At 45.5% G+C, this 142,144-nt stretch overlaps 5 protein-coding genes and 1 long non-coding RNA gene across 16 annotated transcripts; 3 read left to right on the top strand and 3 right to left on the bottom strand.

Annotated features, from left to right (window-relative positions):
• Positions 1-27,519: 27,519 nt before the first annotated feature.
• Positions 27,520-58,370, bottom strand: LOC307223172 (SH2 domain-containing protein 6-like; the record flags this gene model as incomplete). Of its 5 annotated transcripts, XM_079989017.1 has the most annotated exons (16): positions 27,520-30,366; positions 31,445-31,603; positions 33,425-33,508; positions 34,629-34,660; positions 35,442-35,466; positions 36,191-36,221; positions 37,759-37,828; positions 38,638-38,686; positions 39,170-39,198; positions 47,885-48,004; positions 50,511-50,583; positions 51,252-51,313; positions 53,444-53,550; positions 54,605-54,664; positions 57,117-57,142; positions 58,257-58,301. In XM_079989017.1, the coding sequence occupies 16 exons, from the start codon at positions 58,299-58,301 to the stop codon at positions 30,250-30,252; spliced, it is 1,089 nt and encodes a 362-aa protein (XP_079845143.1). In that variant the 3' UTR covers positions 27,520-30,249. The 5 variants fall into 5 exon arrangements, with proteins under 5 accessions (XP_079845143.1, XP_079845142.1, XP_079845139.1 ...); XM_079989016.1 differs by having other exon boundaries at positions 27,520-31,603; positions 33,419-33,508; positions 58,172-58,370; XM_079989013.1 differs by having other exon boundaries at positions 27,520-31,603; positions 33,419-33,508.
• Positions 58,371-62,166: 3,796 nt separating this feature from the next.
• LOC307223211 (N-acetylglucosamine-6-sulfatase-like) lies at positions 62,167-77,870 on the bottom strand. Its single transcript, XM_079989067.1, has 13 exons — positions 77,690-77,870; positions 75,183-75,242; positions 74,448-74,651; positions 74,233-74,298; positions 73,557-73,655; positions 71,928-72,092; positions 71,314-71,396; positions 70,221-70,339; positions 68,502-68,605; positions 67,339-67,440; positions 66,137-66,247; positions 64,260-64,367; positions 62,167-63,022 (listed from the first exon to the last, which is right to left on the bottom strand). Exons 1-13 carry the CDS (start codon positions 77,846-77,848, stop codon positions 62,879-62,881), a joined length of 1,524 nt encoding a protein of 507 aa, XP_079845193.1. The 5' UTR covers positions 77,849-77,870; the 3' UTR covers positions 62,167-62,878.
• A 77-nt stretch (positions 77,871-77,947) lies between these two features.
• On the top strand, positions 77,948-94,756 carry POLM (DNA polymerase mu). Of its 5 annotated transcripts, XM_079989003.1 has the most exons (13): positions 78,577-79,563; positions 81,898-82,400; positions 83,077-83,263; positions 85,088-85,186; positions 86,508-86,678; positions 87,320-87,391; positions 88,249-88,369; positions 89,638-89,770; positions 91,104-91,206; positions 91,918-92,199; positions 92,764-92,847; positions 93,847-93,904; positions 94,390-94,756. In XM_079989003.1, the coding sequence occupies exons 2-13, from the start codon at positions 82,207-82,209 to the stop codon at positions 94,413-94,415; spliced, it is 1,530 nt and encodes a 509-aa protein (XP_079845129.1). In that variant the 5' UTR covers positions 78,577-79,563; positions 81,898-82,206; the 3' UTR covers positions 94,416-94,756. The 5 variants fall into 5 exon arrangements, with proteins under 5 accessions (XP_079845127.1, XP_079845129.1, XP_079845128.1 ...); XM_079989001.1 differs by lacking the exons at positions 78,577-79,563; positions 93,847-93,904 and adding an exon at positions 77,948-77,988 and having other exon boundaries at positions 82,187-82,400; XM_079989002.1 differs by lacking the exon at positions 93,847-93,904 and having other exon boundaries at positions 78,578-78,976; positions 82,187-82,400.
• A 13,897-nt stretch (positions 94,757-108,653) lies between these two features.
• LOC307223178 (heparan sulfate glucosamine 3-O-sulfotransferase 1-like) lies at positions 108,654-121,171 on the top strand. 2 transcript variants are annotated; one of them, XM_079989026.1, is made up of 3 exons: positions 108,654-108,942; positions 110,785-110,861; positions 117,152-121,171. In XM_079989026.1, the coding sequence occupies exon 3, from the start codon at positions 117,424-117,426 to the stop codon at positions 118,330-118,332; it is 909 nt and encodes a 302-aa protein (XP_079845152.1). In that variant the 5' UTR covers positions 108,654-108,942; positions 110,785-110,861; positions 117,152-117,423; the 3' UTR covers positions 118,333-121,171. The 2 variants fall into 2 exon arrangements, with proteins under 2 accessions (XP_079845152.1, XP_079845153.1); XM_079989027.1 differs by lacking the exon at positions 108,654-108,942 and having other exon boundaries at positions 110,616-110,861.
• H2AZ2 (H2A.Z variant histone 2) lies at positions 120,945-135,239 on the bottom strand. Its single transcript, XM_079989047.1, has 5 exons — positions 135,085-135,239; positions 129,123-129,200; positions 124,952-125,065; positions 123,485-123,614; positions 120,945-121,276 (listed from the first exon to the last, which is right to left on the bottom strand). The coding sequence occupies exons 1-5, from the start codon at positions 135,085-135,087 to the stop codon at positions 121,215-121,217; spliced, it is 387 nt and encodes a 128-aa protein (XP_079845173.1). The 5' UTR covers positions 135,088-135,239; the 3' UTR covers positions 120,945-121,214.
• Positions 135,240-135,290: 51 nt separating this feature from the next.
• On the top strand, positions 135,291-137,679 carry LOC307223191. Of its 2 annotated transcripts, none has more exons than XR_013842018.1 (2): positions 135,291-136,129; positions 136,583-137,679. It is a non-coding gene; the product is annotated as an uncharacterized lncRNA (long non-coding RNA). The 2 variants fall into 2 exon arrangements; XR_013842019.1 differs by having other exon boundaries at positions 135,291-136,204.
• The last annotated feature ends 4,465 nt before the right edge of the window (positions 137,680-142,144 follow it).

The following is a 142,144-nucleotide window of genomic DNA, read 5'->3' as shown; positions in this document are numbered from 1 at the left end:
AACTCCGCCAAAAAATCTCAACAACTCAACTACTTTTGTGTCTGAATTTTCACTTTTTGAATTACAGTGGTACCTCGGGTTAAGAACTTAATTCGTTCTGGAGGTCCGTTCTTAACCTGAAACTGTTCTTAACCTGAAGCACCACTTTAGCTAATGGGGCCTCCTGCCGCCGCCACCGCACGATTTCTGTTCTCTCTTTTTTTTTTAATAGATTTTTATTAAAATTTTAAAGGTTACATGAGTAATAAAAAACAACAACAGAAAAACACCCAATTAAACCAAAAAAGAAAGCAAAACAATACATAAAAACAAGTCCCATCAAAGAAAAAATATAAAAAAGGAAAACAGACAAAAAAGAAAAAAAATGCATACAATCAAAAAAAAAGAGAACAAATCAAACCTTTACATAACTTTCTTTCTTTAGCTTATTTCCTTGACCTCCTCACACCTCCCCTCTTTGTATTCTAGTTCAGTCAGATATTTCAGCAAATCCTTCATCTTTGTTTTTATCCTAATAATTTATCTTAATATACAGTAATTCAACATTCTCTTCTTTCACCAATTAATCATTCATTTTTACTTTGTTTAGTCTTATTTCCCATTAAAACTAATATATTTGAACTTAATCTCTTAAGACATTTCCCCTAGGGTCATAAAAATTTAATTCCACGATTTTTCCATCTCTCATTAATATTTTTTTTAAATCTCCATATATACACTTTAAATTCCCAATTTTCTTCCACCGTCTCCCCTCCCCGGTCTCGACCCCTGCCGTCAGTTCCATCAACCTCCCAGCGTCCATCAACCTGGAGATCTTATATCCAAGGCTCTTAACTCTTCTTCACTTCCCTTCTGCCGATCTTCTTGATAATCTTTGGTGCTAAAAAGCAGATCTCGGGGGAGCTCCAACCCAACGATGCTTATATTCCTTCTTGACTGGTCTGCCAGATTTCCATAGTTAAAGCTAGGGCCCATAAAGTATTCCGAATCTTGTTTCACAATTCTTCCAAGTCCAAAGGCCCCGAAAGCTCCAATCTCCTCCTGGCTCAAATTCATATTCCAAAAGTCATTTGATCCCTGCATAAGGGGATCTCTCCACCTTTCCTTTTCCAGATCAAGCCAGGCACCCATCTTCAAAAACTGGCTTCTCCTAATTACAGTCATATAAGGCCTCAAGTTATAATCCTCCATTTGCCTCTTTAGGGTTAAGGCTCCCCCTTGTTTTGCTTTGTACTCAACAACAGCAACTTTCTCCTTCTCTAATTCATCAATTTGTTCAGTTAAGAAAGATTCCTGTGCCGGGTTCTTGTCGACTTCTATGTTGATACCCACTTTTGTTCCCAAAATATCAATATTAGTAGCCATGACATCTATCTGTTTATGCAGCTTTCCCAACAGATAGATTGTCCTATTCAGTACAGACGCTACTTCTTCCTTTGCCGACATTCTTAAGATGTTCAAGGTCAAAACTAGTTTCTCACAGTCTTTATCTTAAGGCCAATTTCCCAGCTGCACTCTTGTAACAATGTCCCAAAACTCCCTCTAGAGGAAGACAGTCTCCATTTGTATCAATCCTTTCCAGCATAATTCCAAAAGTAAATTAGTAACAGTTTCCAGTTACCCTTTCTTCTTTTTAAGTGCAGAAGCGGACAATAGAAACAATGTCTTTCTTTCAAAGCTAGCTGTCAAATTTATCCTGTTTACCGTCGATGGACTTTTTGCAAACCGTTCCCAGGTTCAGAGACGTGATGCTTCAATTTTTAATTTTTCACCTTCTCCTGCAAGTTCACTTGGTCAAAATTAATAGTTTCAATCAGTGGAGTTTTAATCCTTTACGTAAGACTTTCCAAAACCTTAGTTAACAACTACTTTGCTTCAGTCTATTTACAGAAAGGGAAGCTCACCTGTCATGGACAAGAATCGACCAAATATGGATAACTAGAGGACTGGCACCTAAGACTAGAAAAGTGGAGATCTGCCCAAAAACCTGCTCCGACCATAATGCTATGAAAGTGGAAATGAGACTTATTCCAACCGGTTCCTTCAGATGGAAAATGAATGACACCCTATTAAGAGATCAGGAGATTGTTAAGAAGGCCCAAAAAACTTTAAAAGACTATTTTGAAATAAATTTGAATACTACGGTGGAAAAAAGAATAATCTGGGACGCAAGTAAAGCAGTTATGAGAGGGTTTTTGATACAACAGAACACAATAAAGAAAAGACTTTGGAATGAAAAAAAGGATAAGATTTTAGACAAGATAAGAGATGGTGAGAAAAAATTGAGATCAAAACCTAAATCACAGGAGGTTCTGAGAGAAATTAAATTTCATCAAGCACAATACGCTAAATTGATAAACCAAGAAGTTGAGTGGAAAATTAAACAGATGAAACAAAGATCATTTGAATCAGCAAATAAGTGTGGGAAACTGCTGGCATGGCAGTTGAAAAAGAGACAAAAATTGAACATGGTTACCAATTTAGAGATTGAAGGGAAGAATATCCAGAAACCAGAGGAAATTAGAAAGTGCTTCCAGAGATACTTCAAACAACTTTATATGCAAGGGCCGCAGGAAGAGATTGAGATAGATCATTTCCTAAAAATTTATGGACTACCAAAATTATCCCAGGAAAAGAGAACAATCCTAAATGATAGAATAACGCAACAAGAAATTGAGGGTGCCATTCAGAATATGCAACTAGGCAAATCTCCAGGACCTGATGGTTTTACCTCCAAGTATTACAAGACATTGAAAGATTTTCTGACACAACCACTAATGGAGGTCTGTAACCAGATCATGGAGGGGAAGAAGGCACCAGAATCGTGGAAAGAAGCTTTCATCACATTGATACCTAAAGTGGAATCTGAAAAGACTCAACTTAAGAACTACCGTCCCATCTCACTCCTAAATGTGGATTATAAAATCTTTGCGGATATTTTGGCAAGTAGATTCAAAAAAGTGTTAAATGAAGTAATTCATAAAGATCAGGCAGGCTTTCTTCCAGGTAGACATTTGTTTGATAATACCAGGAACATTATAGACATTTTGGAACTTTTGCAAACTAATATTAACACAAAAGCAGTGCTAATCTTTATTGATGCGGAGAAGGCCTTTGACAATATTTCTTGGAGGTTTATGAAGAAAAACTTGGAAGGGATGGGAGTGGGACGGGGGTTTGAAAATGGAATAGAGGCAATTTATTCAGAGCAAAAAGCTAAATTGATAGTTAACAATGTGGTGACAGAAGAGTTTAAAATTGAAAAAGGAACACGACAAGGTTGTCCCTTATCCCCTCTGTTATTTATTTCAGTCCTAGAGGTGCTTTTGAACATGATTAGGGAGGACCGGTTGGTGCAAGGAATACAGGTCGGAGCGAAACAGTACAAACTTAAAGCCTTTGCAGATGACCTATTTTTGACTTTACAGGAGCCAGAATCTAGTACGAAAAGGGCATTACAACTGATTCAAGAGTTTGGTCAGGTGGCGGGATTCAAATTAAATAAACAAAAAACCAAGGTACTGGAAAAAAATTTGACAACTTCAGAGTCAGAAAGGTTTCAGAAAGAGACAGAGTTAAATGTGGTGAAAAAAGTAAAATATCTAGGGGTGAACATAACAGCAAAAAATCTGAGTCTATTTAAGGATAATTATGAAAAGTGTTGGTTAGAAATTAAGAGGGACTTAGAAAGTTGGTCAAGATTGAAACTTTCCTTGTTGGGCCGAATTGCAGCTATAAAGATGAATGTATTGCCAAGGATGTTGTTTTTGTTTCAAACCCTACAGATTGTGGACAGAGTGGAATGTTTTGGAAAATGGCAGAAAGATATCTCTAGGTTTGTCTGGCAGGGCAAAAAGCCCCGAATAAAATTTAAAATATTAACGGATGCAAAAGAGAGAGGGGGGTTTGCCCTGCCAGATTTAAAGTTATATTATGAAGCTGCAGCTTTCTGCTGGATGAAAGATTGGTTACTTCTTGAGAACACTGATGTCCTAGATCTGGAAGGGTTTAACAATGCTTTTGGTTGGCATGCATACTTGTGGTACGACAAGGTAAAGATTCATAAAATGTTCAAAAACCATATTGTCAGAAAAGCAGTATTTATTGTTTGGACAAAATATAAAGACTTATTAGAAAGTAAGACCCCGAGATGGTTATCACCAATGGAGGCTAAGGCCCGGAAGAGACTCAATATGGAGGCCGGCTGGCCGAAATATTGGGAATTAATAGAAAAAATTGGAGACAAATGGAGGTTGCAGAGCTTGGAGAAATTAAAGAATAAGGTGCAAGATTGGTTACATTACGCTCAAATCCAAGAGGTTTTTAAATTGGACAAAAAGATAGGATTCCAGGTGGAGAAGTCAAAATTAGAGACAGAACTGTTGGAACCAAAGACTAAGGTACTTTCGAGAATGTATAACTTGCTGCTTAAATGGAACACACAGGATGAGACTGTTAAATCAGCCATGATAAAATGGGCTCAGGATATAGGGTTTAACATTATGTTTGAGGACTGGGAAAGGTTATGGACCACCGGAATAAAATTCACGGCATGTAATGCTCTGAAGGAGAATATTATGAAAATGATATATAGGTGGTACATGACCCCAGTCAAGCTTGCAAAAATATCTGACAATAAATGTCTGACAATAAATGTTGACTGACAATAAATGTTGGAAATGTAGAGAGGCTGAGGGGACATTCTTTCACCTCTGGTGGACATGCCCTAAAGTGAAAGCTTTCTGGGAAATCATCTATAATGAACTAAAAAAGGTATTTAAATATACCTTTGTTAAGAAACCGGAGGCTTTCCTCTTGGGCATTGTCGGCCAGAAAGTGTTAAAGAAGGCTAGAAGCTTTTTTATGTATGCGACAACAGCAGCAAGAATACTCATTGCAAAGTACTGGAAGACACAAGACTTGCCCACACTGGAAGAGTGGCAGACGCAATTGATAGACTATATGGAACTGGCTGAAATGACTGGCAGAATTCGAGACTTGCGAGAAGAAGCAATGGAAGAGGACTGGAAGAAGTTTAAGGATTATCTACAAAAATATTATAAGTTGTATGAATGTTAAGTATTTGCATGATTTGGAAAATACCAGCTCCAGCAAATAGGCTTTGTAAAATAGAAAATCAAGTTATAAGTAAGAAAAGGTCAAAATTTAAGGCAATATTTGGTTTAATTTTAAGGTGTGAGCAATTGATAAAAATTAGTTTAAATTTAGAAGTATAATATTTGGAAAGTACAAAATAAGGTATGAAATAAGGTAATAATTTGCTGACATTGATTATAAATAACGCAGGGTAAGGAGACGCGAGGAAGTCCAGCTAGTTATATAAGAAAAGTTATATTGAATGGTTGGTTATATTTTTCTCTTTTTATTATGTATTTTTGAAAATTTAATAAAATATTTATTAAAAAAAAAATATTTACAGAAAGGGAAGGTGGACTTCCTGTTTGAACCTTCCCCGTTTGGTGCCAAATTAAATTATTTAAAAGCTCAATTTCCCGTTCTACACACGGGTTGTTGTTTAAAATCCAATTGTCCACAGGAAAAAAGTCAGCGCTCTCTGACAGCAGCAATGCAGCTTCGCTCCGTGAAATAAGTGGTTGATTCAAAGCACCGCGCCTCTCACCCCACGTCGCTCCAGATTCCCGATACCGGGTCTCCGCGTGAGTAGGAGGGCGCAGAAGGTGCCAGCCGAATCCCAGGTTCACAGACTTCTTCCGTCTGTGATTTCTAAGGGTCTCCGCCTTCGCCATGGCGGTCAGACCCTGTTTTTCACGGAGCCGGTTCCTCCCGATCGGAGGAGCTCCGCCATTGCCGGAGGCGCTAACCCGGAAGTCTGTGCGATTTCTGTTCTCATCCTGAAGCAAAGTTCTTAACCGAGGTAATATTTCTGGGTTAGCGGAGTCTGTAACCTGAAGCGTATGTAACCTGAAGCGTATGTAACCCGAGGTACCACTGTATGGCAACCCTGTTTCAGGAAGCGCATGAGGGGAGGGCTTCTATGATGTAAACCAGCCCCTCATATCAGTGGCACAAACTTTTGCATGTGAGCAAAACTGTACCAGGCCTGCGGCCATTCTTCCTTCTCAGCCTGGTTTCAGGTCACATGTGATGACACACAGAAACACAAGAAGATGTGTTGTACTGTGTCAAACCATTAATCCATCTAGTTCAATATTGGTGACACTGGTGGTCACAGTTCTCCCGGATCTCAGGCTGGAATCCTTTCCCATTCTACCTGGACATGCAGGGATGGAACGTGGAGCCTTTTGGGATACAGAGCATGTGCTCTGCCGCAGGGCTATGGGCTTTCCCCAAAGGGCCAGAGGGCCAACTATATTTCTAGATGACCCAGAGATTCTACACACTGTCAGTCTGCTGTCACAAGCAATTAAATAGGAACAAATAGGGCTGCCTTGTTATAACAGCTCCAGTGTCTAATGGTCTGGTTCTGGACACAGACCAACAAAGCCTTGTGTGGCTTAGGTCCAGGCTATTTGGAAGACCATAGTTTCTCATATGAACCTGCCCAGGCTCTGAGGTCAGAGGAGACCCTTCTCTCAGGCCTCCACCCTCACAGGTAAGAGGGAGAGGGCCTTCTTGGTGGCTGCTCCCAAACTTTGGAACTCCCTTCCTAGAGAAGTTAGACTGGCTCCCTCCTTGTTCCTTCTGCCCAGCAGATGAAGACCTTTTTATTTCAACACCTTTTTAATGCTGTGATGATTTTATTCTTGGTATTATTTTTATTTTTAATAGAATTAAAAGAATATATTAAAAGGATCTATTATTGTTGAATTACTTTTAAATTATTATATTCTTATGTTTTTAGCTTTCTCTAAGTTAGCTGCATTGTTGCATATTCATCTAAAAGCCACCTTGTTTCCCAGTCTGGGGGAAATGTGGGATACAAATAAAAAAATATTATAATAATAATGAATGCAAGGGCACATATGGCTTTGCTTAAGAAGAAAGCTGGCTGCTGGGCTTGAGCTGATAATGTTGCTACAAGGTTATTACAAGGTGCAGCCCCCCCTTTCGGAACACTGGGTACCGTTTTGACCCCTGCATCTTAGAAAGGACCTTGGAGAGCAAACAACGCACAGGAAATGATCAAGGGATTGGAGCACCTTTCCTAATAAGGAAGATTGGTGCAAAAAGCTTTCTGTTGTCTTTAGGGTGCCCACTGTGGAAGGACGTGTGGATCCAGAATTGGCCTCCACGGTCACTTACAGACTCATTGTTAAAACCGTGTTTATGGAAGACAATCTTACTCGGCTACGAGGGATCACCAAGGAAGAAGAAGAACAAGCCCCTTGAATTATTTGGGGCTCTTTAGCTCAGACAAAAGAGAACTAAGAGGTGGAATGTGACAGAGGTAATAGAATTATGAACTGTGTGAAAACGAAGAAAGTGGATAGAGATTGAAAGCACAGAGTCTGAGTCATCATGATTGAAAATTCCTCCCTGTACACAGAGAGAGGGAGGGAGAAAAAGAGAAAGGTTTCAACCTATTTTCTGCTGAGTCATAGCCAACAAATTGCACACAGCAACGCCATAGGTGATGTTCAGTGGGAGGGAAAGCCCCCACATTCCAGACTTCGGGCCCTATTTAATGTAGGCGCCTGTTCTATCAGCCCAGCAACCTCCCTCCTCTCCTGTGCAGACAAGCTCATGGAACATTTGATTTAGGCTCAGCAGCTGTTTCAAGGCATCTGGTGCGGTCTGGTGCACAAGAAAAGGACCTGTTATGTAAAAATCTTTCATTGCCTCCAGGGGACGTGACTTTTGCTTTGTGACTCTAGGACTGTAATCCAATGTGCACTTACTTGTGTTGTGAGCAAATCCCATGGAACTCAATAGAACTTGTTTCCAAGTGTTTCAGCCTTTAACCTTATGCCCAATACAGTGGTACGTCGGGTTACATACGCTTCAGGTTACAGACGCTTCAGGTTACAGACTCCGCTAATCCAGAAATAGTACCTCGGGTTAAGAACTTTGCTTCAGGATGAGAAGAGGAATCATGCGGTGGCAGCAGGAGGCCCCATTAGCTAAAGTGGTGCTTCAGGTTAAGAACAGTTTCAGGATAAGAATGGACCTCCGGAATGAATTGAGTACTTAACCCAAGGTACCATTGTAGAGAAGTTACACACATCAGGAACTAAAAAAAGATTGGTTTATTGCTTGAAATGAAAATGACAGGTGCTGCTTCAGACAGTATCACAGTTATGTGGCCAGCAAATCATGCATACCTTGATTTTAAGAGTAAACAAATTCCTAACTGCCCCAAAGCCTGAAGAATAGGCACAGCAACTTGCAACAGACCCACACTAAAGAGGGAGTGGGGTGGTATACCTGTCCTGAAGTAAATGGAATCCAAGTCAGAGATGTGTGCCTTCCATGCTGAGAGTAATCTCTCCCCTCCAATAGCCTGTCCTCCAGAAAGGTTTACAGCATCTCTCTCACCTGCTTCTTGGCCCCATGTCCAGTGCAGCATGAAACTGATTCTTGAGAGTGTACGACAAAAAGGGGGTCCTGTTGGAGCTTATGAGCTACCCAACAATTACAAATCTGGGGTTTAAGTACTATTTTGGGCTAATATTAACTTATGGTGATGGGGGGGGGGAGGTTTCCTGGATAAGTGTCATAACAACTTTATTCCTTTGCTTCATTGTTTATTTCCTGCAAGTTCCTGACTTTTTGCTATTTTGTTCACCTTGCCCAGTTTGAAGTTGAAAGGACATGAGCTTTGTGAGAAATGACTAACTGGTTAACTTGCATATATTCTGAATCCATGACTTTACTTTCTAAGTCATTTAGGATTTTAAAGACTAAAATGAGCCCCGTGAATTGGGCTTGGAAACTAAGAGCCCCCCAATGCAGCTGCTGTAGAACATGTTTTAAGTGTGTTTGAGCAGCTGTCCCCACCAAAACCTGGCTGCTGCCTTCCGCACCAGTTTTCAAGGACAATCTCACACAGAGCACAGGCAGTCTTCTAATCTGCAAGTAACTACAGTCTGGAGTACTGTGGCTACGTCATCTCTTTCTAAGAGAGTCCAAAGCTGGCGAACCAGTCGTAGCTGGAAATAGGCACTGCTAGCTGCAGAGGCAAATCCGAGCCTCCGGTGACCATGTGGGATCCAGGAGTAACCCCAGGCTATGCCCTCATCGAGAGCAGGCTGCCATCCTACCTCTGGGACCCAAGAATTCGAAACACACCATGTCTACATTTAGTTTAAGTTTCTTGGCCCACTTCCAGCTCACTACCACCTCCAGGCACTGATCTAGCACCTGAACCGCCTCTCCTGATTCAGTTGGGACAGAGAGCTAGAGAGTCATCCGCATATTCATGGCAAATCGCCTGGTGACATTTCCCAGCAGCTTCATGTAGATATTAAAAAGCATTTAGATCATTAAAATAGTGTTACATGCCTCCCCAATCTCCACAAGATTCCAGGGGCTGCAGGCGCGCTTTACCCAGGGTCTGTGTTTCCTTTGGAAATGAGGCTTAGTGGAGACACTTGTGTCTTTGTTATATATGGTTTATTTACACTCATAAACAACCTGCATCTAAATGCAGACAGTTCAGAGCATTCACATTCTAAAAGGGTCTCTGGTTTCTCCCAAAGACACAGCAGGTGTAGGTTTTAGAACAGAGAATTCAGCCATGTGCGATCTCTCTCTCTCTCTCTCTCTCTCTCTCTCTCTCTCTCTCTCTCTCACAGTTGGCCCATGTGGTGCTCTTTGCCCCTCTTCTTCTTCCTTGTCATCATTTACAGACTGAAAAGGATTTCTCCCCAGCCTACACCATCCACAACTGAAATCCTAACCCCTTTTTGTCTCTGCCCACCAACACACAGCTGGAAGACGGGTTCACTCCCCTTGCCGTCCAGCACTGAATGTTCTGATGGCTCATCTTTTGTTAGGTTAAGAACCTGGCCATCATCAGGTGCCCACCTCGTGAGGAAGCTGGCCTCTGTTATTTCAACCTTGAATCCCTGCTGGATCTGGGAGTTCAGGGCTGGCAGTTTAACTCCCCAAACCTTGATTAAATTCTAACACTTACTAAATCCATAAATTACGGGTGCCTTGTGCCCACAAACTCTGGAAAGGGTTAAGCATGCACCCCTTCAGCGCTACTGCTCTGATCAAAGAGAGCATCTGTGGGGGCTCTAAAGGGAAAACAACACACATGGAAATCTGATTACAGCCTCTAAGCTCTTGCAAAGTTATTGGATAATGCCTGTGTGGACGGGAACACTGGCATTTCGTATGTACATATACTCTGGAAGTGGGAGGAAGCTATATTCTGCATTGGGTGTTAGTACCTTACTTGCTGGGCAAACTCTGCCAAGCACCTTTCTGCAGTCACACACACACACACACACCCTTTCCTGTGCTCCACATCTTCATTCCTGGGATCCACTTACGGTACAAGCAGCTCAGGGCGAAAAGAGTTCAGGCTGAGTTCCTGGAGAGAGGACAAAGGCACGTGTCCAGGAATCTGCCAGCCTTGGCACAGTGACGTCTGCTACTGTACCCTCTCGTTCCAGGAGCACCAGCAGCTCAGAGGACAGATCCGGGAGGTGTGAGCGGGGAGGCCGTGAAACCGACACCTGCGTCACATGCAGAGCCGTTTGGTGTCCAGCCTCCAGATTCATGTTGCAGGCCAGTCTTCACCCTCGTGGTGGGCCTCCTTGTGACGGGGGGGGGGGGGGGACCAAAGGCAGCTGCACATTAAGAAGACTCCTCCGCGCTGCCCCGTTTTTGCAGTCAGCAAAGAAACAGGTGGTTGCTTAGCTCCCTGGTGGGCCTCCCCACATGGTGGTCAGTTACAAGCTGCCCAGGCCTGCCTCTGCTCAGTGAGCAGCTCCCTTGTCAGGCTACGGCTGCCATTCATGTTCCGCCATCTGGATGAGAGAGCCTCTGAACATGTCCGGAGGGCCCTCCCCTTCCTACTGTATCGCCCCAGCATGCCTCCATGCACCAGCCTTGAAAGTGCAGCATTTTCAAGGGAATAGTGTGGCTGTCCTGTGCCGTAAGGAGCTCTAGGATAAGCAGAAATTCAACAGGTAAAGCTTTACCAAGCGCTGTGTCTCTGTGCACCTCTACCACGGAAGGCAGAAGCCCCAATTCCTGTGTCCCCCCCCCCACCTACAGATCACACAAAAATGAGGCCACATTTCAAGATGCTGAGGGATTTTTATCAACAGCCCAACACCTTTTGGCCCCAGGGCGTTCTTCAGCAGCTTCCTATAATGTATGTATGTAACCCGAGGTACCACTGTAAAACCAAACAGTGTCAAAGAGATTTTTTTTCACCTTTCACAGCCTTCACTCTTCCTGACAACTTTTCAGCTAAAGCAATTTGACAAATGTTTGTGTTCCAAAGATAATGTTCGTCCTAGACCAGTTTCCCTGTGTGCTTCCTGATCAGACGATGAGCTGCCATTTGATGGTTCATTTTCTAGAAACCAGGCATTGATAAAATCTGTATTTATTCATTTTTTAAAAGAATTATAGCCTGTTTAATCAAAATATCAATAAAGCTCTAAGTGGTTTATTCATAAGGAAAGCATTGAAAAAATCAACAGACTTTAACAATAAGTAGACCTATTAAAATGATCAAAACGGAGATAAAATCTACAGAGCTTAAGAACAAATATACATCATAAAATTGCATGTCTAGTCAGGCTTGCCTAAACAATTTATTTTAGCAGGCACCTGAAACAATGCCACAAAGCTTCCAACCCTATATTATCTGGAGCAGGCAGGGTGTTCCAGAGCTGCTGCCACACTATAAGACATGATTGCTCCTTGGTGTGTAACAAATACTGTAAGGCGCTTGCAAAATTAGCACATGCCTGTGAGACCAACTTATTGTGCTTCCTCCCTCGGCAGGCAGGCAAGACAGGCATTGCATTAGGCCTTATCTCATTCCTGTGTGCTGCTGTTTCTCACGCAGGAACTCTTATGACCCTGTACATGCAGTCTCTCTCTCTCTCTCTCTCCCCCTCCCTCTCTCTTTTCTTTTTCATTTTGATAGCCAGCTGCGTGAATCATTTGTTTGGGCCTCTTTTCAGCCGGAAAGAGATCAAAGGTAGGTAAGTTTGTGGATGGCAAAGAGATCAAAGGTTCAGGAAAGGGGCAAAGCATGGAAGCAGCGCTGGCCAGTGGGCCCCACACCAGCTACTCTGCAGGGCTGCTTCAAGACATTTTGCCCCCTGTCCCCCAAAAACAGTACTTCTGTCTTGTCAGGATTCAACTTCAATCTGTTAGCCGCCATCCATCCTCCAACCGCCTCCAGGCACTCACACAGGACCTTCACTGCCTTCACTGCTTCTGATTTAAAGGAGAGGTAGAGCTGGGTGTCATCTGCATACTGATGAACACCCAGCCCAAACCCCTGATGATCTCTCCCAGCAGCTGCATGTAGATGTTGAAAAGCATGGGGGAGAGGACAGAACCCTGAGGCACCCCACAAGTGAGAGCCCAGGGGTCTGAACACTCATCCCCCAACACCACTTTCTGGACACGGCCAAGGAGAAACGGCCCACTGATAAACATTAAAAGCCATGATGAATCTTGTGACACTTTAAAGACCGAATGCATGGAACAAACATTCATGGACTAGAATTATTTTCACCACATTTGAAAAGCATAAACTTAGCAGTTTTCTGCAGCAACCATAGACACACCTGTGTATGGTAGAGCAGGGAGCTGTAAACAATGGGGTTAAATAGGCAGTGAAATGCGAAAAGTACAGTCTGTGCAGTCTTGACAAACAGTACAATGTTTAGTGTTTGAAATTATCAGATCCCCGTCCTTCCAAAGGCAATAATACTCCTCAGGGAAAATGTGAGCTCAGGAATAGGAGCCGTTTCAATACTTGGCCTTTATCCCCAGCTCTGCTTCTCTGAGACCATTGAAGGTGCCTCCAGACATTTTGCTGGGTCAAGGGGAGGGGGGATTCCAGTTCATACCAGAAGTTAAGCTTTGCTGAGTTAAAGCAGATTTTAAAAAAGAACAGACGTTTTATGCTTACAATGGGGAACAAATAATTAACAGGAAGATGTGTAAAGACCCTGCAAGCAAATCTGTATAAATTCAGGATGATTGTCATAAACAAACGAGAATACTCGATAAAGACATAGTGTGACCACTGCAGAGTGTTGTGGAAGCAACTGATGATGAATGCTGACTGGACAGGTGATCTGAGGAGCCCTGAGCTCACTGAAGGGGATCTGTCTTTATCATTCTGTTGCTTGACCTGCAAATCTAATCAACACATTCCCCAAGCTACCCAGTCTGGCCTCTAATGCTTTTACCTTGAAATTAACCTTCAGCTGTGTTAATATTGTTATAGGATTAAGAAAGGTGATTCTGCATAATACCTATGGGTCCCTTCCAAGCCTGTGTAGCAGCCCAGCCAGTTCCTTTCCACTCCTGTTCTGCCCTGGTGAAGAATTCTGGAGCACTCCAACAATTGTAAACTTTAAATATATTTCAATTAGGCTAGCAGGTGGCTGGAGGGTAGGAAAACACAGCCAATTGCAGCAAGGAATACTTACTAGCTCAAATGCAAACTGTTACCTTTGCCACAGAAGTTTATGTTATTTACTGATGGCATGGGTGAAGAGCAAATCCAGTCATTGGTTCCCTTGGATCCTAAGGTAAATGAACTTAAGGAAGTTTGTGGAAGGCAGTTTCCCATTCCTCTTTTCCTTCCCCCAGCAGGAGAGTGGCTTGGAATCCTACTCTGCAGAGGACAGTCCTCTGTTTGAAGCTGCCCTCTGTTTGCAGGGCTTCCCAGTCCAAGTCCATCTTAAAGTTTAGGAACCACAAGAACCAAAGAGCATAAATCCTTTATGTTGCCCATCAACAACACACTGAGTTGGCACATGATTCACCTGGTCACATTCTTTCTCATTGTGGTGAGCTGTACTGTACAGTGGTACCTTGGTTCTCAAACTTAAACTTTTCTGGAAGTCTGTTCCAAAACCAAAGCACACATTTCCCATAGAAAGTAATGGAAAATGGATTAATCCGTTCCAGACTTTTAAAAACAACCCCTAAAACAGCAATTTAACATGAATTTTACTATCTAACTAGACCATTGATCCCTAAAATGAAAGCAATAATCAATGTTCTGTACTATAAAATAAATAAGACAGTATTGTAGAAGATAAAAATTAAAATTAATTTTTTTTCTTACCTGCATGATGATAGTCATTGTTTGGATGGGGGGGGGGGGCTTTTATTGATTTCCACAGTCAATCAATCAACCAACCAACCAACCAACCAACCAATCAACCATAAAACGAAAAACAAGCCACAGTCATAAAAATGAAAAAGCCATACAAACAAAAATGCAAAAAAATAGCAAAAACAAAAGCACCAAATATCACCTCAGAACACCAATCAGAAACGGAAGGCTTTAGTTATGATAGGGGCGGGGCTTAAATTAGCTGCTCAAGGAAACAAACAGAATGAAAAAAGCCTTTATTATGATGGGGGGGGGACTCAAATGAGCTGCGCAACAGTGAAAACGGAAGCTCAAGAGCATGTTTGGCTTCCCAGGCAAATTTCAAAAACCAGAACACCTACTTCCGGGTTTGCAGCGTTCGGATTCCGAGTTGTTTGGGAACTAAGCTGTTTGAAAACCAAAGTACCACTGTCTTTCTATTTGAAGTATGGAAATTGTTTCTAAATTGGCAGCTATACATATTGCGAAGGAATCGAACTGTAGTCCCCGACTGCTTACATTTATCCTTGTATTTACTGTAGCCTGGGAAATTATGTGTTACACACCATCCCAATATCTGAGTGTCAAGAGACTCCAGGGGCGCCAGCACTTGCCCAGGGTTTGGCTTCCTTGGAATGAAGGTCAGTGGAGACTGTGGAGTCTTTAGGATATCTGGTTTTATGCACACACACACACACACACACACACACACACACACACACATATAAACCCTGAGCATAGGATGGAGGGGCTCACAGCATTAACACACCAAATGATCTTGCTTCTCCATTAGTCACAGCTTTGGATCCAGCACAAAGCAGGCATGTCTCTGTGTCTCCACCTTCCAGCCTCTTCCCAGCTCATTCACACACAGCCATGGCCATTGTTCTCCTACCTAGCTGCTAGGTGAGCTGTCTGGGGTGTGGGGAGGCCCACTCTTCTGTTCTATGGCGCACAGCAACTTCATGGTGCTTAACTAGTCAGCCAAAGCCATTGCCCAGAGAAGGAACTGGTCTGGAAAACCCAGATCAGTCCCAAGAGCTGGAAGGGACTCAGGACATCATCCAGACTGACCTACCAAACTCACCTTGTTGCCCCTTATTTGGGGAGTATAGGGTCAATCCAGTGGGTAGATCACCACCAGTTTTTTTTTTATTGTGGGAATAGATCACAGTCTCTTGGAAGCTGGACAAGCCTGATCTAGGGTATTCCCTCCCATAGAAATAAACAACAACCATGTCATCATGGGATGCAGTAAGAAGGTGGCAGGTGGAGGGGGAGCTCAAATGAGGCGATGATTCAGTCCGACCTCCACCCTGGCCAAACCTTTCCCTGCCCAAGTCCCTTCTCAAGCTGCCTTCCCCTTGTTGCCAAGGCAACACGATGGTTCAGCGTCAGGTGATCTGGCATTGAGATCCCTGCCTGGGGTTTGTTCGGGCTGCCAAGAAACAAAAGAGCTATGTGTAAGGATGGCACAGATAGCCTTTTCTCTTGTCCTTTGTTAGTGCGCTTTTTAGAGCCAAATGTGCTCTAAGGCTGATTCCAAAAATTATTCAGCCTTTGATCATGCACACTCATTGAACAACTCACTAAATGGATGAATGAGTAAAAGAATGAATGAGCAAACAAACAGCGCATGTGCATTTATATGTGAACTGTGTCACAAAAGCAACTAAGTATGCACATTTGACACATTTCACAGAAAACTCAAGAAAAGTGGAGCGGATATCCCTCTCAAACAAACTGACCATGGGCTCAGCAGCAGCTGCTCAGATCTCTTTACTGCCTAATGGTCAAGCTTATTAACACACCTTGTAATATATCTTGGTATTTAGAAACAAAAACCCTGGTTACCTGCCAATAGAATTGTCCGAGGACAACTAAGCGATGTTGATAAATAAAATATCTCTCTGAGCATAATTTTCATTTACACAGTAAGTAATGGAGAGAGAAAATTTGTTACCATTGACTAAGGTGCAGACACCAATGGTCACCCATAATGTAGCACCCTGCTTGTGGTTAACGCTTAGCTGGAATGAAATATTCAACGCAGCAATAGAGAAATTAAAATAATATTTTATTTGTCAGACAAATAAATGATAGGCACAGTGGTATATGGTTACCAAAGCTCTGCCCCTTCCAGCCCTGATGGCCAGCACTTATATTTCCTCAGCCCAGCCCCCTTGCTCCTCCTTTGGCTGCCTCTGTCCAATCAGCCTGGTTGAAATTCCTATTGGCTGTTTGCTAGAACCAATCATAAAAGATACACCCATTTCCTATTACCTTTTATGGGAGACAAAGAGCTATATTTCCTTCTATCCATAAATGGCAGAAAAGTATATCCTACATTTGCCTCGACAAGGCACCTTAATTACCAGATCACCTTTTTTTTTATAATAATTTTTATTAAGAATTTTGTTGATACAATAGAGAAAGACAGAATAAACAGAAAGTAAACATAAGAAAAAACAAGCATAAAATTTAACATCTTGCAGTACCCATCCTTTCTTCATCCTTTGGACTTCCTCACATCTCACGCTCCTGCGTTCCAAATTTATAATGCTTTAGCCAGCAACTTATCACCTTATTTCAATTCTTATTAAACACATTTCCAATGTTTTGTCCCTAATTTTGAAAATTTTTATCTAGGTCTTAAATATCTAATTTTAAGCACAATGTTTATTCAAAATTTATTTTTCTCATAAAATTCACTCATTCTCATCATACTATCAACTAACTTAATGGGCCCTGTTAGTTTCAAATCTCTCATCCTTCTTAGCACTCATATAGTTTACAGTGTTTTTGTAGATATTCCTTAAATTTCTTCCAATCCTCTTCCATGGCTTCCTCTCCCAGGTCTCGGATTCTGCCGGTCATTTCTGCAAGTTCCATATAGTCCATCAGTTGCATCTGCCATTCTTCCAGCGTGGGCAAATCTTGGGTTTTCCAATATTTAGCAACGAGTATCCTTGCTGCTGTTGTTGCATACATAAATAATGTTCGATCATTCTTTAACACCCTCTGGCCCACAATGCCCAGAAGGAAGGCCTCTGGTTTCTTGGGAAAGGTATACTTAAATACCTTTTTCAACTCATTATATATCATTTCCCAGAAGGCCTTCACCTTAGGGCAAGTCCACCAGAGGTGAAAGAACGTTCCTTCAGTTTCCTTACATTTCCAACATTTATTATCGGACAGATGATATATTTTTGCCAGCTTGACTGGGGTCATGTACCACCTATATATCATTTTCATAATATTTTCTTTCAAGGCATTACATGCCGTAAACTTCGTACTGGTGGTCCATAACTTTTCCCAGTCAGCAAACATGATATTATACCCAATGTCCTGTGCCCACTTTATCATAGCTGATTTAACCGTTTCATCCTGTGTATTCCACCTCAGCAGCAAGTTATACATTCTTGAAAGTAATTAAGTCTTAGGTTCTAACAATTCTGTTTCCAATTTCGATTTTTCCACCTGGAATCCTAACTTTTTATCCAATTTAAAAGCCTCTTTAATCTGAGCGTAATGTAACCAATCTCGCACTTTATCTTTTAGTTTCTGCATACTCTGCAATCTCCAATTATCTCCATCTCTTTCTAATATTTCCCAATACTTTGGCCATTTGACCTCCATATTGGGTCTTTTCACAGCTTTAGCTTCCATAGGTGATAACCACCTCGGGGTCTTGTTTTCTAATAAGTCTTTATATTTTGTCCAGACATTAAACACTGCTTTCCTGACAATATGGTTCTTGAAATTCTTGTGAATCTTAACCTTGTCATACCACAAATATGCATGCCAACCAAAAGCATTGTTAAATCCTTCCAAATCTAAGACATCAGCGTTTTCAAGAAGCAGCCAATCTTTCAGCCAGCAGAAAGCTGCTGATTCATAGTACAACCTTAAGTCTGGCAGGGCAAACCCCCCTCTTTCTTTAGCATCAGTTAGTATTTTAAACTTAATTCTGGGCTTTTTGCCCTGCCAGACAAATTTAGAAATATCTCTTTGCCACCTCCCAAAACACTCCATTTTGTCCACAATCTGTAAAGTCTGAAAAAGAAACAACATCCTTGGCAATACATTCATTTTTATAGCAGCAATTCGGCCCAACAAGGAAAGTTTCAATCTTGACCAACTTTCTAAGTCCCTCTTAATTTCTAACCAACACTTTTCATAATTATCCTTAAATAGACTCAGATTTTTTGCTGTTATGTTCACCCCTAGATATTTTACTTTTTTCACCACATTTAACTCTGTCTCTTTCTGAAACCTTTCTGACTCTGAAGTTGTCAAATTTTTTTCCAGTACCTTGGTTTTTTGTTTATTTAATTTGAATCCCGCCACCTGACCAAACTCTTGAATCAGTTGTAATGCCCTTTTCGTACTAGATTCTGGCTCCTGTAAAGTCAAAAATAGGTCATCTGCAAAGGCTTTAAGTTTGTACTGTTTCGCTCCGACCTTAATTCCTTCCACCAACCGGTCCCCTCTAATCATATTCAAGAGCACCTCCAGGACCAAAATAAATAACTGAGGGGAAATAGGGCAACCTTGTCGTGTTCCTTTTTCAATTTTAAACTCTTCTGTCACCACATTGTTAACTATCAATTTAGCCTTTTGTTCTGAATAGATTGCATCTATCCCATTTTCAAATCCCCGTCCCACTCCCATCCCTTCCAAGTTTTTCTTCATAAACTTCCAAGAAATGTCCGCGTCTATAAATATTAGCACTGCTCTTGTATTGATATTTGTTTGCAGAAGTTCCAAAATGTCAATAATATTCCTTGTGTTGGCAAACAAATGTCTTCCTGGGAGAAAGCCTGCCTGATCTTTATGAATCACATCACTTAAAACCTTTTTAAATCTGTTTGCTAGAATGTCTGCAAAAATTTTGTAATCCACATTAAGAAGGGAAATGGGGCGGTAGTTCTTAAGTTGTGTCTTTTCCAATTCTGATTTAGGTATCAATGTGATGAAAGCTTCTTTCCACGTTTCCGGTGCTTTCTTCCCCTCCATAATCTCATTGCAAACCTCCATTAGTGGGTATATCAAGTGATCTTTCAATGTCTTATAATATTTGGAGGTAAGCCCGTCAGGCCCTGGGGATTTGCCCAATTGCATGTTCTGAATGGCAACTTCAATCTCTTGTAATGTTATTTTACCGTTCAGGATTGATCTGTTTTCTTGAGACAACCTTGGTAATCCATTCTTTATCAAAAATTGTTCTATCTCCGCCTCATTTTGCGGCCCTTGGGTATATAATTGTTTAAAGTATCTCTGGAAGCACTTCCTAATATCCACAGGGTTCTGAATATTTCTTCCTTCAATCTCTAGATTAGTGATCGTATTTAATTTTTGTCTCTTTTTCAACTGCCATGCTAGCAGTTTCCCACATTTATTTGCCGAATCAAATGATCTTTGTTTCATCAACTTAACTTTCCACTCCACTTCCTGTTTTATCAATTTGGAGTATTGTGCCTGGTGAAATTTAATTTCTTTCAAGATCTCCTTTGACTTCGGTTTCACTCTTAGCTTCTTCTCACAGTCTTTGATTTTCTCCAGAATCTTATCTTTTTTCTCATTTTGAGCTCTTTTCTTTGCAGCGTTCTGTTGTATCAGAAACCCCCTCATAACCGCCTTACTTGCATCCCAGATGATTCTTTTTTCCACCGTAGTGTTCAAATTTATCTCAAAATAGTCTTTCAAAGCTTTTGGGGCCTTTTTGGTAATCTCCTGATCTCTGAACAGGTTGTCATTCATCTTCCATCTGAAGGAGCTGGTTGGAATTAGTCTCATATCCATCTTCACAGCGTTATGGTCGGAGCAGGTCTTTGGGCAGATTTCCACCTTTCTCGTCTTAGGTGCCAGACCTCTAGTTATCCATATTTGGTCGATTCTTGTCCATGTCAGTTGGGCTTCAGAAAAGAATGTTCCCTCTCTTCCCAGGGGGTTCTTTGTCCTCCAAATGTCAATCAGGTCCATATTGTCAGTCAGTTCAAAGAAAGTTTTAGGTAGTCTGCCATCTTTTGTCACATTTAGGCTTTGAGACTTGTCCATGTTGGTTGATGCCACCCCGTTCATATCTCCCATCATAATGATGTTGTCATAGTCCAGATAGTCCAGCATTGTCTCATGCAGCTTCTTATAAAATTCCGATTTCCCCTCATTTGGTGCGTAAATTCCCAATATCAAAAGCTTTTCTCCCTGATTCTGTATCTCAATAGCCAAAATTCTTCCTTGGTCATCTTTAAATAGAAATTTTGGTGACAGGCTCTCCTTTGCATATATCACCACTCCTCTTTTCTTAACTCGGTCCGAAGAGATAAATTCTTGGCCTAATCTTTTATTTATTAGCACTTTTCTATGGAGCCTAGTCACGTGTGTTTCTTGCAAGCAGATAATGTCCCGGGGAATTGCAGCCATTAATGTTCCAACTCAGAAGTTGCAGAGACATCCTGAACAAATCTGTTATTCCTCTGGTGGTGGTATCTTTTCCGGTTCTTCAGATCCCGAAGGTGCAGGTGCAGGTGGTGATCCAGACCCTGAAGGTCCTTCAATTCCTTTCTGAAGGTTCTCTCCGTAGGCCCTCAAAAATTTATCTTTGTCCTCTGCTGTTTTAATTTTAACCTTCTGCCCTCTAAAAGTAAAGGATAATCCTTGGGGAAATTCCCACCTGAAAACAATTGAGTTACTCCTCAGCAATTTTGCTAATTCAGTGTAGGTGGATCTAAGGTCCAAGAGTTGTTTCGGGATGTCTTTGTAAATTTCGACTCTTTTGTCCGAAATATCCAGTGACTTTGCGTAGTGTAGGCCTAATATTTTGTCTCTTTCCTCCTTAGATCTCAAAGTAATCAGACAGTCTCTGGGCTTATCTTTCCTTGCTACTCTTCCAAGTCTAAAAGCAGTCACAATCTTAAAGTCCTTTTCTTCCTCCAAAGGCCAAAACTTGGAAAATTCTTTTGTCAGGAACTCAATTAAGTTCCCTTGTTCAAGTTCTGGTATCGACCTCAATCTCAGATTATTTTCCCGATTCCGCAATTCAATCATAGACAAATACGCCTGCTGTTCACCAACCAATTTGTGCAGTGGTCTTACCTCTTGTTCTAATTCTTCAACTTTTTGGCTGGCTTCCTCAGCCAATTTGCGGTTTTCTGCAGTGGTCTCAAATAACCTTCCAATTGATTGAGTGTTCAAAGCAACTTGTTCAGTTAATTTGTTTACACTGGCTGTATTTTGTTCAATCTTAGCCGTTTGTTCATCCGCTTTCTTGTCCAAAGCTTCTAATTTTTCCAAGATTCTCTCTAATACTGAGCCAGATGCTCCTGCAGCTATATCTTCCGACAGTGGTTGCACAATTCCTACTTCCTCTGCCGACAAAACAGTAGGGACAGATGATCTGCGCGGCTGTGAAGTTAAATTTAAAGTTGTTTGTCTAGCTTTCGCTTTAGCCGCTCTTGTTCTTCCAGTGCCACTCATTCCAGTTTTGTCTACAAGTCAAGGTCAAACTAAGTTGTTCCCATGAGAATCCAGCAGCCCAGAGAGTAAACAGTCAAATAGGAGGAGAAGAAAGAAAAAGCAAAGTCACATACAACTGTAAATCCAAAGACCTCTAGGGGGAGTTCGAATATGTCTTGAGGGAAAAAGCCAAATTGTTAAAATCCAGTTAATTTCCACAGCCCAATTAAATTCCAAAGAACCTTCAATTTTTCTTGCAGTTAGCAGAGTTGGTTTAAAAAGCACTACAATGTCTCTAATAAGTGCCAGAGAGGATGTTTCAGTGTAGCAAATCCACAAAAACTCAGATTGTAACAATCCCAAGTTGCAAAGTATCCAAGTCTGCACTCTGACAGTTCTGTTATTCAAGCAGATCCACTACCTGGGCTCTCAATAAGATTGTAAATTCCAGAAGAAGAGGTAAAACACAGTCCATAAAAGAAATAAGTCACTTAAAAAGGTTAAGTCCTGATTTAGCTTAAAGACAGCTTCAATGGATGCACAGATTGGTTGTTTTTAACGCCTCTTCAAAGGCTCCAGACATCAAAGTCTTTTGCTTTAGGTCTTAAACAGAAGCGGAAGACGGACTTCCTGTTTACGTTTCCCGCTTTCGGCCGAATTTATAAAGATTTATTTCCAATTCTTACTGTCTTTTCTTACTCACGGGTTGTTGCTTTTCAAAGTTAGATGTTTCCAGGAAGAAAGGTCAGCGCTCACTGACAGCGGCTATGCGGCTTCACTCCACAGGAATAGCGATCGACTCACAGCGCCGTGATACCCCCTCCACGTTCAGAGACCCCTTACGGGGTCCCTTCTCCGTTTCGGGGGGCGCTTCTGGCGCCCGCCGAGTCCCACGGCCACAGGCTCTTGCTTCCTGTGGTTTTCCGATGTGGGTCTCCGCTTCGCCATAGCGGACGACCCGTTTCCGCGGAGCTCCCTCTTCGCAGTTAGAAGAGGGCAGCCATTGCCGTTCGCGCCGCCTCCGGAAGTGTACCAGATCACCTTTTGCCCCTGTTGCCCCTGCATTCCAAAACAAATGGCTAAAACAAATGGCTCATGGTATTAAATTCTATCTAAACAGAGATCTTGGGTTCACATTCTCACACACCATCAATGAAATAAGAATCTAACATAAGAATCTAACATTTCTTACTTTCTAAATCCTTTGCCTAATTACATTAAGCCAACAAATCTCATACATAACATAGATAGCTTTTTAGAAGAAAAGGCCTTTGCAAAGTAAAAAGGAACTCAGTAAAAAACAGCTTCAAAAGAAGCCTCTTCAGTTTAGACCCTCCCATTCCCAGCCAGCTACTTTTCCCATTAGCTCTTCCCAAAATTTATTGCCCTTTAACTTCTCTCAGTATACCTTAAACTTTAGGAAAATATGGCTAGAGTCTGATGAGAGGCACATGGTATTATTTTCTGTTAAACAATAAATCTTACTATTTACCAAGTCTTAATTAGTGTTTTTGCAGCTTGATTGTGAATATGTAGGGTCAGTGTAACATTTGCTCCCAGCCTGTAATTCCCTTTTACAACTTTGAGAAATTTGTCTCCTGCTACTGCTATAAATCGGGGGGGGGGGGGGGGGGGGCTTGTTCAGGAGAGCAGGAAGATAAACAACTGCCAAAGTACCTAGCCAGCTGGTTTCTGCCTGGCATGAAACATACAAACATTTGCAAATATATCTTTAAGCTCATTTTAAAATACAGGCCTTGATCAGATGCCTCAATAACTGTATGGACAGGGTGGGGGGAGGGAAGAAAGGCATATGTAGCCGGAAGAAAGGCAAATAGCAAATGTGGAGAAGCTTGAGGCTCAGGTGGCCTCAGCGGCCCAGAGGGCCTTCCATTAGCTTCAGCTGGTGGACCAGCTCCGCCCCTATCTGAACAGAGAGAAACAGCTTTACTTCTCTTGTCTTTGCTCTAGTAGCCTCTGGGTTAGTTTACTGCAACACGTTACACGTGGGGTGCCTCTGAAGACGGTTCAGAAGCTTCAGCTGGTACAGAATTTGGTGGCCAGGTTGCTCACCGGGGCAAGACGGTTTGAGCAGATTATGCCAATCCTTTTTTTTTTTAAATGACTATTTATTAGCATTTCCAAATTAATACAAAATACAAAAACAAAACAAAAAAACAAAAAAAGACAAAAAATGCAAAAATGCAAAACTTAAAAACAATTAAAAACAAATAGAATTTCAATTGCTTACTTTTCTTTTATCTTATTTCTCAGACCTCCTCGCCCCTCCCCTCTCTGTATTCCAGTTCAAGTTGTTAACTCAGCAAGTCCTCACCTAATTTAATTCACTTTAAAAACCAATTTTACTTTGTCTCATCTTAGCTCTCATCCAAACTTATACATCGATACTTATTCTTAAAGCATTTTCTAAGATCGACCACAATTCCCTTCCACGAATTTCCCAATTTTCATACAAATAATAAAAGAAAAAAGAAAACAAATTGTAATTATATACCCTTTAAATTCCCAATTTCTATTCCACCCACACCCCCTTCCCGGTTTCCGTCCCCAACAAATGTCTATCAGTCTCAATATGCAATCAGCCTGGAGATCTAACATCTGAGGCTCTTAATTCTCTCTCACTTCCTCTCTGCCGGTCTTTTTGATAGTCCTTAATGTTGAACAGCAAGTCTTGGAGAAGCTCCGGCCCAACAAGGTCCATATTTCTTCTGGTCAGACCTCCATACTTAAAGGTGGAGCCTATGGGGTAGTCCAAATCTTGTTTCATACTCCTTTCGAGTACGATTGTCCCCACAGCTCCAACCTCCACCTTAATCAAATTTGTAATCCTTAGGTCTTCAGATCTCCACATAAGGAGATCCCTCCATTTTTCACTCTCCAATTCAGGCCAGACTTTCCACATCACATTTTTATTTTCCTTTATTGCCATCATGTCAAGCCTCAAGTTGCAGCTCTCCTTTGGCATCTGCAAAATTACGGCTCCTCCTTCCTTTTCTTTAGGGACAACATATATCTCCTTCTCCAAATTCTCAAAGCTCTCAAGTTTCTCTGTTTGTCCAGTTGAATAGGCTTCCCGTTCCAAACCCTTATCAAATTCAATGATGGTGTTTACTGTTAAGTCCAGAGTTGTAACACTTGTAGCCAAAACATCAATTTGGCCTTGTAACTTTCCCAAGAGAACAAATGCTCTGTTCAGCTCAGCCTGAATTTTTCCTCCTCCAGCCATTCTTGTAATGTCCCAAAACCCAAAACTAGAGGGATTTTAGCTCCTTAATGTTCCTTTCAGCTCAAGTCCAAAAATCCAATTAGTTTGTATCAGCCCTTCCTTATTTTCAGCAAATTGTAACAAATATAACCAGCAAGAGCAACAGAAACAAATTTCTCTTTTTCCGTCTTGACAGCTAACTTGACAGCTGTCAAACTCTTCAGTACCTCAACAGGCTCTCTCACGGAACACTCCCGGGTCTGGGGGGGGGGGTGGCACTTCAGCTCCCAAAGTTTATTCTTTGTCTGCAGGCTCCCCTGCTTCCAGTAAAATTTCATATAATGCCAAACCGTGAAATTAAAGTCTTTTACAAAAAGAAAAAAAGATTCTCTCGACCTTAGTTAGCAGGTCCTTTGCTTTAGATTGTTTACAAAGAGGGAAGGCTGACTTCCTGTTTGGACCTTCCCCGATCGTGCCTAATTCATAAAAAAGAATTTTTCTTTAAAGTTCCAATTTCCATACTACTCACGGGTTGTTACTTTAGAGTCCAATTGCTCACAAGAAGAAGTCAGCGCTCTCCGACCACAGCTGTGCGGCTTCACTCCACGGGAGAAGCAGTCGACTCTCAGGCGCCGCTCACCCCGTACCGTTCCGGAGCCTTTAAAAAGGCTCCTTCGCAGCTTGGGGGGCGCAAAAGGTGCCCGCCGAGTCCCCACGCTCACAGGCTTCCGCGCCTGTGATTTTTAAGGGTCCCCACTTTGCCACAGCGGCAAGACCCGATCCCGCGGAGCCGATCCCTCCGGAGCTCAGAGGGAACCCGCCATTAGTCGGTGGCGCTAACCTGGAAGTCAGATTATGCCAATCCTGACCTGATGGCACTGGCTGCCAAATAGTTTCTGGGCCCACGGTAAAGTGCTCGTTTTGACCTAGAAAGTCTTAAACCGCTCAGTAATAACTCAAGGACCGCCTCTCTCCATACAAACCTACCTGGACCCTGCAAACACTATGTGAGGCCCTTTTTCATGTGCCTCCTCAGCAAGAGGTCTGGATGGTGGCAACATGAGAATGGGCCTTTCCTGCAGTGGCTTTCCTGCTTGTGGAATGCTCTCCCCAGGGAGGCACTCTGGGCGCCTTCATTATGGGTCTTTAGACACCGGGCAAAAATGTTTCCCTACAACCAGGTCTTTGATTAACCTCCTGTATCCTTTTAAATGTGACTGTGGGAGGGGTGGGGGAGAGGGTGGCAATAATAATAATAATAATAATAATAATAATAATAATAATTTATTATTTATACCCCGCCCATCTGGCTGAGTTTCCCCAGCCACTCTGGGCGGCTCCCAATCAGTGTTAAAAACAGTACAGCATTACATATTAAAAACTTCCCTGAACAGGGCTGCCTTAAGATGTCTTCTGAATGTCAGGTAATTCTTTATCTCTTTGACATCTGTTGGGAGGGCGTTCCACAGGGCGGGCGCCACTACCGAGAAGGCCCTCTGTCTGGTTCCCTGTAGCCTCACTTCTCGCAATGAGGGAACCGCCAGAAGGCCCTCGGCGCTGGATCTCAGTGTCCGGGCTGAACGATGGGGGTGGAGATGCTCCTTCAGGTATACAGGACCGAGGCCGTTTAGGGCTTTAAAGGTCAGCACCAACACTTTGAATCGTGCTCGGAAACGTACTGGGAGCCAGTGCAGATCTCTCAGAAATTAGTTTGTTCTGTTCTTGTTTTTATGATATATTTTGTGTTTTTTATATTGTATATTTATGCTGTGAACCGCCCTGAGATCTTCAGATGAAGGGCAGTGTACAAACTTAATAAATAAATAAAATTAAAATAAAATAAATGCAGCCCCTCCACATTGCACATTCAGGGTGTTTTTGGGGTGGTCACACACAGTTCTACTTTCAATACTTTTTGCACTTGTAAAGGTTTTGTGGTTTTCATACTGCTTCGTTTCCATTCAGTGCCTGTGCTGTAACATCCTGCTGAAATCCCAAAACCTTCCATGCCTTTCTCTTGCTGTGTTCTCCCAGTTTTGTTGTGCTATAGCAGTCTGAATACTTCAAGGTGCTGTACACTGAGGCCTCCCCACACCCACATTTCATCCTCACAGCGTCCCTGCAGGGTAGACTAGATTAAGACTGTGTGACAGGCGGCTCAAGTGAACTGAACCTTTTGATGCTGCTGCTGCAGACACTATAAGGTCCTGTAAAAGTGTTCCTTGAATAGATATGGGCACAAAGTTGGTGACTGGATTTGTTGTAGGATCCAGGCCCTGTCTTGGTGCCTCTTTAGAGTGGCCTGTTGCTGCTGAGGAGCTGCACTTGGTTGGAGGACTGCCTAAATATGTCAAATCACGAGTCAGAAAATGTAACATCTTGTCCTGACGAAGAAAACAAAAGGAATCGTGAAAGGTTCCGGCCCTCTGGGGTTTTGTTTGCTGTCCCTTATTGGAGAGGCAAGATCTAGTGAAAACTGAGGACACCTTTGGGTCATTCAGTGAGTTGCCAGTAGACCGACATTTCTAATTTTTAAAAAAATGCTTGTTGAGCTCTGCAAAGAAAAAACCCTCCCAAATGCACAACAGGCCAAACCTTTATTAGGACCCATCAAAATGTCACAGAACAGGCATGTAGTCTGGCCAGATGCAGAAGAGACCACCTCCTGCACCTTTGATAATTGCATTGTCCTTCTGCATGCAAGACAGTTGCTCCACCACAGAGCTCCAGCGCTCACCCTTCTTAGTGTTCCTTTTCTTTAAACTGGACTTGGACTGGGCAGGCCTTCAAATACAGGATGGCTTAAATTAGAGGACCATCCTCTGTAAAGGAGGGCACTTGGCCACCTTCCTCTTTATAATGTTTTATTGAGTTCACATGACAGGTCATACAGAAAACAACAAACGGAACAAACCCACCCTACTGACAAAGTGAACCAAGATGAGAATAAGCATTATCATTTTAGAAAAATCACTACAAACTAGAAGGCAATATCTTATGAGGCAATCAGTACAGCTATATAGTTTTGTACTGATTTGGCTGGTTCTCGTGGGCATTCTCTACATGTTCCTGGAAGCTATTCTCCCGATGCTTCTTTGTGCTGAATAGGAGGGGGAAATGCTTTTCTACTAGATGGGCTGTAATTTGCAAGTCATGCTGGGCCTTGCATCAATTTCATGCAGAATAAAATCCTTGTAGTTATTAGAAAATACAGAAACAGATGAGTTGAGTTACTCTGTTACCGTAATTCATTTTTCTTCTGAGGATGAGCAGCTAGGGAAATTGGAATAATGTTTTCAAAATAAAAGCCTGTGCTTTGTGATGTAAAAGATTTTAACATACATTAAAACAAAACTGTATATCAATACTATATACGGATACCAAGATTTTCTAGAATTGGGGTGAGCAGAAGGGAGACAGGGGTCTACTGGCAGATTTCAGGGTGATTTGTAGTAGATCAGAAAGGCTTTATGACTCCCAATGTTTTAACAATTGCAAAAGGAAACTTACATTTCCCCCCAGATAAATTAGGCTACTAAAATGAAGGCAAAAGCCTGCCAGGAGTGGATTTTTGTGTTAGCTGATATTGGCAGTTCTTGTGAATTTAGGAAAAGACAAAGTAGATCCAACAAGCCTGAAAGCTACCCATCTTTGAGTTAAGAATGTAGTGTTTTGTGTTTCGGGCTGGGGCTGGTGGGTCTGAATATGCCTGAGTCCCTTCCAATTCCTGGATTCAACAAGGACTAATTTGTTGGAACGGCCTGACAAATTTCTTGGTAGTGGCCCCCTAAGTATGGGTCGTCAATGTAACAAAGGAAGTGGGTCCCCATTCCTCAATTGTCTATTAATTAGAAAGACAAAATGCTGAAATCCAGCACTGCCTGAGCTCTGCGAGTGTGGCTTACTCCTGATTGCAGTGCAGAGTGTTTGAGGACATTCGCAGGGAAACCAAAATGCTTGTTTACAAAGCTATTGTACTACCAACATTACTGTATGCTTGTGAAACATGGACCACTGATAAACGCCATCTCCAACTCCTCGAAATATTCCATCAATGGTGTCTCCGAAAAATTTAACACATCACTTGGAAAGACAGGAGAACTAATACCAGTGTACTGGAAGAAGCAAAGATCACCAGTGTTGAAGCAATGATTCTTCAACATCCACTTTGTTGGACTGGTCACGTTGTGCGGATGCCTGATGATTGTCTTCCAAAGCAACTACTCTATTCCAAACTTAAAAATGGAAAGTGTAATGCTGGTGGTCAACAAAAGAGGTTTAAAGACTGTCTCAAGGCAAATCTAAAAAATGTAGTATAAACACTAACAACTGGGAAACACTGGCCTGCGAGCGCTGCAGTTGGAGAACAGCCTTTACCAAAGTTGTCGTGGGCTTTGAAGACACTCGAACTCAGGACGTAAGGGAGAAGTGTGCTAAGAGGAAGGCACGCTTGGCAAATCCACACCGTGATCAACTCCCCCCGGAAACTAATGTCCCCACTGTGGAAGGACATGTGGATCCATAATTGGCCTCCACAGTCACTTAGGGACTCATTGTTAAAACTGTGTTTATGGAAGACAATCTTACTCGGCTACGAGTGATCGCCAAAGAAGAAGAAGAAAGACAAAAGGCCAGAGTTGAGGTGTGTGAGTGTGGAGCTGGAAGCAGGAGGCTGCAGGCTGGGCAGCTGAGAGACAGGGCCATGCCTGGTTTTTGCTTGAATCCAAGGCTGTGCCTTTGGGAGAAGCAAGACCCTCTTGGGGTGTTAATGCTGTGAGCCCTTCCATCGTAGGCTCGTCGTAGGCACATATGTGTACATAAGCCACATATCCTAAAGATGCCACAGTCTCCGCTGCCCCTCATTCCGAGGGAACCAAGCCCTGGAGGAGCGCCTGGAACCCCTGGAATCTCACATTGCTCAGAGATTGGAGTGCTGTGCAACAGTGTTATTAACTGGGTGCAACATTTCAATTTTGTAACAAATAAAACAAACCAACCGCAGGACTGGTGCCTTAGGTGGGAATCCCTGCTAAACTCTCCCTTCCATCCCACCAGCCCACAAGTTCCCTTGCTTTGCCGTTTCAGTACCAGTGGAATATATTTGCAGATGCACTGCTGTTTGCCAGAAGAAGGCTATTGAGGAATATTGAAGAATGATTCACAAGAACCTTTTGCAGAATGCCAGGGTGCCACGCTGATCCTTTGGCCTTGTGTCGGTCCAGCCAGGCAAATGAAGCCGTTCGTGCCTGAGGTCAGGGAGGACGTCCCATCTACCCCCGTAGCTGGTCCTACTCCCCAGGCCCCAAAGTCATGGCTTCACTGGAAACAGCAAGCAAGTCTGTTCCTTGGCAGAAGTGCTCCCATCAACCAGCACCAAGGGGCGCTCGCTGTAGCTCTGGATGATGCTGGAAACGCTGTCAAAGAGCTGGCAAGGAAAAGAGCAGAACAGGGAGCAGGTCAGCTTCTTTCTGTACCTCAAGGGACAAGCTTTTTTAGTTCAGTTTCCCTCAAGTCATGAGGTGGCAGAGCTCTGCTGACTGAGGTCACATTCACCCTATATACTGAACACGCACCTAGGGCACTTTAAGAGTCATGGCTTTCCCTCAAAGAATCCTGGGGACAGTAGTTTGCCAAGGGTGCTGGGAATTGTTAGGGGGTCCTCAACCACTACAGCTCCCAGAATTCTTTGGGGAAAGCCGTGGCTCTTAAGGTGGTACAGCAGTGCTTTAACATGCATAGTGTGGGTGGGAGCTGAGAGGGAGACGGGTGCATTTGTTTTTTCCATCATGGAACTCGGGGTGGTGGGCAGGGGGTTACCAGGTGCTTATCTAGACACTGAGGAGACCTGGCCCTCCTTGGCTTCTGCAAGGTGGGCCTACATCAGGTGCCCTCCGGCTGGGGATGGGAGAGAAAAACAGTTCCGTTCACATTTCAGTGTACACTTAACTAATTTGACTCCTTCTCCTAGGACAGGCATCCCCAAACTTGGCCCTTCAGATATTTTAGGACTACAATTCCCAGCATCCCTGACCACTGGTCCTGTTAGCTAGGGATGTGGGGAGTTATAGTCCCAAAGCATCTGGAGGGCCGAGTTTGGGGATACCTGTCCGTGGGAGCCCACACTGAGGGAGGCAGGGAGGCCGGAGGGGCAAGAGAAGAAGGAGCAACAGCTGAAGCAAGATTAAAGTGGCCTGCAACCAATTTTGGCTGCCCATTCCACAACTTAGTTTCCAGCATCTCTTTGTCATAAAAGGAGAGTAAGCACAGTTGGAACATTCTTCCACATACCAGTAATCCCCCTGAAATGAAAAACATGAGAAATACAGGTGACAGGACTCAGTGGACCTGCTGAGCATTGACTAAGCTGATTGCCAGCGGAGCTCCAGTATTGCAGAGAGAGGGTCTCTCAGCCTTTCCTGCAGATGCTGGAGATGGATCTTGCGACCTTCTGCCTGCTCTACGGCTGCGCCACGGCCCTCCCAACATAGAAAGAGAGCACTCGCCTCTTCATGGCTCCTGCCATCCTTGCCAAGCGTGTATTGATGACTGCTCTCTAAGTAGCGGATGGGGATGTTGTAGACGTGCTTCTTGAAGAGCACAGCCAAAGTGAATGGCTGGTTCCAGCCGTGTCGTGAGCTCTGCCTCACCAGGTAGGCACTGTCCTTTTGTGAAAAAAGAGGGTGGAGACATTCAGGTTAAGGAAGGAGACGTCAAATGCAGGTGAAAATCTGGATCTTGGAATCGGAATAGGCTTTCTTCCCCCAGCCCATAATTTAAGTGTCAGTTTCACTGCTTAATAGGGCAAGTGTCTCATCACGTGCAGCCGACACCTGCTTTCTGTTACTTCCCTTGACTCTAGTTCTCCCTTGTGGAGCGACAGAAGAGAAGCCTGTCCATCTCCTCCTTTTTAGCCCTTGGGATAACCTCCCCCCCCCCCATTTTTTTTTTGTTGATTTTGCATTGCATGTATACAATAAATTCAACACAAAGACAAAATTTAACCCCCCCATTTCCTCCTCCTCTCTTTAAAAGCCAGTAGCTATTATTCATATTCTATTGTACAATCTTCAGTCCTGATTTACTATACAATCTTATCATTCCTTCAACCAAATCTTGTATACCAAATTATCATGGTCTCCATCAACCAAAGGAGACAAGACACACATGACCTTAGTTTTAACAAAAGGTAAAACCAGTGTGAGAGACAGTGTGGTGCAATGGTCACAGTGTCAGACTAGGACTTGGGAGATCAGGGTTCAAATTCCCACTCAGCCATGAAGCTCACTGGGTGACCTTGGGCCAGTCGCCACCTTTTAGCCTAACCTACCTCACAGGGTTGCTGTGAAGAAGAAATGGGGAGAAGGAGAACCATATACAACAACTTTAGCTTCTTGGAAGGAAAGGTGTTATATAAATATAATAAATAAATAATTATCTCCACAAGTGCCATTCTCCATACCGTCTTAAAACATTAGTCCTATACCTTGTAAAATCTGTCAGGTTTGGGCTATGGAGATTCTTGCTGCAACTAGTAAAATTCTTAACAAGCCCTTTGCCTCAATATCTTTATTTACCCCCTCAGAAGGAGAGAGCACTGCCATTCTGAGGACTATGCTGCAATGTCTCCTCTTCTTCCTTCTCATTTTTCTCCAGGCTAAACATATCCAGCTCTTTCTATCATTCCTTATAGGCCTGGTTTCCCAACTCTCACTATCCTGGCTGCCCCCCCCCCCCCCGGACGCTCCAACTGGTCAATGTCCTCTGGAGCATAGGAAGCTTCCTCATGCAGAGCGCTGATCCAGCCAACCTTGTACTGCCAACACTGATTGGCAGTGTCTCCACAGGATTCCAGCTCTCCCTGAAGATGCCAGTGGGGGGGGGGGGTTGACCCTGGGGCCTTTGGGATGCAAGGCTTGTGCTGTGCCCCCAAAAGGGGCCCTTCTTGAAACAGGGTGCCCAGAACTGGACACACTACTTCAGGTGTGCTCTGACCCAAGGCCAGTCCACCCATGAGGTAGGCTGAGGCAGCTGCTCCAGGGAGCAGAATGCCCAGAGGCGGTGCGTAACCAAGGGCATCTTCTGTGGAAAATTCCTCCCCATTAACCACAGGATATCCTATCTTTGCCCAGCTCCTGCCAGCCACTGGGGTTAAGCAAGAAAATGTATTGGTTGATCGTGCCCAGTATCAGATGATCTGTCCATCGTGCTACACTGACGCCTTTAAAATGGAGCCCCCAAACCTGCCTCCCAAACTGGCTCCCTGCAGGGTCTCTCTCTCTTCTGGTCTCATGACACTCAGAAATCCCCTTCAGCCGCAGCTGCTGGACCTCCGAGTTACTTAGCTGCAGCTAATTCAGCTGGTGAGCACCATGGAGACTTCGTGGCTCCAGAAGGCAAAGGGATTGGAAGAGCCTCTTCCTTGAACAGCAGCTGCATTATGATGGTGCTGCAGGGCAACTTCAGGAAAGCAACTTCACCTTTACCTTATTAAACCGGAGGAGGGCAGCCTCAGCCGTATGTCGGTCACAGCTCCCTGCATACCAGGCCTTGTTTTGCATGCAAAAATCCTAAGGGAATGTAACAGATGATAAGGCAAGCACAGTCACAGGGAATGGTAGGGGCACAGACGAAAGTGGCAGTTCCATTCAGACCCATGTCTTTCCACCATCACTGAAGACCTCCGCCCACAGGTACCATTTCAGATTTCTCTAGGGAGGTGGCAAGATTACTGCTGCAGCTACAGAAAACGTGCCCTGCCAGGTACCTGGATGGGAGAACACCTGGAAACCATATGTTAAAAGTGCTCTTTGTTCTAGTCAGAGGAGCAGAGAACAAGGGCAAATTAAACAAATGGCATGTCAAGCAAAGGTGAAAGGCTCCCTCCCGGGTATTTTTAAAGTCCAACTGCAAAAAAAAAGGAGCAAAGCAAAACTCAACAAACAGTAAAGTTTTATGAGCACTGGTTGAGATCACACACACACACACACACACACACACACACATGTACCACAGAGGGGTTCAGTGGGAGGGTGGGGAGAAATGTGGTTTTGCTTGCATTTTAATCAGAAACTATCTAAATTTGCACTTCTCAAAATGTTGCAGTGCATTTCTCAATCAAACAATGTGTACAAAAATGCACCCGCAGGGTCAATTGTGCATATTAATGCATAAGTTTTTGAAAACAACATACAAAGTTTATATTGAGGGGAACAGCTTTTAAATGTGTGTATTAGGAGGAAAGGGCACTAAAATGACGACAATTTTTAATGGGGACTTAAAAATAATAATCACAAACTGAAAAAACCCACGGTGGAATGAATGGACAGATTTGCCCACCCATAATACCACTCTTGGGCACATTGCAGCCGTAAAGTAAACTCAAAACCCCACACCCACGGCAATACTAAATAAATTCATATGTGCCCTGATAATGAGGCATGGCAGGCGAAAGAAGAGGCATCACTCTTCTAGAACACAAACCCTTATGTCATAATAAATGCATTATCCTTAAGATACTGCAGGACTCTTTGCTGTTGGTAACAATTCTGTGTTAGCTACAGCAGTGCCCCCCCCCCCCAGTTGTTATGCTTAGCCCCATGGGATTAGGGAGGTTAAACTTTAACTGCTGCTCTATAAGCAAGAGGACAGGGCAGCCAAAGAATCCTCAGGCAAGATCTCCTTGCTCACCTCTGGCACAGATCCACTCTTCAGACACACACCTGAAATAGAGAGAACATTTCAGGGTTTCTGAGATATGTATTACACAGGCAAATATTCCCTGTGCCACATCAGTGCATGAATGACACACACATCGCATGAGCAATCAAGATCAGGGCACAGCTGTCGCTTGGGGATCGGGAATCTGCTCTGCATGAAGATGATCCCTGGTCCAATCTTCATGTACAGCTGAGCAGGGGCACCAAGCCCCCCTGCAAAAAAAGATTCAAGGCAGGGCCAGATCCCTTCAAAATTCCATGGCAGCCGCGCAAAGAGATACTCAACACACTTGGCTAAAGTCATTAACTCAAAAAGAGACTTCTTTGATCATTTTAGCAATCTCTGTTTGTACAGAATTTCATCTTACAGATATGAAACCACAGACTAGGAGGGGATCCCAAAGATAGCCACTAGAATAAGCCCCCAATCCTCAGCATCACATGGCTGGGGCTGGTGCATTCACCCCGCAAGTGTCCCAGAAAAACCAGGACATCCCATCCCCTATCCCCCACCCCCCAGGTCACCATGATCTCACACAATTTTGCACCAAGATCTTGCCCCAGAAACACGCTTCTTTTCAGGGCTACAATCTTGTGCAGCACCCCAAAACACACATTTTTGGGCATAGTGAGAGCACGGTCCTGAAAAAAGCTCCATGATCTCGTGCACCCGAGTTTGGGGACTCCACATGTTGGAGGCTATGCTGGTGGGAGCTGTAGTCCAACATCTGGAGGGGCCAGGTTGGCAAAGGCTGATGCAGAGGCTTCAGGGTGTGGCACTTACCTTTGCACAGGTTTTCCGCAAAGGCCTGGAAAGAAAACGAGCGCACAGAGTTTTCACTTCCTGTTCCCATAACCTAGGTATCTCTACCTGTTGCCCAGCAATTGCATAGGGCTAGCTCCATGCACCCCTGCTCCCGGACATCCTCTTCCTCATCACAGGCCTGATTTATAAACCACCATACAAAAAAATTACAAACTCACTAAACTAAAAGCAATAAATGCATTTATAAAAATTCACAGGTTTCATTCCCTAAAATGACTGGGTCACGCACTTCAGGGCAAGCCTCCTTAAACAAAAATGTTATCAAGGCGCTAGGCACCTGTCTAATTTCAGTTCATGGTTTACTCCAGAGGGCTGGAGCTGCAACACTAAAAGCCAGAGCTCAAGTGCTTATTAAGTGCAACTCTAGGACACTCGGTTCGCTTAGTGATGCCTCCTCTGAGGAGTGCAATTGTCAAGCAGGAAAATCTGAGACAAAGTGGTCCCATAGGTCCCTTTAGTTATTCTGCCCTTTCTTCTCATGAACAAGTTCCTCTCTTCCCTCCCTCCATTTTCTCAGCACAACAGCCCTGTAGGGTAGGTTAAGCAGTTTGGCTTGCTGCATCCTGAGTTTGTGGTGGCCTGCCTTAGCATAGCAAAACAAAACAAAACAACAGTTAAGCCCATGAATGCAAAGTTCCAGAGACCTCCCCTGGCCATCACCCTCATCTCAAGCTCTCTAGTGCTCCCTTGCCAGCCCCCACACCTACCTTCTGGGGTCCTGATGGAGTGGTTGCTGGCCTAACATCAGAGAGAGAGGGGGGGAGAGAGAATAGGATTGTGGTGTGACATTAGCCCTGTGACATTTAGGATCTAGAACCCCTTGATCCACAGATTTGCAAACCCAGGTCTCAGACTGAGCATTTGATTATGAAAAGGGAAAGAACTGTGAACGTGCCCAGGTCCTTGGTGAATTTCAGAGAGCAGTTAATCTCTGTTCAAGACAGCACTGCTTCTTAACAACAACTACTATGTCTTTATTTCATGCACTTACATGCTGTTTTTGATCCCATTGTGACCTCAAAGTGAAATACAATGTCATTCCAAATCATAATATGTAGTCAAAACCAGTGCTTTTCCCCCCTAAAAAAAAATGTTTAGGGGTATTCTCATTTTCCTACTCATATTGAAATACTGCCCCTCAATGAGGCCAAACTTAGATTCACAAAATGTTTAGCGGTATGCATCCCCCTGCGTCCTCCCAGAAAAAAACACTGGTTAAAACCATTAACAGTTTAAATAGCAGCAACAGTAAAGAGAAGCCTTGGTAGACCCACTTCAAAAATCTGAGCAGGAGCAGCTCACAGGGCGAGGCAAGAGCTTCTGGGCAGGTGAGTCGCTGTCACGGGGGGCGGGGGGAGGGGGGAGAGGGGAGAAGGGTTGGGGAGTCCATGCCCTGCAAATGTGCTGGGGGCAGTTCTGGATTGGCTGCACTGCTGTCCTTGCACTGCACTGACCCCTCTGCCTCTCGCCCTCTCAGTAATCAACAGTGACCCATTGGGTAGTTAGCGCAGCCACATTGTGCAGCTTCTGAATCGGAACAGGAAATTTCTAGAGCATGCAACACTGTTCTCAGACCACCTTGGACCAGGGATGACCATAGCTGCTGAACCAGCTGCAGCTCCTTGGAACAAGACCTGGGTCTCAAGCAACAAGGCTGGATCCAGGAGCACAGCCAGCCTAGGTACTCGTCCCTCCAGTCTAGAACAGGCCAGCCCACTATGCTGATTGCTGAGCACTTGTTCAGGGCAGGGCTAGGAGTGGTCAGGGAGGCAGTGCAGGGGGCCCCTCCCTAATACTGAGCATCACCACTGAGAATGGGGGTGCGGTGCAAGTACTGAAGCAATTGACCCCTGGCTCAAAGAAAGACCACTTCATTCAGCTCTCAGACTCTTCAGTGCAGTGAGTCCCAGAATGCAGGGCTAAAGTGAGGGATACCTGCCAACGACCCTGGAAAACCGCTGCCCCTCTGAAGAGACAGTAAGGGACAGAGAGACTAATATCCTATCTCAGTGTTCATGGAAGTTTTCACTCTCATCCTTCCTGACTAATGGCCATGGTGCAGTGGCTAATGAGGGCTGGAGCAGAGGATGGATGGCCGTCTGTCATGGATGCTTGAGCTGAGATTCCTGCATTGCAGGGGGCTGGGCTGGATGACCCTTGGGGTCCCTTCCAACTCTACGATTCTATGACTCTTTGAATATCTGGAGGGCACCTTGTGGGCTACCCCGATGTACAGATACTGGGATTTTCTCTTCTGGAAGGAGGACACACTCACCTGGCTTGCTTCAGAGGCTGGACAGGAGGCACTGGGGTTGGACAAGGAAGCAGTTTGCGGGGCACGGAAGCTGGAAGGGGAAAAAGAGGATCAGGCCACCAGGAAGGTGGCAGGCTGGAGCTCAGCACCCCTCTTTGGGCGGCTTTGGTCCCAGCTGGTGTCTGCTGGCTACAAGCACCTAGCACCACTGGGGACAATGTGAAGCTGCCGTATTCCAGATACAGCAGACCATCCATCCATTTGTCACATGTTTGGATCACTCAGATGATGATCACACTTAACAAAATAAAAAAGCCCTAGTGGGTCAACAATAAAGTCCAATATGCAACAAATAAGCAAAATCACAATGAAGATCAAAGACAATGTTAAAATGGCAGCTGCTTAAAGGACATAATGAAAGGAAGATAATATGGCAAATGGAGTTTCCATGTGCTCTGGTTTCCATCACGGTGTCCTGTTGTGCCAGAAGCGGTTTAGTCATGCTGGCCACATGACCTGGAAACTATCTGTGGACAATTCCGGCTCCCTCGGCCTGAAAGCAAGATGAGCACCACACCCCATAGTCACCTTTGACTGGACCTAACTGTCCAGGGGTCCTTTACCTTTTTACCTTAATATGGTTTAAAACACAGAGGATTGTTTTGCTGTCAGGAGGCCATCAGTGGCGGGGGGGGGGGGGACGACAAGATGAGTCTGGGAACAGCCCTTAAGAAGGCCCCAAAGGTCCTGGACAAAAGGACTTTCCCATCATAAGTCAGAGATGGCAGGCGTTGATGAACCCGGGACCTTCTGCTTGCTAAGTCTGCTATCCGGAACTGAGCTACAATCCTTTCCTAGAAGCATCACAGTGGTGGCTTCTGGTGGGGAAAGGGGCTTCACCTGTTCTGGGCTCACATTCCACGTAGATCGATTCCTCTTGGGTCTCCTCCTGGGGGTGGGGAGAGAGAGAGAGAGGGAACATCACTCACATGCTGATCACTTGCTTCCCTCTTCTTCTCCAGCCAGGGCCGGCCTTATCATTAGGCCAAATGGGACAACAGCCTCAGGCAGCAGATGCTGGAGAAGGAAGTGGCAACAGCCCCCTGGCAGTTCCTCCTCAGCTCCTCCCGCCATTGGAAGACAGAGCTATGTATGCAACATTGCCTGCCTTGGTCCCCTAAATCTAGGCTGCTTCCTTCAGGTTCCTTGGGAGAACTATTTTCTCTTCAGTGCTGGAGATTCAGCAGCCAGACAGGTCAGCTTCTGCCCATGGAATGGTGAGGGAGGGCCCATCTTGTCCTTCCTATGGTCTTGGTCGTTTCTCCGGCTGACCAAAGGGAAACTTGCAAGTTACCCTTGCTGCAAATGTGCTAACCAGGGACAGTAATCTGAAGCAGCATATGTTCTAAATGGCAGGTGGGTTCTTAGTTACCTCATCATCTTTCAGGGCTGGTAAAGGATCTGCAAAGTGGTGCAAAGGAAGACAAGAATTAGCAGCCAACAGCAATTCCTCTTCTGCCTCTTTCCCCAAGCCCCCAGCCCCCATTCTCTTCACCCCCTCCCAAAGGCAGCAGGAGCTCAGCAGAGCTCAGTTCCAGCCCCTCTCAGGTGGGCGCCATTGCCATTCTAAGAGAACAAGGGAAAAGTTCATGGTGAGCTCTGGCACCTCTTTTTCTAGAAAAACAGCAGTGAGCATGAGCCCCTGCATTCCAAAACACCTGGAGGGGACCAGGTTGGCTGAATTGGACTCCAATTTTATATGCTGCCCTTCCACAAAGGAAATTGTGACCAAGACAGCTTACAATATGCAAGGTATTGAACAGCAAGAACAGCAATACATAAAAATAATCATTAAGCAGTTCAGTAATACCAGCCGCAGTACATTTCAAACATGTAATAACATTTCAATAATGTCCATTCATTCATTCATTTTTTTAAAAAGCACAGTTCAAACCAAAATATCTGCATATATATTAAGATCTAACTCTGCAAAGGCACCACTAACAACCAGACCAGTAATGGGAATTGTTCAGTGTTGTACCCCTGATATTGGTAGGGCAGAAAGCAGGGAGCCCCACAGCTGGTGGCGCCAGAGCCAATGACAGGCAGAGACAAGGAATGCTAGTTTGGTCCCCATCTTCTCCCTCCTTGTATGTCAGAGGGCAGGCAGTTGGGGCTGAGTGGGGGGGGGCAGTGCCCAGTTTGCCCACTGGAATTGCCAAAAACCCAACACACTTTCTGGCAACTTGCCTCACACCTGGGATCCCTCTCCCCCCGCCTATCACCTGGGGCCACGGCTCTCCCCCTCCCCACAGGGGCATTCTCAGCATGTTACCCCATTTAGCCCTGGGAGGGGTTAGGGCTATTTGGCTGTCACTTTGGCAGAGGCTCCTCCACTGGGCTCTGGCCCACCCCCCCCCCAACCTCAGTCAGCTTCCACCTGCCTGCCAGGAGGTGGCACCGTCTGTCAGCTTAGAATTTTATAAGGTTAAAATCATAGAGATGGACGGGACCCCTGAGGGTCATCTGGTCCAGCCCCTGCAATGCAGGAATCTTTTGCCCCAACGTGGGGCTTGAACCCATGACCCTGAGATTAGGAGTCTCATGCTCTACCAACTGAGCTATCCCAGCCCCCTCCTCCTTAGTCTCAGGTTGTAGATATGTGTAAATGAAGCCATATATCCTAAAGACACCTCAGTCTCCAGTGACCTTCATTCCAAGGAAGCCGAACCCTGGGCAAGTGCTGGCGCCCCTGGAGTCTCTTGACACTCAGAAATTGGGGTGGTGTGAAACACATATGTTCCCACACTACTCAGCAAGTGGGATGTGCGCATCAACACACTAACGTCTCATTCCTTAGCCTACTTTTCCCACCGGACCTCAAGCAGCCCCTATGCAAAGTGAACCCATTTTTAGACTCACAGAGGCAGCCCTGGGGTGGAGAGTCTCCCAAGCCCATGAGAGGACCAAGCTACAAGGAGTGGGCTCAGCCTGCCATGGGCTCTGGCTCCATCTACTGTTGCAAATGATCCAACATTCTGCTGATAAAAACTGGGACACGGGCCTCGCGCCTCTTTCCCAAAGCGCTGCCAGCCCTGCCTTAGGGAAGAAGGCACCGTGCTCTGACTCTTCCCAAAGCCAGGCAAGCGCTTGGCGACTTAGGAGAAGAGGCAGGCGGGCTCCAGGAGCCTGCCAGAGTCTCACGCCTCCTTCCCAAAGGCCGGGAAGTGCTCCTTCACAATGCCACTGCTGTTGCAGGAGCCGCTTCCGCCAGCCCCACCGCAGTCGGTGCAAAATCAGGGCACTCTGAGACGAAGGTTGAGCCCAGGGCGCCTTGAAGGAAAGCATGGTTGTCCCAGTTATGTATGCTGTAGGTCTCCCTGCCTTCTTCCCTTCCCATCCCAAAGACCACTGAGGGGTTGATGGGAGTTGTAGTCTAAAATATCTGGAGAGCACCAGGTGGGTGAAGGTTGGTAGTCTAGACTTCCGGGTTAGTGCCATCGGCTAATGACGGATTCCCTCTGAGCTCCGGAGGGAATCGGCTCTGCAGGATTGGGTCTTGCCACGGCGGCGACGCGGGGACCCTTAAAAATCACAGGCACGGAAGCCTGTGAGCTTGGTGACTCGGCGGGCACCATTTGCGCCCCCCAATCTGCGAAGGAGCCTTTTTAAAGGCTCCGGAACGGGGACGGGGTGCGGCGCGGTGCTGAGAGTAGACCGCTTCTCCTGTGGAGTGAAGCCGCAAGCCATTGTCGGAGAGCGCTGACTTTTTCCTTTGAACAATTGGACATAAAAGCAACAACCCGTGAGTAGTACGGAAATTGGAACTTTAAAGAAAATTTTTGATGAATTAGGAACGAGCGGGGAAGGTTTAAAAAGGAAGTCGCCCCCCCCCTTTGTAAATAATTTAAAGCAAAGGATCTGCTAACTAAGGTCGAGAGAACCTTTTCTTTTCTTTTTGTAAAAAGATTTTAACTTCACGGTTTGACATTATAAGAAATTTTACTGGAGGATAAAAAATTAATTTTGGGAGCTGAAGTTTCACCCCCCCCCCCGGATCCGGGAGCGTCCCGCGAGAGAGCCTGTTGTTGAAGTTCTGAAGAGTTTGACAGCTGTCAAGTTAGCTGTCAAGACGGAAAAAGAGAACTTGCTTCTGTTGCTTCTGCTGGTTATATTTGTTACAATTTGTTGAAAACAAGGAAGGGCTGAAACAAACTAACTTGATTTTTGGATTTGAGCTGAAAGGAATAGTAACTAAAATCCCTCTAGAAGGGGTTTAGGGACACTACAAGAATGGCTGGAGGAGGGAAAATCCAGGTTGAATTGGACAGAGCTTTTGTTCTCTTGGGAAAGTTACAAGGCCAAATCAATGTTTTGGCTGCAAATGTTACAACTCTGGACTTAACAGTAAACAACCTTGTTGAAACTGATAAGGATTTGAAACAGGAAGCCTATTCAATTGGACCAACAGAGAAACTTGAGAGCTTTGAGAATATGGAGAAGGAGACATATGTTGCCCCTGAACAAAAGGAAGGAGGAGCTGTAATTTCGCAGATGTTAAAAGAGAACTGTAACTTGAGGCCTGACATGATGGAAACAAAGCAAAACAAAAACCTGATGTGGAAAGTCTGGCCTGAATTGGAGAGTGGAAAATTGAGAGATCTTCTTATGTGGAGATCTGAAGACCGAAGGATTAGAAATTTGGTTAAGGAAGTTGGAGCTTTGGGGACATTTGGACTTGATAGGAGTACGAAACAAGATTTGGAGCATAGGCGCCGACTCCATGGGGCCTGAGGGGGCCCGAGCCCCCTCAAAAATTCGTTTGGGGGGGCTCCGCCCCCCCAATAATTTAAGAAAATTATTACCGTAAATTTCGCTCTATAACACGCAGATTTTTTCTCCTAAAAAGTAAGGGGAAATGTCTGTGCGTGTTATTGAGCGAATGTGTGGTCCCTGGAGCTGACTCGCCGGAGCGCAGGGGCAAAAATAGGCAAAAATCAGGCAAAAATAAGATCGGTCGGTCGGGCGGAGGGAAGGCGGAAGCTGCTGCTTTCCTGCATTCTGCCTCAGGGTCTTACTGCCCACCCGCTTCTGTTGCTGCGTTTGCTCAAACTCAACAAAGAGCAGGGAATCCCCTGCCCTCCTGGCAAGCAGAGGGTTAAGGAAAGGATTGAGTCCTTCCTTCTAATTCTTTCCTAGTCACACTGCGCGCAGGCTCCAGCCCACCACCTCCTCCTCTCCGTGCTCTAGGGACTCGCAGGTGGGAGAGAGAGAGAGAGGGCTGGCTTGGGGGGGGGACTTTTGCCTTCCTTTCCTCCCCCCACCCCGTTAAACTCCTCCCCTGCATTCTTAGCCAGCTGCTTCTCCGCACACCCCTCTTGTGCTTCTTGTCCCTTCTGTGTTTTTCCTTCCCTCCCCATTTAAAACGTGGTGACAAAGCACGGATCCACATGGATCCTCAGGATTTTTGCATTGGGTCACCCCAAATTCACTATCAGATCACATTACATGTCCATGGCTACAGTCTGTACCAAAAAAATCACGCACCCACTGTTGCCTGGGGCTGCAATGGTGCAAAAACGTGATTACAAAGCATGGATCCACAGGATCTTTGCACTGGGTCACCCCAAATTCACCATCAGATAACATAGCATGTCCATGGCTACAGCCTGCACCAAAAAAATCACACACCCACTGTGGCCTGGGGCCACAATGGTGCAAAAACGTGGTTACAAAGCATGGATCCACATGGATCCTCAGGATTTTTGCATTGGGCTACTCCAAACTCACTGTCAGATATTAAAAATCTTTATAAAATAGAGAATTAAATACATACAGAATGTTAAATTTTCAGTTTCGAAATATTAGTACTAGTTTAGTACTGTATTTCTATATTACTATAGTACTGTATTAGTTATTTTCAAATACTTAAATATTTTTAGGGTGTAAGACCCAATTAAAGCCCATTATTTACATACAGTATTACAGTATTTACATACAGTATTAGGCATACTGTATTAACTTTATTGTATTAACTTTATTACTGTATTAACTTTATTTACTGTATTAACTTTATGATAGAATGATCTCGATACGAATCCAAGGCAGACCTTTTAACATCACAGTAATCCAAGTTTATGCACCAACTACTGGTGCTGAAGAAACTGAAATTGACCAATTCTATGAAGACTTACAACACCTTATAGAAGTGACACCAAAGAAGGATGTTCTTCTCATTATAGGGGATTGGAATGCTAAAGTAGGGAGTCAAGAGATAAAAGGAACAACTGGCAAGTTTGGCCTTGGAGATCAAAACGAAGCAGGGCAAAGGCTAATAGAGTTCTGTCAAGAGAACAAGCTGGTCATCACAAACACGCTTTTCCAACAACACAAGAGACGACTCTACACATGGACATCACCAGATGGGCAGCATCGAAATCAGATTGATTATATTCTCTGCAGCCAAAGATGGAGAAGCTCTATACAGTCAGCAAAAACAAGACCTGGAGCTGACTGTGGCTCAGATCATCAGCTTCTTATAGCAAAATTCAAGCTTAAACTGAAGAAAGTAGGAAAAACCACTGGGCCGGTAAGATACAATCTAAGTCAAATCCCTTATGAATACACAGTGGAAGTGAGGAACAGGTTTAAGGATTTAGATTTGGTGGACAGAGTGCCTGAAGAACTATGGATGGAGGCTCGTAACATTATACAGGAGGCAGCAACGAAAACCATCCCAATGAAAAGGAAATGCAAGAAAGCAAAGTGGCTGTCCAATGAGGCTTTACAAATAGCGGGGGAGAGAAGGCAAGCAAAATGCAAGGGAGATCGTGAAACATACAGGAAATTGAATGCAGATTTCCAAAGAATAGCAAGGAGAGACAAGAAGACCTTCTTAAACAAGCAATGCAAAGAAATAGAGGAAAGCAATAGAATGGGAAGAACCAGAGATCTGTTCAAGAAAATTGGAGATATGAAAGGAACATTTCGTACAAAGATTTCCATAATAAAGGACAAAAGTGGAAAGGACCTGACAGAAGCAGAAGACATCAAGAAGAGGTGGCAAGAATACACAGAGGAATTATACCAGAAAGAAACGGATGTCTCATATACCCCAGGTAGTGTGGTTGCTGACCTTGAGCCAGACATCCTGGAGAGTGAAGTCAAATGGGCCTTAGAAAGTACTGCAAATAACAAGGCCAGTGGAAGTGATGGTATTCCAGCTGAACTATTTAAAATTTTAAAAGATGATGCTGTTAAGGTGCTACACTCAATATGCCAGCAAGTTTGGAAAACTCAGCAGTGGCCAGAGGATTGGAGAAGATCAGTCTACATCCCAATCCCAAAGAAGGGCAGTGCCAAAGAATGCTCCAACTATCGCACAATTGCACTAATTTCTCACGCTAGCAAAGTTATGCTTAAAATTCTACAAGGAAGGCTCAAGCAGTATGTGGACCGAGAACTCCCAGAAGTGCAAGCTGGATTTAGAAGAGGCAGAGGAACCAGAGACCAAATTGCAAACATGTGCTGGATTATGGAGAAAGCTAGAGAGTTCCAGAAAGACATTTACTTCTGCTTCATTGACTATGCAAAAGCCTTTGACTGTGTCGACCATGGCAAACTATGGCAAGTTCTTAAAGAAATGGGAGTGCCTGATCACCTCATCTGTCTCCTGAGAAATCTCTATGTGGGACAAGAAGCTACAGTTAGAACTGGATATGGAACAACTGACTGGTTCAAAATTGGGAAAGGAGTACGACAAGGCTGCATTTTGTCTCCCTGCTTATTTAACTTATATGCAGAATTCATCATGCGAAAGGCTGGGCTGGATGAATCCCTAGCCGGAATTAAGATTGCCGGAAGAAATATCAACAACCTCAGATATGCAGATGACACAACCTTGATGGCAGAAAGTGAGGAGGAATTAAAGAACCTTTTATTGAGGGTGAAAGAGGAGAGTGCAAAATATGGTCTGAAGCTCAACATCAAAAAAACGAAGATCATGGCTACTGGTCCCATCACCTCCTGGCAAATAGAAGGGGAAGAAATGGAGGCAGTGAGAGATTTTACTTTCTTGGGCTCCATGATCACTGCAGATGGTGACAGCAGCCACGAAATTAAAAGACGCCTGCTTCTTGGGAGAAGGGCAATGACAGGCCTAGACAGCATCTTGAGAAGTAGAGACATCACCTTGCCAACAAAGGTCCGTATAGTTAAAGCTATGGTTTTCCCAGTAGTGATGTATGGAAGTGAGAGCTGGACCATAAAGAAGGCTGATCGCCGAAGAATTGATGCTTTTGAATTATGGTGCTGGAGGAGACTCTTGAGAGTCCCATGGACTGCAAGAAGATCAAACCTCTCTATTCTGAAGGAAATCAGCCCTGAGTGCTCACTGGAAGGACAGATTGTGAAGCTGAGGCTCCAGTACTTTGGCCACCTCATGAGAAGAGAAGACTCCCTGGAGAAGACCCTGATGTTGGGAAAGATGGAGGGCACAAGAAGAAGGGGGCGACAGAGGACGAGATGGTTGGATAGTGTTTTCGAGGTTACCAGCATGAGTCTGACCAAGCTGCGGGGGGCAGTGGAGGATAGGAGTGCCTGGCGTTCTCTGGTCCATGGGGTCACGAAGAGTCGGACACGACTAAACGACTAAACAACAACAACAACAAATTAACTTTATTAACTGTATTAAAGCATTAACTTTGAGATATTATTTTTATTTAATGAACCCTCAGCCTTATTCAAAGTAAGCTTAAATTAGCTATTTCACTTATTAATTAAAGTGCTATTACTGTGCGACAGCAATATTTTATGTTTTATTCTTTTAATGATAGTTTAGGATTTATTTAAATATCATTTCAGTCTTTTCAGAGCTATATATTCACTGCTCTGTAATAGTCTATAAGCATAATTGTTACTGTAAATTAAATTAGCTTTTTACGAAAATACCATGCGTGTTTATGTTTTGTTTCTTTTTTCAAAGCCAAAAAGTGTTTCAGGCTTGTCGAGTTTCCCGGAGTGTGGAGTTATAGAGAGTCGAGTTTTCGGGGTTCTAATGTTGATCATATGACTGTAAAATACTTTTAAAAAACTTTAAAACTCACTAATTTTCATCTGAAATTTAGAAAACTTCCCGGGGCAGGACCCCGGTATGGGCCCCCCCCAATATTTTTTATAAGTCGGCGCCCCTGATTTGGAGTACCCCATAGGCTTTACTTTTAAATATGGAGGACTGGCTGGAAGAAACATGGATCCTGTTGGGCCGGAGCCTCTCCGAGATTTGGGGTTCAACATTAAGGACTACCAAAAAGACTGGCAGAGAGGAACTGAGAGAGAATTAAGAGCCTCGGATGTGAGATCTCCAGGCTAAACAGTATATTGGGACTGATGGACACTTGTTGGGGACTGAAACCGGGAAGGGGGAGGGTGGAGTTTGGGAATCCAAAGGGTATATAATTATAATTTGTTCTGTTTTTATTCTTGTTTTGCTATTTGTATGAAAATGGGGAAAGCCGTGGAAGGGAAATTTTGGTCGACCTTAGAAAAATGTTTAAGAATGAGCGATGATGTATAAATATTGAGGTTTAAGTTTGGATAATCAAAAATTGGTTTTTAAAATGGTTTAAATTAAATGAAAATAAGGTTTGCAAAAATAAATTGAGAATATGGAAGAAAGAGGAAAAGTGAAATAACAATATGTTAAAATAAATTATTAAGTTAAAGTTGAGAAATAAGTAATAAGGACTTGCTGAGCTAACAATTTAAATTGGAATACAAGAAGGGGAGGTGTGAGGAGGTCTGAGAAACAAGTTAAATGAAAATAAGTAATTGAAATTTTATGTGTTTTTAATTGTTTGCAAGTTTGGATTTTTGTATTTTTTTGTTATCTTTTGTCTATTTTTGTTTTTGTCTTGTTTTTAAAAAATGCTAATAAATATTCATAAAAAAAGAAGGTTGGTAGTCTAATCTAGGAGACAAGGAGACAAGCAGGCAGAGGATCTTCAGGTATAACTTGGGAATGAATTTTACTTAATACTCTGAAAGACCCTTAGCTGCCTGTCTCCGGTCAACTGAAGTAAGAATTTACTCAAGCAACCTTCAGTCACAGATTCCAGTGATGCCACAGCTGGCTGGCAATTCCACCTACCTCTGCTGGTGAGAGCTTTCGCTTGGGGCCCAGAGGGACCCAGGACTGGCAGAGACCCCCGTCGGGCTGAGAGAGGAAGAGGCGGCGGCACAGACTGCTTCATCATCCCTTTTTGTAGAGCTGCAAAGAAAGGATCTGCATTACTTCTGAGCATGAGCAAAGTGCTTTCCACACACCACCCAGTAATTGCAAACCAACATGTAGGATTTGAGGAAGGGCTTCTAAGCAAGGACCACCGCCTCTCAGGTTAAGAAGAATATTTATTTCATAGCACTTTGGAGTAAACTGTTCGCTTCTGCTCAACAACCCTGTAAAGTAGAGCCATGCTGTCAAAGCCATATTACAGATTCTGGGTTGAGACTGAATCAAACTAGGCTACTTTGTGACTTCATTGTGACATTTAACCAGAGAATGCCCTGGAGGAAGCTGACAGCACGAGCTTAACCATGAAGCTTAACTCAGAAGTAAGCCCAATTGATTCAATGGAGACTTAGGCTGCATATACACCATACATTTGAAGCTCTTCACCCCTCAAAAATCCTGGGAACTGTGGCCTACCCCTCCAGCACTACAATTCCCAGCACCTTTAACAAACTACAGTTCCCAGGATTCTTTGGGGATGTTAAGTGTTTTAAATGTATGGGGTGTATGGGGTGCTTGCGGGGGCAGTGCCTCTGGTGGGGGCACGTCATGCTCCTTCTGGGGTGGTTTGTGCGCCTTTGGTCCCTACCGTGTACTCAGATCTCACCTGTGGCTTTTAGCGATCATGGTATCTCCCCTGCCAGGTAAGTATCTCACCTGTGGCTCTTAGAAGCTGCCAGCAGGCGACAGCAGCCATACCCCAGGGAATGGCTTCCACTGGCTGGCTAAACCAGGTGAGGGGAGCTGATGGGTCTGAAACCCTCGGCTAGTTAGGGACTGCCTATCCCCTGCATGCAAAGAGAGGCTCCAGCAGATTGAGCAGATGAGTCTGGAGAGGGAAGTGAGGGGCAGGTGGGGCTCATCCGCCTGGGAAGGAAACCCAACTAGAAGAAGAAAATCTCTGATCCTGAACCTCCACTGCTTGTGGGATATTTTTGGAGAAGTAAAGGCTAAAGACTAAGCCCTACACAAATCTGGAAGGAGTCCCTAAAAGGGTTGCATGGCGCCTTGTACGCCTCCTTCCAGCAACTCCTGCAGCTAAGATGGTGCCAGACGTCTTGTTCTGCTTTACTTTGGACCACATCAGCCAGGCCATTTTGGTGCCGCTAATGCAGCAGTTTGATTTCACCCCCCGCCCCAGCACACTCCATTGTCTCTCGAGACAGACGGATGCTAACAATGCTGCCATTGTCCATGCACAGCTATAAAACAAATTAAGTGCTCCCTCCTCTTTGTTGAAGAGCCTTGGACTCAGATATTTAATCTGGAAAGTGGCACAGACCTGCTTAGTGCTTTACGTTCTGAGCCTGTCTGGTGCCACAGCTTTCCCCAACCCCCACTGGCCCAGCCTGGCTTTTCCAGGGTCAGGTGAAAAAACAGCGAGACTCTTTGCCTTGCCAGCTTCCAAACATGACAATCACCCCATAATAATCACAAGACCTTAGGGCTGTACTGGATAGCTCAGCGAAGAAGTTGACCCAGTGTGCAGCAGCTGTGAAAAAGGCAATTTCCATGCCAAGGACCATGAGAAAAGGAATTGAAAATAAAATTGCTTGATGTCATTATACAACCCCAGAGCACACTTGGAGTCCAGTGCGCAGTTCTGGTCGCCTCTTCTCAAAAAGGAGATTTAGAGTTCAAAAGGTTCAGAAAACGGCAATGAAAATGTTCAAGGGATGAAGTGACTTCTCTTTGAGGGCAGGTTGCAGAATTTGGACTTTTAAGTTCAGAGAAAAGGTGAGCAAGAGGTGACATGAAAGGAGTACACAAAATTATGCATGTCATGAAGAAAGTGGAGAGAGTTTATATCCCTCTCTCACGGTGCTAGAGCTCAGGAACATCCAATGAAGCTGAACGTTGGAAGATTCAGGACAGAAAAAAGAACAACGCACAGGTAAACTATGGAACTGCCTGCCACAGGACACAGTGGTGGCTGCCAACTTGGGTGGCTTTCAAAGAGGACTGGGTGGATTCATGGACTAGGAGTCCTGGTGGCTCTGGCCTGCCTCCACAGCAATGCTTCTGAATACCAGCTGCGTGGGAGGAGAGTGCTCTTGTGCTGGGATCCTGCCTGCTGGTTTCCCTTTGGGGCATCTGGCTGACCATTGTGAGAACGGAATGGCATAATAATAATAATAATAATAATAATAATAATAATAATAATAATTTATTAATCTGGCTGGGTTTCCCCAACCACTCTGGGCAGCTTCCAACAAAAGATTAAAAATACATTAAAACATCAGTCATTAAAAACTTCCCTAAGCAGAACTGCCTTCAGATGTCTTCTAAACGTCAGATAGTTGCTTATTTCTTTGACATCTGATGGGAGGGCGCTCCACAGGGTGGGCGCCACTACCGAGAAGGCCCTCTGCCTAGATGGGCCATGGGCCTGATCCCGCAGGTTCTTCAGACATCCTCAGTCCCCAGGAAGGCATCATCCCCCCGTCCACCTGCTCCCCTTCTCAGCCCAGCCCCTTCCTCTGACCTCTTTCTATGGCCAGGAAGTTGAATGTCCCGTCACTGGAGTCGTCAGCATCTGCTCCAGGCTTGGACAGGAACTGCAAGGCATGAAAGAGAACTGAATTGCGCTTCACATTGAAACGGGGACACTCCAGACATTCTTTTTATTCTGTATTCATGATGATTTCTGCTCCTGGTAGGACTGGTAGGGCTAGACAAGATCCCGCTTTCAACACTGCTTGTGCTTGTGAAAGTTTTGGAGTGGACAGACATACAGTTTTGCATCCCGTCAGTACATGCCCTGTAACTTTTCATGCCATGCATTTACGGTGGGGTATTATCCTGATATTTATAGGGCTCTATTGCCATCTGGAGGGACACCCATGCAGTAATACCAGGGAAGCAACACAGAACAACTAAGAAAACAGAAGGGAGTGTGGACGGTTCAGTATAAATCCACCACTCATACAGTACACTATTTTTTTGGGCCAATGGTGCTGCAGAAAAACACCAATCTGGAGAAGGTCCTTGTGTGTCTTGATCCCTTGTGCAAAAGAAATTTTGCTTTTCAAAAAAAGGACACATCCCAAATCCAAAAGATTTCATTTCTTAACTTAAAACTTATAAAAAGTAGGAAAATGATTAAAAATGCTGAACATACAGTTTCTCCCTGCAGTTTTAATGCCCTGCAAGGTAGCCAGAGAGATGATACTTGGCTGTCTGGAGAGCACAGCGGTCCTGCCTGTGCAAGCAACACATCACTCACCGGAAGGGACTTGGGCTGGAGGAGGTTGTGTGGCTCAGAGAAGCGCCTCAAGGCCGGGCGATCTAAGGACAGAGAGACAACCTGAGAGGGAACTGGAGATCACAAGTCCCAGCTATAACTCTTGTGCCCCCACAAGCACCTTTCACTTCTCCCCTTCCTCTTCCTGGTCAACATGGCTCACTCCACCCACCCTCTTCCCACTAGAATCCCAGGGGGGGGGGGCTTGCAGGTGATGCAGTCACCTTGCTCAAGGCAGGTATTCCAGAGACAGAGCTTCTCCAGCAGACACCTGTGCAGCTTCTGCTTAAAGACCTCCAATGAGGGAGACCTCGACCCATCTAGGTAACTGATCCCATTGACAAACAGATCTTATCAAGTAGCGATGGGCAAATCTGCCAATTTCAGTTTCTTTCAGTTTCTCAGTTTTCTACTCTTCTATTCAGTTCTCTACATTTCCACAGCAGTTTGCAATTATTGCTATTTTGGATCCTCATGAAAATTCATTAGCTATTTAGTACAAATTTCTCCTCATAAACAAATGTTTTTATGTACTTTTGCCTAATATGCACATTTTGCAATGCAATTTCCCCTAATATAATACATTTTTCTGGATCATTTTCACAAATATATGCATTTTTATGGAAACTTAATCCCAGTGTATGTATTTGTGTACATGTTACTTGGCTGGACAACTGCAATTTCGAATGGCTGTGTTTCTGTCTGCCTAGTGTTTAGGAAAGTTCAAATTAGGTAGGCTTCTTTATAGATATGAACTGAACTGAACTGTCCCCTATCCTTATTGTCAAGAAAGTTCTTCTAATGTTCAGCCAAAATCCACCTGCAGCTCAAACCCATCTAGTTCTGCCCTCTGGGTGGCAGAAGAGAAGAAGTCCTTGCTCTCTTCTGTGTGACAGGCAGATACTTGTAACATCATTGTGCCCTCTTAGCTCTCTCTTCTCTAGGCTGTTCATATCCAGTTCCTTCAGCCCTTCCCCTCCATGTCCCCAACCATCTGCAAAGCAGTTGTGCGTCATTTGCACATTTGTTAAGAATCCTAATGCTAGTGTACTGGAGAAAGAAAAGACCACCAGTGTCAAAGCAGTGATTCTTCAACATCAACTTCGTTGGACTGGTCATGTTGTTTGGATGCCTGATTATCATCTTCCAAAGCAACTACTCTATTCTGAACTTAAAAATGGAAAGTGTAATGCTGAAGGTCAACAAAAGAGGTTTAAAGACTTTCTCAAGGCAAATCTTAAAAAAAAGTAGTATAAACACTGACAACTGGGAAACACTGGCCTGCCAGCGCCCCAGTTGAAGAACAACTTTACCAAAGGTGTCATGGACTTTGAAGATGCTCAAACTCAGGAAGAAAGGGGAAGAGGTGTGTGAAGAGGAAGGCATGCTTGGCAAACCCTCACCATGATCAACTCCCGCCTGAAAACCTATGTCCCCACTGTGAATGGATGTGTGGATCCAGAATTGGCCTCCACAGTCACCTACGGACACACTGTTAAGACCATGTTCAATGGGGATTCACTGATGAGCACTCTCTGCGTACAGTTTTCCAACTTGGAATAAGCCTACCTGGCAGTACTGTCATTTAACCTGCAATTAACCAGTTTGTTAATCAAAATGGCACAGGGAACTTTGCTGGTTGTGATGATGGCTCCAGAGTATGGATGGGGGAATCTCTCAATTAATTCTGTTTCCTCATTTTTCCACTCTTAAGTTTATTTCTCCACATTCCCACATCAGTTTGCAATTTTTAAAAAAGTCCTCATAAAAATCCAGCAATGTTTCATTTTTAATTGCTCCTAATATATAATTGTAGACCCGAGGATCATCTAGTCCACCCCATCTTTGTTTGCAATTCTGCCTGATAAACACATTTTTTGCAAAGCCATTTCCCCTTATATGCCCTTTTGTATGCTATTTCCACCAGTATATGCAATTTTGTGGACACTTTGCCCCAGTATATGCATTTTTTATGCGCATTACTTGGCTGGAGAACTGCATTGCAAAATTCAGAAGAGTGCCGCCTTCAAAGGAGGGCTGTGCTTTGGTTCACATATTATTTCCGAAAGTTCAAAATAGACAGGCTTGCCTATCAATGTAAACTAAATCACACACCCCCCTCCATACTCTGGAGAGTCCTGTTTCCAGAGTCTTACCCACCCTTCCCAACTTACCAAGATATATGTTCTCTGCAAGCGCTGGAACCATTTCCTTGCTCTGCCCTTTACTTGGGGGGACTTCATATGTATACAGATCATCTTCCTCCTTCTCTTGAGTATCACTGGGAACCTACAAGAACAGAAGGAGGAAGCTGGGTGAGGCCCTCACATTCTCGAATATGCGGTGGTCCAGGCTGTGTTGCAGTCATGGAAGGCTAGGGAGCAGCCACAAAAGAAACTGCTCTGGGCCTTAAGAACAAAATCGAAGCCAGCAAATAGCCAGGTCCAGAGGACATCCACCTGAGTGTGCGCAGCATGCATTGAAAGTGCCTTCTTTCCCTCAGAGAATCTTGGGAACTGTAGTTTAACACTAATAGAGCTACAATCCTGGCATCGTTAACAAACAATAGTTCCCAGGATTCAGGGGGAGTGGACATACAACCATTGGGCTGGTTTCCATAGATTTTTCTCAATCTCTCCCAAGGCAGAATTGAGAGCTATCCATAGAAAGCGGTAGAAAAACACAGGGCTTTGCCATTGCTATGACTGGGTGGCAAGTACACACACACAAAGCAAGTAGAGAAATTCAGGTTCACTTGAACATAAAGATGGTCTGCCATAGGGGGCTATCTAGGGGTGACGTTGGCATTAGGGAGCAGACGTCAAGAGGGCTCTGGGGTCAAGATGGCAGGGATAGGGCTGGGAGCTGGCTGGTTGTGCAGAATACTTACCCCCTGCAGTTGTTTCTCTGAAACACACAAAGGGCTTTGGCTCAGCCATGTTTTTATCAAAACTTCCCGCAAAGTGTTTCCCAAAAAAACAGACATCAACAACAAAATCAACAAGCATCATAAGATACCATTTAAAACTTTCATATTAATAAACAGATTCAGTCTCTCAAGGCTTTGAAAATCACCACTGAAAGCATAACTGGGCAGCTCAGCTCAAAGGGGCTGATGGCCTTTGTGCCCAGGGACTTAAGGACACCGCAATAAAGGAGTTTTGGAGCCTTCCTTATATTCTAAGGTCACATTTGCACCAAATGTTTAAAGCATTATGATACCCCTTTACACAGCCATGGCTTCCCCAAAGATTTCTGGGAACTGAAGCTTGTTAAGGGGCTGAGAGTTAAAAGGGGACACACACCCCCCCACTTCTTTGTGATGAACGCAACACAGGCATCCCTGTGTCATGTACTTACCTGGTCGCTTGGGAGGCACAGGTGGGACTCTGGACCTTTTAAGAAGGGCAGGAACAAAATTAGACATTCAGAAGCTTCATGAGCTAAGATGGCAATCTCCCTGTTCCTCTTCCACTTGGCCCTGGGTAGTTGCGTCCAAAAAGGACTGAACAAGTATCTGCCAGAGACGCTCTGTAGCAGCGCATTAGACATAGTCTTCCCTCAGGACCCTCCTCCTTTTCCCAGCAAACTGTCTATGGAAGAACCTCTGTGCCTTGTATAATCCTCCAGGGATGGGCAATGTGTTTTTCTTAAGAATCAATTTCTATTTAAAGTTTTTAAGATAAAATACAACAAAAGCCAGGCTGATCTAAGAGAGAAAGAGAGCAAAGAAACAAAAGAAGAGAAGAAAAAAAGAGAGAAAAGAAAAAGAAAAAAGAAGGGGGGAAAGAGGACAAGAATACCAATCTCTTTATCACAATTATACCTTAACCCTTATTCCACACACTGAAGAGTGAAACCTCCAGTCGCTATTTCATTTCCCAGAAGGTGGAAAAAGCAGCAAGGGGGTCAACTATTTTGGACCTTTTTAACAGCTAAGAACTGATCAATGAGGTGGAAGTAGTGGGAACCTTGGGAGAAAGGTTCTCTTGGGATTCATTATACAATGGTACCTCAGGTTAAGTACTTAATTCGTTCCGGAGGTCTGTACTTAACCTGAAACTGTTCTTCACCTGAAGCACCACTTTAGCTAATGGGGCCTCCTGCTGCTGCTGTGCCACTGGAGCATGATTTCTGTTCTCATCCTGAAGCAAAGTTCTTAACCTGAAGCACTATTTCTGGGTTAGCGGAGTCTGTAACCTGAAGCGTATGTAACCTGAAGCGTATGTAACCCGACGTACCACTGTATTGGGCATATTGAGGTACCACTGGACAGAGGAAAGGAAAAGCTGAGTGTAGCTGGACACACACACTGCACTTTAAGAAAGCTGATTTCAAAATGATTAAGGAATTACTGGGTGAAATCCCATGATCTGAAAACTCAAAGAGAAGGGAGTCGGTGATGGATGGAGTTTCTTAAAGGTGAGATACTGAAGGCACAATTGCAAACATTTCTTACAAGAAAGAAAAGTGGGAGACATCTAAAAAACAACAGTGTGACTGCATAAGGAGCTTGCAGATGAGCTGAGATTTAAAAGAGGCATGTGTAAGGAATGGAAGAAGGGGCAAATCATGAAGGAAGAATATAATGAGTAGCCAACACTTGCAGGGTGAAGGTCAGGTGGGCTAAAACTCAGAACAAGCTCAAGCTTGCAAGGAGGTTCCAGATAATAAAAAGGTTTCTTCGACTATGTTTGAAGCAAGAGGAAGAGCAAGCAAGTGGCAGCCCCTCTGCATGGAGAAGACAGAGAAATGCTGTTGGATGAGAGAGAGAAGGCAGAACTGTTCAGCCTGTACCTGCCTCTGTCTTCTTCCTAAAGGAAAACAGTGCCCAACCTGGTGATAGTAGAATAAAGGATGAAGAGGAAAAAAGGACAAATGGGGTGCCAGAGGCCCAGTGTTGCTCAGTATCTTTGGATATGACTTGAATGAAGGAATTAAGGGGATGCTCATCAGATTTGAAGATGACACTAAACTAGGAGGGGTAGCTAATACCTAGCTAAGATAGAACCAGGTTCAAGAGGATCTTACCAAAGTAAAGAACTGAGTCAAAACTAATAAAATGAATTTCAATAGGGACAAATGTCACTTAGGCAGGAAGAACCAGATGCACAAATGTAAGATGGGGGACACCTGGATTGCCTATAGTACATGTGAAAAGAATCTAGGGGTTTTGGTGGACCACAGGTTTAACATGAGTCATCAGTGTGATTGCAGCAGCAAAAAATGCTAATGCAATTCTGGGCTGCAACAATAGAAGTATAATGTCCAAAGCAAGGAAAGCCATAGTCCCACTCTATTCTTCCTTGGTCAGACCACACCTGGAATATTGTGCCCAGTTCTGAACACTACAGTTTAAGAAGGATATTGACAAGCTGTAAGGTCTGCAGAGGAGGGTGACTAAGATGATCAAGGGTCTGGAAACCAAGCCTTATGAGGAACGGTTGAGGTAGCTGGGTTTGCTTAGCATGGATAAGATAAGTGATATAATAACCTTATTCAAATATCTGAAGGACTGCCATACTGAATAGAATAAGCTTGAGCTTTTTGCTGCTCCAGAGTGGGACCCAAACAAATGGATTCAAATTACATGAAAGGAGATTCTGACTAAATGTGAGGGAAAAGTTTCTGATGGTAAGAGCTCCCCCCCCATCAAGTAAATAAATAAAAATACGTCACTAAGTGACCAATCACATGGCAGATAGCTCAGTTCTGCCCCCAACACAATTCCTGGCTACACCTATGCTTCCAACTCTGCCATTCTACGATTCTATGGCTCTATGATTCTAAGCCCACTTTTCTGCTTGCAGTTGAGTATAAGCCACAAGTCAATAAAAGGTTGCTCACGGAGTCTTATTCTTCCCAAATATGTTCTGCAAAAAGAAGGAAAGGAAATTATAGAGAGAAAACAAAATTAAAATCTTCCTCTTATATTTGTTAATCAAGAATCCCCTTGGGTAGTATGGAGCCAAACTGTTTGGAAACAAAATAGAGTTATGCAAAAACTAAGTAGTGATTGCTGCATATAAGGACTCACATTAAAAAGCTACAGAATATTGAGGGTGCTTTTTTTGGTGCAGGGTGAAGGTGCCCCAATAGAGACTACAGTATTTTGCATGCCTTGAGGTTAAGCAACTCAAGTGTTTAATTGTCCCTTCTATACCACCTACTAAAATAGTACAGTTTTGCTTTAATGGGAAAAAAGAGAAAAGAAATATTGGAAAGAAACCAGGAATTTAACACCCCCCTCCCAAGATAGTTCCAGTACACACTTATGTCAGAGCTGCATTTTTAAGGGCACAGACAACCCAAATAACCAAGTCTCAAAAAGCCCAGGACAACACTGGAATGCAATGACGTGATGACAACGTTGTGCGGATGCTCTGTAAAATGTGAGTGAACAAAGGATAACAATCCTACATCAAAAAGCAATACAGAAGCAACTGTGGATTGGCCTGACCCAGTCATATGAATCCCACAGTCTGTAATGCATCTCTACAAAGAGTTCACATGATAAGAGGTGCCTTAATTTCTGCCCAGCCTGGGCAGACCTTGCAATGTGCACGTCCTTCTTCCACATACTCGCCACCCATTATAGTGGCAGCTGCCAGACCTCAGTGTTTAACAGATGTGACATGAAATCAGTCCCAGTTCCAGTCCCCTGACAACTGAGGGGCAGAGGAGGACCACAACTGCATAGTACATTTTATTCCCAAAGAAGACAGCTTCTCTGAAACAAGAAGCGTAAAGATGGTTACCACAATTTTTATTAGGCTTTGGTAACAAACACCTAGGAGTGTCGATTTCATTTTCTCATTTTTCAAATCTTCTGTTTACCACATTTCTCTATCAGTTTGCCATTTTAAAAAATAAGTCACCACAAGCCACACGGTTGGACTCACTTTTAGCTGACCCAGATTCCCAGCAGAAAGCTCTTCCGAACACCAACCCTAAAATACCTGGGCAGAAAGCAAACGACAATCTTACCATTGTGGAAGAAGTGGAGCTCCACTCAGCCCAGCCAGGGGCCATGCAAATGGGGGCCTGGCCTTGCCAAGCAGGCACAAAACGCCACTGTGCCTCATATTTGCATACACCTTCCAAAGGATAGATTTACACAGAAATGGCAACAACAAGGGGGGGGGGAGCCTAAAAAGAAGGGAGGGGTAGCTAATGCTGCAGAAAACAAAATCAGAATTCCAAATGATCTTAACAGATTGGAGAACTGGGTGCAAGCTAACAAAACGAATTTCAATAGGGACAAATGTAAGATTCCGCACCTAGGCAGGAAGAACCAGATGCCCATATATAGGATGGGGGACACCTGGCTTACTAGCAGTACCTGTGAAAAGGATCACGGGGTCTTGGTGGACCACAAGCTGAACATGAGTCAACCGTGTGATGCAGCAGCAAAACAAAGCTAATGCTATTCTAAGCTGCATCAACAGAAGTCTCTAGTGTCCCAGTCAAGAGAAGTCATAGTCCCACTCTCTTCTTCCTTGGTCAGACCACATCTAGAATACTGGGTCCAATTCTGGGCATCACAATTTAAGAAGGATGTTGACAAGCTGGAAGGTGTGTAGAGGAAGGTGACCAAGATAATCAAGGGTCTGGAAACCAATTCTCATGAGAAATGGTTGAAGGAGGTGGGTATATTTAGCCTGAAGAAGAGAAGATTGAGAGGAGATATGAGAGCCATCTTCAAATACCTGAAGGGCTGCCATATGGAATAGGGTGCATGCTTGTTTTCTCCTGCTCTGGAGGGTATGACTCAAACCAATGGCTTCAAGTTGCAAGAAAGAAGATTCCAGCTAAACATTCAGAAAAGCTTTCTGACAGTAAGAGCTGTTCAGCAGTGGAACAGACTCTCACGAGAGTTGATGGACTCTCCTTCCTTGGAGGTTTTCAAGCAGAGGTTGGATGGTCATCTGTCATTGATACATTAGCTGGGATTCCTGCATTGCAGGGGCTGGGACTAGATGACAGTCATGGTCCCAGTCTACTGCTGAATCAAAGCAAACATCAGTGAGGTTTTCTGCAAACTGACAATTGTTCTGATTCAGCGTAAACAGTGGGTTTTCCAGGGAACCTGACAGGACAAATGGAAGAGATTTCGGGAGAAAAAGAGTGGGGATGATCCCACAGAGAGCAGCTGTCTTATACCTAAGCTGACCATTGGTATTGGCAACACCAATAGGTTGAGGGCTATAGGTGTGGGAGGTTCCCCCATACAGGGCGCCAAGCCAAGGGGGCGCACAGTTGAGAAGATCCCTCACTGAGAAGATCCAACTCTATGATTCTATGATTCCCAGCCTTACCCGAGATGTTGAGGATTGAAGTAAGGAGACTCTACCACTGAACCAACCTTTAAAAATAATGTTTGAATCAGCCTTCTGTACTAATTTCATAGAATCAGCTCCCTCAGCCGTTCCTCATAAGGCATCGTTTCCAGGCCTTTGACCATTTTGGTTGCCCTCCTCTGGACACGTTCCAGTTTGTCAGTGTCCTTCTTGAACTGTGGTGCCCAGAACTGGACACAGTACTCCAGGTGAGGTCTGACCAGAGCAGAATACAGTGGCACTATTACTTCCCTTGATCTAGATGCAATACTCCTATTGATGCAGTCCAGAATTTATGCTTATTTAAATGTTATTTCCCAATTACTCTTCAGGACTAGAATTTAAAAAAAAGTTAATTAGCATGCTAAGAGTAAATTTGAAACACGCCCATCACTAGAATGATAAATATAAGGGCAGAGGTGTGCAACAGGTTTAAAATACATATATTTAAAAATAGGATTACAGTGCTCTTTCATTTTAGTGCAATTGCACAAATTTTACATTTTCAATAACCATTTTTGTGTGCTAATGAAAGTGTTGATTTAAAAAAGTGTGTGTGTGTTATAATGGCACCAGCCAGAAAAGTATTTGTGATGGTATGGCAAGTGGCTATAGATGGACCATCCTGATCTGTCACACGTCAAAGCCAAGACAAGAGGAGTCGCAGCACTGAGGTCACTCACAGCCGAGAGAAGCTGCCTTGCTCTTCTAGCCTTTCCAAGCAAGCAGGAGAAATGGAAGCAGAATGGGGAAATCACAGGGCAACAACTTGATGAAAATGTGAGTGAATGAAGAAACATGAAATGCCCCTACAGAAATTTGTATCACTGCTTTTAAATATATCGTGATATTGTAATGTGGCACATTATTGTGTATTGCTTTTAGGACTCTGAAAGCTACTTTGAGTACATATTTGTAGAACAGAGGGACATACGGTAAATTCTATCAATCAACCCATAATTACACATCCATATGCACCAGGCAAAAACATTTCTTTTTTTAAAAAATATTTTTATTAAACAATTTCAACCTAACAAATTATCCGACCATATAATCATTTCTCTTCTGCCAGGACTTTGGCTTTTAATGATCTATGGCCTCTTTTAGTGGATGGGATGCTTTAATTCTGCCTTTTAAAAATACATTTGAAAGATTTTTCTGTTTTGTTTTATAGTTTTAACATAAATGCTATTTAATCATTGTTGTAAATTGCTTTGCAAAACTTTTGGTTTAAAAAAAGGCAACTCATAAATTTCATCCATAATGATGATTTCAGTTCTTTCAGGCACATTTTTTGCTTCCAGCTCTGTGCAATGATGGCACACCAGAAATGAGATTATGGGGAGACTCAGGCTCAGGGACCAGACCTCTCTCATCTGACCCTCAGGGCTCATTCGAGAACACGCTTCTCCCTAGCGCTGCTTCTTGCTCTCCCGGAGTGTTTCCGCCCGCCTGGAACGTGTCCTTGGACCCTGATCCTTACTTCTGCTGAGGTGGGGGGGGGGTGTTAGAGAGACTGCGCATGGAGCCTGTACAGAGGTAACATTTCTCTTCCTTGCTCTGGCCTCTTTGTGTCTCAGGCCCAGCCCACCACTGTGGACATGTGGCCCTGGAAGATGGTCCAGAAGGAAATGCTGGTTCCCCACCCCTGCTACAAGACAGAATGATTTTCAGGCTTTGGGTTTCTTAATGCTTTTGCAGTCCTAACTATGGGTGGGATACAAAATCAAAGGAAGAAATCCGTTTGTTAACAGTTTTCAGGTATAGCTCTCCATGAAGCACAGAGGTAAATGCCCCTACCTGCACCGCAATTTGGCTTGGAAAAAGTTCTCTCTTGGCTCCAAGAAAAGGCTTTCCTCCCAAGCCTAAAACCTGCTTGTGGAAGAACAGGGCAAGGGGCTAATGGGAGGCCCCAGAGACTGGCTCTCTAACCCTGTTTTGGTAGATGGGTCCAGCTGGCTAAGCCCAGTCCATGGGCATGCATTGGGGCCCAATAAAAACCTTTCATTTGCACTCCAAGGTCTCAGGATCTGGCTTGCAAATGCACACCATTGCCAGAGGCTACCAAGGGGGGGGGGGAGTCAAGGTCTTCTAGGATTAGAAATATGACAGTGATGGGGAGATAAGGAAGTCCTTAAAGAGTGAGCAAAATTCCCCAACCCTTGGAGAGAACATCCCTCCTGCCCCAAATTCTGCCTCCTTCCCTTAGTGTCAGGTATGTTGGTTATGAAACATGCAAATAGGGCTGAGATGTGGTTTGGGATTGGTGTAAAGCTGATGATGCAACAATGGCACCGATACCTCCCCTTACGGAAGGAGATGGGGTTCCAGCCCAGGAGGAATGTTACAGGTTCCCCAAACACTGTTGGGTACATGGCTCTCTTCTCAGAAGTCAGTCAGTACTCGCAGCTGACACCGTGGATTTTTTAAACCAGCACAACCGCGGGAAATGACATTTACTGTAGGAAAGCAGGTCTTTGTGTTGCTCTTGAGGTCCGGCTCCTGTCTCTCCACATATAGAGCAGCAGCCATCACAGTCCATGCAAAGTCCAGATCAGTTTTTCTAACAAACAAGTCCTTTATTCCATTCTATTTCTTTTCACAGCACTTAAGGCAGAGAGGCACAGGCGAGACAACACAGCAACTGCCCGAGCTGCTGCAGGAGTTGATCAGAATCAGAACTTCTCAAAGCGGAGGAGTTACAAGGCACATGACAGTCACAAAAGGACAGGCAGCACCTCCAGATCTCGAAGGCGCTGCAGGGCAGAACCTGCAATACTGATTCGTGATTAAAGGCGGGATCCCATACATCCCCAACAAGGCCGGGGAGAGGAGGGGGAGCAATCTTTCACCAGCTAGCCATGGGGAACCCCTGAGAGTGGGGCTGCTGGTCAGCAACTGACAGTCAAAGTATCAGCCCTGCCCCCCCCAGTGGTGAAATCCGACCTGCCAGTTGCCAAGTCTGGTGGCAAAGGCAAGGTGTAGGTGAGCAGCAAGAGGCAGGTTGGGATATTGGAGCATTTTGATGGGGAAATGTGGCACAGGCACTTTCACCCCCCCCATCCCTCTCTCCCTCTCTTCTGCCAACCACACCCTCCAGGAAAGGATCCAGAAAGGAAAAAATCAGCATCAACTTTGGCTTAAGAGCAGAGAAAAGAGGGGAGGCCAGTAAATGGAGAGAGAGAGAGAGAGAGAGAGAGAGAGAGACCCAGAGTGGGCTCCGTGTTCCCCTCAGCACAGACCCACAGCAAGAGCTGTGCTGCTGCTCCCTCAGGAGCGGCAGGTGACCCCAGAGCAGGCCTGCAGCTTGATCAGCCTCTGATTCATCTGCTCCAGCTGTGAAGGGTCCACAGTTTTCACCACGTTGAAGAGCTGGTGTGGGTCTGAAGTCAGGTTATAGACTTCTACAAAATTCTGCAAGAGAAAAGACAGGGAGAAAGAGAGTTCCCCCCAAGGGGAGGGGCAGAAGTCACAATTTGCTAAAGGAAAGAAGACAAAATCCTCAACAACTTCTACTACTACAATGTACTGTATGTGGGGCTGCCCTTGAAGACAGTTCAGAAGCTGCAACTGCTGCAATAGATCAGCATCCAGCCAGCAGGACACCTACTATTCCTGTCCTAAAAGACCTGCACTGGTTGCCAGTTTGCTTCTGATCCAAATTTAAGCTGGTTATGTTAATGTAGAAAGCCTTAAATGACCTGGGTTCGAAATACAGTGGTGCCTCGCAAGACGAAAAGAATCCGTTCCACGAGTCTCTTCGTCTTGCGGTTTTTTCGTCTTGTGAAGCAACCCTATTAGCGGCTTAGCAGATTAGCGCTATTAGCGGCTTAGCGGCTATTAGCGGCTTAGCGGCTAAGCGGCTTAGAAAAAGGGGGGAAAGCGGAAAAAATCGCAAGACTCGCAAGACGTTTTCGTCTTGCGAAGCGCCTCGAAAAACGGAAAACCCTTTCGTCTAGCGGGTTTTTCGTCTTGCGAGGCATTCGTCTTGCGGGGCACCACTGTAGCTGAAGAAGTGCCTTGTACGGAACAGACCAGCCTGAATGTTATGATCAGCAGAGGAGGCCCTGCCGGTGGCGATGGCAGGTGCTATCAGAAGTGAGTCTCCGGTTAGGGAACTCCCTCCCCTCAGAAGTACATCTGGCACCGGTGTTGGACTCTTTGTGTCCCTTAGGGGGGAGACAACTCTTCTCCCAGGCTTTGGGGAGCTATTTTAGATCAGCTTGTTCCCCTTGCCACTTCTGCACAGTAATGATGGTTGAGTTTCACTTATGGTTTAAAGCGGTGCTTTAATTGTATTTCATATGTTCTACTGAATGTATGCACCCCACCCTGGGAACTTGTTATGAAAGGCTGGAAACAAATTAAATTCAACAGAATATTTTAAACCTAAGCCTGACCCAGGCCAAGAGTGAGGGCTAGCTGGTCCTGGGCACACCCTTCTGTGATTAAACGTGCACCCCAGAATATGCACCAGACTCCTCTGCTATGGCTCCTCAGTGAATGACGTCTGCATGAAGAGGCTGGGAAGTTCTGAAAACGGTTGCTGTGTGGCAGCATCCCTTGGAGGCCACTGCTGACCATCAAGAGGGAAAGGGTGTGGCCCTCGCTCTGGGCCTCAGTCAGGACAAGAGGGGCAGACGGTGCTCACCTGGGCATCCGCAAACTCACAGTACTGCAGGTTGATGGGGCTTAGTGTGCGCACACAGGCATACGTGTTGTTGAAGGCATCCTCACACACACAGTCAGGGAAGCATTGCTGCCAAAGGGAGAGAGGGGGAGAGAGGCTTTATTCAAATCTAACACCTACCCAAGACTGCAACATTCCCTCCAACAACAAACTCAGCTGACGAGTGCCCACAGGGCCCCTGAGGAACACGAGGGAGACAAGGGTGGCAGAAATATCCAGAAGCATCCTGATACCAAGGGAGACCACTGGTCCATCTGCTTCAGGACTGTCTACATGGACTGGGAGCATCTCTCCAAGAGGCCAGGGATCAAACTTGGGGCCTTTTATCCACACAGCAGAAGTCCCTATCACTGAGCTATGCCCCTTGCCTACTTTTTTGTGGGGAGGGGGCCTGAGAAGGTAGCCTGCCCTTTTCCAAACAGGCCTAATGAGGGCTGAGTGTGCTCAGTGGCCGTGCTGAGCATTCCATAGGAGGAGGGGATGGAATGGAGTCTCCTGAAGAGGGCATGGCTGGCTGAAGCATGCTGTACTGCAACACTGTGCAGGTCCCTGGGTTTCCAAAGAAGACAACTTCCAGCCCTTCCCCCATCTCTTTCAACCCTTTGAAAGCAGGTTTGGAGGCACGTCTGCTCCAGACTTGTGGGGGTGTCTCCAACCCACTGAAATCAGTGGACATGCCTAATTTAGGGCCACTAATTTCAAAGGGTCTAATCTGAGCACAACCCCAATGTGATGGGCAAAAGGCATAATTCCAACCTGTGCTAAGCAAGTGGAAACTCTAAGTGGGAGATGAGGTGGGAGCTGGGAATGTGCAAGATAAGAGCAGGAATGAGGAGAAGAGCGTTGGCTTCCCTCAGGGCTGTGGGCAGGGGGATTGAGGCTGAAGCAGACTTTATGTAAACTAAGGTGAGCAAACCCCCTTTGCATAGGCAAATTTCAAGCCCAGCAAGCCTCAGGGCAAAACTTCCTACTGCAGAGGCCAAAGCCCGCACGCCCTTTAGCACCACCTCTGGGGGAGCGGCAGAGCAGGACCTCTTCCTCTCTTGAAAAGTAAAGCTAGGCAGAGCTCATTTGTTACATTTTTTATCCTGCCCTTCCTCCATCTAAAACCAACCCTGTGGGAGAGTGGCTAGTTTAAGGTCACCTGCTGAGTGCCAGGGCAGACTGGGGATTTGAACCCGGGTCTAGTCCAACACTCTAAATCTGGGGTGGAGAACAGAAAGCAATAACTAAAAGAGAGAGAGAGAGAACAAAAAACAAACAAACCCCCAGACAATTTCTGCCTCCACAAAAAACCTTATTTCTTCCTGTATACATCAAAACATAAGACTGTCATCACGCTGCCACCTGCAGCATGACAAGCTGCAAGCAGGCAGGTGAATGAGGAAGTAGAGCATGTGGCACGAGGGGAAGGGAAGAGGTGCTGTGTAAACATGTCTACTTGGAAGTAGGCTCTCCTGCTCTGTTAAATCCCACCTCCTTTAAAAGGAGTTGGGGCAAGCTGTGGAGGAGGTGTAAAAGGAGGGGGCCTGGTCAGGAGGAAAGGAGAATGGGAAAACAGGGCAAGAAGGGGGGCAGCGCCTTGTTTTTTAAAAAACTGTAATCATTGGGAGGCACCAAGGGGAACCACACTGAGTAGCCCATGGTCAAATCAAGTAAATTTTTGGGGTGAAATCCTCCCCTCCAGACACAATCAGCAGATGTATGCCACTTTGCATCCTGTGTATAATTTCTAGGCAGACTGCAGGATCCAGTTTCTCTTGTAGCAAAAGATTTGGACATTTGTAAGAAATGCAGAGCGCTCTAGGCATCTCTGTGCCTCCAGAGCAAGCACTCACCGACACGCCTGGCCCCAAGGCAGGGCAGTAGGGGTCTCGGTGAGTTTGGCCTTCACCAGTGTATTCCACCAGGAAATCCGACCGCCACCTGCTCTTGTGTGTCTCATTCACCTGGAGCCAAGGAAACACATTTCAGAAAGCATCACCCGCTGTTACAAATAAAAATAAAAACTCTCAAGACCGCATCCCTGACAGGCTCTCTGGGTTTTCTGGCCCAATCTAGACATCCAGAGCAAATGCCCTGAAATGGCAGCCTGTCCCCTCTACTGTTGCATGTCAAGAATACAGCCACAGGTGAAGGTGTGCTCTGGAGCAGGGATAGGGTACCTGTGACCTTCCAGTTGTAGGGACTCCCACTCTCATCATCCCCAGACAGCAGGGTCAAGGGACAATGGGAGCTGATGGGAGTTGTAGTCCAGCAACAGCTGAAGGGCCGCCACTCCCCATTCCAGCTCTAGGGTTTGCGTGGGAGCTCCAAGGGGTCTGCAGAAGTCCCACAGCAGCAGCAGGAAGGACAGACAGAGGCACAAGCCAGCTAAGGGACCAGCAGCAATCTAGTCCCACTTCCAAAGTGTCATGCATACCACAAATCTTAAAGCACAGTTCGTTGTTTCTGCCATATGCTTCAAAATGCACTTCCTACGCTGCATCTATTGCTCATGGACATCAAATGCATATGACAGCCCACACTTCCCCCTCAGAGCCCAGAATCCCTTTCAAACAGGGCTGCTTCTATGCAGATGTGCAGGCTTCACCTAGGCCAACCTGGGGTCCTCTGGGGATTTTGAACTCCAACTCTCATCAGCCCCAGCTGGGACATATTGCAGATAACCACCCTCAACATGCAGCTGTCAGGGAAGAGGCCAGGGAAGTCTGAGGAGCAGGACCGGGAGACGGGTCCCACAGCTCCTTGTACACAACGAGACTCTCAAGGCAAGCAAAGGGAGCGTGAGAGTCTTTTGCTTCCAATGATGCACAGAAACTGAAGATGTGGAGTTATTTCCAGCCACATCGTTGTACATAGCAGAGTTTCCTTCAGGACTTACACGACAAGAGTTCTGAGCAAATGATCCTTTGGCAGAAAGAATACCATGTAAAGTTTGAAAATTTGCTTGTCTACAGGACTCCAAAGAACTCCTTTATTCAACACACACACACAAAATTCCCCTGTTTATTCTAGAAGGTTCTGGGCAAATTATTACCAACAGAGGCAAAAAAGACTGTCCGTCCATGGAGGTCTGAGATGCATCGATACCTGCGATATCTAGGAAGGTGGGTCCCAGATCGATGTTGAGGACAGGTTCCTGAGAGGAAGACAATATGGGACAGAGTTACAGAAGCCATCCAGCTATCCAGTTCAAGGCAATTATTTCTTCATAGTAGCCTAGGAATGCCAAGAAACTAAAAAGTGCCCTTTTGGAAGGTTCAGCCCACCATCACATTTCAAAATGACACCCAACTTTATTCAGACGAAAACCACATTGTTGGCTTCAGGAACTATCATGTAAAATTTGGTTAAGAGGTTTCCAAATGCATAGCAACAGACAGTTTCCCAAAACATATAGTAGTTGAAAGAAGAAGACACAGAGATCGACATAAGAATCAAAACCTCCTGACTGCACAGTATGTGACAAGGCCACTTGGAATTATATGCTGGACATTCATTGTAAAATGGGAGACATGCCTGTGCATTCACCAGAATGATTCATTTTATCTAATAGGCTGTTTTTGTTGTTACAATTTGAAAAATAAAAAGATGTTAAAAAATCAAACTCCTGACAGTAGAAAAGTAGTATGTCAGGAAGGAAGGTTCTAACTCAGCTTTTTTCTGGAAATGTTAGAATTCTACATGTTTCGAAGTGAGTTCACTGACTAAAGTTCCCAACTCCACAAAATGTCCATAGGGACAGAGATTCAGGCTTTGAGTGCAATGACCACCCAGCAAATAGGCCTGGCTGAAAAATTAGGGGACTTCTTTACTCTCACCCAGGAAGCTGCCTTCTACCAGCTCAGGCCCTCGGCCCATACAGTTCAGCACTGCTTTTTACGCTGCTTGGCAGAAGCTTTCCCGGACCTCAGGAGGGGTCTTCTCCCAGCCCTACCGTGGCCAGCCAGGGATCCAACTTGAGACATTTGCATACAAGGCAGATGCTCTGAGCTTATGAAGATATGGCTTTGCCACAGCCTCCTACTGAGGGTCCCTAGAGGCTTCGGGCAGAAATCTTTCCCCTTCAGCAACCTGAGATCTTTTTAACTGGAGATAGTCAGGGCAGAACCTGGGATTTTCTGCAAGGAAAGCAGCACTTGAGTTAGGACTCCTTCAGCTCAAACACTTGAGTCAGGGGAAAGAAAGAAAGACACCCACCAGGTGAGTCTGATTTGGCTTGACGCCTGGACCTCGCACCAGCAGCGGCACCCGGATGTCAAACTCATAAAGCTGCCTCTTGTCAATGGGCAGTGAAAACTGACCTGGGGAGGCAAAAACAAGTCCTGACTGGAGTTCCCCCCCCAGAAAAAGCAGGACCTATTTATTTATTTCTTACATTTGCACCCCACATTTCCTTCAAAAAGCTCAAGTGCTTCACCCTGTGAGGCAGGTTAGGCTGAGAGAGTACGACCGTCCCAAGGTCACTGGCTAAGTGAGGATTTGAACCCAGGTGTCCACATTCCTAGTCCAACACTTTTAATCAGCTTTTGACAACCTGCTTTGGACTGGAACTCCCATCAGCCCCAGCCATCAGGAGGGCACCAGGCTGGCCAAGACCAGTCTTAGCCATTAGCCCCCCATGAGCTCTCAGTGGGGGTGGCACTCGGGGCACAAACCCCCATTGGGAATGAAACACGCTCCCCTCTAACTGCTCATTCAGCCCCAGAGGTCAAGGGTCTGTTCTTGCTGCCATCAGGGCTCTGGCCCCCTCAGGGCCTTTGAGGCCCCCCTCATGAAATCACCCTTCCCTGCATTTACAGTTTCCTTTTTCTAAGTAAACCACTAAACATTTACAGAGATATGAAGAAAAAGGTGTGAATATCAATGTACTTGAATGTTAGAATGCAAGCAGTTAACCTCACTAGGATCATGTGGCATAATTTTTAATGTAAACCACAGGGTTGGGGTGGGGAATTGACTACTTTTTTAAAAAAAAAATCATTGGATGTCAGCCTGAGAGTTAAGTGCATAGCCGGTGTTGAGAAACTAGACCTCAGTCTTATTTTTTTGCCATTTCTCATGGACAACAGCCCCTTGGCTTCCACCCCCAGCACAAAAGGAGTTCTGGTTAGAGGCCTACACAAGAGGCGGAAAGCAGATGCTGCTGGACTACAACTCCCATGATTCCTAGCCCTTGGCCACACGGACTGGGACTGGTTGAAGCAGCAGCTCACAACATCATTATTTTAATTTATTACCCTCCCTTCACCCTCAGGCCCTAGGGAGAGGTACATAATCTCAAATACATTATAAGAAGCTTAAAACAGCTGACAATCACGAAATTAGGGTGGGTCCTTCCCTGAGGGCAAGGTAAAGAGGTTTGCTTTAGGCATTTTCCAAAGACCGTAGCTAAGTTGCCAGGCCCAGCTCTGCGAGGAGGAGGAGGCACAGAGCCTTAGGGCTGCCTGGGAACTCTCTCTCCCAGGCCTCCCTCGCCCAGCTGCTGAGGGTGGTGGAATGGCCAAGAGGGTGCCACCCCCTGCTGATCTCAGTATTCCAGATGTTCTTCAAGGAAGGAGGCTGTCTTTTCAAAGTTTAGGGCTTTAAACATTAATGTGAGCACCTTGAATTGGGCCCACAAACAAACCGCCAGCCAATGCAGCTGTTTTAGAAACAGGGGTTACATGAGTTCTAAAAGCAACTCCAGTTAGCAATCTGGCCACTGCATTTTGGACCAAGGAAAGTTTCCAAGTTGTCTTCAAGGGAAGCTCCACAGACAGCCCATTGCCATCAGCCATCCTGTTTGCAACCCTGGCCTGATTCATCCCTACACTTTCCACCAGTTTGCCACTGAAAGAGACATTGGAGCTATTCCCCCACCACCCCACAGGTCCCCCCCCCCCAAAGGTTCTGTGGCAAAAGCAGGCCTCAACTCACCTGTGTGGTAACCATGATCTGAAGTATAGAACACGTATGTGCTGTCCAACAGGTGAAGGGACTTCAATTTTTCAAAAATCTTCTCCACCATGTCATCCACAGACAACAGAGTCTGCCACCTGTAAGAATATGAGGACATACTATATATTGCAGAGGTAGCAATGTGGTACCCTCCAGATGTTGTGGACTACGACTTCCATCAGTCTCAGCCAGAAACAGGATGATGGGAGTTGTAGTTCAACAACATTTTGGTGCAACAGATCAAGCTATCGCAATAAACTGCATTACTGAAGCAGCAGGGAAGCCACTCAGTGTATGAGGGAAGAGTCTGTGCCTCTACTGTTGACCCTGCACAAACAGGCAATCTTCAAAGAGTCTTGCTGGGTCAGACCAAGGGTCCATAGTCCAATGTTCACTTTCCAACAGCAGCTAGGCAGATGCTTCTGGAAAGTTTGCAGCCAGGGTCCTGAAAGGGACTGTCCTGTTCTGGTTCCATGAAGATGCCCAGAAAGGAGGTCCAAGTGGGCAGGCCTTAAAGGGCCAACCCTGTCTGAAGGAGGACCCTTCTCCTGGGCTCCATGCTTTGGGAGGCACTCAGTTGATCAGGCCCAGGGGAAGGGGGCCTGGGAGGGCGTTGGCTCTAGTTCAATGGGTCCTGGAGCTGTGGGGCGTGCATCAGGGGCCTCCTGCCTGCCAGATGGAGTTCAGCAACATCCAGAGGCCCACACATTTCCCATTCCTGAAGACTCAATACTACAGTTAGGCAACGTGGAATTGTGCCCATTACTCTTTGACCAGGTGCTTCTCACTTCACAGCTTCACTATACATCACATCTCACATCACATCTACACCAGCAATGGCTGGTGGGAGTTGTAGTCCAAAGCATCTGAAGGATGTCAGGTTGAGGGAAGATGCACAACACCTGAGTCTCACTGCCTCTCAGACGTCTGTCTCCATCAGGGTCTCCCAGTGACTTTGGATAAAAGCCCCCACAAATGTCTCTCCCCCCCCAATGGCCTCACTCCTTTCAAGCTTCTACAGAGAAGTGGTTTCCCCCAGCTCCTACGAGTGGCGTTTTGGACCCTTTCTTACCGTTCCCTGTAGACGTTGTCCAGGAACTCAATGGATGTGTTTGACATGGGAGTCTTTGCTTGCCTTATCAACCAGTGCTTGTCCTATAAAGGGAAGAAGATTGTGGAGGCTTTATCAACAGAATCCAGATGGCAAATATTTGGAGAAAAGACTTGGACCTGATGACACCATCACCCTTGTGCTCTTCCCCCTCCCCCGTGTATTTAACACTTGCCATTTTAAAATTCTGATTTACTTCTTAAAAAACAAAATACAGTAAGAAACGCACATAAGTGCCACAATTCTTTGATTATTATTGTCCTTGCAGTTCTCTGGGACCACGGAATGAAAGCCCCTGCTTCCTGGCTTGTCCTCTGCTGTGTACTGATTATGACTCCAGCAGTGGCAGCAACTTGCCACTTAAGAAGGCATCTTCCAAGGCAGAAGAGCCTGGCAAAATGCCCACCATTGGATCCTGGTGTTCCTGTTGAAGTGACCTCCCTGTTCCCAGCTGCCACCATAGGGCTACCTGAGAAGCATCTTGCCCTGAGAGAAGCAGAGAGAGAGAGAGAAGCCTATGGAGCTGCCCATGAGCCCTTCAAGCCCGCTGCCCACATCAAGGCCTTTGAACTCACCTTTCCGTGGACGTTGAAGCTTCCATTGCGTGGCGCTTTGATGCTGCTATATGCCGACTTGTAGTGGGGGGCGGCCGTCCAGGGGGCGTGTGCAGCAGGTGGAGCCAGAACCATGAGAAAAGGAGGGTGGGAAAGCTTCTCCAGGAATTGGAGGCTCCGGTTGGTCTGCAGCAGGGAAGGGGTGGGGAAGGACAGAGAAAGAGATGAATGGCTCAAGCCGTGGTGCCATGGGAGGGAATCCTAGGGAGGCATGGAAGGGGTAAAATACAGCTGTACCTTGGTTTTCAAACAGCTTAGTTTGAACATTTTGGCTCCCAAATGCCACAAACCCGGAAGTGAATGTTCCAGTTTGTGAACTATTTTTGGAAGCCGAACATCCTGCAGCCAATCAGAAGCTGCGCTTTGCTTCCCAAATGTTTAGGAAGTCGAACGGACTTTCGGAACAGATTCCGTTTGACTTCCAATTACGACTGTACCTTGCTCCACAGGTTAAGGGTTTTGAAAGAGAAATAGATAGCGTATTTCCCATGTCTTTCCTCTGAAGTCCCATTTTCACGAATGTGGAAACTGTGACCCTCCAGATGTTGTGCGGACTCCAGCTGTCATCAGCTCAGCCAGCACAGTCCGTGGCCAACAAGATCCACCCTGTCCTAAGGATTTTGATGGAGTTAACTTTCAAAGTAAGCATGGGATTCTAAAGTGCCAGTTTCTCGTGCAGTCATAGACAATCTTTCTCTCTCTATCGTGCTGAGTTTCCAGGTGCTGGTAGACAGGTGTGTTTTCCTGACTTGCAACCAACAGCAGGGAAACTGTTTTGCTTGTCCTGCAAAAGTGCACATGAAAACACTCTACCCACTTCACTGAATCAGGGCTGGGGAAACGCTTTCCAAGAGATGCCTGCCTTCCTCCCTGGGCAATCTTCGGGGGAACCACATGCCTGTGGGGGGCAGGGCCAGAGGCAAAAAGTGGTGGGCAATGAATATAAATTTTATCCGCCAACTAGTTTCTACACAAACCCCTCTCCACCCCCCATCCAGGCAAATGAGAGTCATGATTTAAGCACCCATTCTAGCCAGGCAAAAACACCCAAGGAGGATGTGAAGGAAGGCTGGGCCAGAGAGGCCTAGAAGGGCGCCTTTTGCCCCTCGCAGCCTGAGGCTGCCCCCCGCTGCTCTAGGCCTCAGTGCCCCACCTATTACAGACATCAACTGAGTCACTGACTTGGGTGTCTGGCTGCTGCAACAGAGAAGCAGAGGCAGAGGTGGAGGCCTCTTGTTTACTTGGAAAAGCTCTTCTCCTGAAAGCCAAGAGTGGAGAAGTGGGAGAAAAAGAGGCAGGCAGGGAGGACTACAGATCCTTTCCACGAAGGGAGAGTTTCTGGAGGAAAGAGATGAACGTCAGAGACTTGGCAAGCCGTCTTCCAGCTTCAGAGTTCTCTTTCTCACTTTAGTTCTTTCCTTGACAGACATAAATGAGCCAATGCAATACGACTGTTTTTTAGACTAATTGATGGCACCGAAAAAAAGCATTCTGACTGTTGAATGGGGCTGCTCTTCCAGTGGTCTAGCTACTTGATCGCAGGGGGATCTGAGAAGCCAGAAACGAAGGTGACATGGAGGGACAACTCACAATGATGTCTGTGAGATAGTCTTCTTCATAGTGCTCCCCGTGCTTCTCCTCGTGTCCATTGGCTGAAAGAGTGTAGTTATAGTACTTGGAATTCCCCACCTATGGAAAGAGGCACAAAGTGATGATGAATCGAGTCACCAAAGAGCCAGCTCTGGAAACTGTTCTGAACACCAGCATCTTGGCACTGGGCCACCCCACAATAAGGAGGTACAGTATTACAGATGGAAGCCAGCCTAGGCAGTAGACTGTGTCCTTTTAATTAAAATGCATCTCTGGGTTATTTGTGGGGCAAAGGAATGTGTTCTTTTCCCCCCTTCAAAATATAGTCCAGCCCTCCCACAAGGTCTGAGGGACAGTGGACTGGCCCCCTGCTGAAAAAGTTTGCTGACCCCTGGACTGGATGATTCTCAGGGTCCCTTCCAACTCTATGGTTGTATGAGATACCTCTGAGATCTACAAGAATGTAGATTCAGCAGCTTATTGTCTCTCAGCAAAGGCCACCTGGCAAACTTCAGTTCTGAGCAGAGGTCAGATCTGGATCCTGCACATCAAAGTCCAGCACTCTGCCCCATGGATCTCACTGGGTCACCTAGCCTGCTGTGAACTTAGGAGGGGGGGAGAGGGGGAGAGAGAGAGAGAGAGAGAGAGAGAAAGAGAGAGAAGGGCACCTACTCACCAGACCTAACCAGTAGCTCCAGCCTGGTGGCATATATTGAATGCCTCCTGCTTTGGGGTCCCCATACTGTAATAGAGGAGAGTCGCCAAGTCAGATGCAAAAGGCATGCACACGGCTTTTAAAGGCAAGGAGAGGTGATGCGGATGCCCAGAGAACACCCATCATTTGCGTATAATATTTGGGCATTGGTGGCATTTGTCTGCAGAGGACTTTACCTGGTTGAGATATTTGCCAGCATAGAAGGTCTGGTAGCCTTGCCTCTGTAGGTAAACCGGGAAGGTGAATGGCTCCTGAAACTTCTGCCAGGCTGGGCTGCTGCAGTTGCCCTCCAAGGAATTGTTCCTCACCAGGTGGTTGTGAGGGTATCTGCCGGTCAGGATGCTGCTGCGGCTCGGACAGCACAGAGGAGTGACTGCAAACTGGAGGGCGACATGTCCATGCAGGAGGTCAGCCTCTGCCCTACAAATTAGCATCCCTCCCTCCCCAGTCTGGGTACTGTCCCAAGCATCTCCCCAAACTCAGCAGGGGCACCACCAAGAAAGGCTTAATATTAATATTAATAATTTATTTCTCGTGCCCCACCCACGTGGCTGGGTTGCCCCAAGCATGCCTTCAGGTCTACAGGGCCAAGGCTATTTAAAGGTCAGCATCAGCACTTTGAGTTGTGCTCGGAAATGTACTGGGAGTCAATCTTTCAGAACTGGTGTTATGTGGTTCCAGCAGCTGTTCCCAGTTCCCAGTCTAGCAGCTGGGGTGTTTTAGCTTAGGAAAAAACCTGAAGTGGACACAAGCTAGCAGTTTATATATAATAAAAAACAGCATGGAGAGGGGAGAAAGAGGAAACCACCCCCTCTCTGCTTCAGGGCTGTTTCCTATTCCCAATGCATCTAGGATTACAATCAGTTTAAACTTCCCAGAGCAATTCTCAGTGGCACTGTCCAGATACTTACTGCGTTGGCAAAAGTGGCACCTAACTGACCGATCAGGGATGTTGTCTTCTTCATGGGGGTCTGAAAGATAGAACAAAAGAGTCACATCTGGGCCACAGGCCTGAAAATAAGCCTGCGAACACACAGCTGATCACCTAACCAACAAACTCTCATGTTCCTCATCGTTGCCGCTGCTCATGCTGGCTGCAAGGGAGAGGAGTTGGGCTCAAACAAAAGGCTGCAGGTTCCCCCAAACCCTGATACAGAAGATGGTTGGGATGAGGGCAGAATGGCCTTCTCCTTTCCACATTCTGCAGCCTACAATCATTTTCAGGAACACCTGCCACAAAATGTTCATATGAGTGTTTGGGGGTAATTTTCTTTTTCTGCAATTTAATCTTCAAAGCAACCCTTTGAGTCTGGCTCAATATACACATCCACTCCCCCAAATACCTTTGCACCTCATCAATAAAGGCAAAATGGCATGCTTTGTCCATTGTAGCATAATGGTAGCCTAAAATACAGGTCTTGAACCAAGAGGTCAAGACCTCCGCCATTTTCAACATTTTTTATTTTAAGAGAAGAGAGTAAGAGCGAGTGAAAGAAAATGAGCAAATGGAGATATGTCATAAACGTGCCTTCCCTTACATCAGCCTTCACCAACCTGGCGCCCTCCAGATGTTGTTGGGCTACAACTCCCATCAGCCCCAGACCCCACAGGTCTCCTTTGTGAACCATCTCTCAGGGTAAGCAACATGTTATGTCAGCTACACAGGTGTTATCACAGCGTCTGTCATCGTATCTGTGTTCAAACTTTCCGAGGGGACTGGCCTCAGCGTTGCTGTGGGGATGCTACCTGGCCTCTGCCTGCTACAGCTGCCCAGAATTATTTAATTTATTTCAAACATGAAGGGAAACTGTTCAAGAAGTTAGTGGTAACCTGAGGTTTGCAAGATGGATGCTTAATTTCCTGCTCTAAATCCATGGAAATATTTGTCACACACAAAAGCCATCAGACATATCAGTTACATTTGTTACACCATTTGTGTAATTCATTTTAAGGAGAACTATAAACTGAAGTCCCGAAGGGGGGGGGGGGCGGAAAAAACAACCTTTGGAAGGAAGCTCCGCTTTTAAGGGTCCAAGGCCCTCCTCCCATTGCATCGCTTCCTGAACACGAGGGTGCCGTCAAGTGGGCAGCATGTTGCGTGGGCTTGTTTCTGCATCTCCAAGATGCATGTGGGAGAAGAAGCCAGAATGTACGATGGGAAGCAACAATTCTGGCTAGGGAACCTCCGCAGAGAAATGATGCCTGAGCCCCAGGTAAATGTTACAATGTGTGGTGGTTTCAGATTTTCACTTGCTCAGACTCCACACTACTTGAAGACAAGGCAAACTGAACCCTGCTCTCATTCCAGCAACCAAACATGATCTGGAAGCATAGAGAACCACCGGCATTCGCGTGGGACTTTGTCACATGACTGGCTTCCTGCATGTCACCAGACAGGACGATGGTGCTCTCCAAGGCCAGGACCAGCAAGGCACAGTTTCTGGAGTCAGTTAACAAAGTACATAGGAAAGGGCCTTATCTTGCGGCAGAGCAGTGGTCTTCCCGGTTCTCACACAAAGCGCCTGCCTCTCTGCCCTGCCTGGAGCTGCCAGAGACTGAACATCCACCCACAGCAGTGACCAGAGGAGGAACGACCGCAAGGAGAAGAGACGTCATGGTTCATCTGCCCCAGATGCAACAAGACATGTCCCTCCCACAGCAGTCCCTGCAGCCCCAGCAGCAGCTGCCGCTCTCCAACGGTCTGACTTCACCCCCGTCCTCTGGACGCCCTTCCTTCAGGTAGCAAAGGCCAAGCCCCTGTTTGGAACCCCAGTCTCACAATTCCCTGCTTCTCCACCAGGAAGTACGACCGAGGGTTGCTGTCACAAGGAAAGACGCTGGAAGGGCTGCTGCGCATGTCTGTCCCTCTCAGCAAACAGGACCCTTGGATCAGGACCCTTTTGTCCTTACAGACCAACAAGAAGGAAGGCTGTGTGGAAATCCTGTGCTGTCACTTGGGCGTAAACTCAGCTCAGAGGAACTTACTTCGAAGTAAAGCATGCACAGGGATGGCAGTCCAATGTACACCTGGATGCAACAAAGCCCCCCTGAAATAAATGGGGCCTGCTCTATACATGGGTTTGCAGCCAAATAGCCCTGGCTGGCTTAGACTTTGGCAAAGTTATTGATCCCTTCACAGCAGAACAGTAAAAAACCCCACCTACCTACCTACCTACCTTTTGTCTAGAAAGCCTTTCTACTATCGGGGTGTGCTTTGAGGCCTCAGAGAATCCCTGGGTGGGCTCGAGCCAGCAGCCTTCGGGTTACCACTGAAGCCCCCTTGCCGTACACGCACTCTGCTCCTGCAGGGGGTTATTTCTGCTGGGCCGCCCCCCCCCCCCCCAGCTGAGCAGCCCGGAGCCACACCTGCCATGGCTGGGCTTGGGAGGAACGTGGCGAGGCGGGCCCCGGCACTCACCATGCCCCCCATCTCCCGGTCCTGGTCATCGGTCAGGATGAGCAAGATGTTGTCCTTGGCTCCCCCGCTCCCCGCTCCGGCCGCGGCTTCCTCCGCGGCCAGGAGAAGCCAGGCGGCCAGCAGGGCGCCCAGGGACCCCCGCGGCCAGACGCGCCCCATGGGAAGCCTGCCCGCCGCCGCCGCCGCCGCCGCGTCACTTTCAGTTCCCGGAGCCGGAAGGGGGCGGGGCCGGGGAAGGATCCGCGGGCCGGAGGAGCCGGGAAGCCGCGCTGCCGCCGGATCTCGCGCCTGGTTCCGCGGTGAGTCCGGGCGGCGGGACCCGGGACTCCCGCTGCCCCCTTGCCGCTCCGCGCTCCTGGCCCGCCGAGCTCACCTTGCGGGGAGGAACCGGGAGGGGGGGCGAGGCTGGTGGGGATGCGCTCGGTCGCTGGATCCGCGCATCTTTTAGAGGGGCAGCAGCAGCCCCCACCGTCTGGAACAGGGTGATGTTGGGCAGGAGCCTTTGCTGTACTTTTTTCGGTGCCTGCTAAAAACATATTTCGCCTCGACAAGCCTACCCAGATATGTAGAATTTTGATATTATTTTAATCTGTTTTTAACTTTTTATTGATCTTAAATTGTTTTTCAGCGTTCCTGCATCCTGTACCTGTTTTGGTTTTATTCTTTTTGTAAGCCACTTTGAGGTTTTTCAAAATACATTCAAACAGTATCTAAACTTGATGAAATAACTAAAAGCGAGTGAATGCAATAATAGAGGCTTCTCCAGCTGAGCGTGGGTTCTCCTTTCCCTCCTCCCTCCATGAGGTCCTTCCAGGAACTGCCCACTGGCCCCCATCCCCGTCTTGGCTTCCAGAGGCCACATTCCCTGCTAGCCAACTTCTGGGCGTGGCCAGAAGCAAAAGTGGGTGGAGCAACGAATCCTGGGAATTTACCTTTGTACAGAAAGACCAGCCTCCTCACTGACACGCCCTTCTCCTTCGCCCAGCAAGCACAGGCCTGTTGTCCTGGGCATTCAGGAACATATTCCAGCCAGACACAGACTCTGCATGAGGAGTGTGTTAGGATGGGCAGAACTCTGCTGCAGAATCATTCTCGATTCCTTTGCTCAGTCTTGGATAGGACATTGCTGTGTTTTCCTTACTGCCTCTGCTCTTCATCTCTTAGTAGCAGCCTGAGACTCCGGTTTCAGTTGCAAGGAAAAGCTTCCTCTGCTTAACTATCCAGCAACATTCTAAGAGATAAAAAGTTTGAGCTAAGACTACTATTCAAGATGCAAGAGAAAGGCAGGTAAAAAGCAATATACGCATGGCATATATGAATCGTATTATTCACTGGGAACATAGGAAATGGCCTTATGCAATGTGACACTATTTGTCTCCCTAGTCCAGAGTTGTCTCTTCTGACTGGCAGCCCAAAAGAGCAACGCTATACCTGTCTACTCAGAAGTAAACCCCCATTGAATCTGATAGGTCTTACTTGTAGGAAAGAGTGTCTAGGATTGCAGCCTACTGCTCTGCCCTTTTGTACAATTTCCCCTGCTTTGCATGGATAGAAAAGCTGTTATCCTGAGCATATCCGTTTTGCAAACTTGCTCCAGCAGGAAAATTAGGATTTCTCTTGTCCTCTTACTGGACAGCTGGGATTAAATATTGTGCAGGCAGGTGAGGGGCTTGTTTTGACATAACCGTTAGATTAAATACTATGTGGCAGGAATTCCATTTTTAACTACTATTTTGTTGATAGAAGGTTGGCCTGTGAAAATAATTCCTCTCCCTGCATTTTATTTATTTAATATCTATTATATCTTATTTCATATAATTTATACACCGCCTGTTCATAAGAAAACCTCAGAGCTGTTTACAAAAGAAAAAACAGTAAAATCCAGGGACTTCCGGGTTGGTGCCTCCGGTAATGGCGGAATTCCTCTGATCGGGAGGAATTTGCCCCGGCGAAAGCAGAGACCCGCAAAAATCACAGGCGGGAGAAGCCTGTGAGCGTGGGATTCGGCGGGCACCTTTTGCGTCTCCCTTACTTGCGGGGAAACCCGGTTTTGGGGGTCCGGAGCGACGTGGGGTGAGCGGCACGGTGCTTCGAATAGTCTGCTTTTTCCACGGAGCGAAGCCGCATAGCTGTTGCCGGAGAGCGCTGACTTTTTCCTGTGGACAATTTGATTCTAAAGTAACTACCCGTGAGTAGAGCTGAAGCGGGAGAATTGGATTTTTAAACGTTTAATTTGGTATCGCGACGGGGAGGTTCAATACAGGAAGTCCGCCTTCCCCTTTTGTAAACAGACTGAAGCAATGAAGCTGCAAGCTGAAGTCTTGGAAAGCCTATTGTAAAAGACTAAATTTCCATTGGTAAAGAACATTAAACCCCCCCCCTTGGAGGCAGGAGAAGAGGGGGGGAAGTTGTGGACTGAATATGCCTGCAGGAGAGAGCGAAGAGAGTTAAAATACCGCCTCTCTGACCCCGGAAACGGGCTGCTAGCAGGACTGACGTCTTTTGGAATGTTCATTGACAGCACTTAGAACATTCATTGACAGCTAGCTAATAAGAGAAATACATTGTTTCTACTGTCTCTGGCTGCTTTTAAAAAGGAGTAAAAGTAACTGAAAATTGAAACTAACTTTGGATTCTTTGAACTGTGTTTAAAAGAGGACATTATTGATTAATATAAATAGAAACTGTTTCCCCCTAGTGGAAGCCTCTGAAACTGGTTGCTTTACAAGAGCTGGGCTAGGGGAATTTCCAGCTGCAAGATAAAAAACTGTGAGATTCTGGGACTGAACTTGAATCTTTTAAGTGCTATGGCAAATGGAAAGGAAAAAACAGACCAGTCAATTGCTGAAAAAACATTAAGGTCTGGGAAGACTTTGCAGCAACCCAGGAGAGGCTCAACACCAGGCCTCCCTGCTTCTTCTGTGGCTACTTCTGCACCAGTACACTCAAAACCAAGAGGAATGTCAACAGAAGAGGCCTTAGCGGTTGCATTAAATAAGATAAATGATTCACTGGAACAGCTTAACAAGAAAACAGATGTGATAAATGTGAAAGTGGATGCTGCAACTATTAGTATAAATAATCTGGGACAAAAGGTGAATACCAATACAGAAACCATCCAGAAATTGATTCCGGAATCTACTTTGATACGGCAGACTGCGGAGGAACTCGAGAGAGAGAGAGTCCCAGCCCTACAGAGGCAACTTGATAAACATAAGTTGACGCTTGCTATGATTGAACTTAAAGAAAAACAGACGAATTTGAGGATCAGAGCCCTACCTGAATTGGAGAAGGAAAGCTTGACAGATTTTCTCACACAGGAATTTGCTGACTTTTGGGACTTGGACTTGGGCCAAGAAGAGTTTAGAATTGTGAGGGCCTTCAGATTTGGAAGAGGAGGGAAAAAAGAGAAGAATAGAATAAGAGACTGCTTGATCACTCTTCGAACTAAAGAAGGGCCTAACTACGGAGATATTGTTGCCCTGCTGAGAAGGAATAAAATCATCTTTAGGTGGGAGTTTCCCCAAGGTTTATCTTTCAGTTTCAAAGGAAGGAAAATAAAAATAAGATCAATAGAAGATAAAGTAAAGTTTTTGTGTAAATGCGAAGAAGATCTGCGGAGGGGACTTGGAAAAGAGCCAAGAGCATCGGATAGAAGATCACCAGGATGAAGTTGATGGACTATATAGAACTGGCGGAAATGACTGGCAGAATCCGAGACCAGGGAGAAGCGTCGGTGGAAGAAGACTGGAAACAGTTTAAAGATTATTTACGGAAATACTGTAAAATTAATGAATGTTAGAAAAATGTTGGAATGAAGTTATATGGCTTTAGTAGGAATGTTATAAGGAATTAAGTATAAATAGATTAATAGAGTATTAAAGGAAAAAATAAGGTTAGAATGTGTTAAGATAATTATAGGATAGAAAACAGAGGAAGATGGAAAGGAATTGCTGAAACAATTAACAGAAGTGGAATACAAAAAGGGAGGTGTGAGGAGGTCACTGAAATAAGTGAATGAAAGATAAGATACTGAAATTGTTTGATGTGTTTTAAATTGGTTTTGTTTTGTTTTGTTAGTTTAATGTGTTAGTGTTATGTAGTGTTTTTGTATTGTATTGTATTGTATTGTTCTTCTTTTTTGTAGTGTTTAAATTGTTGGAAAAGTAATAAATATTATTTTCAAAAAAAAGAAAAAGAAAAAACAGTAAAATCCAGAAAAATTACAACCCTACTTTAAAACAACCTGTGAACTTCCCTGAGATCTTCAAATGGGCAGAATACGAATTTAATTTAAAAAAACACCTAAAAAGAAAAAGAAAACATACAAAAGATGAAATACGAAAGCAGATTAAAATTACCTCAGCTTTCTTAGTGTCTGGATAGGCTTGTTTAAACAAGAATGATTCTAGCAGGCACTGCAAATAGTGCAGGGGAGGCCCCTGCCCTCTTTGCCCCGGTCTCTCGATCTTGACTGCTTTCTTTCTTTTGGGGAAGGGCCTTCCTTCGCTAAGCCAATGATGTCGCAGTTTCCAGTGAAGAAGAAGAAGAAGCGCTTGTGCCTGCCCGGCCCGCCAGCTCCCCTGGCGCATCCTGTGCACTTCCCCAAAGTGGTGCTGTGCCTGGTGGAGAAGAGGATGGGAGCCACGCGCAAGGCTTTCCTTACCACTCTGGCCCGCCAAAGGGGTTTCTGCGTGGAGGATGCCAACAGGTAACAAAGGAGGTGGGCCAGGCTCTCCCTCTGAAGAAGGAAGAGGGAAAAGGGGGCAGCCCATCCTGGATTTTCAGGCCACAAATTTCCTGGGCACATTTTGTTCTGTTATGGTGCAAAAGTACTGCTCCAAAGAGCAATAATGTGGTAGCATGAGGAGGCCAAACACCTGATAAAGTGGAGTGATGTGTGAATGGCCCTTCTAGGACAGTGACATGTTGCAGGACACCCCTGCCCCCCCCCCGAAGCCTACAGTCCGGCAGTGGTGGAGGAAGAGGTGCGGACTGCCCCGGGTGTCATAATGATAAAAATAGGGGTTTTTTTAAAAAAATTGGGCTCACGAAACTTTTTAGTTCAGTCAACAAATGTAACAAAATGCAGCTGGCCCTGGGCACCACATTGCCAGGGCCAGCACTTGCCTCCCTACGGGGGGGGGGGGAAGGTGGCGGAGGGGGAAGGTGGCGGAGAGGCTCCATGCAGCTTGCCCCACCCCCATGCCCCGCGCCCAGCTTCAGGACACCTGCGACGCACCTGGCACCCGAGCATCTAGCTACGCCACTGCACTCTGGAGGGGCCCTCTGCTTGCTGGGCTGGATTGACTGGGTTGGGTTTGCACAACGATGTTGCTCGGAGTCTTCTTTCCCCCTTCCTCCCCCCTCCATGTGGTGCTTTCCAGTGACAGAGTCACCCACGTGGTGTCAGAGGGCAACTCTGGAGATGAGGTGGTTGAGTGGCTGCTGAAGAACGGGAGCCGCGGCATCGATGTCTTGGGTGGCTGCCCAGCGCTGCTGAACACCAGCTGGTTCACAGAGAGCATGAGTGCCGGGCGGCCTGTGGAGATTGAGCCCAGGCACCGTCTCCAGGTGAGGAAGGAACCTTGCAGAGCCTCGTCCTGGGTTCCAGCCAGATGCAGGTACACCAGGATTGCCATTGCAAGCGTTACAGTGGTACCTCCGGTTACAGACTTAATTCATTCCAGAGGTCTGTCTGTAACCCAAAACTGCTTTTAACATGAGGAGCACTTTCGCTAATGGCTGCTCCTGCTGCTGGTGCGCGACTTCCGCTCGCATCCTGGGGCAAAGTTCGCAACCGGGAGCATCTACTTCCAGGTTAGCAGAGCTCGTAATCCAAAGCATACATAAGGAGGACGGTGCGTAACGAGGTTCCACTGTATTGATTACTTACGGAAACGCCTTTCTAGGCCCCCAATGCACCGCCCTGCTCCTGTCAGTCAGATGCTGAGTGCCAGTGACTGTGTAGTCACAACAGGACTGCTGAGAAATTGGAGGTGGGGTTCTCAGCATACCTGGCAGGGTGGGAGGGGGTCTGAAGTATAGAGGAGTACAAATGGTATTTAGGAAAAAGTCACCTAGGAGAGCAACCCGCCCCCCCCCCCCAGCAAACCTGCCTGTGAAGACTTGAGTTTTGTTGTGTGCGCTGCAATCTCTGAGAGGCAAGACACTCTATGGGTGCCAGCGCTTCCCTGGGTTTGGTAGAGTAGAGTAGGTTCGAGCCCAATGTTGGGCAAAAGATTCCTGCATTGTAGGGGGTTGGACTAGATGATCCTCATGGTCCCTTCCAAGTCTACAACTCTTTGAATATAGGTTGATGGAGACGGTGGTGTCCTTAGGCTACGTGCCTTTATTTACACATATATGCAACCTGAGCAAAGGATGGAGGGGTTCACAGCATGAAAACTCCAACTGACAATGCTTTTTTCCTATTGGGTTCCAGGGGAGCTCCCAGTCATAACTTTGAGTCAAACTCTGGGTCTCCAGCATCAGCCAAAACTGAGACACCCAAAACGAACTCCCCCTGGCCTATTGTTCTCCTTTGTAGGAGGTGGGGGGGGGGGAAGGGAAAATGCCTCCCCTCTGCTGGAAGCCTCTTCAGTTGTCACTATGGCAACCCATCTCTTCTTTGAGGTGCTGAGGAGGCCAGCCAAGGAACAGGTCTGGAAGGGACCCATGGATGTCATGACAGGCTAATCCCTCAAACCCATAGTGATAGGGCTGGCTGACGGCAACCCTGAACAGGAGCTCTCTCTACTGCAACATTTCATTGCGAGTCCTGCAGAGGAACAAGGTCAGGCAAGGCCCTGCATTGTTTAACACTTGCTCTTAACGGCGTTTGTCTAGAATAGCTGTGTGTGTGTGTTTTTGGGGGGGGGGATGATCTGTAAGTTAAACAGGGAGGTAGACAAAGTCTGCCCAGCACCATTCCCAGAGTGGTTTAACAATCAATCCCTCTTTCCAGGGAACCCTGGAATTGTAGCTCATGACAACTCTTGGCACCCTTAACCACAGCTCTCAGAATTATTTGGGGGAAGCCATGGTTGGTTAAGGCGGTATTATAGCACTTTAAATGAATGTGGCCTAGGAGTGGCTTGAGTACTGTCATTTTTTGTGCAATTAGTAATTCCTTACCAGAAAAACAGGGTGGAGGGTGCCTCTCTAATGCAATTTCTCTGTTTCTCTCTCCGCAAACACAGTTTCCCAATTTCTCTCTTCCTACCCACCCCCCAGTTTCTTGCTCGTGCTCTGTTGTGACACTACTAGAGTGTGACTAAGAGAAAGCGTTTGGGGAACTGACACTTATACAGAAGGAGGATGTAAAGTATAAAAACTATTTTTAGTTACTGACTTTGAGCCCTTCAATGCAGGGGAGCTAAGTGTTCTGTCTTTCAGGTGGCTGCCCATGCAGAGACGCTGGAGGCCAGGTGCCAGGTGCCAGTTTATGCTTGCCAGCGCCGAACTCTGCTGGCACACAGGAACCAGACACTCACGGTAATAATCTGTTTCTGGGGACAGGAATAGTTTGGGCATCCCCTTGGAGTGATTGAGCAGAGAACAAGGCTGCAGGGACAGAGAGTGTCTCTGTCACACTCGTGGCATATTATTTAATACTTACGAAAATTATTGCAGATAAATGCAGAAGCAGGAAACCAGAGGCACATGGAAAACATTTTGAGCCCATTGGAATGGATGAACAATAAGGGATGGAAGAAAAGCAGCTCAACCTAAACATGGCAAATCATAATATGGGAGAAGCTCTGGATTTCTTCCTTGCTCACCCAGCTCAAACACTGAGTAGGCCATATGGTGCAACCTCACTAAATTGCATAGCTCAGGTATTGAGGGCACCCCCAGGATAGAAATAAAGGTTCCACCGCTTTACCAGCCTTGACAAGCAGCCTAACAGCCACAAAACAGGTGAAGAGTTTCCTAGAGCGGAGGCAAATGGCAAATCTTGCATCTACCTCCCCCTCTGCCTGTTTTTAAATCACCTTTAAAATTTTTCCAATGCTTCTGCTTATTGTGTGTGTTGCTGATTTGTTTATGTATTTTTAAAAAAACTTGTAAGTTGTCTTGAAGTGGCATGTGTCTTAAAAAGGGAGTAATAGTAATAATTTTATTATTTGTACCCCGACCATCTGACTAGCTTGCCCCAGCCACTCTGGGCAGCTTCCAACATCATATAAAAACACATCAGAACATCACACATTAAAAACTTCCATTTCCAGGGCTGCCTTCAGATGTCATCTAAAGGTTGAATAGTTCTTTATCTCCTTGATATCTGATGGGAGGGCATTCCACAGGGAGGGCGCCACTACCGAGAAGGCCCTCTGCCTGGTCCCTTGTAACCTCACTTCTTGAAATGAGGGAACAGCCAGAAGACCCTCGGAGCTGGACCTCAATGTCCATGCTGAATGATGGGAGTGGAGATGCTCCTTCAGGTGTACTGGGCCGAGGGTATCAATTCTGTTCAGAAATAAGTGGTTGGGAAAGGTTCAGGTGCTAAACCTTTTGCGTGTCAGGCTGTTGTTGGGGGCACAGGAATGGTAAAGATGGCAACCCTAAGTCAGAGTATCGCTGTGTTCAAAGCTAGCAGGTCAGGGCAAACCCTTCTGCTCTGTCCTTCTCCCTGGTGTGCTAGCTTTACCCATGCGGGGAGAGTCTGCCTTGATGAATATGCGGCTGCATTCAGAAGCACGATACTTTGCATATGCAGTTGGTGAGATGGTCAGATCCTCTTTTGAGTGTGTGAACTTGCTTTTGCCAGGGAGGCCCCTTTGAGAATGATCCTCAATTGCCTTTCCCTTGACAGGAAATTCTGCAAACGATGGCAGAGGAGGCACACTTCTGTGGCAGCGAAGCCCGCAGCCTGGCCTTCTCCAGGGCTGCCTCTGTCCTCAAGTCCTTACCCTGGACAGTCAGAAGAGTGCAGGAGCTGCGCTCCCTTCCCTGCGTAGGAGAGCACTCCAGGAGAATCATCCAGGTGATGGCGCTCTCTGAATCTTCCTCTCTTTCCTCCACAGCCTTGGCTTCTCTCTTCTGCCACGCTCTACATGCCACCAGAAGGTTTCCTTGCTGACTTTGCACCCAGAAGGAAATGTGACCTTCAGGCTGATAAAACCTCTCCACTTCTACTCTGCCGCTGTTCCCTAAAGGAATGCAGACCTCCCAGAGTGGCAGGGAAGGTTTTCCCAGCCCTGACGGAGACGAAATAGTGTCTGTTCTGATGCCCTTGTACACCTCCAGGAAGCACCGTGGTTTAGCCTTCTACAGCAACTGGTTTTTGCCATTACCAGGACACAGGTCTTTGGATAATCTTTTTCCTAGACACAATACTGGCATATTTCACCTTGAGTTGCAGCTGGTACTTCGTTATTCTTTGAATAATGTCTCTTCTGGTGTCTTGAGCAGAAAGAGGTCCATCTTTCCCATCAACTTCTGCCCGATCCCAACCCCCTTCTTTTAACCGGAAGTGTCTGGAGTTGAACCTTCCACACGCCAACCTGGGTGCTGCAACTGAGCCCTGCTATCTTCCAGAGTGTCAGAGCTCCGTGCATCTTTTAGCACTTCTGTGGAAGGGACCATCATGGCTGAGACAGCTCTGCCTTTGTCTCCCCTGACCAGGAGGTGCTGGAAGACGGTGCGTCTGCGGAGGTGGAGCGAGTCAAGCGTTCCGAGAGATACCAGGCAATGAAGGTGCGATGGCTGTTACCGAATGGCTTTTGGCCTGGTGTGGGTAACCTGTGGTCCACCAGAGGTTGTTGGCCTAGAGCTTCTGCCAGTCAGTATGGCCCTGTGGTTAGGGATGATGGGATTTGTAGTCCACCGACATCTGGGAGGCCACAGGTTAGCAATCACTGGCCTAGTGGTTATGGGTGGGTGTTGGGGAACATGCAGTGGCCCTTGGGCACGTGTTCTGTGCCCCTGGATCAGGGCTTTGTCTGTCTCAGTTATGTGAGAGTAGAGAGGAAATGTTCCCTGTGGTGGGAAGAGTGTTGTTGTGCTCAGGTCCTGCTTTTTAGATTTCCATAGACATTTGGTTGGCCACTGTGAGAACAGAATGTTAGGCTAGCTGGCCGTGGGGCCTGATCCTGCAGGCTCTTCACAAATCAATCAAATCTTTATTGTCGTAGTCAATGGCCAGCATTAAGAAAGCAAGTTGTTCCTGAAAAACCTCAGTCAGTGATGAACCCATCTAGACCATCTAAAAAAATTTAAATCAATCCTCACAGTTATTAATGACATGGTTGCCATAACCAGTATCAGCCATCAAGTGTCTCGGTAAACGGGAATATTTTTAAATTTCTGAAAGATAGCAATGAGGGAGATGCAGCAGGGTGCGCATTGCACAAACATGGAGCCACCACCGAGAAGGCCCTGTCACAAGTCGGCATTGGTCAGGTAGCAGCTAGAGGAGGTGCTACCACAATGCAAGTCTCTTTGTACATGGCAGGGCAATGCACATCCTTAGGCCTTTGCCCTGTGCAGTGAACGGAATAGATGCCCTTGAATGTGCTCCAGAATCCTTCCATCAACAAACTTTCACTCGGTAGGTTTTCACAAAGATCTTTGGGGTTGGGGTGAAGACGGCCAGCCGGTGGTATCAGGAAGGACTGAGGACGCTGGCCGACCTGCAGGCACATCGAGCAAAGCTGAGCAAGGAGCAGGAAGTTGGTAAGTATCCATGCAGTAAGAAGAGGGACTTGGGGGTTAAAGGGGGTAAGGGTAAAAGGAGCAAGAGAACAACGTGGACGGATACTGTGGTGGCCGGGGGGGGGGGGGGGAAACGGAGGCTGTCTCTGTCTATGTCCTTGGCATGTTAGCTTGGCATGTGTTCATTCAGAGGTCTGCCCTGTCCCATCCCATTTCTCATCAATTTCATGTTGTTGGCATGTATATAAAAATATATCTACACACATGTTGCTTTCCTCATCGTATCAGCAATTTCATTTTAAAACCCATGAAATTATGCATTATTTTTGTACACATTTTGCCCTAAAGTATTCATAGTTTGAATATTTTAACATATAATAAGCACTCTAACATAAAGATCCACATTATTTATATATGCATTTTTGACCCAGGCTTTAGAAACTGACTTTGTGGTTTAATAGCTATGGTTGCTTTTTCTATTTTCATTTATTTTATTTTATTTTTAGAAAAAGGTAACTGGAGCTGATCCTGTTCCACTTTAGATGCCAAATATCAATGAATCATAAGTTTTCACAGAAAATTGAAATTACTGAAAAGTGGTATAATAACTTGTCAATTTTTAAACAATTAAATCTCTTTGGGTTGTAGCCAACTAAATGTTACTCTGAGTAGGTCCATTGAAATGAATAGACTGAAGTTAGTTGCAATAATTAATTTCAGTGGGTCTCCTGGGTATGCCTAGCATTGCATACCAGTTGTTATTTCACAAAATAACACTCATCTAGTTTTTGTTAATTAGCAAAAGTATCAAACCAGAAGAAAAAATATATATTTTATTATTGTAAGATTAATTTGCTATTATTTGAACTGTCAGATGCCTAGCTCTAGTTCTGGCTTGAGTACTTTGTGGAGATGTGCCAGCTTTGTGGCTGCCTTGGACCCTTTGCCCAGCACTGGCGTGGGCTCTTGCCTCCAGGGCAGAAGCAAGAAGTTGCAAGAGCCCAGAACACCATGCCTTATACCATGTCAGAGTCTGACCCCTTGGTCTATCTAGCTCAGTATTGTCTGCACTGACTGGCAGTGACTCCAAGGGGCTTCCGACAGGACCTTCCCTGCCCTCCCTGGGATGTTCTGCATGCGGTGCAGCAGCTCTGCCATTGTGTTCTGCTCCTTTCCTTATCTGTATTGGATGGACAGAAATCTGCTGCCTTCCTGTCTCCTTGCTTTTTCGTCCTCAAGTGCTGAGGGGCTCCTGAACACACCTGGTGGTGGGTTTCTTTTCCCCGCAGGGCTCCTTCATTATGATGACCTCAACACCCCAGTGGAGCGCGCTGACGCAGAGGCCATTAGCCAGGTGGTGCGAGACGCAGTGGGGCAGTGCTTGCCTGGGGCTTCTGTGACGTTGGCTGGTGGCTTTAGAAGGTGATGATGGGCTCTTGACAAACATGCTGGAAATCCTGTGCCAAGAATGTGCCAAGGTTGATTCTTCTCATTCCCAGGAGGTACTTCCTCCTGCAGTGGGACAGGAGACTAATTTGCCCCTCTGGTAGAGCACAAGTCACTTTCAGAATCTGCTTATAAATGCCACATTGCAGGGAACTCTGGATAGGGATCTATCGCAGATATTTTAAGCATGCTCTCAAAATGATGGTCCTTCCTGGGCATCTTGAGAGAGGCTAGGACTGGTTGGTTGTAGCATAGATATGCCTTGCCTTTGCTTCTGATGAGGAACAATTCAGGAAATGATGTTTGCAGTGGGCAGGGGAGACTGGCACAAAGTACAACTGTCACATTCCGATGAAGAAAGGAACACAGGCGTAAGTCCTACTCAGCCATTCTTCCTTGGAGGCCAGCAGGTAGATGGGGTGTGCGGAAAGAGGAAGATGTGCAATCACGTTTTATTCAGTCAAGCAGGCCTGCTTCTGTTCTCACACTGGCTGCCTTTGCATGTCCTAAATAATAGTTCAGTGTGATGTTGATGCACCATTTCCACACTGCCTCCTGCTTCCCACACGTCCAGGAGGAGGAGATCAGGAGCTTCTGCCTTTCCTCCACCACAGCTTGCGATTTAGTCACACTTCAGGGTCCAGCTAGACAACTTGACAGCGATTTATTTTAAACAAGCCAGACCTGCTAACTTTGGGTGGTATTCCTATAAGTTTTACTCAGAATAAACTCGCTTAAATTCATGACCGCGACTAAGCTAGGTCTATTAGTTCAAATGGGTCTACTGTGAGCAAAACATACTTGAATGACAGCCTGTGTTGTTGGACACTCCCATCATCCCTGACCATCCCTGATCCTGCTAGCTAGGAATAATAGGAGTTGTAGTCCAACAACAGCTGGAGACTGAAGTTTGAGAAACACTGGCCCAGTGAGCCTGTGGTTAAACAAAAGCCGAAGCTTCCATATCCCTCCAAGCCACCCAGGAGCAGAAGAGTGAGCAAAGAGGCTCACAGCGCTCCTTCCCATGGCATCAAGCTGTGTCTTAGGATGACATGTAAACATATCCATTAAATGAGCAAAGATTTGCCATGTGGCAATGAGCAAACCAGGCTAGTTCTGACTTGGATTAAGTCTAGGCTTAGATGATGCGCGCAGCAAGAAAATAAACTGGAGTCATTGTCCAGAGCTGGACCGGACGGAACAAGAGAGCACAGCCTGTTTTGCAGGGGCTTCCTCCCGTGAGAGAGGTGGCTTCCTTCTGCCTGCCTTCCCCGTGACTCAGTGGTTCCTGCTATGTCTTCCCTTACAGAGGGAAACAAACCGGCCATGATGTTGACTTGCTTCTCACACACCCTACGGAAGGCCAAGAAGTGGGACTGCTGAAGAAAGTCATCAGCTGGCTGGATAAGCAGGTTGGAGCAGAGTTGGGTAGCCCAGGGGGGAATATGGTGGGGAATCATAAGGATTACTGGGAAAGCGGTACATGGAACATTTCAGACACTCTCAAAGCAGAGGTAGCACAGTGACCCTCTAGATCACAACTCCCATCATCCCAAACCATTGGCCATGCTGGCTGGGAGCTGGCGTCTGACAGCATCTGGAGGGTCGCAGCTTCCCCCATGCCTGTCCTAAAGCCTTGATATTGGCAATTCCCAAACTGTATGGGAGGCTGCGTGGGAGTGGGGAAATTAAGGGATTGATGGCTGCTGTGAGCACTAAGTGCCCACCTACAGAAGAGCCGGCCCCTTGCATCTCTGCAGATTCTGTTGCTCCAGCATTCCCTTATTCCTATCAGCTTCCACACACTGGGTGGAGTGGGTGGGTGGGTGATTCTGTTGTGCATTGCCAACCCAGGAGGCTGCTTGTTGCATTTCTGCAGGAGTCATTGTTCTGAGCATGACCATGTGTGTCCAAATCAGAAGCTTCAGCAGGAGCATAGAATCACAGAATTGTAGAGTTGGGAGGGAAGCCCTGGAATGCTTAGGGCAACATGAAAGCCTATTTCTGCACCTTTTCTAGGTGCAAGTGAGATACATGCCTCGGCCATCAGGTGTTCAGAAAACCCTTGGCCGTATAAATGCTGAGTGGTGTGACTTTTGCATTCTGCTGCCCTGTCTTTCTAGGGCTTCTTGCTCTATCACAGCAGCCGGAGAAACACTTTCCAGGCTCTTGAAGACCCGGAGCTGTGGAGCAGTGCAAGTAGAATGGACCATTTTGAACGATGTCTCTCCATTTTCCGCCTTCACCTTCCTGGGGGTGTTCAGATCGGTGCCGGGGCTCAGAAGCCTGGGGGTGCAGTGACAGGTTCTGGAGTGTCCAGTTTCTGGAAAGCTGTGAGGGTGGACCTGGTTGTGACTCCCTTCAGTCAGTTTCCATTTGCTTTGCTTGGCTGGACAGGCTCAAAGGTGAGTTCACCAGGTATCTTGCCTGGGACTGGAGTTTTCCATCATGGATCCTGGTTCTGTATTTCAATTTGCATCTTCCTTTCTTTTTCAAAACTTGGAGGGCCATAACACACTGTAAAGAATCCTTACAGCAGTTAGTAAATGTCTCAAGCCAGCACTAGGAACTGCATTGGAATCACCACCTCCTGCTTTAGGGAGCCATTTCTTAGCATTTTATACAAGGCATTTATACCCCACTGTTTAGCCAAAAAGGCTCCTAGATACGTAACATTTCTCCCTAATTCTGGGTAATCTTTACATCAGGAAGGGACTGTGTAGTCCACTTGCCACTGGTTGCAAGAGATCTAGTAGAATTGCATGCTCTCCACAGAAAGCAGATGTGAGTTAAAAGGAGGTGAGAACAGTTCATCTTTCAGAGACCCTGCAGACACACTTTTGGTGGCTATGTGCTGCAGGTTTAAGAGCCTTTAATTACAGAATGAATGAAATTCTCATGCAAGCCATTTGGCAGGGACTGCCTTAGCAACCCATCTCCTTTCTTCTCTCCCCTTGGCTACATCCCAGAATTTTGAGCGTGACCTCAGGCGCTACTCCAAGCACGAGAAGAAGATGGCCCTCAGCAATCATGCCCTTTATCACCTGGAGCAGGTACATGGCTTTTGACATAGGAGCATCAAAGAAGGAAGGGTCATTCCACCTGGGTTGCCTGTGGCTTTGCGCCTGGTTTATCCTTATAGAACCGGGGAGAGGGGCATTTTGGGCTCCTTTATAGAACATGGGTCTTCTGTTTGTGGCCCTTCCTCATGGGCCAACATCAACAGGTGGGTGGGGCAACCTGCCTGTCAAATCACATGATGCCACATGATTGACAGGCTTGTCATGCCCACCTGTCATCCCTTGTGCAGGGATTGCCAAAGTGGTGGGGAGGGCAAAGGAAAGGAGCACAGGCAGTGGATCTTGTGCTTTGCCTTGACTTTCTCCCCCCACCCTTACGCTGGCAGGGCCTTTTGCGCGGGGCTCCTTGTGCTTTGCTGATGCTTGAAGAAGGGCACTTTCTTTCTGCTTGCCTTTCCGTCCCCAGTAGGGAAGTGGTGCATGCAGCCAAACTGAGCAGGATGTAGCCCCTGCTAAATCGTTTTGGCTGCAAGTGCCTGTTTCTGCAGCAAAGGCAGAATTGAAACCCTTCCTTCCTTCCCATGGTACCAGCTGGTGGGACAGTGAGCGGGGATTGTGGAAAATTACCCCTCCCCATTTTTCAGGAGTCAGTCCTAAGGAAAAATCTGTACCTGCTGCCCTGCAGGAAATCTTTGGGAGAAGAAAAGGCTGAGGAGCGAACCCTGCACAGATCTGGAGTGGAGTCCCTAAGAGGGTTAGATGGCGCCTTGTACGCCTCCTTCCTGCAGCCAAGCTGGTGCCAAAGGTCTTGTTCTGCTTTCCTTTGGACGGCATCGGAGAGGCTGGGGGGGGGGTCTTGCTGTCTGGGCAGCCCAGGACTTCCAGACATACTGCCCAGGCCTGCGCCCTGCAGAGGTTACTTCAGTGCAGCTTGACTTCACCCCTGGAGGCACACTCCATTGTCTCTTGAGACAACACTGGCATTGCTGCAGAATTTTCCATTTGTTTCCCCCCAAAAAGGCCGGTTTCCAGGCCTTTTCAACAGCTTGTGAAATGTCACCAGCTGGGATGGTTGCCCTCTGCCTCCAAGGTCGGTGGCAGCAATGCTTCTGGAAACTTCTTGTGCTCAGGTCCTGCTTGTGGGTTTCAGACAGGCACCTGGCTGGCCCTGTGAGAAGAGGGTGCTGGACTAGGTGAGCCCCTGGCCTGATCCAGGAAGGCACTTCTTACACACTTAGACAAGGCGAGGGGTGGAGAAGACTTTCTGGCTGTTGGGCTCCTAGTCCTTTACCATTAAGCGTCCGAAGTAGAAGCATTGCCCTTTCTTACAGTGCCTGAGACAGGAGTGACACAAATTCTGCAAAACAAGGATGTTTGCATGCAATCTCTTTAAGATGCATAATTTGTGCAGCTTACAAAGTTTGGTGCAAAAATTTTGTGGAGGTTTTTTTTTTTCCCCAGAATGGAGTCTACAGAGCCCTACAGAATGGGCATAGGGAGAAGGTAGGATGTGGAGGAAATCATTTCAGCCTCTGGTTAATTTGTTTATGTGTGTGTCTTTTAAACCCCCTTCAGAAAACATTTTTGACTGCTGCCTCTGAAGAAGAGATTTTCCAGCATTTAGACTTGGAGTATGTACCCCCAGAAGAGAGAAACTCCTGATTTCTGCCATGCAAATCACCTACTTCATCCCACGGAAATCACTGGCCTATCCAAGTGAAATGGGAACACATTCCAGCTCCTCTGAATTGCCTGGCACTCTTGCTCTTGGAACAGGAGAACCTCTTGCTTTTTCACACTGATTTCGGACATAGGCCTGTTGGATCAGAAACCTCTGTGTGTGTGTGTGTGTGTGTGTGTGTGTGTGTGCGCGCGCGTGCCTGGGTATCCTATTCTTTGTTCATGGATTTTAAGGAAATAAACAAGCACTTTTTTCTGTGTCTGTGCTGCCTCAGTTTCTGTCTTGAATTTTTCTTAGCACAGCAAATGATGGAGGTAGTCTGTGTGTTTGCATGGTTCCTGTCACAGTTTGACTGCTTTGCAAATCTGCCCACAGGCCCAAAGGTCTTGGTGAGCCTTGCAAGTACAAGGGGATGCCTCATATTTTGCTTCCGTATTGGGGACTGGCAGGCCGGCCGGCATTCCCAGTGGGGCACCGTGCAGGGTTCCTGTGCTGGTTGCAGTGGGAGTGGAACAGGCCAGGCTCCCCTCGTTTGAGCGGCAGGTGCATGTTTGTAGGGAAGTGGGACTGGGCCCCTCCAACCACTAGGCAGCAGGTGCTGGAGTAGCTGTGGGGTCCTGGAGGACAGAGCTGTGTGTGCCCCCCAAGTATCAGCAGCCAAGGGCAAGTCAGGAATAAGACACCTGGTGTCAGTGAAGTTAACTCTTTATTTCAGGAAACCAAAAGAGTGCAGGCCTAGTGATCCCAGCAACCCTTCCCAGTAGGTTTTGCCCCAATGAGGCTGTTGTGAGGACTGAAGGTCCCACCTTCCCACACTTCCCCAAATTCCCTCTCCCTCTGGGTCCTTCCCCAGCACCCTGAGGCTCCTTCACCTGTCTCTTCATTTTGCTTCATGTTCTGGGAGACCAGGGGGGAGGAGAGCTGCTTGCAGCAGGAGGGGGAGGCCAGCTGGCTACTTGATCTCTGCCTCCTGACCCCCCTCCTCTGCAGCCTCTGGACTGCTCTCTGCCACAGCCTCTTCCTGCTCACTAAACCCAGTTGCCTTTTCCCTCTGACCACTCATTGGTGTCCCACCACCAACCCCCTGGCTCTGAGTCTTCTTCCCCTGGGGGTTCCCCACCACTCCTCTGCATCCAGCCAGTTCTGCGTAAGCTTGCTGCTTCTGCTGCTGCCGCCGCCCTTGTGGGTGATGCTCTCCTGCCTCCAGTCTTCACTGAGATGCAACTCCCAGGCTGATCAGATTTGGGGCAAGGCAGGGTAGGGAACCCATTTTATCGTCCTGCTCAGGCAGCAAAATGTCTTGAGCCATCCCTGAAGGAGAAGTGTCTTCCTGAGCATTATTTCTCAGAGCTGTTAAGAACCTGGAATAATAATAATAAACCACTTGCCCCCTTGTCCTGGAGAGCAACTGCTGCACTGGAGCTGACTAAAGTTTGGTCTGCTCCTGCTGCTTTTCACTGGAATTCTTTTTGCTGTGATACATCTGGAGGATAAGGCTCTGTGTGTGCTCTGACACCACTGCTGGAGGCAACATGCCTTCTGAATGCAACTTGCTATGGGTCACAATCGAAGAGAGGGCTTGTGCACTTGGTCCTGCTTGTGGGCTTCTCAGAGGCAGTGGGTGGCCACTGGGAGAACATGATGCTGGACCAGATGGACTTGGCGGCTGCTCCAGCAAGGTGCATGCTTCAATGTAAACTGATTCTGAAGTCTCCCACCCCACACCTAAAAGTAGAGTTGGGATAGAGAAGTTACAAATATCACACCACCGCCTTCTCTCTGACTGCGGCAGTTGCTGATTGCCCCCCCCCCCCCCCCCGTGGTGGAAACAGGTCAAGCAGGAGGCCCCGTGGTGGAAACAGGTCAAGCAGGTTGGACTTGGCATGGTTGGGCATTGCTCTCGGGTGAGCCCATCTGCCTCCTTCCCTGTTCCAGTTAGCTCAAGATCTGCATGGTTGCGTGACTCCCCCACCCCAGTGGCACGGCTTCCGTGAGGGGGACCAGAGTCTTTGCACCGTGCCCAGCTCTCCCCACCGCTAGGGACTCTGCCCAGTCAGATCCAATAAGCGTTCACCACTCTCCCGCTGCATGCACTTTGAGGGGGGTCTTGCATATTTCATGGTGGTTCTTGCTGTGACCCTGGACCCACGACTCCTTGCCATAATCTGCTACCCTCCTCCCAAATGGATTATTTATGGCAGTGTACCCTCAACTTAATGGGGAAGCAACGGGTTTTCCGCTACAATGCTTGGGTGGATGAACAAGGGCTTTTACTTCCCAATCTCCCACTCCTCCTGACTGCAAAATGTGCTCCAGGAGATCAGGCAGAGTTCAACTTCCTTCCTTGAAAGGTGGGCTACCTATGTAGATGGATGGAAGTCTGGTTGGGTCACAATTTTTAAGCAGTGTTTTTCCTGTTGGAGTCACCAGTGTGAGAAGTTCCAGGGCATAACATCTGTTTGCAACAAAGGGTGGCAAAACATTTTTTGCCATGTGAAATATGTGACTTTGGTCACGGTCCTTTTGTCCTCCTCTCTAGGGCTTTGTATACACAACCATTTTTGGCAGGAGTTCTAACCCTGGCAGTTAGTGCCCTTTGCTTCCTTGAAGCATCCTCCCCAGTCTTCTCCAATGCAGTGCTCTCTAGTTGTTTTGGACCACAACTCCCATCGGCCCCAGTCAGCATGATCACATAGTGCTGGGGCGCATGGGGGCATGGCTGATGGTGCCAGGCTGGTTAAGGCAGAGGTTTATCCAGGTGTTCAGAAAATCCAGAATGAAAATGCACAGAGGGGCTGGGCTGGTGTGCTGGATCCACTCCCTCGTGAGCAGGAGGACAACTGTTTGCCGGGGGAGCCTGCCTTGGCAAGTCCTGCTTTCCCTTTGTCCCTTAACGTTGAGTCCCTTTCCTCTTTGACAGGGAGGTTAAGAGAACAAATTGCCCCCCATCCCTGCTTGCTTTGCCACTTAGATCAGAGGTGTGGAACCTTTTTCAGCCAAAGGGCCGCAATCCCTCATGGAGAGCCTTCCAGGGGCCAATGGTGGGCAGGGCCAGGAGTCGAAAGTGGTGGAGAAAAAGGTGGGATGCTCACCATAGCTACCTTTCAGCTGCCCAAAAGGCATACACAGTGCTCCATCGTTCATTCTGGCAAGTGAGGGGCATTGGAATAGTTCAAGCACACTGATGGGATGGTGTGGGACAGGACTGGTGAGGTGTATGGCCATGGGGCAGCACCAGCTCCCAAGCCCTATAGTGTGACATTTTGCCGCGCAATGGGTGAGCAACAGAAAGCAATGCTGCTGTTTGGATCTGATGCTATGAAAGAGAGAGAGAGAGAGAGAGAGAGAGAGTTAGTTAGTTGCATCAAGCATGTTAAACCTGTTGCTCAAAATTAGCTGTTCAGAGCAAAATGGGAAAGGATGCCTTCTTAAGCAGAATTTACCTAGCTATGAATCTGGTCTCATAGCTCAAAGCAATAGGAAGTTAATCAATGCTAGAAGCAGATTCCCCTTCATGGATCACTGCCTTGCCGTGGCGAAGGGCCTTGAATAACTCAGAGAAGCTATGAACTATGCCGTGCAGGACCACCCAAGATGGACAGGTCATAGTGGAGAGTTTTGACCAAACGTGATCCACCTGGAGGAGGAACCGGCAAGCCACTCCAGTAAAAGTTATGATGCTGGAAGATGAGCCCCTCAGGTCGGAAGGCGTCCAACATGCTACTGAGGAAGAGAGGAGGACAAGTACAAGTAGATTCAGAGCTGATGAAGCGGCTGGGCCAAAGCCGAAAGGACGCTCAGTTGTGGATATGCCTGGAAGCGAAAGGAAAGTCCAATGCTGTAAAGAAAAATATTGCATAGGAACCTGGAATGTAAGAACCATGAACCTTGGTAAGTTGGATGTGGTCAAAAATGAGATGACAAGAATAAATATTGACATGCTGGGCATCAGTGAACTAAAATGGACGGGAATGGGTGAATTCAGTTCGGATGACCATCATATCTACTGTACTACTGTGGGCAAGAATCCTGTAAAAGAAATGGAGTGGCCCTCATAGTCAACAAAAGAGTGGCGAAAGCTGTACTGCGATGCAATCTCAAAAATGATAGAATGATATCGATACAAATCCAAGGCAGATCTTTTAACATCACAGTAATCCAAGTTTATGCACCAACTACTGGTGCTGAAGAAACTGAAATTGAGCAATTCTATGAAGACTTACAACACCTTATAGAAATGACACCAAAGAAGGATGTTTTTCTCATTATAGGGGATTGGAATGCTAAAGTAGGAAATCAAGAGATAAAAGGAACAACCGGCAAGTTTGGCCTCGGAGTTCAAAACGAAGAAGGGCAAAGGCTAATAGAGTTCTGTCAAGAGAACAAGCTGGTCATCACAAACACGCTTTTCCAACAACACAAGAGACGACCCTACACATGGACATCACCAGATGGGCAGCATCAAAATCAGATTGATTATATTCTCTGCAGCCAAAGATGGAGAAGCTCTATACAGTCAGCAAAAACCTGACCTGGAGCTGACTGTGGCTCAGATCATCAGCTGTAATTAGGAGAAGCCAGTTTTTGGAGATGGGAGCCTGGCTTGATTTGGAAAATGAAAAGTGGAGAGATCACCCTATGTGGGGATCAAATGACTTTTGGGATATAAATTTGAGCCAGGAGGGGTCCGAAGTTTCTGGGGCCTTTGGACTCGGAATAAGTGTGAAACAAGATCGGAAATACTTTATGGGCCCTATCTTTAATTATGGAAATCTGGCAGACTTGATAAGAAGGAATATGACCATCATTGGGCTGGAGCTCCCCCGAGAACTGTTTCCTAATATTAAAGATTACCAAGAAGATCGGCAGATGGGACATGAAAAAGACTTAAGAGCCTCGGATTTGAGATCTCCAGGTTGATGGACTGTTGTAAGCCGATGGAACTGTTGGCAGGGGCCGAGACCGGGGAGGGGAGACGGTGAAAGAAAATTGGGAATTTAAAGTGTATATATTGAGATTTTTTTTTTAAAAAAATGCTTTTAATAAGAGATGGAGAAATCGTGGAATGGAATTTTTATGACCCTAGGGGAAATGTCTTAAGAGAATAGGTTTAAATATATCAGTTTTAATGAGAAATAAGATTAAATAAAGTAAAAGTGGATGGCTAATTGGTGAAAGAGAGAATGGAAAATTACAGTATATTAAGATAAATTATTAGGATAAAAAATAAAGATGAAGGATTTGCTGAAATATCTATTTGAACTAGAAAACAAAGAGGGGAGGTGTGAGGCGGTCAAGGAAATAAGTCATAGAAAGAAAATTATGTAAAGGTTTAACTTGTTTTTTTTCTGTTTTGATTGTATGTATTTTCTAATTATTTCTTTTTCCTTTTTATCTGTTCTTGTTTTTTTGCTTTTTTTATTTTTTGCATTTTTTCTTGGAAATGTCTTGGGTTTTTTTGTATTGTGTTTTCTGTTTTTTGTTTTTTTTGTAATGTTTTAAAACCAGAATAAATATTATTAAAAAAAAAAAGAATACACAGAGGAATTGTACCAGAAAGATATGGATGTCTCATACACTCCAGGTAGTGGGGTTGCTGACCTTGAGCCAGACATCCTGGAGAGTGAAGTCAAATGGGCCAAGGCCAGTGGAAGTGATGGTATTCCAGATGAACTATTTAAAATTTTAAAAGATGGTGCTGTTAAGGTGCTACACTCAATATGCCAGCAAGTTTGGAAAACTCAGCAGTGGCCAGAGGATTGGAGAAAACCAGTCTACATCCCAATCCCAAAGAAGGGCAGTGCCAAAGAATGCTCCAACTACCGCACAATTGCACTCATTTCACACGCTAGCAAGGTTATGCTTAAAATTCAACAAGGAAGGCTCAAGCAGTATGTGGACCGAGAACTCCTAGAAGTGCAAGCTGGATTTCGCAAATTACTTGCCTTGCCCTGGGTTAGGAGGCGCAAATTACTTGCCTCGCCCCGGGTGCTGACAACCCACGCTACGCCACTGACTATGGCAAGTTCTTAAAGAAATGGGAGTGCCTGATCACCTCATCTGTCCCCTGAGAAATCTCTATGTGGGACAAGAAGCTACAGTTAGAACGTGATATGGAACAACTGATTGGTTCAAAATTGGGAAAGGAGTCCGACAAGGCTGTATATTGTCTCCCTGCTTATTTAACTTATATGCAGAATTCATCATGCGGAAGGCTGCGCTGGATGAATCCCAAGCCAGAATTAAGATTGCCGGAAGAAATATCAACAACCTCAGATATGCAGATGACACAACCTTGATGGCAGAAAGTGAGGAGGAATTAAAGAACCTTTTAATGAGGGTGAAAGAGGAGAGCACAAAATATGGTCTGAAGCTCAACATCAAAAAAACGAAGATCATGGCCACTGGTCCCATCACCTCCTGGTAAATAGAAGGGAAAGAAATGGAGGCAGTGAGAGATTTTACTTTCTTGGGCTCCATGATCACTGCAGAACATAGAATAGAATCATAGAATCATAGAATCCTAGAGTTGGAAGAGACCACAAGGGCCATCGAGTCCAACCCCCTGCCAAGCACGAAATACCATCAGAGCACTCCTGACATATGGTTGTCAAGCCTCTGCTTAAAGACCTCCAAAGAAGGAGACTCCACCACACTCCTTGGCAGCAAATTCCACTGTCAAACAGCTCTTACTGTCAGGAAGTTCTTCCTAATGTTTAGGTGGAATCTTTTTTCTTGTAGTTTGGAACCATTGCTCCGTGTCCGCTTCTCTGGAGCAGCAGAAAACATCCTTTCTCCCTCCTCTATGTGACATCCTTTTATATCTTTGAACATGGCTATCATATCACCCCTTAACCTCCTCTTCTCCAGGCTAAACATGCCCAGCTCCCTTAGCCGTTCTTCATAAGGCATCGTTTCCAGGCCTTTGACCATTTTGGTTGCCCTCCTCTGGACACGTTCCAGTTTGTCAGTGTCCTTCTTGAACTGTGGTGCCCAGAACTGGACACAGTACTCCAGGTAAGGTCTGACCAGAGCAGAATACAGTGGCACTATTACTTCCCTTGATCTAGATGCTATACTCCTATTGATGCAGCCCAGAATTGAATTGGCTTTTTTAGCTGCCGTGTCACACTGTTGGCTCATGTCAAGTTTGTGGTCAACCAAGACTCCTAGATCCTTTTCACATGTACTGCTCTCAAGCCAGGTGTCACCCATCTTGTATTTGTGCCTCTCATTTTTTTTGCCCATGGTGCAGTCACAAAATTAAAAGATGCCTGTTTCTTGGGAGAAAAGCAATAACAAACTTAGATAGCATCTTAAAAAGCAGAGACATCACCTTGTCAACAAAAGTCTGTATAGTTAAAACCATGGTTTTCCCAGTAGTGATGTATGGAAGTGAGAGCTGGACCATAAAGAAGGCTGATCGCCGAAGAATTGATGCTTTTGAATTATGGTGCTGGAGGAGACTCTTGAGAGTCCCATGGACTGCAAGAAGATCAAACCTCTCCATTCTTATAGAAATCAGCCCTGAGTGCTCACTGGAAGGACAGATCCTGAAGCTGAGGCTCCAATCCTTTGGCCACCTCATGAGAAGAGAAGACTCCCTGGAAAAGACCCTGACGTTGGGAAAGATTGAGGGCACAAGGAGAAGGGGATGACAGAGGACGAGATGGTTGGACAGTGTTCTCGAAGTTACCAGCATGAGTTTGACCAAACTGCGTGAGGCAGTGGAAGACAGGAGTGCCTGGCGTGCTCTGGTCCTTGGGGTCACGAAGAGTCGGACACGACTAAACGACTAAACAACAACAAGAACAACAGAAGCAGATTAATGACAAATCTTACCACCACAGTCCAAATTGCAAAAAGTCCCTCCAGGGACAAAGCGCTTTTGGTAGTTCCACCGCCCACAGAAGCTTCGGGAGTTGGTGACCCAGGAGAGGGCCTTCTCTGTGGTGGCACCTAAGCTGCCGAATTTGGTCTGGACAGAGGTGTGCCTGGAACCTTCTCTGTACACCTTTTGGTGAATGCTGAAGATGCACCCTCTGTCCTGCATGAGATGTGTATTTCTAGAGAAAACACACCCCCTTCTAGTAATTTCACTAAGCTGTTTTTAATGTATTTGTTGTGACTTGCCCAGGGACTTTATGGTGAAGGGGGGCTAATAATAATAATAATAATAATAATAATAATAATACAGTGGTACCTCGGGTTACATACGCTTCAGGTTACATACGCTTCAGGTTACAGACTCCGCTAACCCAGAAATAGTGCTTCAGGTTAAGCATTTTGCTTCAGGATGAGAACAGAAATCATGCTCCGGCGGTGCGGTGGCAGCAGGAGTCCCCATTAGCTAAAGTGGTGCTTCAGGTTAAGAACAGTTTCAGGTTAAGTACGGACCTCTGGAACGAATTAAGTACTTAACCCGAGGTACCACTGTAATAGACTTCCCCTCAACCTGCTATGTACATATTACCTTTAAAGAACATTGAGAGCACACAGTCTTCTTCTTAAACATTTCTAGGCACTATAGTTTACCCGTCACAGAGCTACAATTGCCAGCAACCCTAAACATAATTTTCTGAGGGGGCGGGGAAGATGTGCTTTGAATGTGCTTCAAGGGTCTAGTGTGTGGGCTGCCCTCCCCACTTTGGGAAATGACACGAACAGGAGTGAGGCAGGCAATTAAGTTCAGCACCGTTTGTGCCATACAAAATCTGCTGCCACCAGAGCCGGCCCTACCGTGAGGAGGAGTGAGCATCAGCCTCAGGCAGCAAACGCTGGGGGGCAGGCGGGCGTGGAGAATGGACACGGCTGTGGGTGCCATGACCTGCACTCCCTAAACTAGCCTGCTGCCCTCGGGTGCAGGAGAGGCTGGCTGCCCCAAGGCCAGAGTAGAAGGAGCAGTTGGCTGCCCTTGGTCTCGGCTTTAGAACCTGTTATGGAGGAAGAGACAATCTTGTCCTTTGCCTTGAGCCAGTCCTGGTTGCCACAAGATGTGGCAATGGGTGCTAACAGAGAAGGCTTTAAAGGGGAGTTATAGAAGTCCTCCAGGAAGTTGTCTATTTACTATGGTGATGAAAACTGATCTTCACATTTAGAGGCACTGAACCTCTGAGCACTATTTGCTGAAAATCAGGCAAACTGCAAGAAATGGCTGTTGCATCTGTGACCTCTTTGTGACAGACCTGGGGGCGTCTGGCTTGCCTGCTGCTGCCAAAAGGAAGATGCTGGACTAAGTGGATGTTTGATGAGCTGCAGTTTTAAGAACTTGAGCTTGAGTTTGTTTCTCCCTCCTCCCTCCTCTTCCTTTCTCATCATGTGCCAGGTCTTTATAGGCCATGTGCTTGTGCTCAGGCAATGTCTTTATACCATTTTTTGTAAGCTGCTCCAAAAGCCTTTTTGACTAAAGGGTATTAAATGCCATAAATAAATAAGATCCCGGATCCAACAGAGCTGCCAGAGAGAAGGAGGGCAAGATTCAATTTTGTCTGCATTTTAATAAGAAGATCTCTACATTTGCATTTCTTGAACCAATATTCAATCTAATATACAGCTATCCTTCAAACTTCACACTTCTCTGAATTTTTGCAGCACAGTTCTCCAACCACTGTGTACAAACTTCCATATATGACTGAAAATAACATACAGTGGTACCTCGGGCTAAGAGCTTAATTCGTTCTGGAGGTCTGTTCTTAACCTGAAACTTAACCTGAAGCACCACTTTAGCTAATGGGGCCTCCGGCTGCCACCGCGTGATTTCTGTTCTCATCCTGAAGCAAAGTTCTTAACCCGAGGTACTATTTCTGGGTTAGTGGAGTCTGTAACCTGAAGTGTCTGTAACCTGAGGTACCACTGTATAGAAATGCACATTAGAAAAAATTGCTTGCAAAAGAATGAGTGCATTAGTCAAAACTGCATACTAAAATATGTTTAGTTGCATAAATTTACACTAAAATACTGAAGAATATATATATATTTAACCATAAATTGCTGCAGGAATGTGGAGAACTGAATTTAATATTGAAAACATAAGAAACTGAGGGAACCAGAAATTACCAGATTTGCCCATCCCTACCTAGAAGAAATGGACCCCTGGAATGGCACATTAAGGAATGCTGAGTGGAGACCAGAGGAAAGAAGAACCTTCTCCTCATGTACTTGTGGGGAGGGGGCAAAAGGTTCATGGAATTACCCAGATTATGTCACGATTGTAACACTCTCATTTGTAAAACCTTCCTTAATTATTTAATGCCCTTCTGGTGAAATGGCAACCACCTCTGGGAGGGTGAGGGGGAGGTCAGTGGATTATGAACTGTGGTTGAACCTGTTCCTGTCATCTGCGTGCTGCATCGCTCAGGACAGTTTGGCGCCTAAGGCAGACAATCCAACTGACAAGGGCAACAATCCAGACTCATTGTGAGCTCCGCCTCTGGTGTGTGAGTGCAGTAGGCCAGGCCTGGCAAAAGGGGTGGCCCTCCAGGTGTTGTTGGGCTCCAGCAGCCAGATGTGATGGGAGTTGTAGTCCAACAACTGCTGGAGAACAACAGGTTCCCCTGCCCTGCTGGACAAACAAACATACGCCTGCTCCCCTTTGCCAATCTATCCATGTTTCTGAACAGTGAAAACACAAGAGCAAGCAGCTGCTCGCCGTATCAGGATTCCTGCATTGTAGGGGGTTGGACTAGATGACCTTGGGGGTCCCTTCCAACTCTACAGTTCTATGGGTTCTCAACTGGTGGGCCAGGAGGCCCCACTGGACAGCAGCTACCAGGCCGCTGACTAGTTTGGAAAAACTCCTTCTAACAACAGAGGGAGGGACACAGCAGAGGGATGGTATCGAACCACAACCCCCCACACCACAATTAAAAATTACTGGGAACATGACATAGGATTTGAAATAAACCCTACCCAATGGTCAAAATGTGGTCTAAACTACCATTTAAATCCATCTCAACCAAAAAAAGAGAACTTCCTATGAAACCTATCTACAGATGGTAGCTAACACCAAGGAAATTGTCACACTCAGAAACCTCATCCAAATGCTGGAGAGACTGCACCTCCATAGGCACATATCTCCACATGGGGTGGGAATGCCCCAAAGTACAATCCTTGGGAAATCCCCAAAATAACAAAACAGATAATAGAAGTAACTCCAGAATTAGCCTTATTAAATACCTTCCAAAATAATAATGCAAATGCACATGACAAAGAATTCATAAATAATTTATTCTCAGCAGCAAAAAACATCGTAACTAGACACTGAGAGGACCTATGAGGAGTGAACATAAACCACTGGTACCAAAATGTATGGGAAACTGCCCTACTAGAAGAGCTAACTAACAAATTTAAATTAGCATGAGGATAAGCAAAGGAGGATGCCTTCAGCCCAGTGTGGTTCCCCTTTATCACATACATAGCACAACAGGACAATGACCTACCCCCCCAACAGCATTTGAATCAGTATGACTAACCTGATCCAACAACACCCCCCCCCCCCCGCACACACATACAAACAAGCTACACTGCAACCATCTGAACACAACCAACCAAATTTGGGACCCACTAACCTCTCACAATGTCTCTCTATACCTCTCTATACCATAAGGGCCTACCCATGTGATGCTGGCATAACCCCTACACCATGGGTAGGCAAACTAAGGCCCAGGGACCAGATCCGGCCCAATCGCCTTCTAAATCCGGCCCACGGATGGTTCAGGAATCAGCGTGTTTTTATATGAGTAGAAGGTGTCCTTTTATTTAAAATGCATCTCTGGGTTATTTGTGGGGCATAGGAATTCATTCATTTCTTTCCCCAAAATATAGTCTGGCCCCCCACAAGGTCTGAGGGACAGTGGACTGGCCCCCTGCTGAAAAGCTTTGCTGACCCCTGCGCTACACTAACACTAACCAATAGAATGAAAGAAAAACACCCCCATCTCCCTCCCTCTTTCTCTCTCCCCTCTTTTCCCCCATTGTACTTTTAACCGCTTATTTGTCTATTTTGTAACACGATAAAATCTTTAATAAAAACTAATTTACAAAAACTTCCCCCCAAAGAATAATGCCTCATGGGGAGAGGTAGGAAGGAAGGCTCAGTCCATCACCTTTGCAGAAAGAACAGCTCCACCGGGCACTTCCTGCCTCTGAACTCTGAATGGCTATTTAAAAATTGGGCCTGGGTTTTATCTTTATTTTACTTCTTCCCTCCTTGTCCCTTGTGTATTTCTTTTTTTTTTAGATTGTAAGCCTGTGGACAGGATCTGTCCTGTTTTAATTGATTGTATGTGGCAGTTGGGAGCTTTTGGGGCTGGAAAGTGGAGTGCAAATGCTCTAAGTAAATAAGTATCATTATTTTTATTTATTTTATTATTATTATTATTATTATTATTATTATTATTATTATTATTACTGCAAAGTTGGTCCCATGCTATTCTGCATGTTTGGGAGCCAGAGCCGTCTTTCCCATAGGGCTTAGTGGTGCGTCGCGCCAGGGCGCTGGCCTCTCAGGGACGCCCCAGTGAGTGGGGGAGCTGTGCGGCTTTGACAGCGGCCTCCCCTTTCCTTGCATGCTTGCCAGCTGGGCCCTGCCAACTATATGGCCTGTGGGTGTGCAGCTTCCTTCCCAAGCCTCCGCGGGAGGTTAGTGTATATCACCCATGCTCAGAGATCTGCTCTGTTTGCCAGTTTGCTACTGGGGCCAGGTTCAAGGTGTTACTATGAGTATATAAAGCTCTTAACAACTTGGGGCCGGTTTACCCGTGAGATAACAATCCTATATGCATGCACACAACTGCAGCGATTGGCAGAACCGGCACTCCTACAGGTGCCACATAATACCTGCTCTGCATTTGTAAGAACTTGATCGTTTAATTCTGTTGTGACGCAGGATGCGGGACACCCGCTGGGACACGGGTGGCACTGTGGTCCAAACCACTGAGCCTCTTGGGCTTGCCAATTGGAAGGTCAGCAGTTCAAATCCCCGTGACGGGGTGAACTCCCTAACCCTAATCTTGTCAGTAGATTTTTTTCCCCATTAGACGCAAAGTGAGGAGAATGAACAGGGAGAATGCAGGAGAAGCAGCATGCAAGGCTGCAATCTTACACCTGCTTACTTAGGAGTAAGTCCAGTGGTTCCACCCCTAAAAAAGGTTGACAACTCTGGGAAACGGGGGGGGGGGGGTGCGCCAGAGGGATCTTTGCACCACGGTGCTGGATATGCTTAAGACGGCCCTGCTGGGAGTTGTAGCTCTGTGGAGGTTCACTACACTTCCCAAGAAAGTCATGCACCATAATGATATGTAAATGCAAGGTGTGTATACAGACAGTGCGCTCAAAGCTTTAATGCTGCTGGACTTCACCCGTGGAGATCCGGTGGGTGCAGAGCCAGGGGGCTGTTGGCTCAGTCACTTTCTTCACCAGACCTACCTACCTACATACCTACCTACCAAGGTTATTGTGGGGATGACAGTGACAAAGTATACCACCAGGGATGGGGAAGATCTGAAGTGAAGTGGCAGGCTGGAAGTGAGTTGCTAAACATCACCCCCCCCCCCCCAAGCTGCTTCCACTAACCCACATTTCTCACGCAGAGCTTACTTCTAGTCTTGGGACCCGGCCTGCAATCCCTGGAGGGAAGGTGGGATACAAATGTGATACCTATCACAGGCTGCTTCCAGATGAGCTGTTTACTCAGCATTCACCCTGATTTGTTTGCACAAAGTTTGCAGTGAGGTTAGATGACACCGGCGATTTAAACTGAGCATTTGTTCTGATGGGTTTGCCTCGAAGCATGTTTCCCTGGCCTACCCCATCATTTTCCTTATTGCAAAAAGTTTGATTGCGGAGGGGGGATTGCCCCTCCATCGAGGGTGTCACTGAATAGTTTTGTAAGCAGTGGGAGAAGGCAGTGGAGGGTGACTGAGTGTGCTTTGCTTCTGCCCCGCAGTCCCAGAGCAAGTGCCAACTGAAGCCCCTTTTTGTCCTGGCAGGGATGGAGGGAAGGAAGCTCCTTGCAGCTGCTGCTTCTCTGGCCAAACGGTGGGGCCAGGTCGATCCTCTAGTGGTTCATGTATGAGGAGTCAAGGCTCTGTAGAGGTGACACAATACCTATCCAGCTCCCTGGCTCCCTCCATCTTTCATCTTTCTGCCGCAAGCAGAACATCAACCTCTCCTCAGCTGCACAGACCATTGCATTGCTTGTTATTCTCTTTAACACGGTCCCCTGAAGACTGCAATGCTCTCTCTCTCTTTCTCTCCCTCTCCAAGGAAAGAGGGCAGGACAGGATTTCTGCTCAGAGAGAGCACCATGTGCTTGTGGGCGGGCAAGAGACACAGTACAAAGAGGCTGTCCCTGGGCAGAGGAGCTAGAGGGAGGCAGAGGCAGCCTGAGCGCAGAGGCTGGTGGAGACCGCTGCTTCTTCTGGAGCCCTTGGCTTGGAACTGGACAGGTAAGAATTTGATTATGGGGAGATGGAGGTGATAGACCAGCCTGTGCAGGGGAAGACCTGGTGGGCAATGCTGCCAAACTGGCGTCTCTTGAGTTTTAGCTAATGCACACTGATCTGCAGTTTTGCTAATACTGTATAAAAAACATAATTTTGCTGTTTATTTTTTTTCCTCCCAAGGGGTCTGTGTGTGTTTCAATTAGGAGGGAAAAAATGAATAAATACTAGTTTTTATATTATTGAAAATGAGAGAGGGCATTGCCATCATTTTTGGTCCCACTGACCTGGATGCATCTTGCAAAGGGGGCTAATCCTCCCTGAGAGGCAAAATCCAGTTATGTCTGCAAAACCTTTCTTCTTGCATTGTAGTTCAAAATTGTTATGAATTGCAAACTTGGGGTACCCTGTACACTACCCCAGCTTTAATATCCTTGATTAACAGAGTGGGAGAACGCAAAAGTGTGCTCATTATTTCAAGGCATTTTAGTTGGTCCTAATAAAGATCTTGCTTTGGTGTGGGTTTGGAGTTGATTTATTTTGTAATTATCTGGCACTGCTGCCCATGCTCTGTCCCCTCTCCTAAACAAGTCTTGGATGCTGATGTGGGCCATAGCATTTTGGGTTGTAGACTTGGGGTTCTAAGCACAGTGGTGTCAGAGCACCTGCTTGGTCTCTTGGACGGAAATCCAATTATTATACTTCTGAGGGCAAAACAACACCTGGGAGAGGAACACTTGTTGTCTTCTGTGTTCCTCTGTGTTTGGCATTGTGGAGAGGGCGTGATACTCCTGCAAAAACGCAGCCTAGCACTTTTCATAATCCATGCCAACTTCTCTTCACTTCCAAACAACTTCCTTCTCTTGCATGGCCTCAGGTTCAATCCCCAATGGCATCTTCAGGTGGGGCTGGGAGAGACTCTGCCTGAAATCCTGGTGAGCCAAGGCCAGCCAGAGCAGCCAGCACTCAGTGGGATGAACCAAGGGTCTAACTCAGTATAAGACAACTTCTTGTGTTCCTCTATTTCGCCTCCACAAATGTGAAATTGCATCCTCCATTCCCTTGCTCCTCCTGGTCTCTTGGCTTATTGTCATCCCCCTCACTTGGCACTGATGTTTTCCTTTGTTTACAAAATGTGCACGCACCTTGCCCCTTCGCAACAGACCTCAGACCTCTGCCCCCTTATTTATTATTTAGCTTGATCTGCTGAAATAAGCTGGTAATGCTTTTATCACCATGGCGATAAATATGATCACCTGCAAACTTGTACAGATAAAGCTGCTGTTAAAGGCAATGAAGCAAAGAGAAGGTGGGGGGGATGGCAACCCCTAAATGACTGGTGCTACCTGACTTGCGCCACAATCACAGGAAGCTTTAATTTAACTTTCAAGTTCTCTTTTTGACAACATCTAAAACTAATGCCTCCTTTCTGGCACAGTTAGTATTTTGGCAGTGCTTTGAATTTTTGCCCAGCATTATGTCTGTGTTTCTGTAACTTAAACTTTACTGAATTTTTGTAAGAGATAATATAGAAAAACATTAAGCAGCACTCCCCACCCTTACTACAAAAACAAAAAATAATTGTAAAACAATTCCCCTCCCTGGTTGCTCATGCTTATATGCATTCTGGAAACTAAATGAAAGCCATCTATCAGGTACTGATGATAAAGCTGTAGCAAGAGCTCATTTGGGAGTGGACTGGCAGCCAAATTAGCCAACTCCTAATAACAAATCCACATGCTAATTAGATTCTCAAAAAGTGCATTTCTTAAAAAATCTGAATTGCAAAATTGCATGGATTGACTGAACCTTTTTATTTTAACCTTTTCCTCCTGTCTCTATTTTTAGGAACTGATGCCTCTGCTGTATTCTGATGCTGCACATAGAATCAGCAACCTTGGGCTCACCCATCACTGCCAGTAGAGGTACAGTCGGTATAAACATTTAACACTGTATCTTCCCCATTGAATCACAGAATTGTAGAGTTGGACGGGGCCACGAGGGTCATCCAGTCCAAGCCCCTACAATGCAAGAATCTTTCTGCCCAATGTGGGGCTTGAACCCATGGCCCTGAGATTAAGAGTCTCATTATCCACTGACAGAGCTATCCCACCTCCCCCTCAAACATTGCAAATTCCGCTTTCTCCTTCCTCTTCAGTCTTTCTGATGTCCTGGAGCTTATATATCAGTGGGCTGAAGGGCACAGAGGATCGCTGGTCCTTGCAGGTGGAGCTGCTTTTTGTGTTGGTCAGGGGTCTAGGCAAGAGCTGCTGCTCTCTCCGGGTGCGTTGGGATCTCTTGCTTTCACAGCAAAGAACCATCCTCTATATCCTTTGTGCTGCTCACGGGCGAGCCTGCCAAAGTTGGCTACTAGTTCTGAGTCCCAGCCAGCATGACGGACGTTGAGGTCCAGCAACATGTGGAGCAATATTGCAGGTTTCTTACTCTAGGGTGTCCAGGTGCAAAACCATTAAAGTTTGCCGAGAAGAGTTGGTTTCCAGGGAGTCCTCAGGGCCAGCCATCGCTGGGCAACTGCCAGGGCTCAGCAGGGCTCCTGAGACCCGTTATGGGGGGAAAGAACAGCCTGCCATTGGAGCAATGTCCTGCCATGGTCTGACATTGTATGGTGGGAAATTAAAATTCAGCCTGCCTCTCCTGTTGCTCAGAGCACTGCTGCCAGATATGCCCAAAGATGTCTTACAGACAGAGTTGGGGGATGGGATCCGAAGCTCCTTTGCCCAGGATCCCATCAAATCGGGAGATGAGTCCAGAGATGATGGCAGGTTCAAGGGGAAAAACAGCTGGAACATGGGAATCTGCCTTATGCCCAAGCCAGGCCATGTGGCTCAGTATTGTCTACACTGACTGGCAGGGACTCTCCAGGGTTTCAGGCAAGGGTCTCTCCCAGCCCTACCGGAGATGCTGGGGATTGAACCTGGGATCTCAGTGTGCAGAGTAGATGCTCTGCCACTGAGCTGAGGCCTGCAGAAATGCTGCATGCTCACCTGTCCTCCTTTACACCTGGCTTGCCTCTTCCTGGTGGCCTGTTATGTCACACCGGCCTTCTGGTGTTTAGGAAGCGCTGCCCTCCCTGTCCATCCGCCATCCTTCAAATCCCTCTTCCTTCTTCTGCAAAGATCTCCCTCAGAAACACTCCCCTCCTTTTCTCTCCTGCCTTCCTCTCCCGGTGTCCCCTTACACCTTTTTGCAGCTCTGGTTGCCCTGGCAACCCCTGGTACGCCAGCTGCCCGCCCCAGGGACCCCAAACATGTCATACTCTATCATTAGCAAGTCTTAGGAAGTGGAAATCATTCCCCACTGGAGGGATCTTTCTCATTACAGAAAAGCAAGGTGCCAGGAAAACAACTTCCAAACAGTGTCCATTGCCATCAGTCACTCCACCTTGTTGCCCACCTGCAGGGGCAGGTAGCAGCAGCAGCAACAGGTCATGACATCCAACAGGACTGGCTTGTGTGCCCCTGTAGTGAGAGCGCATAGCTGGCAGCCACAAGGGCCCACATGAATATACAGGCAAAAGCTGTAGCTTGGTGGTAGAGCATGTGCTTTAGGTCCTCAGCATCTCCAGGGAGGGCTTGGAAAGACTCCATGTCTGAAGCCCAAGGGAGTCACTTCCAGCTGGTGTAGCGAAGACAGCACTGAGCTAGCTGTGTCAATGGTCTAACAGCATAAGGCAACTTCATATGTTCCTATAGGGCAGAGAGTAGGAACCTGCTGCCCTCCAGGTAGGGCTGGATTCCAGCTGCTGTCAGTCATGGCCAATGGCTAGGGAAGATGGGGGAGTTGTACACCAACAATATATAGAGGGCCACATTTTCGCTATCCCTGCTGCGTGGAGAAAGCCATCTCTCAATGGCTGAGCACATCGTCACATGCAGAATGTCCCAAGCCCATTGCCAGCCTTATCTTGACAACCAGTCAACGCAAGTAACACTGGGTGAGTTGGGCCAATGGTCCAACTCTGTAGCATTGGTGTGGGGAACCTGTCGCCCTCCAAATGTTGAGGGACTTCGACTCCCAACAGCCCCACCAAGTGTGGCCAACAGCCCGGGATGATGGGAACTGGAGTTCCGCAACACATTGGAGGGCCAAAGGTTCCTCATGCCTGCTGCAGGTTTCCAGCAAGTTGACATGTTGGTTTCTCCAACACAGTAAAATTGCCTGACTGGTGGCAGACCTCAAAGACCTCCTCCCTCTATGCTACTCTTGGAGATCCTGTGATCTGAAGACAGGATCGAATCTGGGGCGTATATGGTCTACCACTACAGGCCGCTTGATTCTTTTAAGGGATGGCAGAGTGAGAGACTGAGAGACTTGTCTTTGTGGGGGTGACACAATCCATGGAGAGGTTCTTCTGGCAAGCCCCATCGAAATGCAGGGAAATTGCAGAAACCCACAGTCCTCCTCTTAAGCAAGGTGAGGCAACCGTGTCAGGCAGGAAAGCTGGGGTGTGGGCTGAGTGCAGCAGAGTAGGATTCAGATCTGGTCTCCTGCAAAAGACCTGTTGACATGCACTGAACTGTATGAGCACAGCCATTTGCACCCGTTGATTAGCAGCAGGCAGTAATCTTGCCTTCACTTGCAAGAGCCCCAGGAAGCAGCCACTTGGCAGCCGCAGTGCGAAATTTGCCAGAGCTCAGTTAAACATGTGCAGGGAACTGGAGTTGCCCCTGGAGTCTTCCAGCAGAGTTCATCAAACTGTTTAGAGCAGCAGTATGGCACCAAGTGACGCCACGTCAGGCCCTGGAGAGGAATTTAGACAGATGCACACACCAAGAATCCTGAGCTCCAGCCTCCTGAGTCTCATTTAGGAGGAAGGAGAGCTGAAACATTCTTATGAGGTGGGGAGAAGGCAGGTCCATTATCTCCACGATCAGCTCAGTACACGCCTGCCTAGGACCTGTGTGTGTTTGTAGTCATAGTGTAATAGAAGACTTTCCCTTCCTCCATGTTCCCAGCACTCTTGTGAGGTAGACAAGGCTGAATATGACTGACAGTCACCCAATAAGCTTCAGACCCAGCAAAGGTTCAAAACTAGGGAGATAAATAGGATTGGTGGAGATCAGCACAGATTCCCCTTTGCCTAGAAACCAGCAAGGGGTGCCTGCTAGCTACAATTCCAGGCAACAGCAGCTCCCTCTCCCAGAATTCAGCATCCTGAAAATCTGTTTGCATTTAAACCAACTCAAGATAAGTACCTTTTGAGTTATAGGCATGACTCCTCTATATAAATCAAGAGGATGGTCAAAGATCAACCGCACATGTGAAGATCCACTGGTCATATGAAGCAGGCATGCATGCATGCATGAATTGTCTAACTAAACTAATACTTATACACCACCCATCTGGGTGGTTTTCCCCAGCTAACTAACTAACTAACTAACTAACTAACTAACTAACTAACTAACTACATATTCTGCCATCCTTCACAAAGACAGAATTTAAAATTTATTTTAAAAAATGAAACCAGAGTGCAATTGTCTAAAAGGTGGAAAGTTCATGTGGGAATGAACACGCACACGCTCCTACCCCAGCTGCTTAAGGAAGAGTCATAGGCACCTATAGACTTCCTCATCCTATGGTGATTTTTAATTTTTTTATTTTTGCTGGGCGGGGGAGATTTTAAGCAGAAACCCCACCAGGGGAACCCCCACCCCCACCCCGAACCATTTCTCACTTCTGACTGAATGTTTTTTAGCTCAGACTTCCAAGCAGCATGACCCTGAATGGTGCTAAAACTTTGGCTTGGATGGTGACTCTAGTTTCTAGGCCTGGCCATAGCAAAGATCTGGGAGATATCTGCACAATGCCTAGTCCAAGTTCAGGAGCCAGAAAGGCCCCTTGTGAGATTTCCAAGGGTTTAGGCTACCTCCCTTCCTCACAACATATCAGAAGTAAACATGTTCAGGCTGTTTTACCTTACTATGCAGCACATGCAAAATAAGAGAAATTGTGCAAAATTGTTTAATTTGTAGACTGCAGAATTTTAGCACTGAGGTGCAGGTTATCTAAGCATGATATGGGGCTTTGGGCATGGAAACCCAAGGCTGTGATAAGGGACAAGTGCTTGTGCAGAAGAGACACTCCACCCCAAGAGAAGCAGCCTTTTACAGACAGAGCCTGCACACACTCACATCTGCTTTTTCTTCTCATGGATAAACACAAACAAGACCTGCTTTTCTTTCCATTCAAAATAATATTGAAATTCTCAGGCATCCCGCTCTCTGGCATATACTCAATTGTGTGTGCCATAGCAGCAGTTTACTCTCTCTCCCCGAGTTAGCCAGCACTGTTGTGTGTGTTCTGCATCCAGACCCCAAAAAGTGCACATCTCTGTGCTCTGTATACTCATCTGATTGAGGGGTGCGCAAGACAGAGAAAACTGTGGGCAATTCCAGCATAGCAAGTCTGTGCCATAAATGCACCACAGCTGCAATTCAGACATATGACATATGACAAACAAGATGAATTTTAATAGGGAGAAATGTAAAGTATTGCACTTGGGCAAAAAAAATGAGAGGCACAAATACAAGATGGGTGACACCTGGCTTGAGAGCAGTACATGTGAAAAGGATCTAGGAGTCTTGGTTGACCACAAACTTGACATGAGCCAACAGTGTGACACGGCAGCTAAAAAAGCCAATTCAATTCTGGGCTGCATCAATAGGAGTATAGCATCTAGATCAAGGGAAGTAATAGTGCCACTGTATTCTGCTCTGGTCAGACCTCACCTGGAGTACTGTGTCCAGTTCTGGGCACCACAGTTCAAGAAGGACACTGACAAACTGGAACGTGTCCAGAGGAGGGCAACCAAAATGGTCAAAGGCCTGGAAACGATGCCTTATGAAGAACGGCTAAGGGAGCTGGGCATGTTTAGCCTGGAGAAGAGGAGGTTAAGGGGTGATATGATAGCCATGTTCAAATATATAAAAGGATGTCACATAGAGGAGGGAGAAAGGTTGTTTTCTGCTGCTCCAGAGAAGCGGACACGGAGCAATGGTTCCAAACTACAAGAAAGAAGATTCCACCTAAACATTAGGAAGAACTTCCTGACAGTAAGAGCTGTTTGACAGTGGAATTTGCTGCCAAGGTGTGTGGTGGAGTCTCCTTCTTTGGAGGTCTTTAAGCAGAGGCTTGACAACCATATGTCAGGAGTGCTCTGATGGTGTTTCCTGCTTGGCAGGGGGTTGGACTCGATGGCCTTTGTGGTCTCTTCCAACTCTATGATTCTATGATTCTATGATTTTAGGGTATGAAAAGTGCAAGACTTGGGTGATTTGGTGTGACTTACTGTACCGGTTGTATAAAGATACAAATAAGCATGCAAATACAGCTGTCCCAGTAGATGCACGCATTGGTTTTGCAATGCCCTCCATTATGCTTACTAAGAAATGTGTGCCAAATTCTGCCCACAGTGCCAATTTTCACGTGCATGATTCTCTGGATTGTGACTTTTGTGCATATCTGACAGCTGCAGTGTGCCAATGATTTTGGGGGGCCAGCTGTAAATCTCAAAATCTGGCCTCTATCTCAATGGAAGAAAAAATAAATAAAAACCTGGGCACAGGATATTCTCCCCACCTTTCTGGTAGTTCATGCTTGCTACCAGCATGGCATTTTATTTTACTGAACACATAATTTGTAGACATAAGATGTAGAATAGCCACTAGCTTAGATGGCTTTTAGGGGATTAGGCAAATTCCTAACCAAGAAGCCACTATCAACAGCTATGAGCCACAACAGCTAATTAGGACTCCCATCTTCAGAGGCAGCCAAACGCTGGATAGAAACAGAAGAAGACCATGTTGCCTTCAAGCCCCAGTAGTTGGGCACTGGAAGCAACACTGGAACCTTAATCTGGTGGAGCAGGCTTATTTGTAGGTTAAATGCATTTAAATAAACTGCAGCTGGCTACTTCCTCCTTTCTAACATTTGTAACCTTCCATATTGTGTCCCCCCTGCCAAACTGTGTCCCTCCTCTTCCATTAGAAAAAGATGGTACCTACCAGGGACCAGATACAAACCCATTTTAGGAAGAAGTGGCTAATGGGTACCTGGATTTTATTCATTCATGTGTGAATGTGTGTGTGTGCGCGTGCGCGTGCTTAAATTATGAAAGTTTCCAAACAAGGCCTGTTATGTTTTGCTTTGCTCAGCACCTTTTGAGCTACCCACAATAATATTCTCATTTTCTCAGGTGGCAGCAACTTCCCTGAGCTAGGCTGTTGGTAAGTGAATCACCTTTTGTTGAAGTGATTTTGGAGATCCACATTGCAGGAAGCTCCTGGCAGCGGAATCCAGAACTAGAACAAAAGCAGAGGCCATTGTGAAGACAGAAGATGCCTAGGTAAGAGCACAACTGCCTGCATGCAGTGAAATCCCAGTTAATAAGCCTGGAGATGGAATAGCTCAGCTAGGAAAAACAACACACAATTTTCCTCAGCACACGTTCACTCAGCGGACTTAGAGATGGCTAGAGCCTGCTTACTGCTCCTGCTTCTGAAGATGTGTGGAATCAACACGGAGGAGGAAACAAAGATCCCCTGGGCCTGGAAAGCCCCATGGAAAAGAAACAACACTCAGATCTCAAGTGAAGATTGGAAGCAACGACTGCCCCAAAGCATAATTATTGGAGTGCGGAAAGGAGGCACCCGGGCCCTGCTGGAGATGCTGAGTCTGCATCCCCAGGTGGCAGCTGCCCATTCCGAGGTGCATTTCTTCAATGTGGAGGAGAATTACCGCAAAGGACTTGGTTGGTACAGTCAGCAGATGCCTATTTCACACCCCACTCAAATCACCGTGGAAAAGACACCAGGCTATTTTTCTTCTCTCAAAGCCCCGGAAAGGATCCATGCTATGGACAACTCAATGAAGCTCCTGCTGATCGTACGGGACCCTGTGGAAAGGTTGGTGTCTGATTATACACAAATCCTTCACAACCGCAAGGCACGGCACAAGCCCTACCAAGCTCTGGAGCAGATTCTCTTGAGGCAGGGCCAGGAACTCAACACCCGGTACAAAGCCATGCAGCGCAGCCTGTATGCCTTACACCTGGCTCGGTGGCTGGAGTTCTTTCCCCGGTCACAGATTCACGTGGTGGATGGAGGCACCCTGATCCGGGAGCCACTCTCAGAGATGCGCCACGTAGAGCACTTCTTGGGACTGGAGCCTTACCTTGGCCCAGACAACTTTTACTTCAACCAGACCAAGGGCTTCTACTGCCTACAAGCAAAGGGGTATCAGCACTGCCTAGACCAATCCAAAGGACGACCTCATCCCACCGTTGATGAAGTACTGCTTGAGCAACTCTGCACCTACTTCAGTGAACACAATGAGAACTTCTTTGCCATGGTGGGTCGAACGTTCAACTGGTGCTAAGATCTGCTTTGGGGCTTACAGGGGTGCTCTGTTGGGACAGAGAAAAATCGGAGAATGGCCTCCAGATGTTTAGAAAAAAGTTTTTTTGTGGTAGAGGTCTGTACTCTCTTCTTTTGACTGGGCTGGGAAAAGAGCTCTATCAATATGGGCTTTGCTCAGTGGTACACACGTTTAGAGGAAAACAGCACAACAGAAGTAGCTTTCACACTGGAGACTGGAAAGAGCGCTTTGACAAAAAAAAATCATAGCAAGTGGAGCTATATCCTCTGCAGCTATGCACCCAGGAAATGCTATATTCTAGGCCAGCCTTCCCCAAGCTGGTGCCCTCCAGATGCTCTGAACTACAACTCCTATCATCCCTCACCACTGGCCATGCTGGCTGAGGCTAGTGGGAATTGCAGTCCAAAATATAATCCACATCTTGTTTGGTGTCTATTCCCAGTAATTGTGTGCTGCATGGAAAGCCAAGGGTGAAAAGCCATCTGTTCTCAGTGTTAACTGTCTCTCCAATATTCCCACACAACACAACCAGCTGTAGGAACTTTTGTTCCATCCACTTAATGCCCAATACCTGAAAGCCAAGTAATTCCTTTTCTGTTCAACATAGGGCAGCAGTTCCAAAGACAAGAGTTCCTGAAGTACAGTACTGTACTCTGTAAGATCTGACTTGTGTTAACTGAATACAGGACAGATAAGTCTGATATACCCATTTGGATATCTTGAATCTATTATAAATATATCAAGTCCTTATAGTCAGGCCATCAACTAGAATAAAGGGCAATTTTCATTTCAATCCACTCTCCTCTCATTGATTCACATACATGAGTTTTCCTTCCTCCTCTATCTGCTTAGAAAAAGTCTTTTCTAATAGAAATGCATTCACTGACAAGATATAATCTGTCAAGAGAGAATGAACATGCTCAATGAGGGAATATAGAGAAGTGTCAAATATACAGTGATGATTAGGGTAGGCCAAGAGTACCAAGGATGTCACTTGTATGTAACTAACCGGCCCAAATGGACTGATAAAACTGAAATGTTTTTCTTGTCTCCCATCATCAAAAGGTTCAGTATTGCAGGGATTGGAACTTTCAGTTACAGCCTTCAGTACCAAGTGTGCTGCACTGCTTCATTTTCTTTCCTCTACCATTGTGCTTACGGTATTATGGCACAGCTTCTAGCAAAGGGGCAACTGAAATCAAACCAGGTCCAATTCACTGGCTTCTTTTGTTGGCACATGCATGCTAAAATAAACTAGGCTTTGTTTATCCAACATCCATCCATATTACTAATGACCAAAACTCCCAATCTAATATTCATATGAACAACTGCAGAAGAATGTAAGAACCTGCTGCATCAGGCCAATAGCCCCTCTAGTCCAGCATGCTGCTCTCAGTGGCCAACCAGACGTCTGTAGGGTATCTTCAAGCACAAGAACACTCCCCGCCTCCTGTAGTTTCCAGCAACCGGAATTTAGAAGCTTTACTATCTCTGGCTATGGAGACAGAGCACAGCCATGGTGCCTAGTAACCATTGATAGCCTTGCCCTATATATCATCCACCTAAACCATTATTTGCCTTATCCAGCAATTTGACAATTGTTTAAAAAAAGAACAGGATACAATGGACAGAAATTCATGAAAGCCATGCACATCACTAACAGGAATAGATAAACAATCAGAGTCCTATATAACCGGGAATAATTGAGCCCCATTCATTTCCTACAATGCCCTAGCTTAAAGGTTACAACATATATATATATATACGCCAGAGTGAGTGTGAATGTTTGTCCCAATCTGAAACAATAATCCCAGGATACAGATTGAGAACTGATTCAGGCATGCCAAGAACCTGGAAGGCACTCAAGCAAATACACGAGAATAGGATTGGAGACCTTCCACTTATTATTATTTGTCACCATATTGCCTGAAATTGCACTGTATGAAGCAGTCCTAACAAGAGCTAAAAACATTACAGTAGTTTATTAGTTCTCCAACCTTACTCTTATGCACAGCCAGCCCAAGAACTACTACACAAAGGGCTCAAATCACACACTGACAAGGTTGCTAATAAAAGCATGGCAGCGCTGCTGGTTTAGCACCGTGTTACAGAAAATTTTGTACATTATAGCACAACAAGGCATTGACACTGAAGCAAGTGATTGTGCTAGCTCAAGGACACAGCATAATTCAGCGCAAGGCAACTAACCCATGGGCAGTTCACCAGCTGAGGGCAGAAAAGATGCATTTTGGCTTCTTCCTACTATACACATCCCCACACCTTTCCCATTATATCCTCACACCGTTCACAAGTTCAGACAGTACTTCTATCCTGGGGCTGGGGGGAGAGCTTTAGCAGCCTCAGTTGCATTAAACTCTGTATATTCTACTAAGTTTAAATTAAATGCCAGACTTAGATAATTGTGGTAGCTGTATTAGATCAACAGCAATCAATCAGCTAGAGAACACAGAAGTTAACCATGAACACGGCCACCATTAAAGTCTATAATTTGGAAAGATTTTATTTTATTTTAAAATCTCTAATAGGATATTAGGGCACTGATGTTTTTGCTGCAATGACCCTTTTACCCCAGAATGATACACAAGAACAAGTTTTGTAAAAAATGGTTTTATCAGTTCCATTTTTGTATAAAACACATGGGAGAAACCTAGCCAATCAACACACAAATTGCTGCCACGTAACAAGGTACTTTTGTGTCAAACTTTGAATCTAAAGAACATACAAATGTTTTAAGTCTACAGTCAATTGTCTATGCTCTTCCATTTAACTATTTTTTAAAAAAATTCCACATATCCCCATATTTCTTCTGTCCCAGTTACAGTACAATGACAGGGAGGAAGAGGGCTGTTTAAAACTCCTCTCTATGCAGTTTTCTGCTGCCCCTTCTTTCCAATCAGAGACTTGTGGATGTGAGGAATTACACCTGTAAAGAGAATAATGGATTAGAGCTGAAGAATACACAATAGTTCAGCACTCATATCAATACATTCTCAAATAACATATTTTGCTAACTCTGTTAGAACTATGCTTACCAAACCCTTCAATAAAAATCCACTTGAACACACTAAGAGGAGAACTGGGCTGCAGCTATGTTGCTGTATTAGATCAAATGTTCACTCAAGGCCTAATTTTCTTGTTACAAAAACAATTAAATGGTGCCATACAGAGTTACTATACTCTGGGGTGAGGGGTGGGGAAAAGGAGGGAATAATCTGGATTGTGTTATTCAGGCTAGGTTCCCTCATGTTACCAAGATGGATGTTGTCAGGGGCTCAGGAGCAGAGGCACAGGGAAGAGAGGAGATGGAGAGCGAAGGGGAAGAATCCGAGGGGAGCGTAGGAGAAGAGGACAGTGGACCGAGGGATTCCATGAGCCTCTCCAGCGAATCGGAAGATTCACAGAAGGGGGCGCCAGTGGCCAGGGGTAGGGGGTTCCCAAGGGGAACGCCCCAGGAGCAAGGGGGCAGCAGGGACTCCCAGAGCAGTAGTTGGAAATCAGGACCAGCTTCCCCACCAGAGCAGAGTGGGGGGGGGGAAGAGTCCCAAGTAGCGGGGCCAGTGCATTCCCCACCAGGGAGAGAAGACGAGGCAGGGCTGACCACGCCTCCATCAGAAAGTCGGACAACGGAGGGGAGGTCAGATCCGGCCAGTATCCCGGAAGAGGGAAGCAGTGACCGAAGTAGTGTAACGGTTAGGAGAAAGGTCACTGGGTTGGCGCGAGAGGCAAGTTCAAATGTACAGGAGCGCGGGACAGCAGAGAATGAGGATTGGGAACCGGGTCCTAAAGCCCGCCGGAGGGAGGGGGAGGAGCTAAGCGACTCAGCGTCGGAAGAGTCCAGAAAGGGCAATGCCCCAGCGGGCAGGAGGACCCAGAGGAGGAGAGAGCAGCGGAAAAGGTGGAGCAGGGCTAGGATCTTAAACTGGTGTCAGAGGGGAGGAGACTCAGACGGGACTTCGCCGATCTAGGGTTTAAGACGTAGGGCTGCGCGCTGCGGCTTTGAAATGGAAATTGAACTTCAATAAAGACTTTTGTACATTACGACAGCCTAGCGTTGGTCCTCTGTGAGCTGGGACCTAGAGGCAGCTCTGACAGATGTGAAGATTTACTGGGACATACTGAGAAGCAGAACTGTATTCCCTGGCCTGGTTTGGAGCCTCAATTAAAGAGTTATAAATGATTGGGGAGGAGTACTTAGAATGCTCACCAAAAAAACAGATGGTGCAAAACACAGTTTACAGGAGACCTATTCTATACCAGATTCACCTAGTACAGTAGTCAGGGTGAAATACAAGAACCCATCACTCTCAAAGCTACTACTAAGCCAGTGAACTAAAAACTATACTGATAAGTACCCATTTGGTTCATACAGTGGTAAGAACTTGCCATGGCAGTACATGCAACTACAACGTAAATCAACTGTGTAACATTCTGCCAAGCAAAATAAGCAGTTTTCCAAACACCCTGGCATAATCAGAAATCCAAGTAAGAAGAATATCACGATTCTACTTATCACTTGGCAAACTGCTTATCTATAACATCCTGCAGAGTAGTTAAAGGGATACATTTAAGTTCAGCCACCCTGTCTCCAAATATACCGTATTTTTCGCCCTATAGGACGCACTTTTTCCCCTCCAAATGAAGGGGAAATGTGTGTGCGTCCTATGGGGCGAATGCAGGCTTTCGCTGAAGCCTGGAGAGCGAGAGGCACCGGTGCGCACCGACCCCTCTCGCTCTCCAGGCTTCAGGAAGCTATCCGCAAGCCTTGGGAGCCCGCCGGGGTGCCCGCCGGGCTCCCAAGGCTTGCGGGCAGCAGCCTGCAGCCCGAAGCACGGGGCGCGCTGTGGAGCATGCCCCATGCTTCAGGCAGATGTCCGCAAGCCTTGCGCGCCCAGCGGGAGGTCCCACGGGCTCGCAAGGCTTGCGGGCGGCAGCCTGTTCTGGGGGCTGGGGTTGGGGGAAGCTCGGGCTTCCCCCGCCCCCGCCCCACGGCTGGTGGTGGGGGAAAATTTTTTTTTTTTTTTAATTTCCCCCCTAAAAAACTAGGTGCGTCCTATGGGCTGGTGCGCCCTATAGGACGAAAAATACGGTACTTTTCATATCCAAGCTTTCCAGAAGCTCTAATACTACATACCTCCACCAGCAATGGTAGCTTTAATAAGGGAATCCAATTCCTCATCACCACGAATAGCAAGCTGCAAATGACGAGGAGTGATACGTTTTACCTTGAGATCCTTGGAGGCATTACCTGCCAATTCCAAAACCTGTTGGAAGAAACAGTGCTTTGTATGCCAACCTCCTAGGAAAATACTGAACAGTGAAATACTGAAAATACTCAAAACTAAGTTACAAACTGCAACAGACTACTTTTTTCATACATTTAGTAGATTCGAGGCAAAAGCTCAGGTACCTAAAACTAAATTTTCTTTTTCTTTTTTAAAAATAACCATCTACTACTATTCCTTGAAGATGACCCAGCAGGCTCAGCCCTACTCCCTTGCCTCAGATGACTTTGGTGGGAACTATTTCTCTTCTTGATCAGGGAAGGTCCTGGATGAGGGCAGCAGTGCAGCCTGAATAATCTTGAGCCACATTGGGCAAAAGATTCCTTCACTGCAAGGGGTTGGACTAGATGACCCTCATGGTCCCTTCTAACCCTACAATTCTATGCTTATGACTCCACATAATTCAGTACCCGCTTCAAGAGCCGTTAGGGGCTATAAAGTAGGGCCAGTATTCTAAACAAATAAGTCAGTTTAAGCTGGGGGTGGGGGACATCAGCTCCAGATAGAGATCTGGCCCTTGCAATTCTTCCTGGGCCACACCCCTCATAGGCCTGGTGTCATACCTCAAGTGCTTTTGCCTGACTGGAATATGTCCTTGAATTCTGATGCTTCTTTTTTGTCTAAATGAAGAAGGGTGTCTCAGCATGTAAAATTTACATTATTTGCACAACGTACTTTTGTCTGGCCCCCACCCACCACTGGCACAGAAGGTTGCTCTTGAGCTGAAAAGGGTTCCCCGCCCCTTGCTGCATGTTTTCCCCCATAGGTAGTGAGCTTTTCCCATAAAATGTTTTGCTTTCATATTCAGGATACAAATGTATCAAGTGTAATAACTGCAAATAACCTCTGGGTCAAATTCTGCCTTTACCTAAAACACACAAGTTCATTTTATTCTCTGTCTCTCTCACCCCCCCCCCCCCAAACCTATTCCTCACAGTGTTCTAATGTGTGTCATATTACCCCCACCCCATCTCAGGAATATGTTAGATGGGAAGTAAACAAATAAATTAAAAGTGTAGGCCATGAAAGCAATTCTTTTTTTTCTGGATTTAGCAGAAACACATACTCACCCCAAACTCAACCACGCAAAAAACTAAGCCAGAGAGAAAGCATAATCAATAGAGTATGTTAGCCATTAAAGCTCTTGCAGAATTAATTGATCTGGGCAGCTAAAACACAGGTTTTTAAAGAGAGCAGGAGCAGCTAGGTTATACTACCCTGGAGGTTCCTGCCAGGCTCCACCGACCAATCTATTATCTGGGCCTTTGATTACATTCAGATCATGTAGTCTAACAAGATCAATTTTCAGAACCTACCTCAGCAGTGAGGTATTCGAGAATTGCAGCACTGTACACAGCAGCAGTAGCACCAACTCGTCCATGGCTTGTGGTGCGAGTCTTCAAGTGTCTATGGATACGACCCACTGGGAACTGAAAGCAGAAGGACCTGTTCAGGATACATGGTCAAAGCCAACACTGCTCTTCCAAAGGTAATTAATTCTGACATCTGGTTCAGTGAACTATTTCCAGAGAGAGAGAGAGAGAGGGTGCATTTAATAGAGGCACCTCATCTAATAGAACTAGTCAGGATTTGAGTTGCAGTTTTGTTTTTTAACAGACTGGTCATCAAATGCCACGTCACACACAGTTCTTGCACTGCATTATCTTAAACTGGAAATGGGAGGGAGTGATGTGGTCTGCGTTGCAGTTCAAGCTGGATTTCACAGGCCAAACTGCCTGGCACCAGGCTTCTTGACAATGCTTGCAAACCAGTAATGAGCTCCATGAGCTCATTCATAAATGTAAAAACAAATTTTCAGCACTAGAAAGTATGCTGTGTGTCTTATTCTTAAGGCAGTGTAACAGCTTCCACAGTGTATATGGTATTATATTCTTAATTTAATAAAATTCTAAAAATGTTCATTGGGCAAGCATTCAAATAACTGGCAAAGGCTAAGGACAACGAAGTCCCTGCAGCTGACCAATCAGACACACTATTATTTTCTTTAATACAAGAAGTTTAAAGGTAAAGGTAAAGGTACCCCTGCCCGTACGGGCCAGTCTTGACAGACTCTGGGGTTGTGCGCCCATCTCACTTAAGAGGCCAGGGGCCAGCGCTGTCCGGAGACACTTCCGGGTCACGTGGCCAGCGTGACATCGCTGCTCTGGCCAGAGCCGCACACGGAAACGCCGTTTACCTTCCCGCTGGTAAGCGGTCCCTATTTATCTACTTGCACCCGGAGGTGCTTTCGAACTGCTAGGTTGGCAGGCGCTGGGACCGAGCAGCGGGAGCGCACCCCGCCGCAGGGATTCGAACCGCCGACCTTTCGATCGGCAAGCCCTAGGCGCTGAGGCTTTAACCCACAGCGCCACCTGCGTCGCTTAAGCTCTCCTTAAATAAACACACGACTCAACAAAAATCAGATTTTTGCCAGGAGTGGGAAGTTGGGGGCAGAAGAGACAAGACGGAAGAGTTGCCTCTTCTGGATCAAGTGGCAGGAAAAAGTGGTAACTTCCTCACAGGGAAGGGTGCTTATTTGCCAAAGCCATAGGAAGCACATGGAAAACCTCAAACAAGTCAAAACCTAGGATTATAAAAAGAGTCAAAATGGCAAACAAGCTGGAGAAGGGAAAACATGATTTAAACAAACAGGCAAAACATGACCAAAAAGATGACAGCTCCCAAGAGCTCACTTAGCATTTTACAAAGCTAGACTTAACTGGTTCCCATGACCTCCAAATGAGATATTGGTGGGTTAGGTCTTGCTCCTAACAAGATTTATAGGTAAGTGAATAAGATTTCCACACATTAGTCAGAAGCAGTAAGACATTTTGAACTGAAACAACAGCTCTGATGAGAGATTCTCATGAATGGCAGTATCTCTAGCTATTATTTAAGGCTGCGTCTGCCAAAACTCAGGTGTCTAATGATGTGCAGGTTGTCACCAGGTTTCTACTCTACAGATGTCCATGGCAGGAATATTACCTGGAAGGCTACTAAGGTAGTTATCTTGTATTTGTTACTCTTATACTTAAATGCATTCTATGAAACCATTTGCCAAAACTGAGCTTGTCAAAAGATTTCTCTCTGAATAATACAGTATTGCAAAACACCACACCAAAACCCAGGTGTGGTCAATACAAAACTTCAGGATGCTCTAGATATCCAAGATGTACCAGACCTATCCTTATCAGTTTTTGGATCTCGGCAAAGGGGAAGTAAAGAGCTCATTTGACTTAGGAAAGATAGTTTACACTGAATATTGCTAAAGGTTGTAGTCAGAGCACTTTGCAGTAAGGATTAGGGGAAAACAAAATATCTCTTTAGCTACTCAAAGCATGTTCAATTCTACGACACATCTACCTGGTGTTAAAAATACCAGAAACACTCTTTTAGGCTAAAGCTTAGACAGCATGCTCCTAACAATCTGAACAGGTCAGAAACTAGAGAACTAGTGTCAAGTTCCAGGCTAAAAGTCAATGGACTGTAAGGGGGCATCACGTAACTGCTGCCAGAAAATGCTTAATGTGCAGATGATTTGATTTGTGTTTCCTCCTCTTATATGAGATGGAACTGCCTTACGACCCTGATATCTGACTTCAGGGAAATGTGCACAAGGAGAGCAGACAGACAGGTGGTTGTGAGAGAGGGAAAGAAAGGCAATCGTGGAAGATGACAGAAAAAAATGCAGTAATGGGAAGGGAGACTCAGCTCCCCAGGGAAGGAGGAACCGAGTTAATTTTAATTAAAGTAATGTACAAATCATATGCATGTCTACTGAGAAGTAAGGCCCACTTATTTTAATGGAACTTACCCTCAAATAGCATGCACAGGACTACAACTTTAATATTTCAGGGTTGATTTGGAATGAAAATTAGTTTTATTTAGTTGAATTTTAAAAAGACTTATAAAATGACAAAACTTTTACTAACTCTCAGGAACCCTTTTTTGTTTTCCTTTACAACTAAAACTGTATGTTTCTTCAGTGTGGGAGAATCTAGGGAGGTTCCTCAAACTTCATCATACAACCAAGGGGCAACAGATAACAGCCGCCACCTATATTAGGTTCTAAGTATGGTAAAGCTTGCCCAGAAATCCTGTCCATTTTTATTTCAGGCAATTTGATATTAGGAGGGAGCAAGAATCATGCAGAACTGAATTAAAGATGATACAAGGTGGAAGAAAGCAAGGTAAGGTGAGATGAGATGGAGAGGGAAGAAATAGGAGGTGAAATGATACAGAAGGTGAGAAAAGGAAAGTATAAAACATTCTGAGAAGAAAATGTGGAAGAAGGCATAAGCAGAAAGAGAAATGAAGCAGATGGGTGCATGGTATGTGGTGAGACGCTAGCACTATTAAGTATCAAGAATGAAACATAATAATAATAATAATAATAATAATAATACCTTTCATCCAAGGATCACAGGGCAGTTTATAATATTAAAACACAAAAATGTGAAAGTGGGTCCCATGTTCCTGGTTGGGAGTCTAAGGTGGGTCTTGGGTCTGGACTAGTTCAAGATCGCTAGTACAGTATACATCATAATTATTTCGAATGACAAATTTATTATTTCGGTCACAGACCAGTTCCAGCCCACATACAATATCAATGAAGTCATAAAACACGATAGGGATACATTTGAATTTGCAATTAGGTATAACAGGGACAATACAGTTAAATATATATATAAATTAAAACTTAGTCACTAACATATAACCTAAAATTATCATTTAAGGCCTTAATCATTATGATAGCACAGCTTGTTCCCTAAGTTTTATGGCAATCGCACAGAATTTGGCTACCCTTAACATGATCTCAGGATCCTTGTACTCTACCAGGGATTTTAGACATTGAAGTTCGGATTCATTTGGAGATTTTTGCATAGGAGGGGTAATAAATACCGAGCGTATATCCCCATAAAAATGGCAGCGTAACAAGGCGTGAGAGACAGTTTCTACCTCCATCAAGCCGCAGGGGCAGACTCGTTCAGCGTATGGTTTACCCTCAAATCTGTCCTGCAATAAGGCAGATGGCAGCACGTTGAATCTAGTGAGGGGAAATGACCGTCTATATTTAGGTATTTGTAATTTTGACAAATAATGTGCTGGGGGAAATCCTCTCCCATTATCTTTTATTACTGGGTGTTTATTCATCTTGCTCATGTGGCATTGCAGTTCCACATCCCAAATTCGTTGGCGGATTATTGCTCTAGCTTTCTCGTAACCTACAGCTATCAGGGCCTGTGGGGAAAACCCAAAGCCTCTTAGCTCTTCATGCAGTGTAGCTTTCCATTTGGATTGGTAGAAATCCAGTAGGGTTAAGGGTGCCAACCCAACAGGAAAAAATATAAGTTTTAACCAATAATGGATCTTCAGAATCCATATCTGAGCGCTAACAGGGATTTGCTGGACCTCCAGGCAGACAGCTATGTTAGACACACAAGATCTTCAGGCATTTGCAATAGTTATCACAATAAATGAACTTACCTGAAGTCCAGCTCTTTGTGAGCGAGACACTGCCTTTGCCTTAGCCTTTCCACTGTCCTTGCCAGCCTTGCCTCCAGCCTAAATAAGAAATAAAAACATGAACTAGATCTACTGAACAAGTCAGCTGAAAAGAGAAGAGCTTTTAAAATCCTATCTTATCACCACTGTTGATAATACATGGTTGTTGAGGTAAAAAATGTAATTATAGGTCTCCTATAAATTCAAAACATGCAGTCTTGATGGAATATTTAGAATGCAATTTTGTTCTTCAGGTCCCTGTTAAAACAAGTGCAGGAAGGAAATTTAAAAGAACCCAAAGACTCTAAATTGCTTTTAAATATGTCAATATGTAGAGTATACAAGCTATTGGGCCACAATTCTAAGCATACTTTTAAATACCATACATTTTTAACTAAATCTAATTAGGCCTACAATCCTAGTTTATTTAATTTATTTGGGGGGGGGGGGGATTTTTATACCATCCTTTACCAAATGGTAAGAGGTGAATTACAAATTTAAAATGTCATACATGCCTAATATTAATAAAAATGAACCAGCAGCTATTTTCTACATGCAAGATCATATGAAGACATGTTCATGTGAACAGAGGGTGCATGGATACAACTTGCAGTGGCCAGCATTATTAAGGTAGTCCCAGAAGTGCTACTGTAATTAGAAGAATGACAGCTATTGGCTGTATCTACATGAAGCCTAGTTCACAGAGAAGAACATTCAAATCATCTCATGCATAAGGAACATGTAAAGCTGTTAAGTGGTTTGCAAACACAGGTGTGAACAGGCCGATATGGAGTTTTTCATTTTAATACATCTCAGTGGTGTGTGATGGAAAATTTTCTAGAAAGTATTCTGTTGTATAACTTCATTAGAATAGTAACAAAATGTAGTTGCCAACTACAAATACTATTAGGTAAGTCTGGCAGTTTCAAAGTTTTTTTGCTTTGTTTACCAAATGCAAGTGAAATAAACATGCTCAATTAGATGTCTCTCTGGGACATCATAATTTTTTTTAATGCAAACTACACTGATTTGTGTATTTTTTCACATATTTTTTAGGATGTTTCAAATCCTGAAACTAAATGTTTTCGATTATACACACTTTTCAGGATTAAAAATATTGCTCACAAACAAGCTGACTTTAGTTGTGTGCTATAATACTCAAATCAAATTAAGTTTGCACAAAGAGCTTCTGGGAATCCTGACAGCTAGAAACTCTCTTTTCACAAGCTAATAATAATAATAATAATAATAATAATAATAATAAACCTTTATTGTCCCTACACCACCTGTGTGCACTGTTATTTAGCCTGTTGGTGCAGCTGACTAGATTTCTGTATCTCCTGCCTGAAGGTAGGAGATTAAAGAAGTGCTGGCCAGGGTAAGGTAAAGGTAAAGGTACCCCTGCCCGTAGGGGCCAGTCTTGACAGACTCTGGGGTTGTGCGCCCATCTCGCTTAAGAGGCCAGGGGCCAGCGCTGTCCGGAGACACTTCCGGGTCACGTGGCCAGCGTGACATTGCTGCTCTGGCCAGAGCCAGAGCCGCACACGGAAACGCTGTTTACCTTCCCGCTGGTAAGCGGTCCCTATTTATCTACTTGCACCCGGAGGTGCTTTCGAACTGCTAGGTTGGCAGGCGCTGGGACCGAGCAGCGGGAGCGCACCCCGCCGCAGGGATTCGAACCGCCGACCTTTCGATCGGCAAGCCCTAGGCGCTGAGGCTTTAACCCACAGCGCCACCTGCGTCCCTGTGCTGGCCAGGGTATCCCCAAGTATTTTCCTCACTCTCCTGAAGCAGCGGTCTCCCAATAGCTGAACCAATAGCTACATTCCTAAGCACTTGCCCAGGAAAAAGGTCTACTGAACACTTAAAGACTTACTTCTGAATAAAAATACAGTGGTACCTCGGGTTAAGTACTTAATTCGTTCGGGAGGTCCGTTCTTAACCTGAAACTGTTCTTAACCTGAAGCACCACTTTAGCTAATGGGGCCTCCTGTTGCCGCTGCGCCGCTGCTGCACAATTTTTGTTCTCATCCTGAAGCAAAGTTCTCAACCCGATGTAATACTTTTGGGTTAGTCTGTAACCTGAAGCGTATGTAACCTGAAGCATATGTAACCCGAAGTACCACTGTACATAGGATTACACTGTAAAATATCCAGGTTTTTATTACGTTTCTGAGGACCACACAAGTGCCAAGAGGAGTGTAGAATTGCATTCATGAATTTCAGTCACCTAGAAAATATTTGGCAACTTATACATTGAATAAGGTAAGGAAAGTGAATAATTTAGACTACTTCGTTTTGACCCTATATTTTAAGGAATGTTAATAATCTGGGCATTTTATAATATAAAACTCTAGTGCCAACAAGAGAACATATGGCCTACACAAGAGTTAACTTAATAATGTTCATGCCAGACCCATTTATCCAGATAGTAATTAAAGGAGAAAAGCTATGACAGGACCAAGTGAAGCTTTACACACAATGAATCAGAATCTATGTCAAATACACTGCCAGCGATGTACTTCAAAACCACAAGGTGTAACAGTCAACCTAATCCTACAAATATGCTTTAGCTGCTGCACTGTAAACAGGGTTTCCCCCCAATATTAGCTAATGAAGGGTGTCACTGACCACCAACAGGCTTTAAAGGGCTATCACAAGCTCTGTAAGGAAGAAATGGATGAGAACCATATATTTTCTCCACCTTTGGCAGCACATCTGTGCTGGTACCACAGCAGGAGCAATGATGGATGTGGACTTGGTTTTGAGACCCTAGCACTCAAGTTATGGACTGATAAGCCAATTAAGAGACTTCAGTCAAGCTAGATAATCTAACTGAACACACACATATATTTTTAGCAAAGGAAATTATTTTTATCTACTTTATTGAAGAAGGAAAAGTTGTACAGATGCCAAATGATAATACCAGAGATATTTTATCGTATTTATGCACGCTTTTTTACTAAATTATGTTCCAAAATCTAGGGTGTGCATAAGATTTTATGGCACATTTACATTCACCAGCAAATACTTTTTTCGTTTCAAGGTTTTGAAAATTGAAGTGAGCATTAAAGTCGATGGCACATTATATTTGTGTAAATACGGTACCTTTTAACTACATGGCTGTAACTAGACTGTGTTCACTTAAGTGCTACTGAAACTTATGAACATGTGATTTAAGATAATTTAATTCAATAATCATTTCAGATTACCTCCGTGTCAGGTAGAACAACCCTACACCAAAATAACCACTTGTTTCAATGGGGCATATTCACAACCTGAGACAAATAGTTATTCAAAAGCTGTTGACACAGCATTGAGATGCTCACATATTGCATAACCCAGGGGATTAGGAACTTGTTGCCCTCCAGATGTTGTTGGACTCCAATTCCCATCTCCCTGATCATTGGTCATATTGACTGAGGCTGATGGGAGCCGACAGACACAGGCTCTTCATTCCTGACGATCGCTTGTGTGCAACCCTCAGATATGGGTAGGTGTTGCATGTAAACACCTGCACATATTGAGAACCTTGCCTACTGTTTGGGCATTTTAACTGCAGTTAATGTCTTGCTGCTCCCTTGTCTCCATACATTTTTTATTTTTTTAAATAAGCTGTATATTTTATATCCATATTTCCCAAGACTTCTCAAACTAAATTTGAATTTTCTGTTGAGTCAAAATGCATCTTGTACAAGCAAAGCTATGTGTTAGGGGATGTGTAAGTTAAGGGATATCGTAACAGGCTTACCTGGAACTAAATTATCACCAGATTAAACCTTATTAAGTTGCTAGTTTTTAAACCCCTGGTGTTGGTTTCACTTCTCAATTTTTATATACTATTTTTATATTGTCTGTATTGGACTGTTTTAATTTATTTTTAAGCTGTATTAAACTTGTTTAGTCAAAAGGCAGAGTACAAAATGTTTTAAATATATCTTACAGTTTGCTGAAAGACAGACTTTACTATTAGTTTATAGCTTTTTTAAAAAAAATGAAAGCCAATTATGTAATAAGTCAGGCTCAATGGGTTATAAAACCAAAATTGATAATTTTGCAAATCATCAGTCCTGTCACATTATGTTCAGCAGTTGAATTAACCATTTACCCAGTCACATCAGCTGCACCAAAAAAGATGAGCCCTGTATTCTATGGTAAGCTTATGATGAAGTAGAAAGATAAGATCTTAGATCAGACTGTCAGTACTAAGCCTGTTTAGTCCAAACTGCCCCAAGTTCAATGCTCCCTATGAGCTATGCTTAAGATTCTATTTATATTATGGGACAAAAACAGTCAACAGTTAGAATCTTACCTGAGATTCCTCTAAGGACACAATGCTAACTGCATGCAGACAGTAAGTTAACAAAAGCTGCTCATTTCTGCAAGCAATTTCTTTGGAATTTAGAATGCTATATCAAACTTGATTACTGCAGGCTTGTAAAGTAAGATTGAAATATATTAAGTTATTTCCAAGTGATATAGAAGAACTGAGCAGAATGAATAATAATTGCCAGATCTGCCAGAAAAACGTTTAAGCTCTACATGCATAGCTTTTAAACCAGACAGGCAAACTTCAGTGACATCTTACTGGGACAATCTCTACCTTAGGCTTATTATGCAAATAACTGTGATTAAAATGTTTTTCTATTGGGCATTCAACTATAAGAATATATAAATTATCTTGTATCCTTTAACAATTTACATTAACTTTGAATACAAAGAGAACAGATCAAGTCACTTGCAGCCAAAGCAAGAAGTGATAACTCCTTGCCTATTAACCTGCTCACTGGAAGGTATCTCACCATTAAGTAAAATACTTTAAAAAATTCCTGCTTGCAAAACTAAAACCTTAAAGTAGCATTGCAACCACATCAGCAGTGAAACTTAAAATTATTCTTTAGCCTGCCCATTTGCAGCCCAATCCTATGTGCGTTTATAAAAATTAAGTCCCACTGAGACCAACTGGACTTAGCGCCAATTAAACAGCCCTAAACATGGTTAAGATGGGCGTTAAGGCTCCTGCAACCAGTAGGACACGCACAGGCTCACGCTGCATTGGAAGGCAGCACATCTTCGGACGTCATTCGCCTACAACCCCGTTGACTCGGCGAGGGGGGAGGAGCAGACAGGCCACTTCCCGAAGCGGCAGGCAGGGGCTCCAGTGCGCCAGGCTGTCACATCGAGGGCCGCTTCTGGCGGGACCCGTCAGACTCAAGCTGAAGCCCGCGTCAGGAAATAAATCCGTTGCTCGGAAATCTCTTCCCAGATGCGCCTTAGAGAGGCGAGGAGGTGGTGACCAGCCGGCGGCCTGCTGGCACCGCTTGGCAGCTGCCCCCTATCACCTCCAATTGCCTGGAGAAGCGACGAGGCCCTTCGGCCTGTCCTCTCGGGCGCGTTTGTGAAGATGGCACATGCTCCACAAGATTCCTCCCGGAGCCAGGATTCACACGTGACACGAGGCAGACCCCGGGCTGCCACCAAGCGCGCACATCCCCGACTCTGGAAGTTGCTGCGCGCGGCTCTCGGATCCCGCCGCCACCAAGAGTATCCGCCAGAGACTCGCATCACGCGCGTTCACACCTTCCTTTAAAAAACCAAACACCACCCCCAGAAAACGAGGTACACTCGGAAGCGGGAAGAGGCCCCGGCGGAGGCGGGGCTTCCAAGGCGCCTCGTAAAATCAAGGCAGGCGGCAGCGTCATCCCTCGCTTCCCCACCCGCCCTTGCCAACGGGGGTTCAGCTCACGCGTCCCTGCCCCACGACACGAGGAGCCGGGAGCGCAACTTGCGCGGCTCCTTCCCCGCCCCCGACACCCTTCCCTTGGCGCCGGCGCTGGAAATAAGTCGGGACCCCGCGCGGTCTTCCTGCCTGGGGGTCCGGAGCTATTTCTCCGCGAGGTTCGCTTCACCCTGCCCCGCGTCCTTGTTCCTCCTCCCCGCTTACCATGGTTCCGTCGCTGCCCTGTGAGGACCGGTCCCGATTCCGAGCTAGAGCCGCCTCAGAAAGTCGACAGACAATAACCCGCCTGAGCGCGAGGAGGGAGCCTGGCCTGCCGCGGCCACCGCGAACCAATCAGGGCAGGCCATGCTAGTTTGAACCTCCCGCCTTGACCAATCCAATTACTGCTTCTTACTTCCTCGCGTAAGCTCCGCCCCGCGGGCCGCTTAACGGCTGGTTTGTGTTTTTTTTTACAATCATCAACCCCCCCCATCCCCTCTTCCTTTGCACACGGCACGTAGAAAGCGAAGGGGGCGGAACGAGGCGTCGCTCCGCGTAGGAGGGAAGAGTGTGGAGTGACTACCCTTTTGACCAGTAAACGACAAAAGCGGTCGTACAGGAGGCGGTATCAACTGAGTAACAGCACTTTGAACCAATCGGGAAGAAGGAGAGTTTCCCGCCCATATTGTCTCCCCCTCCCCTGCTTGTTTGTTTGCGAGGAGAGAGAGAAATGGAGGTGGCGGCCTGCGCGGGGGAGGGGCGTTATTTCCCTCCTCCTGGAAGAGGGCGCTCGGTGGGTCTCTAGCCTGCGGACCTCATTAAGTCCCGCCATTCAGACAGTCGCGCCTTCTATTTCGTCTGAAAACGGAGGACATCAGGAGGAGGCGCTTCCACCCCCCCCCCCGCCAAACTGCACAAACAAGGTTCCCCTGAGGCAGGAGGGAGACCGCGCGGGCGCCGGGCAGAGCCCCTCCTAACTGTCTCTCTTGGTGGCCGCCCTGCGATCCTCGGTTGGATGAAGGGCAGGGTAGAAATGTAGCAGCAGCAGCAGCAGCAGCAGCAGCTCCCCTTGCGGCGCCTTCTTCCGGGGAAGGAAGCCCCACCAAGGTCCTTCTGAGGAAACGGCTCTCTCTGCGCCCAGCGCAGGTGTAGCACCAAGTGAGAGAGACTTACTCCCAGGAAAATGCGCAACGCATTGCAGCCTTGCTATCCTACCCTTCTATACATACACATGCTTGGTGGGGCATCCTGTGAGCTGAAAAAGTATCTGGTCGTTTTATTACAGGAATAATAATAGGGGGGCACATGTGCTTCTCCCCATTTATTCCCACAACAACCCTGTGAGGTAGGTTAGGCAGAGAGCAAGTGGCCCAATTACAGTGAGGTTCATGGCTAGTAGGGTGGTTCATAAAAAAACTTTTTAAAAATACCTGCTGCAAAGGTCTTGCTACAATTGGAATTATATAGCTATATCTAAAATTTCATGCATATCAGTTAATATCTTGACCCTCCTTTACTGAATTAAAATTTCAGCCTTCATGACATAGGAAAACGGCCAAGTAAACAGCTATTTTCATCACTTTATGACCAATTCAGCTTTATTTTGTAGGAATTGCATTTTTTTAAGAACAAGATGCTGAATATGATTTCCTTTATCCCAGCTATTTTCAATATATGTTTTTCTCTTATATCCCAAAATATTAATATTCTGTCTTGTTCACAGGTGTGCAACTCTAATATTTTGATTGAAGAGTCTGAGGACAGTCTGTATTAAGTGAAAGACATTTAAGGAGTGAGAGCAATAGACTATTAGATAATGGCAGCTTCACCATCAATACCCACAAGAATATCTACAGATCAACTGGTGTTTGGTCAGCCGGCCGATTTGCCTGTGAGAGTACTTCCAACAGAATTGGATATTGCTTCTTGCATGAGAAACGAAAATGGATGATTGAAAACTCTGCAAAAAAGGAACCAGACAATTCTATTATTGCAGAGATTGTTGTGTCGAAAGTTGAAAGTGTTTACAAACGTGCATCCATACCAACAGTCCGAAAAGACACAATTAAGGCCCATGTTCTGAAAGTGTATGAAAAGCGTCAAAGCATAATCAGAATACCAGCTGCCAGAAGGTATAAGAATCCAAAGTGTCCAAATCCCTATGATCTTTCAGACTTCTTCAAAAATAAGAAAGATGTGTTTCTGAAAGGAATTTCCTGTTTGTTTGAAGTTGTTGACAATGAGAATGTGCCAAAGATAGAGAGAGAATTTCTCAAAGATCAGCGATCCATTCGGAAGATGACCATAAATAGTACAGTGGATAAAGGCTACCAGGAAACAACAGCAGAAAGAGTTAAGTAAGAAAGCAGAGGGAACCAGGGTTGCACAGGAATGACAACAACGAGAATCTCACTTTCAAATTGTTGCTGCCGATAATGTTGATATTGTTGATACTGGTGACTGTGGTGAAGATAAAGTTGAAACAATAGAGGAAGATATTTGTCCTGCAAATAATTCAGACTTATTTTTTAAGACTTATTAAGACCTAAATTTAAGTGTTACACATAAATGGTGGAGAGAGCTGTCAAGGAGGTGACAAAAGCAAGCCAGAATGTAGTTGGTATGAAGTGACATGATGCAACTATAAAGACATCAATGGAGAATTGGGCCAAATACCCAAAAAGGAATTGAAGGATTTTGTCCAAAAATAGTTCACATTCACAGCTTTATTTTTTTATTTGTTCTTGAAGTAATGTAAATGTAACTTTACATGTCATTATTAGTATTAAGTTATGTCATAATAAAAGTTGGTATTCAATATTCATGTATCCAGTTGCTTAAATGTAGAAATAATAATGATGTAGGTTTGTATGAGTCATATTTGCATTTAAATGTCAATAATATCATCATTAAAAGGTTTGTTTGTTTTTTTAAAAAAGTACTGGTATATCAATTTGTATTCTGTATCTTTTATTGTTCTTTTAAAAAAATGCAATTTCTGCAAAATAAAGCTGAATTAGTCATAAAGTGACGAAAATAGCTGTTTACTTGGCCGTTTTCCTATGTCATGAAGGCTGAAATTTCAATTCAGTGAAGGAGGGTCAAGATATTAACTGATATGCATGAAGTTTTAGATATAGCTACCGGTATATAATCCCTATTGCAGTAAGATAAGACCTTTGGAGCAGACATTTTCAAAAAAAGTTTTTTATGAATAGCCCTAATGACTAGGTGGGGATTTGAACTCTGGTCTCCCAGGTTTTAGTGTGGTGCTCTGCCCACTATATCACCCTGCCAGATAAGGGGCAGAGCTGGGAATTGGGAGCCCCTGACTTTCACCTCACATCAGAGGTGACATAAAACTCTCAGCCTCTGCCTGACATGCACAGGGTGGGAATATCCCCCCCCCCATTATTATTTATTCAGTTAAATTGTTTATATGCCAACTTTCCATATACACACCATGACAGCTTATCACACCAACAAAAATAGAATCATAGAGTTGGAAGAGACCACAAGGGCCATCGAGTCCAACCCCCTGCCAAGCAGGAAACCCCATCGGAGCACTCCTGACATATGGTTGTCAAGCCTCTGCTTAAAGACCTCCAAAGAAGGAGACTCCACCACACTCCTTGGCAGCAAATTCCACTGTCAAACAGCTCTTACTGTCAGGAAGTTCTTCCTAATGTTTAGGTGGAATCTTCTTTCTTGTAGTTTGGATCCATTGCTCCGTGTCCGCTTCTCTGGAGCAGCAGAAAACAACCTTTCTCCCTCCTCTATGTGACATCCTTTTATATATTTGAACATGGCTATCATATCACCCCTTGACCTCCTCTTCTCCAGGCTAAACATGCCCAGCTCCCTTAGCCGTTCCTCATAAGGCATCGTTTCCAGGCCTTTGACCATTTTGGTTGCCCTCCTCTGGACACGTTCCAGTTTGTCAGTGTCCTTGAACTGTGGTGCCCAGAACTGGACACAATACTCCAGGTGAGGTCTGACCAGAGCAGAATACAGTGGCACTATTACTTCCCTTGATCTAGATGCAATACTCCTATTGATGCAGCCCAGAATTGCATTGGCTTTTTTAGCTGCCGCGTCACACTGTTGGCTCATGTCAAGTTTGTGGTCAACCAAGACTCCTAGATCCTTTTCACAAGTACTGCTCTCAAGCCAGGTGTCACCCATCTTGTATTTGTGCCTCTCATTTTTTTTGCCCAAGTGCAATACTTTACATTTCTCCCTGTTAAAATTCATCTTGTTTGTTTTGGCCCAGTTCTCTAATCTGTCAAGGTCGTTCTGAAGTGTGATCCTGTCCTCTGGGGTGTTAGCCACCCCTCCCAGTTTGGTGTCATCTGCAAATTTGATCAGGATGCCCTTGAGTCCATCATCCAAGTCGTTGATAAAGATGTTGAATAAGACCGGGCCCAAGACAGAACCCTGTGGCACCCCACTTCTCCAGGATGAAGAGGAACCATTGATGAGCACCCTTTGGGTTCGGTCAGTCAGCCCGTTACAAATCCACTGAGTGGTAGCATAGTCAAGTCCGCATTTTACCAGCTTCTTTACAAGAATATCATGGGGCACCTTGTCAAATGCCTCGCTGAAATCAAGGTAGGCTACATCCACTGCGTTCCCTTCATCTACCAGGGTTGTAATTCTGTCAAAAAACGAGATCAGGTTAGTCTGACATGACTTATTTTTCAGAAATCCATGCTGACTATTGGTGATCACAGTATTCCTTTCTAGGTGCTCACAGACTGTTTGCTTAATGATCTGCTCCAGAATCTTCCCTGGTATTGATGTCAGACTGACTGGGCAGTAATTATTTGGGTCCTCTCTTTTCCCCTTTTTGAAAATAGGGACAACATTTGCCCTCCTCCAGTCTGCCTGGAGAAGACCCTGATGTTGGGAAAGATGGAGGGCACAAGGAGAAGGGGGCGACAGAGGATGAGATGGTTGGATAGTGTTTTCGAGGTTACCAGCATGAGTCTGACCAAGCTGCGGGGGGCAGTGGAGGACAGGAGTGCCTGGCTTCTCTGGTCCATGGGGTCACGAAGAGTCGGACACGACTAAACGGCTAAACAACAACAACAAAGTCTGCCGGGACTTCGCCTGTTCTCCAGGAATTCTCTTTTTTTTTTTATAATAATTTTTATTAATTTTCCACACAAATAATAAAGAACAATATAAAGCAGTACAACTTCAAGCTCTTCAGTTCATACCCTTCTTTCTTTGACTTCCCCATACCTCCCCATCCCTGCATCCTTGTTTAATGGTTCTTTAGCAACCCTTAGGTCCATTGTCCTAATTCCCTTTCATAAAAAGAAATTCTTAAATTTTCTGTTTACTGCTGCAATTCTTTACTTCTTACCCCCTGACATCTTAACACTCCTCAATTTTACAATTATTTTTAAGATATATTTTGAATTTCTTCCAGTCCTCTTCCATTGTCTCTTTCCCCTGGTCCCGGATTCTGCCCGTCATCTCGGCCAGTCCCATAAAGTCAATCACCTTTGTTTGCCATTCTTCCAGAGTAGGTAGTTCTTGCGTCTTCCAATACTTTGCCAGTAGAATTCTTGCTGCTGTAGTGGCATACATAAAGAAAATCCTGTCCTTCCTTGACACCACTTGGCCCACCATGCCCAAGAGGAAAGCCTCTGGTTTCTTAGGAAAAGTCCACTTAAGGACCTTCTTAATTTCATTATAGATCATTTCCCAGAAAGCTTTAACCTTTGGGCAGGTCCACCAAAGGTGGTAGAAAGTGCCTTCAGTCTCATTACATTTCCAACACTTATTATTAGGCAAATGATATATTTTTGCAAGCTTGACTGGGGTCATGTACCACCGGTAGATCATTTTCATAATATTTTCTTTTAAGGCATTACATGCAGTAAATTTAATACCGGTGGTCCATAACTGTTCCCAGTCAGCAAACATAATATCATGACCGATATCTTGTGCCCATTTAATCATAGCTGATTTCACCATTTCATCCTGTGTATTCCATTTTAACAGCAAGTTATACATTTTTGATAAGTTCTTAGTATTGGGTTCCAACAATTCTGTTTCTAGTTTTGACTTCTCTTTCTGAAATCCTATTTTCCTGTCCTGTTTAAACGTCTCATTTATCTGATGGTAATGCAACCAGTCTCGAACCTTAGGCTTTAGTTTCTCATAACTCTGAAGTTTCACCCTTTCACCATCGTATTCTAAAATCTCATGATATTTTGGCCATTTAGAATCCATATTAAGCTTCTTTACTTCCCTAGCTTCCATTGGTGACACCCACCTAGGGGTTTTACTTTCCAACAAATCTTTGTATCTAATCCAAACGTTATACAATGCTTTCCTTACAATATGGTTTTTAAAGCTTTTATACACCTTTACCTTGTCGTACCATAAGTATGCATGCCAACCAAAACTATTGTCGTACCCTTCCAGATCCAAAATGTCAGTGTTCTCAAGAAGTAGCCAGTGTTTCAACCAGCAGAAAGCTGCTGATTCATAATAAAGTCTTAAGTCCGGCAGGGCAAACCCCCCTCTATCCTTTGCATCAGTTAAAATCTTAAATTTAATTCTGGGCTTTTTGCCCTGCCAGACAAATTTTGATATGTCTTTCTGCCACTTCTTGAAACAGTCCATCTTGTCCACAATCTGCAACGTCTGGAATAAGAACAGCATTCTAGGCAATACATTCATCTTAATAATAGCGATTCGGCCTAACAAGGAAAGTTTCAACCTTGACCATATTTCCAGATCCTTTTTAACTTCTGACCAACATTTTTCATAATTATCCTTAAATAAGTTCACATTCTTGGATGTTAAGTTTACCCCCAGGTATTTTACCCTTTTTGTTATTTCCAAGCCTGTTTCTTTCTGAAAACTCTCTCTTTCTTCCATTGTTAAATTTTTTTTCCAACACTTTCATTTTTTGTCTATTCAATTTAAAACCTGCTACTCGACCAAATATTTCAATTAGTTCTAATACTCTTTTAGTACTAGTGTCTGGCTGTTGCAAGGTCAATACTAGATCATCTGCAAATGCTCTTAATTTATAATGTCTAACTCCGACCTGAACTCCTTTAACCAACTGGTCCTTTCTGATCATATTTAACAAAACCTCCAGGACTGATATAAAAAGCAAAGGGGATATTGGGCAACCCTGTCGTGTACCTTTTTCTATAGGTATTTCTTCTGTTACCACGTTATTTACAATTAATTTGGCCTTTTGTTGAGAATATATTGCACCTATACCGTTTTCAAAACCTTGGCCTACCCCCATCCC

This window comes from Podarcis cretensis, assembly GCF_951804945.1.
Source record: "Podarcis cretensis genome assembly, chromosome: 8".
NCBI lineage: Eukaryota > Metazoa > Chordata > Lepidosauria > Squamata > Lacertidae > Podarcis > Podarcis cretensis.
This window is presented reverse-complemented; position numbering and strand designations above follow the sequence as displayed.

Coding starts and splice junctions, on each gene's coding strand:
- POLM (XM_079989001.1), top strand. CDS start 82,207: ATGATGTCGCAGTTTCCAGTGAAGAAGAAGAAGAAGCGCTTGTGCCTG. Junction 91,207..91,917: donor TCAGCTGGCTGGATAAGCAG/GTTGGAGCAGAG, acceptor CTGTCTTTCTAG/GGCTTCTTGCTCTATCACAG. Junction 92,848..94,389: donor CCCTTTATCACCTGGAGCAG/GTACATGGCTTT, acceptor AACCCCCTTCAG/AAAACATTTTTGACTGCTGC.
- LOC307223178 (XM_079989026.1), top strand. CDS start 117,424: ATGGCTAGAGCCTGCTTACTGCTCCTGCTTCTGAAGATGTGTGGAATC.
- LOC307223211 (XM_079989067.1), bottom strand. CDS start 77,848: ATGGGGCGCGTCTGGCCGCGGGGGTCCCTGGGCGCCCTGCTGGCCGCC. Junction 74,299..74,447: donor CTGGCAAATATCTCAACCAG/GTAAAGTCCTCT, acceptor CCTCTATTACAG/TATGGGGACCCCAAAGCAGG. Junction 71,397..71,927: donor GCTTCAACGTCCACGGAAAG/GTGAGTTCAAAG, acceptor TTCCCTTTATAG/GACAAGCACTGGTTGATAAG.
- H2AZ2 (XM_079989047.1), bottom strand. Junction 125,066..129,122: donor CACAAAGAGCTGGACTTCAG/GTAAGTTCATTT, acceptor TTCTGCTTTCAG/TTCCCAGTGGGTCGTATCCA. Junction 121,277..123,484: donor AGCTACCATTGCTGGTGGAG/GTATGTAGTATT, acceptor TTCTCTTTACAG/GTGTAATTCCTCACATCCAC.